We start from the raw sequence: 144,179 nt of genomic DNA, 5'->3' as shown, positions 1-144,179 counted from the left end.
ATCAAAATGTAAGTGTCACACATTACAGAAAAATAAAATGTAGACTATGACTGACAATAACCATTGTGCCATTTATTACCATTATCCATATCCATTATTATAATTTTTTACTTTTAAAAAACAATCATAAAAACATGATTTTTCATTTAATCTAGTCTAGCTACTTTTCTGTTACTGAGTAGAACTCGTTTGTATGGATCTCATTCTTTTCAAAGTGTTTAATAAATTGTCTGTTTAAATGCTTCAGGTTCTGACATCACAATCATTTGTCTTTAAACTATGGAGCTAATTAATTCTTCCTAAAGTATATTCAGCATCTACCATATGCCAGATCTTGGCTCAGAATGACAAGGAACTAAAGAGAAAAAAATGGGCAAGGTCCTGGCTGGTCAGATGCTTGGAATCTGATAGGGGTCATAAAATAAGCACATAATGATGGAACAAGGGCCCATGTGTTAAGGGCTGCAGAGGAGTGTGCCACATGCTCAGCTTGAGTTTTTCTGCTGCTCTTAGGACAGCTAAAGCTGATGGGCTCTCTGCCTTCAGAGAGCTCCTGCACAGGCAGCTGTGCTAAAAGAGGTACTTGATCTGGGTGAGGGTCCCGTGCTGCTTCCCTCTATCTGTTGGTTATCAGATCGACACAGGGTCCTGATCACAGAGACTACAGCAGAGAGAGGAAGAGGAAGAAGCCAGGAAAGCAGAAGCCGGTTGTGGTAAGTAGACTCTCAAGGTGACCTCCCTGAACTTCAACTCTGGCATTCACACATTTGTATAGTCCCCTCTTCTTTTTTAAAAAAATTTATTTTATTTTATTTTTTAATTTATTTTTGGCTGCGTTGGGTCTTTGGCTTTCTCTAGTTGCGGCGAGCAGGGGCTACTCTTTGTTGCGGTGCGCAGGCTTCTCATCGCGTGGCTTCTCCTGTTGCGGAGCACGGGCTCTAGGCACGCGGGCTCAGTAGTTGTGGCTCACGGGTTTAGTTGCTCCGCGGCATGTGGGATCTTCCCGGACCAGGGCTCGAACCCGTGTCCCCTGCATTGGCAGGCGGATTCTTAACCACTGCGCCGCCAGGGATGTCCCTATTCCCCTCTCCTTGAGTGCGGATGTGGCCTGTGACTTCTTTCTAACCAATAGAGTACATTAAAGGTGATGGAATGTGCATGATTATTGATTTGGTTACATATATAATCTTAGTGCCATTTTGCTGAATGGCTCTTTTAGCTTTGTGGAAGTAAATAGCCATGTGGGGAACCCCAAGTGCCAAGGACCTGTGAGCAGACTCTAAGAGCTGAGGGTGGCCACTGGCTGACAGTCACCATGAAAATGAAGACCTGAATGTTACACCCACAGGGAACTGAATTCTGCCACCTGAGTTCTGAGTGAGCTTGGAGCAGACTTTTCTCTAGGCTGGCCTTAGAAGAGAACATAGCCCTGGCTGATACCTGATGGCAGCCTTCTGAGACCCTAAGCAGAGGGTTCAGTTAAGTAATGGCTGGACTCTTGAACCATAGAAACTATGAGATAATAAATGTGTCATAGTAAGCAGTTGAATTTGTGGTAGCGTCATTAAGCAGCAATAGGTGACTAATATACCACTGGTTGGTCTCTTTTGCCTTCCATAAGAACTGCAGGATGAAGAAGAGCCAGAGGCAAGACGTTGGAAGGGAAACTCAGCAACTTTATGAAGAGAAGGCAGTGACTAGAGAATGGGCTTTTGCTGTGAAGCTCTGCCATGTTTATTCACTCATTCATTCACTTATCCATTCATTTGTTAAAGGATGTTAAATTGGAAGTATGGACAGACACATCAAGATATATGTATCAGTCAGGTTTCAGGGAAGAATATTGTTATAGACTGAATTGTGTCCCCCTAAAATTCATAACTGAAGCTCTAAACTCCAGTACCTCAGGGTGTGATTGTATTTGGAGAAAGGAACTTTAAAGAGATAATTGAGTTAAATAATGAGGCCATTAGGATGGGCCCCAATCAAATCTAACTGGTGTCCTAATAAGAAGAGGAGATTAGGATACACAGAGAGACATCAGAGACGTGTATCCACAGAGTGGTAACGATGTGAAGAGACAGCAAGAGAGTGGCCTTATGTAAGCCAAGGAGAGAGGCCGCAGGAAAATCAGCCCTGCCTACACTTTGATCTTGGACTTCTAGCCTCTAGAACTGTGAGAAAACAAATTTCTGTTGTTTTATCCACCCAGTCTGTGGTATTTTGTTATGGCCGCCCAAGCAGACTAATACTGATATAGAAACCACTCTAGATATTTTAAGCACAGAAAGATTTAATACAGATTTCAAAATCACTGGAAGAGCTGGAGTAGCTGGGGTTGGGGCTGCCACCAGAACTAATGTGTTCAAGAATGTACTGCTGGGGGCTTCCCTGGTGGCACAGTGGTTAAGAACCCACCTTCCAAGGCAGGGGACACGGGTTCGAGCCCTGGTCCGGGAAGATCCCACACGCAGCAGAGTAACTAAGCCCGTGCGCCACAACTACTGAGCCTGCGCTCTAGAGCCTGCAAGCCACAGCTACTGAAGCCCGCGCGCCTAGAGCCCTTGCTCCACAACAAGAGAAGCCACCGCAATGAGAAGCCCACGCACAGCAACGAAGAGTAGCCCCCGCTCACCGCAACTAGAGAAAGCCTGCGTGCAGCAACGAAGACCCAACACAGCCAAAAAAAAAAAAAAGACCAGTAGGATATTAGAAATGAAAAAAAGAATTATATTAAAAAAAACAAAACCCAAAGGGGTATAGCTCCAATATGAATTATTTGAGTGAAATTGTTTTACACATATAAATGGCATGCAATGTTACCTTTTATGTAAATACTGAGGTAGGTACTGTTCCATCTATATTACCATATCTTATTGTTACCCTTGAACATTTTTATTCATCTTTAATGTAAATTTATGTTCAGCCTGATGAGTCCCTGATTATGACATCCAGTGAGCACGGGGTAATCTTTAATCTCAATAATTCCATTAATTCTAAGTCTTACCTTAGTTTCTTGGCCTGATTGACTTTCAGTGAATATATCACCATATTCATTCCACAGTGACTCCCAGTGATCCCCACTGTTGGTATACACGTCCTATCGTAATTATATCGTAATTACTAAATGGTTAGTAACTGGCTTCTTTTTTTTTTAAATTAATTAATTAATTAATTTTTATTTTTGGCTGTGTTGGGTATTCGTTTCTGTGCGAGGGCTTTCTCTAGTTGAGGCGAGCAGGGGCCACTCTTCATCGTGGTGCGCGGGCCTCTCACTGTCGTGGCCTCTCCTGTTGCGGAGCACAGGCTCCAGACGCGCAGGCTCAGTAGTTGTGGCTCACGGGCCTAGTTGCTCCGCGGCATGTGGGATCTTCCCAGACCAGGGCTCGAACCCGTGTCCCCTGCATTGGCAGGCAGATTCTCAACCACTGCGCCACCAGGGAAGCCCCCAGTAACTGGCTTCTGACCAACAGATTACAATCAAAGTAAAATGGGATGTCACTTCTCAGTTTTATTTATTTTTATTTTATTTTTAAAAATTTGTTTTATTAAGGTATAGTTGATTTACAATGTTGTGTTAATTTCTGCTGTACAGCAAAGTGATTCAGTTATATATGTATATACGTATATATATATATATATATATATATATATATGTATATTCTTTTCCATATTCCTTTCCATTATGGTTTATTACAGGGTATTGAATATAGGTCCCTGCTCTATACAGTAGGACATTGCTGTTCACCTCAGTTTTAAATACAAAAGACCATTATTTTCCTGTGACATTCTCTCTTGTGTTCCTGCCCTTTCTCTTTCCCTTTGTTTCTGTTCTCTTCCTCTGCGCTCTCTCTCTTTTATCCCTGAAACTGGGAAGCAAGCACCAATGTTAAGAGCTACTCTATAGACAGGCTCACGTGAGGCTTCTTAACTGCATCTAGTATCCTGGCTGCAAGGGAGCTGTAGTTTTTAACTTTCCAGCCTCTGTAGCACAGGAAGGCACAAAGAAGGGTATGGGAAGGGATGCTGAAGCTTATAGACATATCCAGCGCCATATGCTAAACAGCAGAGCAAAGCAAGTGCCAAGACATTTGAAGCATAGGGTTGGCCAAAAAGTTTGTTTGGGTTTTTCCATACCATCTTACGGAAAAACCCGAATGAACTTTTTGGCCAACCCAATAGATCCCTGAAACTGATAACAGAATTAATTAAACTGCTCACTTACCTCAAAGATAGAAAAAGCATGGAAAAGAGAGGACTTGCAAAGAGGATTTCTTAGGAAAAGTTGTGCAGTTTTATCTCCGCCTATCCTAAGCAATAGGGCTGAGTGCTTCTCCTATCACTTCAGGTGAGTAAGAAGGTATTCATTAGGACCACTTCGGGAGTTTGATGTGGGTCCCCTGAAGTTTGGTCATGGGAGGGTTCCTACTGGACTTTTGTCGGACTTTTGCCTTGGAAAATGTAAAAGATAGGGATGGTTAGGTGAGCTGCTCAGATCTTGGGAGTGAAGGAGAGGTAGTTGATCTGGGCAGCTTGCTCTTCTAGAGTTTGCTGTGGCAGAAAATGTGTGAGTGTTTCAAGAGCTATGGAATGTCATAGGAGAAGTGAATTGGGAGAGTTGAGGGAAGCATTAGAGTTGAATCAGTGTAGAATTAGCTAAACTGAGGAGGGCAGAGTATAGCATTCCAGGGAGAGGGAACAGCATGTGCAAAGCCTTAGAGGCATTTTCAAAGGACCTGGAATGTCCGAGGAAAAGTTAAATGCTCAGTGCAGCTGTGGTATAATTTGGGGGTGCAGGGAGTACAAAAAATTAGCTTGGGAAAATGCCCTAAGTACATGTTGTACTTCCAAGCTTAGCCTTTGTCCTTAAGGAACTAGGCAATTACTGCAGAGGTTTTTTTCCTTTTAAATTGACACACTAATTTTTAGAACATTGCAGATGTGCAGAAAAACAGAGCAGATAGTACAGAGAGTTCCCACATAGCCCCACAGTTTCTTCTATTACTAACATCTTATAATATCATAGTGACATTTGTTACAATTGATGAATCTTATATTGACACATTATTATTAATAAAGTTCATAGTTTATTCAGGTTTCCTTACTTTTTACTTAATGTCCTTTTTCTGTTCCAGGATCCCATCCAGAACACCACATTACATTTAATTGTCATGCTTCCTTAGGCTCCTCTTGTCTGTGACAGTTTCTCAGACTTTCTTCTTTTCGGTAACATTGACAATTTGAGGAGTATTGGTCAGGAATATTGTAGGATGCTTTTCAATTGGAATCTGGCTGTTGTTTTTCTCATGATTACACTGGAATTCTGGGTACTATGGATTTTTCAGTATAATTTGACCTATGTTTTACAAGAGTGATTTGGGGCCAGTGTGAAGGGTGAGTTAGATGGAGTATATTAAGTTGGCACCATTCCATTGGCAAGCCTTGCAATGGCTTACCATCACAATTATTATTATTTCAATTTTAGTTTTTTAAATTAATGTACAGTTGATTTACAGTGTTGTGTTATTTTCAGGTGTACAGCAAAGTGATTCAGTTATATATTCTTTTACAGATTCTTTTCCATTATAGGTTATTATAAGATATTGAATATAGTTCCCTATGCTATACAGTAGGTCCTTGTTGCTTATTTTATATATAGTAGTATGTATCTGTTAGTCTCAAACTCCTAATTTATCCTCCCCCCCTTTCCCCTTAGGTAACCATAAGTTTGTTTTCAATGTCTGTGAGTCTATTTCTGTTTTGTAAACGAGTTCATTTGTAACATTTTTTAAAGATTACACATGTAAGTGATATCATGCGATATTTGTCTTTGTCTGACTTACTTCACTTAGTATGATATTCTCTAGGTCCATCCATGTTGCTACAAATGGCATTATTTCATTCTTTTTTATGGCTGAGTAATATACCATCACAATTATTGAATTAAAAAATCTAGAGAAAGACAAATACTGTATGATTTCAATTATATGTGGAATCTGAAAAACGAAACAAATGAACAAACATAACAAAACAGAAGCAGAGTCACAGATTCAGAGAACAAACAGGTGGTTGCCAGATGGGAGGGGAGTGGAGGAAGGAAAGAAATAGACGGGGAAATTAAGAGATACAAACTTCTAGTTATAAAATAAATGAGTCATGGGGATAAAATGTGCAGTGTGGGGAATATAGTCAATAATAATACGATATCTTTGTATGGTGACAGACGGTAACTAGACTTATCACGGTGAACAGTTTGTAATATACAGAAATATGGAGTCACTATGTCATGCACCAGTAACTAACATAGTGTTATAGGTCAATTATACTACAAAAACAAACAAACAAAACTCATAGAAAAAGAGATCAGATTCATGGTTACCAGAGGTGGGGGGGATGGGGGAGGGGGAATTGGATGAAGGTGGTCAAAAGTTACAAACCTCCAGTTATAAGATAAATAAATACTAAGGATGTATTGTACAACATGATAAATATGATTAACACAGCTGTATGTTACATCTGAAAGTTGTTAAGAAAGTAAATCCTAAAAGTTCTCACCCCAAGGGAAAAATATTTTTTCTTTTTCTTTTCTTTTCATATGAAATGATAGATGTTTACTGAACTTGTTGTGGTAATCATTTCATGGTGTATGTACTTCAAATCTTTATGCTGTGCACCCTAAAACTTATACAATGCTGTATGTCAATTATATCTCAAAAAAGCTGGAAGAAAAAAATCATACTCTTTAATATGACTTACACAGCCCTATGGGATCTGGACCCAGCCTGCCTTTCTGACCTCATCTCCGGACACTCTCCTCTTTGCTCTTAATGCTTCAACCCCACTGGCTTTTGTTTCCATTTCTTGAAGGTGCAAGGTTTGCTACCCTCAGGACATTTGAATGATTTTTGCTATATAATCCAGGTAGAAGAGGAATTGGGCCTGAATTAGAGGAGAAAGGACAGGTCAGAGAGCATATATGTGGTACAACTGAAAGGATTTAACTGATTGGATGTACGAAATAAAGAAAAGAGAGGATTTGGGCACAGTTCTGAGACTTTGTAGTCTGAACGACTTGATCACTAGGCTTGCCCATTCACTGAGAAGGGGAATGCAGGAGCTTGGGCAGGGGGGGCATCATGAGATCACGATGACATACCAAGTTTGATTGGCTTGTGGGCCATCAAGATGTTCTTGTCCAGCAGGCGATGGACATCATGAGTCTTGAGTTCAGGAGGGAGGTTGTGTGGAATAAGAGCAACTGCCAAACAAGAGATTATGGCGGGGGCGCTGATTATTAATTCAACTGGGATAAACCCAAGGGACATATCTGCAGTAATTCAAACCCTTGGCAGCAAATAGCTTAATGTGAACTTCAGGTCAGTAGAGAAATGAAATTTATTTTGGAGACTATCAGGCAAAAGGAGGCCAGGACTTTGGGGAGGATTTTGTGGTCATTCCACTCACCAGGCTTAGGCTAATGACTGCTTCTTTTCTACCGGAATGAGACTTTGGGACTTGAGAAGGCTGCTATATTAACTAATTAATATAGCCTCAGAAAAAGTAGCAGAGAGGTTTGGGGTTTAGACAGAGTTATATAAGCGGAAAATAGAGCGGTGGACAGGTCAGGTTATGATGAAAGTGCTCCCAGGTATGTCATTATGCCACTATATTTACTGTCTTTGTACTACTATATTTACATTTTATAAGAGTTACAAAAGTGGTACAGCCATGCTTTGCAGATGCTGTAGATTGGTTCACTTAATAACCATTGAAACCACTTTCTCCTTTCTTTTACTGTAGAGGCTGGAAAGCAAAATACATAAATTCCAAGATCTCATTAAAACTGGAGGTGGCCACGAAATACAGTCTGGGTTCATGAGGAGTTCCCAGAAGTCCTTGCAGTGGGGTTCCATTTCTGAATAGAAAGGCAAAGATATGTGAGGAGAAGCTTTTTGCCCTTCTGACTTCTCCTAGCCTGGAGCTTAGATACAATGCCTGGAGACAGCAGCCCTTTTGTTACGAAGAGAATGAGAAGTGTAAACTGAGAATGGTGAAGCCTGATTTCATCATGACATCCTTTAGCAGCTGGGCTGGTTCTGGTCCACCCACTTCTGGATTTTGTGTTATGTGAAAAAAGCGCCGTTACTTCTTTACACCAGTAAACTGACTCTCAAACTTAGCTGCCCATTAGAATCACCTGTGGAGGCTTAACTCACCCAATGTTTACATGACCCTTTATACCACCAGTTGAATGGGAATTTCCGGTGATGGGACCTAAGATTCTGTAATATTTAAAATTCCCCAGGGGATTCCAATGTGTAGCCAAGTTTGAGAACCAGTGTTTTTTTAAGCCATTGTTTTTTGTTTTTGTTTTGTTGTTGTTATTCACAGGTGGATGCTATTGTTACAATACATGTGTCAAAACTATATTTAAATAATAGAAGCATATAAATTCCCCCATCTCCAATCAGCTCCATCGCTACTACTGTCCCTAGGGGAAACACAATCCTCATGGTGCTGTGCCACTTTCAAAATTTCCTGTCTGCATGTGCCAATGTATATTAGTTTTTTATTATAAAAATCCTCTAGAGGCTGTTCAAGTGGGGCCTGAGAAGTGACGTTGCCAGAGAGCCTGGGAAAATCAGGACAGTACTAATGTCAATTAACTTTCTATCTACATAAACCATTAGAACATCTGCGGAATGTCAATATTTTAGCATCCAAACTACTTCCCCCTTCTAGAAAAACATATTTCATTGATACAGTCTAATCTTCTACTTCAGAGGTTTAAAAATTGCATATAACTTTTTGACCATGATTAATCATTTAACTATGAGACATAGAAAATGTTGACCATGATGTCGCTGGGCATCAATGTAAGGCAATCCTTATGTTTTGTGTACTAAAACCGTCTTTGAGTTCTTGCCTCAAGTTTCAGTTGTGAGGGTCAGGTCTTTTGAAGAACCATCATCTTTTTTGGTTTATGTTTTTAAGGTGCAAATCACTTTGAGAACCAGGAGAGGTTGAAATTGGCACATGATAACATTTTCAGCAGTTCTGCTACAATTGATAGCATATCTAAAGAATGTATATAAAAATATTCCTCTGTTGAAAAGACCTAGCTTCAGAGTGAGGACTCCTGTGCCACAGAGTATTAAATGTTGAGACTTTACAACGTGACTTGTAAAATAAACAGTATTTTTTTTCTCACGGGAGGAGGCATTGCATTACAAGTTCTAGAATGAGAAAGCATGGGTTCAAATGCCAACTCTGCAGGCTAGAAACAACAAGTTTCAGTGAGAATGTGGAGAAAAGGGAACCCTTGTGCACTGTTGGTGGGAATGTAAATTGGTGCAGCCTCTGTGGAACCAATTAAAAATAGAATACCATATGAGTTCCACTTCTGGGTACTTATCCAAAGGAATGAAAACAGTCCTTTGGATGGATGAATGGATAAAGAAAATGTAGGATATATGTACAATGGAATATTATTTGCCAATAAGAAGGAATGAAATCTTGCCATTTGTGACAACACGGATGGACTTTGAAGGCATTATGCTTAGTGAAATAAGTCAGAGAAAAACAAATGCCACATATGCTTTTACTTATACATGGCATCCAAAAAAACCCACACCCTCATGAGTACAGAGGACAGATTAGTGGTTGCCAGAGGCAGGGTTGGTGTGAGCGAAATGGGCGAAGTGGGCTAAGGGGGTTAAAAAGTACAAACTTCCAGCTATAAAATAAATGTCATGGGGATGTAATGTACAGCATGATGACTATGGTTAATAATACTGTACTGTATATTTGAAAGTTGCTAAGAGAGTAGATCTTAAAAATTCTGATCACAAGAAAAAAATTTTTTGTAACTATGTATGGTGATGGATGTTAACTAGACTTATTGAGGAGATCATTTCACAATATATACAAATATCAAATCATTATGTTCTACACCTGAAATAAATATAATGTTATATGTCAATAATATCTTATGTGCCTTGGGGCATATTACTAAATCTCTATGCCTCAGTTTTCTCATCTATCAAATAGTGATATTATTGTGAGGATTAAAAGAGATAATAAATGTAAAACAATTAGAATATGCCTAGTACATAGTAAATGTCCAATAACTATTAACTATTATGGTTAGCTGTGATACTTTGAACACTTAATCCTGAATACCTATGCTCAAAGGTGAATTCCCTTTCTGTGGAATTTTTTCCCCAGACCTTCAGTTGGCATGGATTCCTCCCCCCGACAATTTCTACTGAATTTCCTGTTGGGATTTCACCATTAATATTTCATTTTCCTCTTATGGTCTCACTCTACACATTCTTCCTGAGCTCTAGTTATCACCACATGCTGAATGGTTCCCATATTTGAGGCTCAGTCTAAATTTGTTTTGCATATGCTCCAGACTCCTATGGCCTTTCAGACATTACCACTTGGATGTTCCATAACATTTTATCCCCTAAACTGTATTCCCCATTGCAGACAATGGCACCATAATTCTCACAAACCCTCCTAATTGGTGAATGTAATCCCCAACTCCTCCCTTTCACATCCGTCAAACAGTCTATCAACTGTGTCTCTAGTCAACCCACTTCTCTCCATCCTCCTTGCTACCTCCTAGTTTAGGCCATTGTCTTCTCTGTCAACTACTGCAGTAGCTTCCCATTCTCCTGTCTTCACTCTGTAGCTTTAATAATACCTCTAAAACGTAAAACTGTCATGCTATCTCTCTGCTTAAAACTCTTCAATGACTCCCTATCATCCTCAGGATAAAATATAAACTCTTTAACAAAGCTTATAAGTTCTGTCATGATCTGGCCGGTGCCTGGCCTCCCAGCCTCATCTCTCTTTTTTTTTTTGGCCACCCCTGGATCTTAGTTCCCCAGCCCGGGATTGAACCTGCCCCCTCAGCAGTGAAAGCGCAGAGTCCTAACCACTGGACGGCCAGGGAATTCCCCCAGCCTCATCTCTTGTCCTTCCCTCCTTTACGTTCTAAGGTCCAGACTTACTGAATGAGTCCACTGTGTTCGCTGTCATCTCAGGGCCTTGGCGTTTGCTGCCCCATCTACTAGTTTCTTCTCCTTGTCCCAGCCTTTGCCCTGACTCACTTTGTCTGCCTAACTCCTTCTGATCCGTCTCAGTTCAAGTATCGTGTCCTCTCAGAAAACGTCTCTTGACTCCCACACTCCACAAGGGCACCTCCTACTTGTTCTACAGAACTTGTTCTTATCATCGCACTTAACCACACTGCATTGTAATTATCTGTTTACTTATCTATAACACCTACTACAGGGAGACACAGATAAACCTTGATAAAGACAAGGTTTGTGTAATCAGTAACTACTGTGTAATCAGTACCTCTATCAGGCACTTCCTCTAAGTCTTCTGGGAACAGCATTTCTTTTCTGATAACTAATTCTCTCATAGTCTCTGCAGGGTTTGGTAGGTCTTTACAGGACTTAGATCAAAGGTGATTGCATGCCCCAAATGGGAGCAATCATGGTATAAAGACTGTGATAGGATAATGATAAAGCCTAAGATGCTGCATTCAAATCTAGGCTCTTCACCTTAATAGAGTATGAACATCTTTGTGGTTTTATCTTTTCATCTGTAAATGTGTATAATAATACCAACTTTATGACAGATGCATCTTGAAGAATGACAGTGAATTATTGTAAATCTAATCAGGTGTTGGTTACAAATGTAGTTTCATTGCTGGAAAAATTTAACACACTTGGTATGCAGCTGTTAATCTGAATGCTTTTTTCTTTATACTTGTTAAGAAAGCCCATCAGAAGCAGTTTGCCTTTAGTTGGCAGGACCAACAATATCTCTTCACTATCCTACTTCAGGGATGTATCAACTCTCCAGCCCTATGTCATAATTTTGTTCCAAGGAAACTTGATTGCCTTTCCATTCTGAATCATCCCGGTTCATCAGATGGATGACATCATGCTGATGCTATCCTGCTTCCTGGTAAGCAGGAAGTAGCAACTACTCTAGATACACTGGAAACACAGATTCAACCACAGGGTGGGAAATAAACACCACAAAAACCCAGGGGCTTGCCATCTTGGTAAAATTTCTAGAGGTCCAGTGATCTGGAGCACAGTGAGTTATCTTTACCAAAGTAAAGAAAAAGTTGCTGTATCTGGTCCCTTCCACCACTAAGGAAGAGGTACAATACCTCTTGGGTCTCTTTAGGTTTTGGAGGCACCATGTAACTCATTTGGACATGCAACTCTCACTAATTTACTGAGAAACTCAAAAAGCTGCCAATTTGGAGTGGGACCCCAAACAAGAGAAGACTCTGCCTCAGATCTAGACTGCCATGCAAACCACTCTACCACCTGGGCTGTATAACACAGCATCCAGTTGTGCTTGAAGTGCCTGTGGCAGGTAGGGACACTTTAGCAGTCTCTTGTAGGTGAATCATAGCCCAGACTATTAAGATTCTGGAGCAAAGCTTACCATTTTCTGAAGACAACTATTCTCTGGAGAAACAGTTTCTAGGTTGTAAGTGGGCCTTGGTAGAGACTGAATGCTTGACCACAAGTCAAGTTACCATGCAACCTAAGTTGCCCATCATGAACTGAATGTTGTCTGACCCTCCAGGCCATAAAATTGGGCATTCACAGCAGCATTCCATCATTAAACGGAAATGGTATGTATGAGATCAGGCTCAAGCAAGTTCTGAAGGCACAAATAAGTTGTATAAGAAAATGGCACAGATGCCTATGGCCCGTGTTCTTATCACATTGCCTTTTCCCTCTCATCCCAAATCTGTGGCTTCTTGGGGAGTTTCCTATGACAAGTTGCCTGACAAGGAAAAATTCCAAGCCTGCTTTAAAGATGGGTCTGTACAATATGCTGGTGCTATCCAAAAGTGGATGGTTGCCACACTGTAGGCCTGCCATGATGGATGGCTTCCAAAGGTAGGAGTGAAGGAAAATTCTCCCAGTGGGCAAAAGTATGGATTTATATTGACTCCGGGGCTAATGGTTTGCTTAGATGGTCAAAACTTAGAAGGATCATGATTGGAGAATTGATGACAAGGTCTGAGAAAGAGGTCTGTGGCTAGAACTCTCTGAATATGAACATAGTGCTAAGATATTTTTGTCCCATGTGAATGCTTAGCAAACAGAAACCTCATCAGAAGAGGATCTTAATAAGAAGGTGGATGAGATGACATGCCTGTGGACATCTGTTAGCTTCTTTCCTCAGCCACTCCTGTCTTAGTCCAGTGGAAACCAAACAAAGTGGTCCATGAAGGTTATTCATGGACTGAGCAACATGGATTTCCAATCACCACTGACGAACGTTCAACCTGCTAATAGCAGAGACCAACGCTGAGCATTCATTATGGCACCATTCCCTGGGAGCGCCAGCCACACGTGGTAGAAGGTTGATTACAAAATATCACTTCCATCATGGAAGGGACCGAACTTTGCTCTCAGTGAAACAGACACTTACTCTGGCTACAGATTTGCCTTCCCTATTCACAGTGTTTCTACCAAAACCACTATCCAGGGATTTATAGATTGTGTTATTCACATGGTATTTCACAAAGCATTGCTTCTGACCAGGGAACTCACTGCAAATGAAGTGTGGCAATGGGCTCACATTCATGGAATTCACTGGTCTTGCAACATTGCCCATCACCTTGAAGGAGCTGCCCTGATAAAGTGGTGGTATGATCTTTTGAAGGCTTAATTACAGTGCCAGCTGGGTGGAAACATCTTGCAGAGCTGGGGCAATGTCTTCCAGGATGTATATATGCTCTAAATTAGTGACCAATTTATGTTGCTATTTCTCCTATAGCCAGTTTTTATGGGTCCAGGAATCAAGCTGTGAAAGTGGGAGAGGTTCCTCTTACTATCATATTTAGCGGTCCACTAGTGAAATTTTTGCTTTCTATTTTTATCATTTTAGGCTCTGCTGGTCTAGAAGTCTTATTTCCCAAGGGAGGAATGTTTCCTTCAGGGAACACCTCAATGGTACCATTAAACTGGAAGTGAAGACTACCACCTGGCCACTTCAAGCTCCTCATGCCAATGAATCAACAGGAAAAGAAGGGGGTTACTAAACTGGCTGGGGATATTTGACCTGACTATTAAGGGGAAATTGGATTTTCCTAGATAGAAGACTTTAAGAGGCTTGTGTTACCCATTATCAAGGCCAAGCCTGATGGATTAGACCTGTATTTAATTAGGGTTCTTATTAATGGCAAAGAATAGAATCCCACATCCAAGCAGCTTGAGAAAAACAAGGAATTTACTTAGAAAATTGTCTCCTGGAACTCAAAGACAAGATCTCAGTTGGTCCTCAAGAAAAAAGTGGAACCAGGCTCTCAAATGCTGGAACAGCTCCCCATATCTCATTTCTGCTTCTCTCTGCACATCAGTTTCATTCCATGTTCTCATTACAGACTGATCCTTTCTGCTCCTCAGTCCATGTGGCTGAAAACATGGCTGCTAGGAGTGATAGGTTCACCTCCCTGGAGGGAGACTGATACCTCTTTCCTGTTCTGGTTGCAAACTTCCTGGGGAAAAATTCTGATTAGTCCGGCTTTGTTCAATGTCTGAGGGAGGGGTCATATTGTACTAACACGATGGCTTCCATGAAAACCTCAGGGGGAGAGTTGGTTGGTCAGAAGGTTAGGAACGTGTGGGGAGGTGATTGTGAGAAAGTCTGTTCCCAGAAGAAAAAGAAGGATGCTGGGCTGACAAGTTGTGAGGGTCTACTATGATGTAGCCCATTGTTCCCCCTAATAATAATAACAAAAGTAAGTGAATAAATAAATAAACAATAACTAATATTTATAGAGCTTACTATGTGCTAGATACCATATGTGTGTGTGTGTGTGTGTGTATGTGTGTGTGTGTGTATCACAGTCTATGAGGTAACTTTAATTTGTATCCTCATTTTACAGATGGGAATAAGGAGACTTAAAGAAGATTAAGTAACTAGTCCAAGTAGGTAGTGGAGCTGGAACTTGAACCCAAACTTACTTGTTTCCAAGTGCTGTTCTTGTAACATGATACCCATACCTAGTTCTCCAGGCTCTAGGCACCCAGTCTCACCACAAGCCCCAGGGTGCTGGCTGGGCACCTGAGACCCTGCATAGGTCCTGAGAGCTACTTTTTCTGGGCTGGATTTTGTCCCTGGGCTCCAGGTGTCTGACTCTGTGGGATCAACTGACCTTGAACCTCAGTTTTCTTATACATAAAAATGTGTTGCTATAAGATTATGGAAACTATATGAGGGCAGATATTTTTGTCTATCATGTTCACTGCTAATCCCCTGGACCCAAAACAGTGCTGGGCACTTGATAACTATTTGTTAAATGAATGAATGAGACAAAGTGAAACTCACAAGGGTCCTGCTTGGGGAATATGATATTCTTGCTTTTTGGCTAACTATTAGGCTTCTGTGTATGGGGTTAGGCAAGTCACAGGGAGAGAGATGGAGGGGACTTTTAAGAAGCTGTGTATATAAGGAGAGAGAGAGAGGGAGAGAGGAAGAATCCTGTTACAGGAAAATTACAGAGACTGGGGAGGAGAGGAGGGAGAGGACAAATGCAGGTGCTGCGTTAAGATTTACTAGTGGTCTGCAATGTAAATGTGCTGTCTCTGTCCCCATGGAATCTGTGGTGAACACTGTATCACTAACCACTGCTTTAGAGGTGGATTTGTTAAGTATTGGCCTTGAGCTGGGTCCAGGGTGATGTTTGGAGCTGAGCACACACGTGTTATGATTGAATGAGATAAGGTACGTGAACACTCTGGCCCAGCAGCTGGCCCATGGAAGTCTCTCAGTAAAAGTCTATTTCCCTATTGACCTCAGCTGACCTCCTGCATCTCCCTGAACACAGCACAGGGCTTGGCATGCAGAGACTTCTCAGAATGTCTGCCTCCCTGCCAAGAGGGTTTTCCAAGGGCTCTGCTTGAGGGCATGACAAATCTCTGAGATATGGAGACTTTTGTGCCACTTCACTCTATGCAGAGTTCCTGCATGCCCACTCCCAAAAGAAAACACTCTTTAGCCTGGTTGGGACACTCCTGGGTAAGCAAGTGATGTAATTTGTTTTCACAAAAACTATAAGAGGCTTTTGAATTAAGCATTTGATCAACTGGTTGTTGCCAAAAACTACAGTTGCTTTGTGTCATTGCCTGTTGACAGTGGTCATAGTCACGCATTGTACCTCAAAGTCCAGACCATTCCAGGGTAAAACGCTTACAAGGAGGCTGAGCTGCCCAGAGGTCTAGAGGGATCCCATTGGGGGCCCAGCCAGAGCTGGCCCCAGGGATTCTACTCCAGGTACAACGGAGCTGGGAGACAAAGGAAATGATAACCCGTTCAGGCTCCTGCTGTCCTTGGGCACAAATAGTCTCAGAGTTGCCATAGATATTTTAATCAGGATGTCCCTTTCATTTGAATCAGTGGGATGCAGGTTCTATATTTACTTGTTTGCCCCTTCTACCAGACTGTGTAGGAGGGCAGGAACTCTGACTTGTTCATTGTTATGTGCCTGTGGCTTAGCACAAAATCAGGCACAAAGGACTCATTTGGTGAAAATCTGTGGGGTGGAAGAATGAATGTAGCGTCCTCTTTTCAGCCTCTGTTTTCAGGCTCTTTACGCCCTTTCTCTGGCTTGAGTCCCTGCTCTCTGCAGGTGTCTCCTAAGAGCTCATGTCCCTCTGTTTCCTTCTCATCCTGGAAACGGAAGTTCATTTTGAAGCCTGCTCTATTGTTTGTTCTGCCCGTAATCCCAAGCTGAATGGGACCCATTTGTTGCATGCTTGGCTGGTCTTCACACAGCATGTTTTTGTGATACGTACCATTTCCTTTCAGACCAAGTGTGGCCTGGTATAGTGGCAAGCCCCAGTGCACCTAGGGCTGTTAGTGTTCTAAATTTCAGCTCTCCCACTTTCTAATGGTGTCATTCAGGCAAGTTAGTGGATTTCATGAAACCTCAGTTTCCTCCGTCCATAAAGTTGCTGCAACAAGGTGAAATTCGCTGAGAGTGGACCCAAAGATTTTTGGATTTTTGTTTTTTTTTAACATCTTTATTGGAGTATAATTGCTTTACAATGGTGTGTTAGTTTCTGCTTTATAACAAAGTGAATCAGCTATACATATACATATATCCCCATATCTCCATCCTGTTGTGTCTCCCTCCCACCCTCCCTATCCCACCCTTCTAGGTGGTCACAAAGCACCGAGCTGATCTCCCTGTGCTATACGGCTGCTTCCCACTAGCTATCTATTTTACTTTTGGTAGTGTATATAAGTCCATGCCACTCTCTCACTTCGTCCCAGCTTACCTTTCCCCCTCCCCGTGTCCTCAAATCCATTCTCTATGTCTGCATCTTTATTCCTGTCCTGCCCCTATAAGTTGAGATTGAAAAAGAACTGTGATTTAAAATTTGCAAGCAGTTTTGTCTCCTAAAGAGGAAAAGTCTAGGAAGTGCATCCTATGGGCCAAGCAAATGTAGAGCAAAGATCTTACTCTGGAATGGGGAGGGTCTGATATTCTGTGGCTCCAATAACCTAAAATGGTTAGTAAAATTGTGTCAAACATTTTCATTATATTAGACAGAGTTAATCTCTCCAAAGGGTTTCTTTTGGAGCAGTGTTTATTTCCTCAGTATCTATTTAGACTGCCATCTGCCTGTTTATTATTGCTTTTAGAAAATGGATGAGCCATTTTCAGCTAGTAAATAGTAGAAACTCAGTTGCTCAGACATTGAAGATGCCTGGAAGGCTGTATCACCCTGGTCATAAACTCTTGTCAGAGGAGAGAATGTGAAAAAAAAACTTAACTGGGTTTTATGGGGCTCAAGATTGTCTAGCCTGTAGTATCATATACATGGTATTCTATGGTCAGAATGCTTTTTCTAACATCATTTAGAAGTTGGAGTTTTACCTGAAATGGACACTAAACTTCTCTGGCCTCCTGGAATAAGATCAATCCTAAAGCAGGAAATAAAGACAAAGGAGATGGGCCTTGGATTGTAGTGTGGGGAAATAATCACTTCTTTTATCTGGATCGTAAGGAGTTGGGGAATGAAGAGTATCACCGTTGTGGGAAGCAGGCTGGCCCTTGCCCCATGGCAGCAGTAGAGCAGTAGGGTATAGAAGTCCAGGGTGGAGCCTGGGAAATTGGAGCAAAAATATTGGGTTTTAAGTTTCTCTCTGTTGTAATTCTCTTCTCTCTGTGTTATCACAATGAGAAAATAGGGGAAGGGTCTGTATAGCTTATGCTGGGGCAGAGCAGTGACTGGACTTAGGAAAGTTGTATCTTGAGGGAGGCAGATGTTCAGACCCAGGATCCTCCCTGTGGGGCTAGGCAAAGTACAGGAGAGGTGGAAAGTACAGGAGAAATGGGTGAGCCACATAGGCATTCCCAGGGGAACTTGGTAAAAGCTTGGATTTCTTGAAGACAAGTGGGATGGGGCTTAAGCTACAGTGACCGGGGTATTAAGCAGAAGCATGAGTTTACAAACTGAAAATTTGACATGTTTGAGTTACATCAGGATACTAAAATCTACGTCATCCTGTGGTAAAGGACTTGCTGTTACAGTCAGGTTTTATTAACTGCACTACTATCATTACTAGTGTAAGTTGAGCTGATCGACTTCTAAGCTGCCTTCTTGCTCAGCAGTTCTTTGAGTCTGTGGGGTGTGGAAGCACCCGTGGAGTCAGCCTGGCTTGAGTGTCCATTGGTTCTCCCCACTGCATTCTCCTCCTTCACTGTCCTGATTCTGTTCAGCTGGCATGGAGTATGGGGCAACGCTGGAATGTTTCAGAACATGTAGCCAGGGCAATGTTGTAATTCATTAGGAGTCATTCTTAAGGGGAGAGAAGCTTGTACTTCAGATAGTTGGTCACATTCTTGGAAATTATGGTTCTGAGGTCTCTCTGGTTGCAGGAGGGCCAATTCCCATTCATCTTGTGACATGCTGAGATATCGTTTAGGCATTTCTTAAAAGCAGAGGAGATATTTCAGGAGGAGCACAAACAAAACCTCCATTTCAAGATAGCACCAAAAAATAAATCTTTCTTAAAATTTACACATGAGCACTTCAAGCCCTGCTATGGGACAAGGCCAAAGAGTCATGTGGCAGGCTGTGTTCTCCAGAGGTGGCCACAGTACCATTTCTCCTCCCCCATGCTGTTCCCATGATGATACTTTGACATTCCTCCTTTTGAGAGACGGGATCTATGTTCCATCTTCTTGAATCTGGACAGGCTTGTGACTTTGTGGGGAAGTAATGTTATGTGACTGAGCCCAGGTCATAAAAAGTGATACAATTTCTGCCTTGTTCTTGTGGGCTGCTCAGTCCTGGAACATATATTAGATACCTGTTGCCATGTAAAAAATCACCCCCAAACTTAGCAGTTTAAAACAACACACATTTAATATCTCTGTTTCTCTGAGTAAGGAATTTGACCACAACTTGGCTTGCTCCTCTGCTGTAGCTCCCAAGGCTACAGTCAAGGTTTCAACCAGGGCTGGGGTCTCATCTGAAGGTGCAAGTGGGGAAGGATCCACTTCCAAGGTCATTTATATGGTTGTTGGCAGGATTCAGTTCTTTGAGGATTATCAGATTGAAGTCTTTAATTCCTCACTGGCTGTTGGCCAGGATAACCCTCAATTCCTTGCCATGTGGGCCTCTTCAACATAGCAGCTTGCTTCATCAAAGCCAGCAAGAGAGAGAGAATCTGATTCTCAATCTTTTGTAACTTAATCACGGATGGAATATTCCATCAATGTACCATATTTTGTTGCTTAGAAGCAAGTTACTCAAGGGGATGAGATTACACAAGATTGTGAATACCAGGAGGTAGGGATCATTGGGGGTCACCTTAGGACCTCTTACCATAAAACCTAACCACCATGCTATGAGAAATCCCAGATGGAGAGGCCACATGTAGATGTTCCAGTGTTACAGACATGAGTGAAAGAGCCTTCAGATAATTCTAATACCTAGTCATTGAGTAACCTTCCAGCCTTTCAGACTTCCCAACTGAAGTTCCAGACATTGTGGAACAAATACAAACTGTCCTTGCTATGCCCTTTCTGAATTCCTGACCCATATAATCCTTGAGAATAATAAATTGGTTGTTGTTTTACACCACTAGGTAGTAACTAGAACAAACCACATATCTTGAAGCTTTATTGCTTACCTGGTCACCTGGTTTGATCATATGAGATATTGTTGCACATTTTTTTGCAACTAGATTGATATCACATTTCAACACAAAGTTTGCAACCTGAGAATATACTAAGAGTCCAGGCAGGATTGAAAAGCCTTGAACAATTCTATGAAAGTGTCATAGGCACTACTTACTTTTTGGCTCATTTAAAAAAAGTAGCACCCCACTCTTGGTGTCTTTCCTGTAACAGCAGTTTGTAAACTGTCTTCACAAGGGGCACAAGACAAATCCAATTTTCCCAGGCTCAGTTCTGGGATTCAGCTGAGCTTTCATGACCACGGGCACACTCCTGAATCAGACAGGACGTTCTAAACCTTCTTATCAGTCCATTTTGAACAGGACAATCATAGCGCTTGGTCAGGCATGAACTATGCGTCAGAATAGTTCTGCATACTTCTTGTTTACACATGTATATTGAGGTGGAAAAAAATTTGAATTACTTTAACATCTGGCACTTGAATTCCTCTATGGGAGGGAAGTAACTTTGTTTGAGAAAAGAATTTGGTGAAGAAGCAGTGGGTGTGCAAGGATATGCCCCAACCCACCTCCTACGCCAGCCTCTCTGGGTGAGACAGGGAAGGGAATTTGTTTCTGACTTTGGAGAGATGGCAGGAAGAGGAAAGAGCAGAGGACAGAGAAGGGAGAAGGAAGACAGAGATACCAGAGGAGTATGTGAGGGTGGGTGCAGTGTGGGAAGCTGTGCTATTGGAGCTAATAGAGAAAACCATCATCAGGGGGTGGCTGCAGGGCCTGAGGACAGCAGGAATGTGCAACGAGGATTCCTAGGCAGTCTGTTGTACAGTAAGTGATGGGACTCCCTCCCTGTGACTCCCCCTCAACATTTGAAGCAAATATTAATTTTTGGGCCACGCCACATGGCTTGCAGGATCTTACTTCCCCAACCAGGGATTGAACCTGGGCCATGGCAGTGAAAGCGCCGAGTCCTAACCACTGGACCACCGGGGAATTCCCAAACAAATATTAATCTTATGTATGGTACATATGAATTTTTTTCCATGAAAGGGCTAAATTTTGTGCCTAGATTGATATGGTGCTAAACAAAGACTGTACTCAAAGAACGTTACCCTGAGAAAGCAGGACATGAGACTCTATGAGTCCTGAGCATTTACAGAAATCCTAGAGAAAGCTTTTGACTTCCAAAGACCCTGGTGGTGTGTATTTTGAGCAAAGGTTGCCTAATCTTCATGATGCAGGGATGTCCCAGCTGATGTGAGGGACTACCTGAGCATCTATATGTGTCAGGCCCTGTCTGGTTCCTGGCCCCTATGTCCTTCCTCAGTTTTCTACCCTTTCTTTTCCCTTGGCCTATGTATGTGAGCCCCTGACCTGCACTTATAGGCCCAACCCTGCTTCAGATCCCTGGGACATTCTGGAGATGCAAGAGGTATTTAACTAGATCCGATCTGATGGTCTAGGGCTGCACATAAAGTCAATTTAGCTACTTTCCTGACTTCACACCCCTATTTTGCTGCCTCTCTTTCCCCATCCTGGGGCCTTCAGGACTTGTAATTAGACTTTTGCTGTGTAATCTATTCCTGAATTTCTTCTCTGGCCTTCCACTTACTCGTTTCCTCTTAGGAGTGAGGAACCTTGGGCTCTGGGCCTAGATCTGATACAGAATTGCTATTGACTTTTGCAAAGTCACTTTCACTCTCTGGCCCTTGGGTTCCTCTCTTGTAAAACATTGTGGCTGGGAAGATGATTATTAACTCAACAGGGTTGGACATGAGTTATATAGGCTCCTCAGCACAGGGACTAGATGGGATGGGTCCTGGGAGTCCACTGGTCCTGGCGGGGACTGTAAAGGTGTGGTGAAGTCAGGCTAGATGTGGGTCAGGGCTTGCGACTGCAGGGCTCCGTCAAGCGTTCGGGGGCAGCCATGGAGTGTAAAGTAGAGATACACGCAGAATCTTGGTTTTCAATACTCAGGTCATTGAACACAAACTCAACCAGTGTCTGGGAGTGGTGGAGTAGGGTCCAGCCCCACTGTGAGGGAAACCTGGCCAGGGTAGACAGGGACTCAGTAGAACAACCAGAACCCACGCCATGGAAGCTTGAGTTTGGGGCAAAATTCAGTTTTCAGGGGGCAATGGAAAGACAGGGAAACTGAGGCTGAAAGTCAGGGGTATGAACTGAATCAGTATAGCTGTCAGGTTGTGACTAGGAGACCTTGGGGGTTAGTCCTAGCTTACAAGCTTTTGGGGGTAAAATAACAAGATTATTTTATATCAGCAACTATATCAGCTAATGCAATTATAATTGCTTGGGTCCAACCTTTTCTCAAAGCTACTCTAGAATGGGGCTAAACCTGCCTACGGAGGAGGATGGATTGTTGGTACCAGAGCTCTCTAGGCAAAAGATTCTAGGGTTTCTTGAGCAATCTCAGACATTCAGGAAGGGTCAGCTGAGGATGAGCCACAGTACCCTTCATGGCTGTAGAGAGTATAGACCAGGGCATACCCGGATTGGGCCCCTTTCTTCCAGTCATTGAGCAGAGCACCACACATACTTGTGAATTCACTCTAGTGTGGGTGAGAGACAACAGTGTCTGACACATAGTAAGCCCTCTATAAATGTTGGTTAAATCAATGAAAAATGAAAGTTGAATAAAATAAACAGGAAAGACTGACAGCTGGGAGAAAGAATAGAATAGCAGTGATCCTGGAAAATTGTCCTATTTCCTTTATGTGATCCTTACCATCAACAACTGAGTCTTAACCTTTCCCCTATAATGAGAAAAATAATTCTCAAAACATATTTTCAAATTATAGATTGCCAGAGTCAGGGAGATGTTCCTACCCTTGACCCAGTAATCCCACTCTTGGGATTCTATCATAGGAAATAATTCAACAAAAACAAAAAAGCTAAGTGCACAAATGTATTTATGATAACATCATCTGAGGCAGCAGAAAAATGGGAACAGCCCATGTGTCCAATGATAAGGGCCAGGCTGAGTAAATTTTGGTACTTCTACTCAGTGGAATATTCTGAAGGCATTAAAAAGATCACTATGAAGATTATGTACCAAACATGAAAAGCACATACTAAATTATTTCATAAAAAAGGAGTATACAAGATGCTACATACATTATCAGTGCAAATGTGTTGGGTGTTCTTCCTTGTCTCAGCCAATTTATTCTAAGTTTCTATTGCCGTGGTTAAATTCCAAAAGGAATGTAAAATGTACTTCAGAATATCTAATGTTCCCCACCCTTGCTCTGATTTTAAAAATGATACATATTTGAACTGTGAGAAGATGGCAGGAGCAGGATAGCATAGATTTTGAATCTTCTTGAATCACCACATAAAAAACAGACAGAGCAACTAGTTAAAAAAATTAAAAACCTAGGGTCAACATTTGTAACAAAACTAGGTAACAAAATACAAGCACCAGCAATCACAATGTGTTTGGGCATTTATATGGGAGGAAGTAGAGGGAGGCCACAGGCAATTGATGGACCTGAGAAATTATGAGAAAATATCAGACATGATGGAAGCATGGAGGGTCAATCTGAGAGCAGGAGCTAAACCTGGAAGGAGTTTGCCCACTCCAGTGATGGAGGAGAACAGAGGGCTTGTGCTAAGACCTAAAGGAACAGGGACACTCTAGCATCTTTGAACCTGAACTCTTGAAACTGACTAGTCCTGGTGTCATTTAAAGATAGGGCCCCACACTAAGGGAACTTCTAGGAGTGTAATAAAAATTGATAAGATAGAGTTAAAAAAAAAACGGAAGTAAGAGAAGGTTGAGATAACAGTGGGGAAGGAGGAAAGAACCAGGAACTCTCAGAGGAAAACTGTTTAAAAAAATAAACTTTTAATTTTAGAATGCAGACTGCCACTTTTTGACACTACATGGACACAGAAGAAGAGGGAGCTCTGTGAAGTTAGAAAAGCTGTTTGAATAAAATTCAGGGAAACTATACTCCTGAATATATAAATTAATCAACAGAAAAGTATCAAGGTCAAATTTCTATGAGGAAAAGCAATAAGCAGCATTGTACTATACCCACAGACAGTGAAAGCATGCCAGAGAGACATGCTCAAAAAGGAGATCAAAATACAACATTCTGTTTCAAAAGAAGAGATTAAAGAACAACATAAGTCAGAATTTTAAAAACTTAGAAATCATATAACAGAACTAAAGAATTAGAAATAACAGACAAAATCATTTTAGAAATGAAGACTCAATTAGAAGAAGCAATAGAAACTATCCAAACTGTAATACAGAGGAGAGGGGGAAAAGGCCTAAAAAGATGATCAGAGGCTCTATAACCTATGGAACAATAACAGGTGGTATAATATGTGTATTATAATTGGAGTCCTAAATTTGGGGTGGGGTGGGGCAAAGAAATAATGGCAGAAAAAGTTTTCATATTTAATAAAAACTATAAATCCACAGACCCAAGAGGTACAACAAATCCCAGGAAGGAAAAATAAAAAGCCAACCACACCAAAGCATAACATAATCAAATTGCTGAAAGCTAATGACAAGCAAGACAAAACTAAACAAAACAAAAAAACCCTCCAAAACTTAAACTCAGCCGGAGGAACTCAGAGATACGTTACATACAGGGGAACAAAGACAAGAATGATTACAAAAACAAGCCATCGTTTCTAACAACATCTTTAAAATACTAAAAGAAAACTCTTGTCAACCTAGAATTCTCTATTCAGGAAGAATATCCATTAAAAATGAAGGTAAAAGAAATACTTTTTCATATAAATAAAAGCTGAGAGAATCTGTGACTATCACCTGTACTGCAAAAATGTTAAAGGAAGTTCTTAAGGCTAAAGAAATAGGACCCATGTGGAAACTTGGAGCTACATGAATGAAAGCAGAGTGGAAGAAATGGTAAACATGTGAGTATTTACAAAAGAATTTCCTCTCATTTAAAAATTTTATTACAAGATAATTCACAGTTTAAAAATAATAACAATGTTTCATAGTGCTTGTAACATAGATAGAAGTAGAATGTATGACCACAATAGCACAAGGGATGGGATGGGGAAATAGAAGCATATTGTTATAAGGTCTATGTTATACATAAAGTGGCATATTATTTGAAGGTAGACTGTGATAGGATAAATATGTGTATATAAAATGTGAAGCAATCACTAAAAACAGAACAAGAGGCAAAAAGAAAGTACTTCCAAATAAGTGTAGCCAAAAACTACAAATAAGTAGCGATAAAATGGCATACTGAAAAAACAATCAAGTAATCCAAAAGAAGTCAGTAAAAGGAAAAAAAAATAAAGAAATAACAAAAAACAAATGGGATAAGTAGAAAACAAATAAGATGATACATTTAAATCCAACCGTACAGATAATTACATTAAACACAAATGTTCCAGACATTCCAGTTAAAAACAGAGACCCAACTTTTTGCTGTCTACAGAAACTCACCTTAAATATAAAGGCACAGATGGGTTAAAATTAAAAGGATAGAAAAAGATATACCTTGTAAACACTTGTAAGAACACTGGAGAAGCTATGTTAATATAAAACAGAGTAGACTTCAGGACAAGAAATATTACCAAGGATAATGTGAGACATTTCCTAATGATAAAAGGGTCAATTCATCAAGAAGGCATAATTCTAAATGTGAATACACTCAATTGGAGCTTCAAAATATATGGGGGGAAAAAAAGACAAAAGTGAACAGAGAAATGGACAAATCCACAATTATAGATGGAGACATCAACATTCCATTCTCAGTAATTGGTAGAACACAGATAATCAGTACGAATAAAGGCTTGAGTACCATCTACCAACTTGACCTAATTGACATTTACAGACATTTAATGCCCAAGAACAACAGAACACACATTTCTTTCAAGTGCATGTGGAACATTCACAAAGGTGGAACACATAATGGGTCATAAAATGTCTCAATAAATTTAAAAGAGTTAAAATCACATAGAGTACATTCTCTGACTAAAAATGAATTAACTTAGAAATCAATAACAAAAAGATAACTGGAAAATTCACAAATATTTGGAGATTAAATGATACTCTTCTAAATAACCCTCATGTCAAAGAAGGGAAATTATAAGCTATTTTGAACTGAATGATAATAAAAACACCAGTCAAAATTGGTGGTAGGTAGCTAAAGCAGTGTTTTCAGATAAACTTTAGCTTTAAATGTTATTAGAAAAAAATGTTATTAGAAAAGTCTAAAGGTCTGAAAATCAATGATCTAAGGTTTCACCAGCAGAAAAAGAAGAGCAAATTGAACACGAAATAAGTAGATGAAAGTAAATCATTGAGTGGAACCCAATGACATAGAACACAGAAAAATAAAAGAAAGTCAATAAAACTGAAAGTTTGTTCTTTGAAAAGATCAATAAATTTGATAAACCTCTAACCAGACTGAGATACAAATTGCCAGCATCAGAAATGAAAGAGGAGACATCATTATAGATCATGTAGATATTAAAAAACAATAAGAAAATATTATGAACAACTTTATGCTTAATGAGTAAATTCTACCATAAATTTAGAATGAAATGATACTAATTCTATGAAACTCATTTAAAAAATAGAAGAGGAGCACTAGCTGACTCATTTTAGGAGGTTGGCACTATCCTGATACCAAAATCAGACAAAGATACTACAAGAAAACTGAAGATCAATATCGCTTCTGAACAGATTAAAAAGTTCTTAATATTCCAGCAAATTGAAACCAACAGTATATGAAAAAGATAATATAGCATGACCTAGTGGGGCTTATCCCAGGAATGAGGGGTTGACTTAACGTTTGAAACTGAAAATCCATCAATATCTGGAGATCAGTTAACTACTCAAATATTTCAACCTAGTTTCTATACAGTTTTATTTTGCACATTTAAAATTTTAAACAATCTGGAATTTATTTGGTGTCAGGTGAGAATATGATTTTTTTTTTGCCAAAGAGTTATTTTTTCCAATGCCATTTGTTGAATAATTTGGCATTTCCTTATTAATTTCCAATGTTTCTTTATCATAGCTTAAGTTACTAATTTAAATGTTTGTCATTACTCTTGTCAGTTTTATAGTTTTGTGATGTTTAAAATAATAGCAGTTTAGGGCTTCCCTGGTGGCGCAGTGGTTGAGAATCTGCCTGCCAGTGCAGGGGACATGGGTTCGAGCCCTGGTCTGGGAAGATCCCACATGCCGCGGAGCAACTAGGCCCGTGAGCCACAACTACTGAGCCTGCGCGTCTGGAGCCTGTGCTCCACAACAAGAGAGGCCACGATAGTGAGAGGCCCATGCACGGCGATGAAGAGTGGCCCCCGCTTGCTGCAACCGGAGAAAGTCCTCACACAGAAACGAAGACCCAACACAGCCAAAAATAAATAAATAAATAAATAAAAATTAAAAATGAATATCTGCTAAAAAAAAAAAGTGTTTAAAATAATAGTAGTTTAAAAATATATTTCATATCTGACAAAACAAAGAATTTCCAATACCCTTCTTATAAACATTTTCCCCAGCTCTTCTAAAATTAAATGTATTTATTATAGCAAAGGGTATACAGATGCAACAAACGTTACTAGTTTCTTGTGTATTTATACATATTTTTATATGCATCCATATTTTATGCATAAACTAGTAGATATGTAAGTATAATTTTTCCTATTTAAAAAATACATGTACGAACGATAGCAAACTAGCACAGGCTTATGTACTTTGCTTTTTCACTTAACATTTTATCTCAGAGTTCATTCCATTTCAATACATTAAAAGCTTCTTTGTTCTTTTTTAAGCTGCACAGTATGCCATTGAATGGACACTATAATTGTTTATTGAGCATTGATACATATTTGTTTCCATTTTTGTAGAATAACAACAAATAAAAAAGAATAACATTGTACATATATACAAGGATACCCATAGGATAAATTCCTAGAAGAGTAATTTTTGGATTAAAAGGCATGTACATTTATAATTTTTAACTATTGACAAATTGCTCTCCATAGAGGCTGTACCAAGATACAGTACCATCAGCAATGTATGAGAGTGTCTGTTTACTCACACCCTTATCAATGATATGTTTTCTTTCTTTCTTTCTGGCCACGTTGGGTCTTCGCTGCTGCGCGCGGGCTCTCTCCAGCTGCGATGAGCAGGGGCTACTCTTCGTTGCGGTGCGTGGGCCTCTCACTGCGGTGGCCTCTCTCGTTGAGGAACATGGGCTCTAGGCGCGTGGGCTTCAGCAGTTGTGGCTCGCGGGCTCTAGATCCCAGGCTCACTAGTTGTGGCGCACGGGCTTAGTTGCTCTGCGGCATGTGGGATCTTCCCGGACCAGGGCTCGAACCCGTGTCCCCTGCATTGGCAGGCGGATTCTCAACCACTGCGCCACCAGGGAAGCCCAATGACATGTTTTCAAATGTTTTGATAGCTATCATTCTAGGGGGTTAAGAAAACTTACATTGTCCATTGTTTTAATTCACTTTTCTTTTATTCTGAGTGATTTGTTAAGCTCTTCTTGACGGCTATTTTTTTTTTCTGGACATTATCTTGGAATTTTAACATATAGCATTGATAACTAAGGTATAGATTTGATAAATAATGATAATTTTGTCTTAGCACCTCTTGTTTCTCTTTTATGTTTTCCTTTATTTCATTGACCTTAACTTCTAGAACAATACTAAATAATGGTGAGACTGAACATCCTTTTCTGGTTACTGATTTTAATGGAATAGTCTATAGTATTTCAATTTTAAGTAAGATATTGCTGGTCTTCATTATGGTAACAGATTATCAGGGGACATCCCTGGCGGTGCGGTGGCTAAGACTCCGTGCTCCGAAAGAAAAAAATAAATAAAAAAAAAAGAGGTGATCTTACTCTTCCTAAAATTTTAACTGTTAAAAAAGAAAAAAAGTACCAACAGAAAGGGATGTGGAATTTTAACAAATGTTTTTCAGAATCTAGATTTGGATGATTTATTTTTCTTATTGATGAACTGTATAATTTAAATACATTTCCTGATGTCAAACCATCCTTACATCGCTAGAATAAACCCTGCTTCAGTATCATGGATCTTTGTTTTAATGTGCTTTGGTCCAATTCATTAAAGTTTTTCTCAAAATTTTTCTGTCCATATTCGAAAGTGAGACTGTCTGTTGTTTCTTCTTGTGTTTATACTGTTCTTGACAGGTTTTGTTGTCAGGGTTATGATGACCTCATAAAACGAACTGGGCAGCTTTTCTTTGCTTTTATGCCTCTCTGCTCTCCTGGCTTGGGGAGAACAAGGCTGGCCCATGCTCAGAGCTTTTCCAGGACCCCTGGTGACCTCCAGCATGTTCCCCGCCCTCTTCTGGACTCTCGGTGCTATTGTCTCTGGCATCTCCTTCTCCTTAGGTCGGACTTCCCAGTGCGCTCCCCTAGCATCTATGCTCCAACTTGAGCTGGCCTCCGGGTGAACCCAGGGGAGGGGACTTCCTTGGCAGTTGGAGGTTCTCGGTGTGCCCCTCCCACTTCCTGCAGGAGCGCCCCCAGCTGCAGTCACTAGCTCTCTCCTGGGCTTCTGTTTCCAGCTCTCTGCTGCCCTCACCTGCCCTCTGGCCACCATATGTGTCCTTATGGTTTCCTGTAGCCAGAGGCATCGAGAACAGGGCTTACTTCCACAGGTTCAGTGTTCGTGGGTGTCTTGAAGCCCCCGGAAGTTCTCCAGAGCAACTGGTTAGAAGTGGATGCTTCAGTGAACAGAACAGGTTGTCTCTGAAGAAAGACAGTGCCAGAATAGATCCAGAACGTGGACTCTGCCCTCACAGGGGAAACACGAATCACATTTCTGCCAAAGGACACCTCTGAGAAGGCCTGCTGTGGTCTGGCAGGGCAGCTCTGGGAGTCCCAGAGTGCAGAAGGGTCACATTTCATCTGGACCTTTGTTCAACATGAACTGGTGTCCCCAGAGACATCTGGGGCCCAAGAGGTATCTATGACTTACACCTCTACACCCTCCGCCCCCTATGCTGCTTTCGCGTCCTTTCCTGCCACCTGAGACAACTTGTCTGTTCAGGCTTTCTGTTCAGCTGTCAGCTGTGAATGACAGCAGATGGTGAGGTCTGAGCTATTCCGTGAACCATCTGGCTCAGGCTGACGCTTTCCTTGCCAATCTCCCCTGAGGCCATTTAAGGCCAAGGCCATGGGAGGCACTTCTGTTAAGTATGTTTTTGCTCACTATTTAATCTCACCTAGTGGTGAAAGAGTCAGGCAGATTTGGGTTTGAACCCTGGGAGTGTCACTTACATACCGTGGACCAGTAACTTAACCTCTCTGTGACAACATTCCTCATCTTTAAAATAGGAAAACAACAACTTGTTAGGTTGTTGTGAGATAATAATGCATATAAAGTATTTGGCCTGATGCCTGACCTAGTATACATTCTATAGATGTTAGTTAAGTTCTTCATTATTCTGATTATTATCTCTCCTGTGAAATCAAGGTAACTCCTTAGCTGACATTTCAAGGCTCTCTACAGCCAGTTTTCAAGCTGTCTTTCCAGCCTTATCTCCACTGCTCCATTGTACATACTCTATTAATCAGCCAAATTTTCACCTCCTTGCTTTTGTTCATGCTGTTCCCTTAAACTGACCTCATCCCATCTCATCATCATTTGCTGAGAAACTTCCCAATTGTCAAGGCCCAAGTTAAATACCACCTGATCCATGAGGAGTTCCTGGCTGCCCCATTCAGAGGCTGTCTGCCTCCCCCTGGAGTGTTACCACTGTAACTGTTTTCAATAAAGAACCGAGCGATGAGATTGGCCCCTAAGAGCGAAATTTAATGTCAAAGTTCATGTGACAAATGTCCTGAATTTCCATGGATATGCCCCTCCTGGAGAGTTGATCGCTGAATGCCTCAGGCTTTAGGGTCACCGTTGGCTCCAGAATTTCTCCACTGAGAGGGCTGGGAGGCAATCTGGTGGAAGGGGAAGCTAGAGGTGCATGGCAAACACACTGATTTCACTGTGATGTATGTTTGTTAGGGATGCTTAGGGGTGGGTGGTAAGAGATTGGAGTCAGGTAGCATTAGTCCTACTGATGAACCACGGATATTTCCTAATCTGTGAGTGAGTGAATGGAGTACTTAGACCTTGACAATAACTAAGCCAGCTCTAACATAGGCTGTTCTTGAAGGAGAGAATGTCAACAAAGTTGCAAGGAGGTAGTGTGGAGAGAAGCCAGAGTGTTACCATGTGTTGTGCCCATCCACATCCAGGTGTCTTTGTGAAAGGCCTGCTGGGGAGGTGGGACCTTTGCCTAGGTTAGGTGGGCTGGGTTGGCTAGTGTGGGTGAGAACTTGACATTCCCAGTAGTTGAACTAGTCAAAAGGGAGAGAACTGGGGCCTCAGCAGGCAAGGACCTTACTTCTCCAGGGACCTCTCAGGTCTGATGGGCGCTTGGCCTGTATCTGTCTACCAAGAACCATTGGCAGGAGGTCAGGCTAGGGGCAGAGGTATACTCATCTCTGGGAAGTGGGTTGGGGGCTGTCCCCAGGGATTTCAACAGTCTGGCCATGCTTTGGAGCATGAAATTGGGGGTGTGCGTGACCTGGTGTCCAGGCATCCTCCCCCTGAATCAAACGGTTGGGCGAGGAGGCGTACAGTATAAGGGGAGGGTCAGAGAATGACCTAGGCCTGACACAGAGGACTTGAGAGATGTTTGCTCCTTTGAGGCAGCAAAGGATAAACTGGACCCAGGGTGATGGAGTAACCAGCAGAGAGCCTTTTAGAGCACAGTCATGGAAAAGCCTCATTTTGCTATACTCCAGCTTAGGCCCCAAGATCCAGCCCTAACCCCTTCCTTGCCTTTTGCTGAAAAGTTTGGTCCTCTCTTAGACTTAAGGAATATTAGTGCTGTTTTCTAAATATTTCCAGTTGTTCTCTCTTCCAGGCACATGATAAGATTGTACTTCCAGGCACCCTTGTGGCTGGAGCCAAAGTGACCACTTGAAGCCTATGGGTTGGGAATGGAAGGGGTGTGCATCACTTCTAGGCCAGAGCATCTCGTTGCCAATACCAGACCCTCTGGAGCTCTCTTTCTGTCAACAGTTTGGGCAATGTTCAAGATGATGGCTGATCTATCAGCCTGGGTTCCCAAGGAGGAGATGCAGAGCAGAGCCCCCAGCCTTGGACAGGTAGCATGAGAGGGAAATAAACCTGTGTTATCATGAATCACTTATTTCTGCTTCATGGAGGATCCAGGTCCCCTGCACATTCCCAAGTTTTACTCTCTCACAGTATTGGAAGACCTGTTTTTATCCCCCCAAGACCCTGTTCCCTCTGATTTACTTTTGTCCTTCTCGGTCCTGCTCTTTCTTTTCCTAGTTCTTGTCCTTTGCACACATATCCTTGGGTCCCAGCGTTACCTTGTCATTGCTTAGCTCCATCCTCGGGGCCCCCAAAGTCCCCTCTTGGACCATGAAGAAAGGTGGGCACTCCTCAGGCAAAATTGCAGAGGCTGGAGTGGGAGAGGGCAGAGGGTGTGTGGTAGCTTCCAAGATGGCCCTGGTGATCCTTACCTTCTGGTATCACACCCTTGTATAGTCCCCTCCCACCTGGTACCAGTGTAGGTCTGTGAGGTCAACAGAATATGGCAGAAGTAGTGGTATGTCACTTCTCAGATTAGGTTATAAAAGATTGCAGTTTATGTCTTGGTCACTCTCTCTCTTGATAATTCACTCCGGGTGAAGCCCTGTCATAAGATGGAGAGACCTGTGACAAGGAACTAAAGCCTCCTGCCAGTAGCCCTGTGAGTGAGCTTGAAAGTGGATGTTCCAATCAAGTCTCAGGTGACTGTGGCCCTGGCTGATACCTTGACTACAACCTCACAAGGCACTCTTTGCTAGAACCACCTTGCTAAGCCGCTCCCGAATTCCTGACTCCATAATACATGCTTGTTGTCTTAAGCTACTAAATTTGGAAGAACTCATTATGTAGCAATAAATAACTACTACAGGGCAGGTGCTGGGGAGATTGTTTTGGGGATGTCAAAGTTGAGTACAATAAAGATGATAGATCTCAGCTTAGCCTAGGCCATGTCTCTTGCTCTGGGACGGATTTGGCCACCAGGTGCCTTTACACATCATTGCTGAGCGACCTCTTTGGACAGCACTCAGTGCAGGGGAGGAGGGGGCAGGAAATGTGAACACAGCTTGGTGTCTTATCCCTTAGAAATAGCTCTTGACTCAGTCCCAAGAGACTCAAGCCTGTCTTGTGATAAACACTGAAACCATTTTACAAAGAATGTAAAACATTGGTGCACCACCCACATTACTTTAGGACAACTTTGCTGAGTGTGACATGCAGAGAGAGAGCTAGTGTGACCCTGCAAAAATTCCAGCACACCCGTAGAACCCTGTAGAGTAGTGGATACCCTAGAGATGGGTGACACCTTCCATAGGAGTGAGGACCTAAGTTGTTGATGGGGAGCAATAAGCTGGTGAAATTGGACCTATTGCTGTTAAAGCATCTTCACTTGTGCTTATAGCCTTGCAGGGCTTGGGAAAATTTGGGGTCCAATGATAATAATAACAACAACAAATACTGTTCTTCCACTTATTAAGCACTTGCTATGTCTGACTTCAAAGTAAAATAGTTCATGTACATCATCGTATTTTTCAAGCTTTGAAATAATCTATAACGTGGATATTATTCCCATTTTACAGATGAAGAAACTGACATTGCATAACTTGCTTCCTCCAAAAGTCAAAGCAGGGGCCACACGGGCAGGCACCTTCCACTTTTAAAGGCACAGTCCTCTGGTCCCCGCATCTGATATGGAGGACCCAGCTCAGGTTGTGTTCTAAGCACATGTAGATCTGGCTCCTTTGTGAGACCAGGTCCCCTGGAAGAGAGACCATGCCACAGCCCGACTAAGGCTCTTGGCTGCAGAGAACTGACCTGCTTTTATCCACCAAGTCAACAAAATGTGCATATAACTCGTAATGGCAATTGGCAGAGGGCATTTGAGGCGAAGATCTGTGCAGGAGCAAATAGGAGTCAAATCCCTGGAACAATCTAGTCACAGCAAATGAGGACTCTGTCACTTTAAGACTGAATTTTAGGCAATTGCAAAAGGAGAGATGGGAACAACATTGCGAATGTGCTGCACATTACTGAACTATACACTGAGAAAATGGTTAAGACAGTACTTTTTTTTTTTTAACATCTTTATTGGAGTATAGTTGCTTTACAATGGTGTGTTAGTTTCTGCTTTAAGAGAGTACATTTTTTGTTATGTGTTTTTTTACCACAATTAAAAATAAAGATTTGAACATTTGGGGACTACTGGGTTTAGTCTAGTCACTGGAGGGACAATACAAGACAAAAATAAGACCGAGCTCTTATGCTACAGTTATGCTTGTTCTCCAGGGTGTTACAACCTAGAAACATGTGAACAGGGCTCCTTGTCCCTCTTGTTCACTCCATGCTCTGACCCAGCACGCAGTAGGTTCCTTAAATGTTTATTCCCTTCCCACAATATGGAGGGCTCGTGCATGATGGCAGGCTTCCCCCAGAGCAAGCATTCCAAGAGTCCCAGGTGGAAGCTGCAGGCTTTTTACAAGCTAATCTCAGAATATCACTCACACTGCATTGTCTTGGTCAGGAAAATCACTAAGGCCAGCTAAGATTAAGGAGAGGGAAATCAGATTCCCCCACCCCCTGTTGTGGTGGCCAGCATCCACATCCAAGAGGCAAGGAAGGAATGGATGGGGCCATCTTTGGAGACAGGCTACCCTACCAGCAACACTGGCATCTGGGGATCAGTCCTCAAAGTCTGTGGTTCTCCCTTCCTCCGCAGCTGCCTGCTGGCCTAGGTAACCCTGCCCTCCTGGACACCTCTGTCTGTAAAGAAACAGATGCTCCTCTCCACTGTTCAACCCTCCAGAGTCTCCAGGGACCCAGGGACTGTGCAGAGTGGGGCAGGGGTGTTTCCATTGTTGGGGAAAGGACGGCTGAGTGCCTCCAGGGCTCAGGGGCAAGGTGGGGTCCATGAGCTGAGTCTTTACATCTTCAGTGCCCACAGCCTCTTCTAAGCCCAACACACAGCCCCATGTACCTGCACCAGCGAGGGCACATCTGCACAAGAGGATTTGCTAAATAACTGATGTCCACTCTGTACATCCAAGAAGAGTGTCTTTTTAATGCTTACATTTTGAGAGGGAAATCTATCCTAAATGGTATATATCCTCTGGGTCTTTTTAAGCCATCTACAAGAATCATATTTCACAACATGGTGAAGGGGAAGAGACTTGGGTTTTGGAGTCATAAGGATATGGTTTCTTTTACTCAATCAATCAATAAAACATAAAAAAATTAAAAATTAAAATTAAAAAAGGAGATTTGGGGAATTATCATCAGTTAGTAAATGGGATCTGATAGAAGGAAATGACTGTTCTAGGGACTTCCCTGGTGGTCCAGTGGTTAAGATTCCATGCTCCCAGTGCCGGAGGGGCTGGGTTCGATCCCTGGTCAGGGAACTAGATCCCATAGGCATGCCGCAGCTAAGAGTTCGCATGCCACAACTAAAGATCCCACATGCTGCAACTAAGACCTGGTGCAGCCAAATAAATAAATAAATATTTAAAAAAATGTCCGTTCTAATGAGGTTTCATGTGGGTCTGTGTGGGATGTGAATTGACAAGTTGAGGAAGTGAGTGAGCAGGCGAGACACGGTCGGGTCATGGCAAGGAGGATGAAATCAGACCATCACAGAAACTCTACCTGGAGCCAGGACTGGAGAGGAGGGTTTGGCAGTTCATCCTAGGCCCCCACTGTGGCCATGACACTATAGTCACACTTAGTCACAGTCACTGTGTGTGTGTATATATATATATATATATATACACACTATATATATTATTATATATAATGTAATTTTATATAACTATTATATAATTGCAATTGTATAATAATGTAATATATATTACATTATGTAATGCAAGTTATGTTTTATATATATGTGTGTGTGTGTATATATATATATATATTTAAAATTAGTAAACAGCAATATATGTTTGATCACATAGGATGGATTTGGGTCTTTCAAATGATCCTTTTGCCACCTTTACAAAGTCCTGGGTCACAGAGGCCTTTCAGGTTTGTGCAGGAGGGAGGCCTGCACAGGTGGTCCCACAGCACTGTAGCCATCGTTCCAGGGCTGAGCTCCAGATGAGCAGCTCCCTTTTCTGTCTGTCTGGGCTACAGGTTAGACCTGACCTGCAGCAGAGCACAGGAAGCCAGCAAGGCAGAAACAGCTTGTGCTCCTGATGATCTGGTGGGAGAATCCAGGCTCTCTTCTGCTCCTGCAGGCTCCCTGGGAGGTGGGATCCTGACCCAGCTCTCAGAGAGAAGCCCTGTGGCTGATGAGGTAAGTGACGGATCTGGAAACGGGTTTGGGAATCTTGGCTTCTTCTGAAAGGTATGAGGCCCTGGGTGCTGGGGGTGGGCAGTTGCGAAGGGAGCTGTGGTGCCTGCTTTTTGCACACCGAGAAGCAGAAGTCCTTTAGAGATACGAGGCCTGGCTGAGAGGTGTGAAACTGAAGTGCCATCTGCTTCCCAGGCCCTTTGAGCGCTATATTTTTTTCCAAGGCTCTGGGATGGTATTTAAGAGTAACCCTCTGCCTAGCCAGCTTTCCCACCCCAGCACCAGGGAGGACCCTTACCTTCGATGATGCCGCACCTAGCACAGGATCTAAGAGGGGCTCCACACCCCCTCATTCCTCTCTTGGCTCAGTCCACAGCTGTCTCTTACCTTCATTATAAGCCCTATGAGGGCTTATGTCTCATTCATCTTGGAAGATTCTGTAGCTTCTCTTTCCCTCCCTCTCTCCTTGTGCTTTGCATATAATATATAATCCAGGGTACCAGTGACCCTTTGTTAAAGACCCTTGTCCCCAGATGCTCCTCAGCAGTACTATCCTCTCCTCTGCCCTACAGACCAACTGCTGTGGCTTTATGACTTTACAGTGTCAGCTAGAGTTCTTAAACTGCAGTTTATCATAGTCTGTGGTCTCCAGATTCTTGCTTATCAAAATTATCTTCTTAATATGATAAATTGTGCTTTATCGTTCTGAAAACTCAGGATACAGCTTACTTATATCATGTGGGTCTTTCCAGTATGAAAGATAGATGCTAAAAGTTTTGTGTACAGTAATGCAAATTGGCTACAACAAATAGTATGTTTCAGAGATAAAACTAGTTTTAGATTAAGGATGCAAAACTTGAGTGTTTTTTTGGTCTCCAGATTCTTGCTTAATTCCTCTCTCTGGAAATCTCCCAAATAAATCACAGCCAGTCATATCCATGCTGCACCTCTCCCCAAAATAGCCAGCATGAGAGGGCAGAGTTAGAAGGGCCCTGGGAGTGCATCCTTGTATTATGGATAGAAAAACAAAACCCCTGAGTGGAGAAGGGGCTTGCCCAAGGTCATGGTTTTGAGTCAGGGCCAGAAGTCAGCTCTCCTGCCTCCCAGGGCCTCTGCGGCTCAGAAGGCCAGCCTGGTGGCCTCTTTCTTCATGAGGACTGAGGTTTTGAAATGGCCTACCTCTGGCCCTCACCTTTTAGGCATCACATCTGGAGAGGCAGGTTGATGGCTCGGCCAGGACAAGCGTGTCTGCTCCAGGGCAGGATGAATGCTCAGGACCTGAGGAAAAAGATCTGGCCTAAGGGAGTGGAGACAATAGCCAGGCGCCCTCTTGACATTCTTTCCATGCAATGCCTTCTCCTGTCAAATAGTAGTTTGACAATGAACCCAATGAACAAATAGTGTCCTGCTGGAATTCACCCTGAACATGAACTTTGTAAAGTGTTCACGGCCATCGGAACTCCTTGCCTACCCCATGTAACTGTCTTCTGGCAGGAGGACTGTTCTGTTTTTGTGGCCTCGGGGTAATGTTTTTCTCATCAGCAGAGGCTGATTCCTGCCTGAGTCCTGACCAAGGCCGCCGGCTGCGTGCCGCTGAGTTCTGGCAGGGAGGAAGGTGGTAATGCTGCTTTAGGAAGCTGTTTTCCAGGCACTGCTCACTTGATCCCCAGTGAAGCCCTGGGTGACAGGCAGGGAAGTCCTTATTAGTCCCTGGTTTATAGGAGACACTATAGCCCAGAGAGGATGAGTGATTAGCCCAAGGCCACACAGCTAGTGAGTTACTGAGATTGGAGGAGTTTTCATATTCCAGCTCTGCTATTTACCCTGAAGAGCATTTGAATCTCGGGTCACCTACTTACTAGTTGTAGGATCTTGAGCATTACTTAACCACTCTGCCTCAGTTCCCTCACTTTTAAAATTAAGAATATAGCACGACCCTCATTGGAATGTTGGGAGATTAAATGAGCCAATCTATGTGAAGTTCATAACCCTGTGCTTGGCAGTCAGTAAGTGCTGAGTAATGTTAGAGATTGTTATTATTTTCAAGTCTGGCTCTGCTCTGAGACAGGGCAAGTCTCTTCTGAACTCAGATGAGGATCCCTCCGGGCAAAGTCATAGCGCTGCAAAAGGCTTAGAGGTAATCCAGTTTGACCACTCATTTAATTTTATTACTATTTTAAAAATCTGACATTTGAAGACAATCATATATAATTACTCTTGTGATACTTAGTTATTAGGCACACACAAGGTCAGTGGTTCACATCAATAGTTGAAATTATTATTGCATTGATGTAGGCAAATAAAAAATTAATTTTTCTCTTTTTTGGTTATTTTTTGTTGTCTGTAATAGAAATCCATGTCATCACATTTCTCCATTACATGCACCATTTAATCCTGATCATATGCACTGACAATGACTCATATTAAGAGACAAAAATAGAAAAAGAAAACAGTATTGCTCATAATATTCGGGAAGTGGGGGGTGGTGGAAATGAAATGAAACAAAAGCGTGTTAATTTCCTTACCTTTGATAGCAGCCAATCAATTGATACTGTCTAAAACTGAAGCTTGTTAAAAAAAAAAAAACGCATAGCGATTCAAGTCTCTTAATTTTTTTCATAATGTGTTTTCTTAACCTTAGAGGTATCTTTGAGAAATAATATCTCCTGTGGAGGATAAATGAAGGTAGGTAATTCCATTAGCTTTACTTCAGCATTTTATACCTTTTAGTAAATAGTATGTGAAGGGTGATCCCTTTTTAACTGACTATTTCATTAATATTCATCCATCCATCCACCCATCCATCCAACCACTCTCCCTTCTTAGTTACCTGCCTATCTATCCTTCTCTCTGTACATCTATAGAAAGAAGTATCTGCAATGATGTTTACTTATGTTAGCTATGATTATTTTGATTATTTTGAGGTGAAGGGATTTTGAAGATTTTTGAATAATTTCTTTGTGCTTTTCACTATTATTTGAATTTGTTATAATAAATATGTATCTGCCATTTGCAGCAGCATGGATGGACCTAGAGATTATCATACTAAGTGAAGCAACATGGATGGTCCTAGAAATGATCATACTAAGTGAAGTAAGTCAGACAGAGAAAGACAAATATCATGTGATATCATGTATATGTGAAATCTAAAAAAATGATACAAATGAACTTATTTACAAAACAGAAATAGACTCGCAGACATAGAAAACAAACTTATGGGATATATGAGATAGATAACCAACAAGCACCTACTGTACAGCACATGGAACTCTACTTAATATTCTGGGATAACCTGTATGAGAAGATAATCTAAAAAAGAATGAATATATGTATATGTATAACTGAATCACTTTGCTGTACACCTGAAACTAACACAACATTGTAAATCGACTATACTCCAATAAAATTAAAATTAAAAAAAAAAAGAAAACAAACTTATGGTTACCAAAAAGAAAGAGGGGGAGGGATAAATTCGGAATTTGGGATTAACAGATGCATACTACTATATATAAAATAGATAACCAAAAAGGACCTACTGTATTGCACAGGTGACTATATTCAATATCTTATAATAACCTATAATGGAAAAGAATCTGAAAAAGAATATGTAATACATATGTAGTATATATTATATATATATAAAACGAATCACTTTGCTGTACATATGAAACATTGTAAATCAACTATAATTCAATAAAAAATATATTAAAATTTAAAAAAAAGTATCATTAAAAAAAGTATTTATTTATTTATTTGGTTGCTCTGGGTCTTAGTTGCGGCTCACAGGCTCCTTAGCTGGGGCTTGCCGGCTCCTTAGTTGCAGCAGGCAGGATCCTTAGTTGCAACTTGCTGGCTCCTTAGTTGTGCCAAGCAGGCTCCTTAGTTTTGACATGCTAACTCTTACTTGCAGCATGTGGGCTTCTTAGTTGCGGCATGTGGACTCTTTGTTGTGGCATGTGGGCTTCTTAGTTGCAGCATGTGGACTTCTTAGTTGCAGCATGCATGTGGGATCTAGTTGCCTGACCAGGGGTCAAACCCAGTCCCCTGGCATTGGGAGCACAGAGTCTTAACCACTGTGCCACTAGGGAAGTCCCTTAAATGTATCATTTTTTAAAAAATAAAGGATTATCTTAAAGAAGAGGAGACAATGCTTCTGGAGTTCCCTAACATTTGGGGTTTCCTTGCCCTTACCACCCTCCCCCACCCCATATACTCCAGAACCAAGTCTTTCATGCTCATCCAATACCCATAGTGGTCCTATACTAGGCCCCTGCTCCCAGAGCTCATGTCAGGAGTCTTCAGTGATGGAGAACTTGAGTGGCAGAAACTCTTTGCAAAAAGGCTGTGAATAGCCTGCCAGGGAGGTATGTAACTGAGGGAAGATGGCCAAGGACAGGGAGACAAGAAAAGAGTTTTGAGTCGCTGGCATTTCCCCATTTTACATATGATGAGACCAAGCCTAGAGGGGAAGAGGGACTTGTTCAGTGCCAGCCAGCCTGTCACACACATCCAATGCACCACTTCAAAGGCAGGCAATATTTTCCTCCAAGCCCTATTAAATAAGGAGAAGTGGTAGGGCCTCAGGCCCTCATTCTTGATTTGGAAAATGGAGAAGGAAGGGTAACGTCAGGGTGTGTGATAGGGATTGGGGCCACAACCTCTCCCTCTCCAGCAGCCAGTCCTATTTTGCTATTAGGTCTGCCAGAATTAGCAACTGTAGGGACAACAAGACCCCCTGGAGGCATCTACAGCAGCCACTGCCCTGAATGTTTACAATCAGAGAAAAGGAATCCTGGACAGATATTATATCTGGATTTCAGTGGAGAAGATTCAGAAGACTCTGCCAACCAATTATTGTCTTCTCTACTCCAATCGGGGCACATGGCCTATGTTTCCCTACATTCTAATAGTTTTTCACATTTCTTTGGGGGTGGTGTGATGGCTGGGGTGAGGATGGGGCTCTTTCACAACTCTTGAGGAGGGCAGCCCCTGTTCAACTCTTGTCAGCACCTGCCTGGTGGACAGCTCCACAGCAACCACCAGATCTCCCCATCTCAACGGGGCCACGGGGCCACTGGTGTTCTGTGAATGATGGCTTGTCTTTCTCTTGTTATTTCTTCTTTCTTTCTGAAGACATTCACTTTGTTCTAAGGGAGATTCGATTCAAGAGGTTTTATTTTTTAGGATACACAAAACAATATATAAAAAGGAATATCAAATTAGTCTGAATAAAAGATTACTTTGGCTAATTATAAGAGCCTGAGTGATTGAGTTAGAAACAGCTCAGGGATTTGCATGTGTGTAATAGCTCAGGAATCTTCTATAACAGGATTTGCAGATCGAAATCAACATCAAGGATACATCATCTTACAAAAATTGTTTTGGGCTACTTCCCAGTGCTAATGCAATATGGGAGAGGTTAGTTGGACACTGAAATCTTATCATTTCAAGGATATGTTAATGTTTTAAAGCAAATGCTCAGAATATTTGAAATCTGGGATGTTCCAGAACATTCAGAATTAAGATTATCATGCCCATAACCAGCAGTCTAGAATGACTCAGGTAGAAGAGAGAAGTCTAACTGGAAATGGATGTCCTGGAATTGTGAACACCCTGGAAACTAAAATACTTGAGGGTGCACAGAGATTTTCCTGCCAGGAGTGAGCAGAAAGCTTTGAAAAAATGTGATTCCATCTATTGCTTCACTTAATAGGAGTGGAATATTGCCACTAAAGCCTGTAAAAAGGTGTATGGCCAGGTCAGGTACTGGCAGGAGAGGCTGATTGGCTTCCATTAGGCTCCTTATAAAGCAGCCTTTACTTGGGGAAGTCACCTTGGCCCAGAGTCTGGTTTTCAGCCTGGCAGACTTGGAAATGCAATTTTGTCAATACTGAGGGTGACTCCATCTCACTCAGAACAGGGTTTCACTGTAGGTGAAAGTAGGTTTCACCTACTTTCCAGGTGTTCATTGGCAATGAGAAAATAAAGCTCTTTGGGGGCTGGGCATTTGCTGCTTTCAGTCAGTATCCCCTCTTTTTCTATAGAAAAACCATCTGGAAGCCAGGTCATAATCAGAAGGTTGCTTGGTGAGTTTGGACTCAGAATAAGGGGAGATAGTTTTATGATGGCGAGTTTTCACGGCAACGGGTTCCGACCAGTCATTCCCCTCATGTCTAGGATGGGGGGAAAACCGCCACTGAAGCTGGATAAGTTAAGGCCTTGGGTTCAGAAGCTGACCCTCTCTGTTTGGGTCCCTCCTAAAGTAAACCCTGAAACAAGGATTTGAGTGCAAGTAGTTTATTTGGGAGGTGGTCCCAGAATCAGTGGTAGCAGAGTGGGGAAGTGAAATGGGGAAGGGAAGGAAGCCAGTACAAGTGTGTGACCAAACAAGTTACCGTGGTGGGCAACTGGAACTTAATCTTCCTGGGGACTCTGAGAAGCAGTGTACAATGTGCATCTCATTGTTAACCCACCCCAGGGGCAAGAGATCCAGGTTCTTTATCCATCAACTATCATAAGTCATTGGTTGAGTGATGTTTCTGACCACAGGGTGGAGTTGAGTAGTTAACTGGCTGACATATTCAGCCTACTGTGTGTGTGGATACTTTCCAGCCTGGTGGCCAGAGAAAGTCCACAGGTCAAAGGGCACAGGTGAGGCAGTTAGAAGATGGTCTTATGGGCACCAAAATGGATGGTGTTAAGGGGATAGAAGTGGAGCACAGGTAGCACATGCCACACCCTCTCCATCACTGTATTGTAGCGAGTCATAAATTGGGTACTGTTTCTGTTTCCATTTATGCTCATACGTTTTTTTTTTTTTTACTGTACTTGCATCATTGACCAACACCCTTTATGACTGATTCCTTCTTTTTATTTAAAAAATAATTTGTTAAACCTACTTAATTAGATTTTGCTCTTTCTACTCCTGATCCCAGGAATAGTCTATGAATATAGCTTTTTACATGTTTCTAGTTTTATTGAGAATGTGAGGATTTTAATAGTTTAATTCTTAGAATTTTGGGAGTGTCTTGCTGATGACCATGTGTACTGCTTCCAGGAGGTGGGGATGGGGTGGAGGAAAAACACATTAGTAACTGGAAAGGGAGGAACATTTAGAAACAGAGTATTTGATGTTTTCTGAACTTTTTATGAAACTTGACCACAGACTCTTGAGTTCATCTGGAAGAGAAAAGACACAAGCCTAGCCAAGAACATTTTGAAAAAGAACAATGGTAGAGAATATGCCCTATCAAATATCAAAATATACTATAAAGCTACAGTGATTAAAACATTGTGGTTTTGGCATAGGAATAGACAAGTAATTCAATGGAACAGAATTGAGAGTCCAGAAACAGAGTCATCTATATGTGTGAGTTTAGCATATGATGAATATTTCAGATGAGAGGATAAAGGGAGGGGAATAGGGTCAATTATATAATAAGTGGTATTATTAGATATCCATTTAGAAAAGAATTAAGTTAGATCCCTATCCCACACATATACAGAAATAAAATTCAGTTGTGGAAGTAATACTAAAGAACAAAATTAAAACATTTTAGAACAAAATATATGAGAGTATTTTTTTAAATCTTGGGGTAGGGAAGACCATTCTAAGTAAGACAAAAATTTAGAATCCTGGAAGAGGCTGGCAGATTTGACTACATAATATTGAAAACTTTTGTGCAAGCTGAGACACCATAAACAGATTACAAACACAAAAGCAACTCTGGAGCTGTCCCCTACTCTCTAGTTCCTATCTTTCTCTGACTCCCCTCTTCTCAGCTCCTGGCCGCCTTTCCGAGCCTCTGCTCTCCCTTTTGAACCTCTGCTCCTCCCTCTCAGTCTCTGATCCTTCCTCTTTGAGTTTTCCCTCTTTGAGTTTTCGTCTCTGGGTTTGTCTCACAGTTTCTTTCCTTGAGAAAAGTCAACAGGTCCAAACAGTGAACTCACACATGGATCAAGAAGGCAGTAAAAAAAAACAATGGTAGAGTTGGGGGAGAATTTGCAGTATATATCAATATATAACAAAATATTGAGATTCATAAGATATATATAGCAAACATAAGCCTATATAAAAGGCAAAAGTGCTGTTAGAAAATTGGATAAAGGATATACACAGGCCATCGGGAGATGCTGAAATGGAAGTGGCTTAGTGGTTCTCTGGTGTACCTCTGATTCCCCCTATCAGAACAGGACACCCATTTCCCAGATTCTGGGAGTCTCAGTGCCTCCTGGTTCGCAACTGAGTCCTCCTGTAGAAGACGTCATTTATTTAGAACGAAAGCAAATGCTGTAATTCCTAGAAGAGTGGTCACACAGAAGTCTGAAATACACTAAAAACGGTGTCATTGTCATTTATAAATAAAAATGGTCTTTACAGCTGCCACCATAATTGTGCTGATTTCAGTCTTACTTATTTAGGCAAAGGAGAATTTCCCTTTGCCTTTTACATCGTTTTAAAAATATATATATTTATTTATTTTGGCTTCACTGAGTCTTAGTTGCGGCACACAGGATCCCCATTGCAATTTGTGGGATCTTTAGTTGCGGCATGCGGGCTTCTTGGTTGCGACATGCACGTGGGATCTAGTTCCCCCGGCCTCCTGCATTGGGAGTGCGGAGTCTAACCCACTAGATCACTAGATTAAGTCTTCTTAATTTAAACACTTAATTCTCTTTCCACATAAAAAAAGGAATGACCTAATTTGCATTTATGTTGATTATATTTTATTGTCTATATCAAGCTTTTTTTGGTATTTGCTTGCTTTTATATCAAATGGTAAGGTTACTGAGAAATCTGCTCTGCTCTCCCTACTCTCCTGGAAGGAGATCGACCTCTGTCCTGGCTAATGACAGGGGCCAAGGGCCAGGATAGGGGGCAGTGGTTGAATGCCTCTTTGGGATCTGACTGTCCTCAGAACACAGAAACACCGTGTGGACTGGAGCAGAACTGCAGTTATGTGCGTGGGTCAAAAGGAAATGTCCCTGACAACAACAACAGCTGGGCTTGTGACTGTGCTTCCCCTGGCAGTCCTGCAAATCCATGTGCTCATCCTCACACGTTGCTCCCCAGTGCACAGTGTGATAGGATGTTTACCGCTCACCTGAGCAGTTGAGGTCCAGAGGGGCCAAAGTCCAGAGGGGACAAGGAGGGCAACGGCAGGACTTGAACCCAAATGTCAGACCACACATATTCCTGAATGAGGGCATGACTCCCCTAAAAAGCAACACCCCCCTTCTTTATGCTCCTACAGGCCCTTGTTCGTTCCCAATTATGCCAGATTTGAAGTATCTCTGTAACTCTTGGACTATTCTTGTAACACCTGGCTGGAGTGTAGAGTGGGTACAGTCTACCGCCAGAAATACCTCTTACTCTCAGGGGTTCATGTACACTTGTAGAGTCAAGGAGATTCAGCAAAAGATTTAATTTTCTCATCAAATCATTCATCGGTCCTTACAGAAGTAGCCTTAGATGGGCAAATGGGAGTTCCCTTTGTTCCCTTCACCTCCCTATGATCCTGTTTCTTTTCTCTACTCCTTGGCCTCCCCCAGGGTCCTAACTCCATTCCAGAGCTGTGGCGTTATATCCTGAAGTCTTCAGGTCTTAATGTCTTTAAAAATCAACAGAGAGAAGCATCCATAAAACAAGCCATCCTCTTTCTAATATTGATTGCCTTCTGTAGCCTGGGTTTTTTGTGCTAACATAGTTTCTACCACTCTACTGTGACTATCTAGAGATAAGCCTTCCCCATAGGAGGAGGCAGGGTTATCTGTAGGAAAGAAGTGGACGAGGGGGAAAGAAAACCTCATGCAGCTACCACATCCCTTGGGTCCATCTCGTCTAGCAGATGGTGGACTCTTTGAGGGCAGGGTTGTGCCATTATCCCTGCTATGCCCACACCAAGCATGGGGTCTGCTGCAAAGTGAAAGCTCAGTGAGCACTGGATGAGTGAAAACACTCAGGCAGAGAAAAGCAGACCTCAAGAGCATTCCGGAACCCAAGCCTCCTTCACGTGTGGCTGGTGTGACTTCTTTTGATTCATTCATTCAGCAACATTAACAACTATCTTCACCAACCCTGGGCCAGAGAGAACAAGGCTCCCTCCCTCATGTCAAGGAGCTTCTGAGCGGTTCTGGAGGAATCAGATGAGCCACACAATCACAGGACTGTCTCATTTCTAGAGGACGGGGGTCCACAGAGTGCTTTGGGAGCTCAGAAGAAGGGCCTTCATCCAGACAGGGGAACTGGGGAAGGCTTGACGTTCTTTTTAGAAGCTGGTATGTTCCCGGCCAGAGATGGGGAGAGGGTGAGGAGAGCCAGCAGAGAGGGAGCTGGCCGGCAATGGGGCCAACAAAAAACTTGGCTATTTTCACCAGCCTCTGGCCAGGAAGGGGGAGTGAGAAGCCTCAAATGGAGCTTTGACACTGTTTTTCTTTCTTCTGGAGAGCTGCCACGTGCCGCCACAGAGAGCATTTCATGGGTAGATGCATATTATTCCAGTGTGTTTATCTAGGAAACCGGAGCCCAGCTCCAGCATCTGGTTTTCAGCACAATCCTGAACGCAGTCCAATTTTCCAGTTGGGTTAATGAAAATAAAACCTGGGAAGCTGTGGGCTAGCTGCACTGGGGGTGAGTCCTGGGCTCACACAGGGTCATGGGCTGCAGGGCCGGAAGGGCTCGGGCAGGTCATGGATTCCATGGGACTGGCTGTGAGGCTGGCACCAAAGACAACCTTGCACAAGGAGGGACAGCTGCCAGCCTGGCTCCAGGGAGCATCCCTCACGGAGGAATGGATGTCTTTGGATTCCATCCGTCTTAACCTGACAAAAATTGACAGAGCATCTTCTGCGGCCAAAGCACAGGGCGGGGGTGAAATGCAGATGTGAACCAGCGCCTGCCCTGGCCTCCCGGAGGGCAATGATGAGCGGGACCCATGACAGCCCCTGTCAGCACTCACGACTCAGAAGCTGTCTGGAAACTTGGGATCTGGGAGGGACCTATTTTTTTTTTTCAGTGGTTTTTAAAAAAAAAATTAATTAATAAATTTTTATTTATTTAATTTTTTTGGCCATGCCATGTGGCATGCGGGATCTTCGTTCCCCGACAAGGGATTGAACCCTCACCCCCTGCGGTAGAAGCGTGGAGTCTTAACCACTGGACCACCAGGGAAGTCCCAGGACCCATTTTTAAAAGGCACCTTAAAAAAAAAGATACATCTGGGCTTCAGGGAGCCCTGAAACCCAGAACTAAAAGTGCACACAGCTCTCCTTGCCCTCATGGCTGCCAGTTCCTGCATATCTTTCTCATTTTCCGGTCTCACTGCAGGTTGGATATCTCTGCTCTCCAGACTGCGCGGCGAGAAAACACGATTTCCCCACTGCTCCTGAGTTCACATGAGCCTCCTTTTCTCTCTCTTGCTTCCCCAATTCCAGATTCCTTGAGGAAAGGTGTTCACTGGGCCTGGTAGGTGACAGGCTCACTCTTGATAAAATCATCTATGGCCAGGGATCAGGGTCACACGTGTAAAGGGGGGAAGGGGAGCGACCCTGGCTTGGGCCTCTTCTTCACGGAAAGTGCTTACAGTAAGACGCACGTCACAGACAGCTTCTCCTCCACCCACTGTACCATTGTGAGTGAGGCAGGACAGGGAGGCTCGCCCGTGAGTGTCGGAAGCAGGGCTGAATCCAGACTCCTAACTCCCAACCCAGTGCTCTTTCCACTACACCCTGTTCCTTTGGTCCTGATGCGAAGCCAACAATTGTGAAATAGACTCTGCCCATGCTGTTTCCCCGTGGGAGCAGCTCCAGAATGAGCAGTGTTGATTAGACAGACTTTTGTTGGCGGACCTTGGAGTGAGCTGGGCGCAAACACCAGTGGTGTGGCTAGTTGCAACCCTTGGGGAAGCTACCAGAAGGTGTGTGTCATAGGTCCCGGATAAGGTGATCTTTCACAGAGCTGTGAGGCTCCTGGGGGAAGGATGGCCCCTTATTCTTGTCTACTTTACCAGGAGGCTGATTCTTAAGACAGAATGAAGGGAAGGCCAGGGCAGGGCAGGGAGGAGGTGCCTCTTTCTCCTGAGTCCTGGCTCAAACTAGCGAGCCATAAAATGGCCTTTGGTGGAGAGACCTTTCCCTGAGGCTAGAGAGGAGAGTCCCCAAGCCAGGCCAGACAGCTAGCTCCTGAAGGACCCCCGCAGGGGAAGGAAATTGGGTATCTCCTGGTCGTCCAAAGCTCCTGACAATGACATTTTTCTTTCATCCCACCATCTTGGTGTGAGAAGGGATGCCAATGCGTTTTGGGATGCTGTCTGTGTTGCGTCCACCTTGCCGCTCCGGCTTCTGTCCCGCCAGCCCCTCCCGACGGCGATCGTCGATGTGGCCGCTTCCAAGGCTGAGCCCAGGCCAGGGCTTGAGGCAATCCTGATGGCAGCCTCAGTCTGCTCCAGGGGGCTTGGAATCATCTTCCCACTGGTAGACCTGGCGTGGGGAGCACCAGGCTGGGCCTCTGGTTGGGCTCTTCCTGCTTCGCTGTGTTGGGATATCCATAGACTGGGCTCCTACCTTGGTCCCTTCTTCCTAGTTCACTTGGTCATACTTCCCTGAACCCAGACTGCCTGGGGCCCCACATCCACTTACAACCTTTGAACTGCTGTCCGTTTCTCCAGCCACTGATGCAGGAAACCCTGGGCACCATGATCTAGCTTCATTTGATTCTACTTCACCTCTCATCTCTGTCATCTCTGCCTATTGGACTGGCTGTCTTAAATACTAATGCCAATCAGAAATGCCTTTTTTAGCTGGGCTGGAACCCATGGCTTGGGGTTAATGAGGGAGCCCTCTCCATCTTCTCTTGTTCCTCACCTTGGCCCTGCATGCTTCTTCTGTGTGCCCATTCTAGTAACACTTAGCGTGGGCTGTGCTTCCCGTCCCATTAGACCCTCTATTGGAGTCTTCTCTCCTTTCCATCGGTTTCTCTTCTGTTGGTTGTGAGGGTTGCTGGGGGTCAGTGTGCAGCAGCCCTTTCCCCAGGGAGCTGATCTCTTAGTGTACCAGTGAGGGATGATGACATTTTAGAGTCAAGTCTATCATGTAAATACGCCCCAGAATATTACGGATCATCCTGTGTCAGGACAATCATCAACCAACAGGATTAACCGGAATCTAAACAGCTCTGTCAAAGGTGAAGAAGGAGAAAAGCAGACTCTATTCCTCATTCTTTTGATTTTAATTCTCCCTCCCATGGTGCAGGCAGGTTTTACCTGAGTACACTCTAGGCTGACCTTTCACAGTCCCTTTCTCAATTCAGCTACCGAAATGACATTGTTTACATCCCTGAACTTGGGTCTGTAAGGTTCCTGCAGATGCAGGGTCCGTGCTGTCTAATCACTGCCTCTTCCTTGGACATGGTTCCTATAGATTTTGCCCAAGGCTGAAATTCCCTCATCCACCTACCCACCCACCCACTCATCCGTCCAGTCACTCAATTAATGCTTCTGCCAGTTTCTGTGCTGTGCAATGAGAACACCGTGATAAACACGTCAAACAAGTTCTTCCCTCAAGGACCCTTGTGCCCTGCCTCTGTCCCCTCAGCACCACTTAGCCGGAGTCACTGATCTGTCCATCTCTGGGCCTGGCCTCATTCCTGTGGGGATGACAGAAAAAAGCGGGGGAGATAGGTGATAAACATGTAAACAATAATTAACGCTAGCTGGCTAAGTGTTATATAGGAAATAAATGGGACAGCAAAAGAGAACAGCAAGGAATTAGAGGGGAGACCTATTTAGAAAGGGTGTTGGGAGTAGGCTTTCTGAGGAAGTGACATTTAAGCTGAGATCTGAAGGATATGGTGGAGGGACAAAAATGCGCAGGCAGCAGGAAATAAAGTATGCTAAGGCCCTGAGATGGGAAAGAAAATGTGTTCCAGGAATGGGAAGCAGCATAGCTGAAGTACAGCAAATGAGAACGTGGCATGAAATGAGACAAGGGAGGTAGGCAGGAGATATATTAATGCACAGCTTTTTGGTCATGGTAAAAAAGTTAGAAAGGGAAAAGGCTTAGATAAGGGCTGATGTGACCTGATTTATGTTTTTAAAAGATTACTCTAGCTGCTATGAGGACAGTAGATTGGAGAGGGCCCCGTGGAAGCAGGGAGACCAGGTAAGAACTATTGCAGTCTTTCAGCTGAGAGGTCTGATGTCATGACACTGGAGACGCATTTTGGATATCGAACAGGAAGATCAGATGTGGTAGGCAAGGAAGACTCCATGTATGACTCCCATGTTTCTGGCTTGAGAAACTGTGTGAATAGCGGTGTCATTAACAGAGATATGGAGACTGCAAGCAGAGAAGTTTTGGAGTTTGAGGGAGGAAATCCAGAGTTCAGACTTGGGCATGTCTAGTAGACATCCAAGTGGGTCAAGTAGGCAGTTGGAGAAATGAGACTGGAGCTCGGAGAAGAGGTTGGGTTGAAGTCAATTTAATCCGCGCTATCGGCACATGGAGAATAATGAGACGGGAGGACACTTTCTATCTGCTTCCCTGGCAGCTTTGCACGGGAGCTAAGGTCTTTCATGCTGTCTTGAGGAAAGAGGTTGGGGTGTGGGTCCCAGGACGCGCTTCTCATAGGAGCGAGGGCTCTTGGGTTCCTGCAGAATCAGGACTGTGCAGGAGTAGTGATTCAACTGGGGCAGGGAACTTTCTCTTCTCCACTGGACAAGCCTTTCCTAGGATTGCTCTAAATTCCATTGATTATTTTTTTGCTTTGCCCTGGAAACACTTTTTATGTAAGCCCTCTCAGAAAGTGACAAATCGTGGAAAAATCCTCTTGGATATGTATTCAGCAAAGGCAGAGATGGCATGTCTTGCTCTGTGGCGTGGAGGCCATCCCCAAGGATGCGCCAGAGGCCAAAGCGCTGGAAAATGGATGCAGGTGGCCAGGCTGAGTCATTGCAACTCTTCACTCCTAAGAAACCATACATAGCTTCACGTGATATGGAGGGAGGGCAGCGGTGGGGGGGGGCACTCGGATGTGTCTGACAGCCAAGGCAGGAAGGGAAGAATTGGGCAAGGAGGAGAAATGTTATTTCTCTGGGGCAGGAGAACACAGTGTGCTTCTCCCACCAGGAGGAATTTTCCTGCCTGGGACTCCATTCTCTCCCATGGCTGAGCTCTCTGGGATAGAAGACTGACTTGACCCCAGGGACCCTCCAGTGGAGGTTCCTGCTGCTATCATTCTTGACTTTATAGGACACGTTTGGGGAAGCAGAGTCCTGCCCCTGCTCCCATACGCAGAGCTTCCGGAGCTACTTCTCCAGGGATGAAGTGCCTGCTTCTGCTCCTCATTTCTTTGATTTATTTCTCCCCGCTTCCCCCCCCACCCCTGTCTCCTTTCTTACATCTTTATTTCCCAACTCTCCACCTCACAATGGAATGAAGTGGTGTTTAGGGCCTGACGCGGTTGGCCATAGCTGTAGAATGTTGATGGTGGGAACAGAAAGCGAGGAAAGAGCAGAGAAGCTTCTATGCACCTTGACCCAAGAAAGGACCTCTTCAAGCTCCAAGACTGCAATACTCAGTAATCAAGGAGAAGGCACAGGGTGCAGATGAACTTCTGGTGGGCCAAGAGCAGGGGGGCGGCTGTCTCCATGGGCACATTTGCTACAAGACCACTTTTAAGGTGGCATGTTGACAGGACAGTTGTCAAGATTATAAAGAAGAGAGATTAGTGGAAGCAATGTGGAAAGCACAAGCATCAACGAGGAGAGATGGTAGTCAACATGTGGCCCTGGTGGTCCTTCTTCCTCACTACCCCCTCCCATCCCCAGGTGCTTCTCCCTAAGGTTAAAACCTATCCCCCTCTGGGGATGAGACAATGTAATTGGGAGCCAAGGCAATGGCTGTTGAAAATGCAGTCACAGAGGTCTCTCTGGGGCGCATGGTGGCCCAGGAGTGGCGGGCACAGGAGCTCTGGATGGTAAAACCACGCCTCCCCCTTTCTTTTTTCTCCACTCCTTATGAGTTTTATGGAGTTAACACAACAACCCTGGACAAACACTCCAATGGCTTCTCATCTTTCTCAGAGTAAAATCCAAAGTTCTTATCACAAACCTAAGACCCTTCGTGACTTGGTCTCCCACTGCTTCTCTGCTATGTTCTCCCTGTTCACTCTATTCCAGCCACACTGGCCTCCTTGCTGTTCCTTGACGATGCCGGCACGTCACGCCTCAGGGTCTTTGCATTTGCTGTTCCCTCAGCTTGGAAAGCTTTTCTGAGACCTGTGTGGCTCACTCCCTCATTCAGGCTGCTGTTCAAATGCTACCTTAACAGAAAAGCTTTCTTCAGGCATCCTCCCTAAATCAGACACCTCCCTCAGTCACCTCTCCACACTATCCATCCCTTACCATGCTTAATTTTTCTTCATAGCTCTTTGTCACCCTGTAACATATTACATATCTATGTTTGTTTCTTGTCTGTCTTTCCCTGCTTGAATGTAACTATTCACTACTGCATTCTCAAAGCCTAAAACAGTATCTGGCACATGTAGGAATTCAATAAATATTTGCTGGGTGAGTGAATGAATGACTAAATCTGATGGAAGTAGAGGTTTGCGTGACTCGCTAGCATTGACATGTAATCTGCACAGTGAATGTTTGTCACAGTTATCAACATTTTCTTCAAATTAAATCCATTTTCTAGTAATCTTGTCTCATCAGTGCAAGAGACCTCCTCAGTGTTGGGTCGAGAGCCAGGCTATTCCTGGAAAGATTAGCAGGACAGGCCAGCAGGGTGATGCTCGAGCTGAGCCCCTGATGCCTGAGAAGAGGGCCATAGCACTACTGGGACTTTCATGATGATGTCACACTTATTTGAATTTCCACGGAAGGAAGCCTGGGCTATGTCCCTCTCTGTGGCGGAAATGGAGGGAAAGGATGTATTAGTCTGGGTTCTCCAGAGAAACAGAACCAATAGGACACACACACACACGAGTTTATATATTGTATATTATTTATCTATCTATCATCTGTCTGTTTATCTATATATCTATCTATCTATCATCTACCTATCGAGAGGTATCAGAAAGCTGTGTGGAGCACAGACAGGAGATGGGTAAGACTGGAAAGGGGGAGTCAGTTAAGAGGAAAGAATGGGAGATGAGAGAGTTATAGATTTGAAGAAAGAGAAATTGAGGGAGTGTCAGCTGAAGACCCCTGCCTCAGTAGAGTAGATGCAGAGGCTATCCTGAAAATACTGAGATTGGCAAAGGAAGTTTGGGGGGTTCGAAGGGAGAAGACAAGGGCAGCCTGTTGGCCAGAGAAGTGGGGAGAATCCTGGGCTGAATGAGGACGACAGGAAGGCTCCCTGGCAGATGGAGAGTGTGACTCATAGTGGGGTCAAACTTCCCCCGTAAGTGAGCCTCCTGCAGGCGTCATTGGCTAAGGGTTTGGGGATCAGGGAACAGGGGACCAGGAGTCAAGAGAGCCAGAGGGTGCTGGCTGATGTGCACTGGGGGACCTGGGAGAGGTCCAGAGCCTGGAGGTTATCTGGGAGCTCCAGGGCAGGCTGGGCAGAAACAGGGAAATACGAGGTTGGGCTGGAGGCTGCGCTCTCCAAGGGGGAGTCCACAGCCAGAGGAAGCGGCAGGGGTTCCTCGTGGTGACCACGTCTTCATGTCCTTGTAGATGCTCGTCCCCGGTCTGGAATAGCCCTGCCCCTGATGTATCCTTGCAGTGGCAGCCCCAGGCTCTCCTCTTTCCCTGACTGCTCAGCTGGAGACAGTCATCTCCTTCTCAGCACTCCCAGCGCCTGGATTTGCTTCCTCACAGCACTTTTCAGGCTGGATTGCAGGTGACCCTATCCATCTACTCCTCCCATTCCCCACATCCCCCAACCATGGGGCTGTGACTTCTTGAGGGGACAGGCTTAAGTCTTGCTCATTTGTGGAGCCCCTGAGCCTGGCACAGCTGGTCACAGCCCTCTGGGGGTGTTCAAATAACTATGTCCTGAAATGGGGCTCTCCTGACCATCAGTTTACGCCCAGGACCCCAAGTGAGAGTAAGCGGAGGGGCCGTGGTGGGAGGCTGGATGTCTCCTCTCCTTCACCCTTTGCTTTCCCTCTCCTTTCCTTCCTTCCTCCCTCCCTCCCCTCCTTCCTTCCTTCCTTCCTTCCTCCCTCCCCTCCTTCCTTCTTTTCTTCCTTCCTTCCTTTTTTAAATTGAAGTATAGTTGCTTTACAATATTGTATTCGTTTCAGGTGTACAGCGTAGTGATTCAGTATTTTTACAGATAATACTCCGTTAAAAGTTATTACAAGATAACGGCTATAATTCCTGTGCTGTACAATCTATCCTTGTTGCTTATCTATTTTATACATATTCCCTCTTCTTTCTTTCCTCCTTCCTAACCCCGGCTCTTCCATTTTCTGTTCCGGGGAAAGGTGATAGAACGATCCAGACCGGAGAGTAGCGTCAAAAGTACAAGGTCCGAGCAGCCCCCAGCCGCCAGCACACCAGCGCGTTCAAGCTCAGACCCGCCTGCAGCGGGAACCAAGGCTCGTCCAGGCGGCCGAGGGAGGGCAGCGCCGCGCAGAGAAGCGGCAGCCCCAGCGACGGACGGCAGGGGGCGCCGCCAGGCCTGTCGCCCGCGCACGTAGACCGTCGCCTCCCTGCCACCACACCCAGGTGATTCCAGACTGGGTTTGGAGCAGTATCGCAGACGGGGTGCTTACGGTCGCAGCCACCTGAGGGCTTGCGCTGCCACTCCCCGGCTGTGTAATCTAGTGCTACCTACAATCTTAGTTTTCACAGCTATAAAATGGGGATAGTATAAGGCCATAAAATGTGAAAATGTTCTCAAAGCGCTTTCACATCTGTCACTGTTAGAGGCTGGCTGTCCCTAAGACTTAAATTTCCCGATTTACAGCCTAATACCTTTTGCATCCATCAACATGTTTGGCAGAGCTAAGGGTGAAAAGTTCTCCTTGGGGTGGGCTGCTGCTCTGAGGACAGTAAGTTCTCCACCAACTACTGTAAACACTGTTGGCCTGACTCCTGCCTGGGCTTTTTATTACGTGGTGCCGGTGCAGTAGAGAGGGGATTGCGGGCAGCAAAAAGGAATGAAAAGTTGCTCCCCTGACCCTTCTCAAGAGTCCTTTGTTTAGTCAACAGGTTTTTTTTTTTTTTTTTTAACAGATACACAGTACTTCATATTTATTTATTTTTTTATTTTTGGCTGTGTTGGGTCTTAGTTTCTGTGAGAGGGCTTTCTCTAGTTGTGGCAAGTGGGGGCCACTCTTCATCACGGTGCGCAGGCCTCTCACTATTGCGGCCTCTCTTGTTGCAGGGCACAGGCTCCAGACGCGCAGACTCAGTAGTTGTGGCTCACGGGCCTAGCTGCTCCGCGGAATGCGGGATCTTCCCAGACCAGGGCTCGAACCCGTGTCCCCTGCATTGGCAGGCAGATTCTCAACCACTGTGCCACTGGGGAAGCCCCAGTGAACAGGTATTTATTGAGCACCTATTACTTGTCAGGCTGTTTCCAGGGACTGGGGATACAGTGGTGAGCCAGATAGCATGGAAGTTCTGGACCTTTATTCACCTTTGAAGTCTTGACTAATCCTGCCCTAGATTAGTTTCAGGTTTCCCTAAACCAGGGCCCAGAAGGCTCTGCCCCTCCACCCTTAATCCCAGCCCCTGCCCTCTGTTAATGACAGCCTTAGAGGAGCTCTGTTCCCCGGGGCAAAATGTCAGACAGCGATGCCAAGGCTTCTGAAGGCCAGAGGTGACACCTCCTCCCACCCATCTCCCCCCAGCAGCTTTCTCGGGGATTTTTACCCTCATAAAGAATGGTGAGCTCTGGGCTTTGTCAGGCATGGGTTGTGCTCAGAGTCTGGCTGGCCTCAGCCAGAGCAAAATGGGGCTGAGTTTGGGCTGCTTCCCTCTGCCCCTCCTCTACCACGCTCCCAGAGAACTCAGTCTCTCTCTAATTCCCCAGCCTCAACCCTGGGCGCCAGCTTGAGCCTTCCTGAAATTTCCCAGTTGCTGGTTGTCTCTGACTGTGGCCAAGTTTCTAATCCCCAGGCTCCCGCTTTTGCTCAGCGCTCAGGAGCCCAGGTCTAGAGCACCTGAGAAGTGAAACCATGGCTGATGATCTTTGGGGGTTCCCAAAGCGCCCTGCTGAGGCGGAGGCAGCCCAGACCCCAGGATGGCACAGAAAGGCCTGGAGTCTGGTCTTCCTGCTCCTACTTGTTTGCTGTGTAATGTAAGTCACTTTTCTTCTCTGGGCTCAGGTTACTTGTTTGTTCATCTATCCATCCAATAAGCCTTTTGACTACTCGCCATCTCCTGGCACTGTTGGCTAAAGTCTCAGCCCCTTGGCATGGCAGTTAAGGCCCCTCACAGTCTGAGCCATCTAGGCGGGAGCTGCATGAGAGGTTTTGCTTCCTGAACTGCTCTTGGTCTGCCCTGACTGCCCAGTCCTTCACACACCACACCTGGAGCTACAGCTGGTCTCCTGAGCCAGACAGGCTGGCAGGGACACACTCAGGGCACCTGAGTACAGAGAAGCTCTGTCTTTCCTAGCATTTCTTGGGAATTCTGGCTGCCTGGTGCTAAAAGACCTGAGGGTTTGGGACGGTCTCTCAGTCCCTGAATTCCGGTCTAACCTTGGGGGTGGGGAGGGGCACAGAGAAGCAGGTTATAATGAGAACCAGCTGACCTGGAGAGGCTCAGTAGGGTAGGTCTCTGGATGGACAGCCCAGGGAAGAAAAGGAAAGGTGGGAGGAGAAAGAGTTCTGTAGGAGCCGAAACCAGGAGAGACCCGGAAGTGGTCATGGGTAGGTTGATTTGACTCAGGACTGGGGACTTGAGTTTACTGCTGCCTTGGTGGCCAGACTTTAGGGGAGAGACAGCCTGGACAAGTTGGGTGTGTGTCCTGTTCCGTTCACTTGACTGCAGTGCTTAGTTCAGGTTATAGCATGTGGCTCAAGAGACATCTATCAGAGTAAATTCCAGGACTTGAACAAGAGCTTTGGGGAAGAGACTTGATCTTTTCCCATTGGACTTGTATCTGGGAAGATGAAGGCTTGAAGTTGCTGGGAGTCGTTTTCCCTTAGCTGTGAAATCTGAGATTGAAGTCAACAGGGAGAAGCAGAGCAGAGGCAGAGCTCAAATGCCAACATTTGAGCCCCTTACGATGCTTTGCCTAAAGCTGCCCATCCCTGGGGCTTTTTAGTTTCATGGGCACTTTTTTTTGCTTGAACTAATTAGATTGTGTGCGTACATGTGTGTGTTTTAATCACTTGCAACCAAAAAAGTCCTACCCAATATAGAGCCCATGATAAAATTCATCTTTATAAAGACCAATGTGATAGGGGATGATTCTTCAAGAGATCATTAGAACTCGGTCCCACAGTGACTCAGTGGCGCTCATCTGCTAATGACTGCTGTCTTGTGCAGGGTCAGGTGAGGCCCCACTGATCCAGAGACTGGCAGCCTGGGGGCCTCAGGAGAGCTGCTTTATAGGTCCAAGTGAGGCAGGCCCAGAGCCTGTCCACCTGGACACCATTGCACCTGCCTTGTGCCACTTGTATTACTGTCTGGCTACTGTCTGCAGCCCAAGGTAAGTCCGCTCACATAGTCCCAGGGAAAAGGGATTAATCAGACACCAAGTCTGGGACTTAATCTCCTGGCAGGCACACCTGGGGAGGGGTTGTGTGCTTCTGAAGGTCCCACTTAGAAGCAAAGGCTGGGAGAGAAATTCTGTGTTCCTCTGATGTCCTTCATCACAGCAGTCATGAAGTTGTCACTCCCTCATTATGACTTAACCTTCTGACAGCTCTTCCCCAAATGGATTTCTGGGTCTTGACCTGGAAAAGTGGGGCGTAGACAGGGAGCCAGGGCCTCTGGACTGCAGAGGTCTCCAAATGTAGCAGATACACATGAAGATGGGCTAGAACCGAATACTAGAACAGACTATGTAGAATTTGCAGTTTTCTGGATTTGCACTCAGCAGAATTTAAGTTACCTCAAGAGTAAATAGTCTATAGTTCCCATTCAGAGGAGAAGTTTGCTGTCCTCAACAATTTTTTTTGCTGCCTGCGTAAATGAGCCTCACTTTTATATGTTCCAATTTTCATATAACTTTCACTTGTGTAACTACACATTGATACCTTGAAACTGGTACTTCATCTATCAGCTGATCGGATTTGTGTTCCCTCTTGGCGGCCACTTGCTACCTGCTGCTGCTAGGGGATGAAAGCCTGGGTCTCTACCTTGGGGTGGAGGTACAGGAAATGTGTATGGCAGAGTTGGTCTCATTTCCCACAATGTGCCAAGGGGACCCCAAATGCCCTGGATACCTGGGGCCTGGAGCTTGCCTGTTGACATCAGATTGCTGAACAGGGTGGGTGCTTCCATCTCCCCTCTCCCCTCCTGTGGTCCTTGCATCTGGTGGGGGTGGGGAAGGAGTTCAGTGGCAGGTGGTTCTAGGTGATGGCAAAGGTGGTCTTCTGGCTGGAGATGGTGGAGATTTTGCCCATCTGTAGTAGTGGAGAAGATGAGGGTGGAGAGGGATGGTGGAATCACAGAATAGGAGCTACAGCCTGGGCCTCTCCAGGCCCCATGGAGCAACAGGGGGGATGCCCGTGAAGGCTTCTTGCACCTGCCAGGACCCAAAGCAGGCATAATGCCTGTGATCTTTTTGCACATGTAAAACTGATATGTTTAATTACCCCTTACATTATTGTTTTCCTGCAGAGACCCAGTCACAAAGATTATCACTAGAGGGCAGGAGAGACTTCAGCGAGAGAGCAGGCTTCCAGCCAGGGCCACCACTTCTCCCATAGACTGGGGCTGAGCTGCCTAAAGCTTTCCCATTCATATAGAAAGTGAGAATGTGTATGACGCACTGGGGTAAACTGAAGGGGACTTGGGGATACATATTTGGGCTTAGTGGGAAAATGCATATCATTTTTTTCATGTTTTGAAATTATAGTAAGATACAAAGTAAAGGAAAATAGTAATACTGAATTTGTATAAAATTCTAAATAAAATTATTTCAAATATTTTACTGTTAAACATGAGCTGGCTTCCACTAACATCTCTTTTTATATGTAATTTTAAACTGAAATGGAAACATGAAACTTCTGATCAAGATTTTTAATTATTTCTTCAAATTCTTGATAATCATCATTGACAAGAAAATTCATTTGTACAAACTGGTGATAAAACATTAAAAACAACTTTATAGCCACTAAAAAATTTATAGCAGTTGAAATTACATTTAAAGACTGTAAGCTTTTTCTCACCTTCCATTGACTAATGCAGTGTTGAAATTTCTTGTGATAAGGCATTGGATTTAACATCCATCAGATCTCTTGGATTTGAGTGTACTGAAATAATGATGAAGCATTAATTAGCAGAATACACATGCATTTTTAGAGAAGTCACCCTGCAGCCAGCCCGGATGTAACTAAAAAAAGTTCAGCTGCTGCAAAAGATAAGAAGCAGCCCATATACATAGAGTAACCATTGTCCTGATTAGTCCTGAAGGGTTCTGATTTATGTCTTCTGACCTGACAGGACTATTCATAGCACCTCCTTTCACTCAAAAAAAAACCAAAACCAAAAAACAAAACTGCATCAGTTTGGTGTTGATACATATAACATGGACGAATCTCAAAAACATTATCCTGAGTGAAAGAAGCCAGACACAAAAAAGTGCATGTTGTATGATTGATTTCATTTATTTGAAATTCTAGAACAGGCCCAACAAATTTGTAGTGATGGAAAGCAGATGAATGCTTGTCTGGGGCAGCGCTGGGGGTGACGTGGGAGATGACTGCAAAGGGGTACGTAGGAAATTTAGGCAAGGTTTTCGATCTAGGTGGTGGCAGTGGTCACCCTGGTAGATCGCCCACTTATACATTTGTCAAAACTCATAGTACTGTATATTAAAAGTAGGTGCCTTTTATTGCATATAAATGATACCTTATTAAAGTTGATTTAAAAAAAGAAAGTGTACCAGTTTGGACAATAAATTATATGGCTTCTGTACATATGCATGAAGAGAGAGATTCAGGGCTGCCGTCTGATGCTGTGCCCGCCAGGAGCTCCCTCCCACTCTCCTTCCCCAGCCCCTGCCCCCTTGGTGGGCACTCTGTGGTCCCTGGGCACGTGGGACACACTCCTGGTGCACAACAAGCAGTGGCACACTCTGCAACTGGTGGCTGGGGGACGTGTGCAGATGGTGGGGGCCCCCTTCTCTGGCTGGGGGAAGATCATTGTCCTTGTGCCTAAGGGGGCCTGCTTGAAGGGGGCGGCCCTCCAAGGAGCTGTAGGCCAGGCTCTCCCCAGGAGTGACCAGCCCACGTGCTCCAGGTCCCCGAGCACCCCGGGGCTGCGGGCATCACACCACTTTGCTGCACACCTGTGGCCCACTGGAGGCACGCCTACTAGAAAACTTTGGCCTCGCGAGGGTGCCTATGCCAGTCCCTAAGGCTTACTCCTGAGGCTGGAGTCAGAAATGGGGAAGATCTATGTAAAGGAAATAAACCAACGCACACTTCTTGGCCCCAGGAAGAAGAAGAAGAATGAGACGGGGAGGGAGGAGAGACAAGAAAGCACTCAGACACTTGGGTCTTAAATCCCCTTTCTGGACTTTGGTCTAGAGCGGTGTCGGCACACTTTTCTGTAAAGGGCTAGATACGTGTTTTAGGCTTTTGGGTTGTCCATCTCTGTTGCAACCACTAAACTCTGCCCTGTCGTTTGAAAGCAGCCATGAACAACATGGAAGTGAATGACTGTGGTCGCGTTCCAATACAACTTTATTTATGGACGCTGAAATTTGAATTCATGTAATTTTTATGTGTCACAAAATGTGATTCTTCTTTTGATTTTTTCCAGCCATTTAAAAATGGAAAAAACATTCTTAGCTTACAGGCCTTACAAAACAGATGGTGGGCTGGATTTGGCTGGCTGGGCACAGCTTGCCAATTGCTGGTCTGGAGAGGTGTGTTTAGTATGGGGATCCTGAGGGTGCAGGGCTTCTGGAAAGGGATGGCTCTTGGATTTCTGGCTTTCAACATAGTTAAAGAGGCCATGACCTTTAGCTTTACTGAGATGTTCTCTCAGTTCCTGTTTGTTTTGCACCTAAACCAGAAGTTCTCTCTCAGCCCCTGAAGAACTTTCTGAGTACAACCCCCAGCCATAATATACAAATGTATTATTTGACTTTCAGTCATTTGATTTGGACTTTCAAATAAGTTTTCAGAAATCATTTGGCATGACAAATTAAAATAAAAGAGGGCCATAAATTGACAAAGAAATGTGTTAGGAACCAAAGGTTATGAGTAACCAAATTCTGTGTTTTGAGGTCTATACCAAGGTGTGTGTGGGGTGACTCCCTGAATAAAGTCCAGGGTGGGGGCCCCTTCAGTTACCATTATAGGGAACTAATTCGACACTGGACCAAGAGTCCACTGTGGTCACTGACCCTGGTGCCTAGAGTAGGCAGGCCAGGTAAGCAGTGTCCCTGTGGGAAGGGCCAGGCTAGGGCCTGTTTCTGGGCATGCATGATACTTAAACACCCGCATGCCTTTAGCTCAGCTTGCATTCACAGGCGTCCTCAGCCAGCTCCGCTTTTTGCTTCCTGCCTCCTCCTTCCTGGACCCCACGTCTCACTCTCATTCTGCGCCCCTGGATCCCTTCTTCCCTTCTTCCCTTTTCCTCCTCCTTGTCACTTGCACAGTCGTTTGGGTTTTGTTCTCGGGTTTTTCCTGACATCAGGAGTTGGTGTCCCAGGGCGGTGCTGTGGCATAGCTCTTGGCCCTCCCCCACCCTGTCCCTTGGGGGGTCTCCTGCGCCCACTCTTTGTGAATTATGTGAGAGAAAATGGCAGTTTGGCTCAGGAATAGTGAAGCTGGATAGCATCCCTGGCTCCCTTCGCTTGCTCCTCCGTTGGAAGTCAGCCTACAGCGTCCTGCTCCCGGGACGGTGTGGCCATCGGCGGGCTGGCAGCCCTGGCCTCTTCTCTGTTCCCTTCCCTCCCTCCTTCTGTCCTTTCCGTCACGAACTATCTTCTCTGTATAGTTAATAGATTATAATTGTGGGTTCTCAGGCCTGCCTCCCCTCAGGGGCTGGTCCAGGCTGTGTGTGTCCCTCCAGGACCTAAAACAGGGCCAGGCCCAGAGTGGGCCTTGGTAATACTTGTTGGCTGGAATTGAATTGGCAGTTCTCTAGCGGGACCTGTCCAGTCTGGCTGGAACCTGGGAGCTTCAGCCAGCCCCTGCTGCCTGTCCTCGAGGGACCGCCGTCACGGAGGATGCCTGTGGGTCACTTACTCCAGAACACTCTCCTGTGTGGACTAACAGGGCATCCAGGGGTGAGGAGGGTTGGGGACCTAGGAGGGAGCCCTGTAACACCACAGGGCAGGGAGGGATGCAGACGGGGACAAGGTCAAGGCTACAGAAAGGGACTTTGGCAGGAGCATTGCCATGGGGTGGGGGCAGAGAGAGAGGAAGCAGAGATCAGGGGGAGTGAGATCTGTGCCCCAGACTTGGTCCTGCTTTTCCTGCTGGGGCCCTGCCCTGCTGGAGAGAGAAGCTGTTTGCCTCTCCCAGGGAGAATCAGGCCTCGCAGGCAGGAGTTTAAGAGCTCCGTCAGCATCCCCAGGGTCTAATTATGGAAGCTGGGGACCCAGGCCCTTACTTCTGCTGTGGTCTGTTGAGAGGGAGTCTCAACTCTCAGGTTGCCTTTGCTGAGGGCTCTAGGGGATAACTGCTTTGGGAAAGGGCAATTTTGGGCGGCGGGAAGGGGATTTCTCTGAGGTCCGGTATTTTGTGGATCGAGTGGAGGCACCTGGGAGGCTTTGGAAAACTGGTGGGCGGAACCGCGCAGCTTGGCCCTCTGTGGCGCTGGCCTGAGCTTTGGCTGCTGCTTTCATCTTTAACGTGTTTGTTCTTTCCTTCACAAAGGACAATAGAAGGAGAGCTTCTAGCATCAGGCTCTGCATAGACACTGACAGGAAGCTCACAGCCTAGAGCGTGGAGGGGGATGGACGTGTCAGGTGATGTACGCTTTAATAAGGAACTGCACAAAACGACGAGGTGGGGCTCAGGAGGGAGCGTCCAGCTCTGCCCGGAGGTGGGGCTCGTGGGGACGCCTTCCGGGAGCAAAGGGCACTTTTGCAGAAGTGGGTGGTGAGGTGGGAGGATGGTAATTTTCAACAGCATTTGCAAAGGAGTGGCTGTGAGAGAGAGCTCTCGTCCTTCCCTTCAGGCAGTCAGGAAGCTTTGCCACAGTGCTTGGGAGGGGAATTCAGGATGTTCTTTTAGGAACTCCTAAGGGGTCCACCATGAGGGGTATGGTCAACATTGGAGTGGGCTCTGAAAGAGTTAAATACTATTGGCTTCCACTAAAGCTTCCAGGAAGGGAGACTGCTGGCTGCCAGCCCTGGGTGTGCATTCTATTCTTCCAATCTAGGGGGGGCTCTGCAGTCCCCCCACCCCTTCCTTTACCTCCGCTCAGCCCCAACTGCAGCCCCTGGAGAAAGCCTTGGAGTATGAGACACAGGCTCAAAACAAGGCCCCTGGGTGTGACAGCCGTGGTAGTGGCCGCCACCAGGGTTAGATTGTGGGTGTCTGGTGCGTGCGGACCCACCAGACACCCACAATCTATTGTTTTTTTTTTTTAAATAAATTTATTTATTTATTTATTTATTTTTGGCTGTGTTGGGTCTTCATTTCTGTGCGAGGGCTTTCTCCAGTTGCGGCGAGTGGGGGCCACTCTTCATCGCGGTGCGCGGGCCTCTCACTATCGTGGCCTCTCTTGTTGCGGAGCGCAGGCTCCAGAGCGCAGGCTCAGTAGTTGTGGCTCACGGGCTTAGCCGCTCCACGGCATGTGGGATCCTCCCAGACCAGGGCCCGAACCCGTGTCCCCTGCATTGGCAGGCAGACTCTCAACCACTGCACCACCAGGGAAGCCCCTATTGTTTTTTAAATTATTTATTATTAAATAAATAATTAATTTAATTAATATAAAAATTAAATTTATATTAATTTTTATTTTATGTTGGAGTATGGTTGATTTACAATGTTCTGTTAGTTTCAGGTGAACGGCAAAGTGATTCAGTTATGCATATACATATATCCATTCTTTTTCAGATTCTTTTCCCACATAAGCTATTACAGAATATTGAATAGAGTTCCCTGTGCTGTACAGGAGGTCCTTGTTTATTATCTATTTTATATATAGTAGTGTGTATATGTTAAATCCCAAACTCCTGATTTACCCCTCCCCACCGCCTCTCCCCTTTGGTAACTGTAAGTTTGCTCTTTATGTTTCTGAGTCTGACTCTGTCTTGTGAATAGGTTCATTTGTATCATTTTTTTAAGATTCTACATATAAGTGATATCATATGGTATTTGTCTTTCTCTGTCTGACTTACTTCACTTAGTATGATAATCTCTAGGTCCATCTATGTTGCAAATGGCAATATTTCATTCTTTCCAGCTTCCACTTAACACCCGTGTCTGCTCTGGTCTCATGGCTTCCAAGACAGCAGTGTATTCAGCAGGATATCCCCTGGGAATCCTGGTCCCTGTTCAGGTGTTGGAGGAGCTTAATAGCATCAAGACTTGGTTCCTCTTCCAGGAATGGATGATTTGGGGATGTTGGCTCCCATGTTGGCAGAATGGAGACTGGACTTATTGAAGTTTGAGAAGTTTTAAAGAATGTTAGTAGCTGAAAATACTTCAGAGTTCTTGTCCTGGACGTCTCAAACTGGGATATGCAATGCTGTGCCAAGTTAGGATAAATATGGACCATCTTCCTGGAGCATCAATTGGATGTGAATTATCTGTGGGCAATAGCACTCCCACCTTTGTTTATTAAAACAAATATACATATAGGAATAGAATGCAAAATTCGCATAAATGTTTAAGAGAATGGGGAGCCCTGACAGAAATCTTGAGTTTCAGAAGCATATTCAGGCTCTCCTCCCAGACCCTTGGGATTTGCATTCTTTCCTCTGCTCTGAGTATTGTCACTCTCTCCACCTTTTACAAATGACAAAACTAGGTCCAGAGAGGGGGGTCAGTGACTTGCCTAAGTGATACCACAGAATGAGAGGTGGTTGTGTAACTGGAATCCACCTGGCTGGACTCCACATTTAGCACGTTGTCTGCCACCCAAAAGTGAATCCAAAGTGCCACGTTTTAGTATTTTGGTTTCAGTCGTGCCATAGAAATAACTAAATCCCACCTGTTAAAGTAGACTTTGAGCATTTTGGAGGGAAGGTAGGGCACTGGAAGGGTCAGGGACTGAAAGTCAAGAGACTGAATTTTATCCTTGAGCAGTTCTTTCAGTAATTAAGTTCTGTGACTTTAGGCAAATTGCTCATCTTCCTTGTGCTTGGCCTTCCTTATCTGTAAAATGTGGTGGCTACACAAGATACTGTCTAACAACCTGGACTTCTACGAAGTGGGACAATGCTTGCCTTCCCAGACCCTCCAGACCTGCAGCTGGGCTCCTCCTGGCCATTCTAGATCCCCTGAGCCCCTGAGCTTGCAGCTTCTAGAACCCCTGAACCCCTGAGCTTGCAGCTTGCAGCTCAGTTGGCACCCCCTGCATAACAGTGACCAAGGAAGGCTGCAAATGGGGCTTGGACGGGGTCTGGAAAATCAGCCTTCTACAGGATGCCTCCTGCCTTTGTTGGGGATCATCAGGCTACAAGGTCAAGGTCAGAGCCACTCAAGCTGTCCTTGTAAGGGTGCTTGTATGAGGATACACTGGGCAATCTCATAGCCTCAGGGAGGGAGAACTGCCCGATCCTGGCAGTGCCTGCCTGAGCCTGGCACCCAAAGCTGCCCCCACTTCCCGGGGCAGCAGCATCTTTCATTTTCACAGCTTTCTCTCTCCTCTCATCTTGACTGGCTTCCTCTGCTTGCACACAGCCAACCTGGCTGCCAGCCCAGGAAGGGTGTTGCCCACAGCTTCTCTGTCTGCTACAGAGAGAGAGCTGTAAGCTTGGCTGGCTGCTGAGCTAGGGAGGGTGATAGAAGCCTCACCAATCAGTATGTAAATTTTATTCAACTCTCCTGCTTTTAGTCCAATGCCTCACCTTTACCTTCCCTGTGCCAGGGATCTCTTATCCTTGAGTTTCTGCAGAGACTAAACCATTTATTTCCCAGCATGATAGTTTCCCGGCAGGGCAGGATTAGGGAAGGACTCTGGGAGAGCCAACTCTTCCTTGTAAAGACTTTCTCCCTATCCTCCTGTTTTCAGCCCCATTTCTCACCTTGGCTCAAGTTCATGAACCTTGCTGGGGTTCACTGAATGGAACCAGTTTGCTTCTTGGCATCCCTGCCTCCCCCTTTGCAGGCACTTTGGTTTCAGCTTTCTCTGCTTTGCTTAGTTGACATTATCCAGGCTCTTGCCTCTTCTAAGGGTTTATTAACCTCTGTTGTCCTCTGTCACCGTCATGCCATTTTCTTTGCTCTTGTGGCCTCATTCTTTTTTATATCATCACTTTTACTTTAGTGGATGTCAGGAGGGAATGGAGATACACATGTGTTTAAATCCCCTTATGTTTAAGTGGAAGTCCCAGTCACCATTCAAGACATTCTTATGTCTCCATCCGTCCTTTGAAACTCTTCTTGTCAAGGACACACATTATTTTCATGTTGCCAAATCTAAAGGTCTCTTCACTGACCTCGCAATACTATCTCTCAGCAGCATTCCACATACTTGACCCCTCCCTTCTTCATGAACAACTGGCTTCTTTTGACCTTCAAGATGACCCATTCTTCTGATTTGTCTGTTTCATCCACTGGCTACCTTCACTCTCTTTTGCTAATTTTTCCTCTTCTGAGAATCCCCATGGACTCTTTCCTTGACCCTCTTCTCTTTTCTACCTATACACTTTCCCCAGTAGATCTGATCTAGTCCTGGGGTTTTAAATACCTCCTGAAAGCCAGTGACCCCCACATATCCATCTCCAGCCCCGATACCCCCTGAACTCCAACTTACTGGACATCTCTATTTGGATACCTAACAGGCATCTCAAACTACAACTGTTGATTTTTCCTTGAACCTGTTCCTTCCTGGTGTTCTCCATCTAAGTAAATGACATGCCCACATATCCAGTTGTTCAAGACCAAAACACAAGATCATGCTTCACTCTGTTCTCTCCTTCTCTGCTCCCATTTACTACATCAGCAAGCCCTGTCAGTGCCTCCACAATGTACTATTATGTCCACTTCTTTCCAGCTCCACCGCAACTACCCCGTCAAGGCCGCCATCATGTCTTGCTTGGACTACGCCAATTACCTCCTGATTGATTTCCCTGCTTCCACCGTTGCTCCCCATGTCCCATGAGCCACCTTCCACACTGCAGCCAAAATGATTCCATTAAAAATATCTATCAGGCCCCAGTTCACCTAAAGCAGGAGTCAGGAAACGACAGCCTGCTGGCTAAATCTGGGCTGCCACCTGTTTTTATATGAACCCTGAGCCAAGAATGGTGCTAACATCTTGCAAGAAAATCAAAAGAATAATATTTCATGTCACATGAAAATTGTATGAAATTCAAATTTTAGTGTTTATAAATAAAGTCGTATTGGAGCACAGCCATAGGCAGTCACTTGTGTATTGTCTACGGCTGCTTTTGCACTACAAGGACAGAGTTGAGAGGCTGTGATAGAGCCCTTATGGCCTCAAAACCCAAAATATTTACTATCTGGATCTTTACAGAAAAAGTTTACTAACTCCTGACCTAATCACAAATAGAGTTCTACACTTTGATCATTTAAAATTTGGTGATGGGAGTATATGGACAGCATGTGTTTTCCTTGTGAGAATTAAGGAATTATTCAAACCATTTGTTTCATTGGGAGAAACTCTTTGGATTGGGCTAAATATACAATAATTCTAAATAAAAAAGAAAATAGATTCTTTCATCTCATTTGAAATCTAAGAGCCAAGATGCACTAATTATCAGAAGTTATTTAAAAATTCAGTCAAAACAAGACTTGCTAATGGATTAGGATGAGTAACTTCCTCGCCTGTCTTGTAAACATGTTCTTAATTTAGAAATCAGCTGTCCATTAGCAAATAAAATATGGAAGAGAGTTTGTACTAAAAAATGTCTGTCAGGTTATGCCACTCTCTTAATATTCTCCAGTGATTTCCTATTCCCTTTAAAATAAAACCCAAGCTTTTTACCACGGCCTCTGCTCTTCTACAAACTCCTTCTACCACCCTCCCTTGTTTTACAGGCTTCAGCCACACTGGCCTTTCTGTTGCGCTCTCATTTCTGTCCCAGGACCTTTATAGTTGCTCTTCCTTTTGTCCAGAATGTTCATTGCAGCCACAGCTCCTTCTCTTTCACGTGAAAGCTCATATTTACCTCTTCAGAGAGGTTTTCCTAGTCTATTTTATCTAGAGTAGGCAACCTTTCTCCCAAATGACTCTCTAGAACATCACTTTGTTTTGTTTGCATTTTAAAAAATTCATGGCGGGACTTCCCTGGTGGCTCAGTGGTTAAGAATCCGCCTGCCAATGCAGGGGACACAGGTTCGATCCCTGGTCCAGGAAGATCCCACATGCCGCAGAGCATCTAAGCCTGAGTGCCACAACTACTGAGCCTGCGCTCTAGAGCCCATGAGCCACAACTACTGAAGGCCACGTGCCTAGAGTCCATGCTCCTCAGCAAGAGAAGCCACCGCAATGAGAAGCCCAAGCACCGCAACGAAGAGTAACACCTGCTCGCCACAACTAGAGAAAGCCTGCGAGCAGCAACAAAGACCCAACGCAGCCAACAATAAATAAATTTATTAAAAAATAAAATAAAAAAAATTCATGGCAAGTATCATTATCCAAACTTACCTTCTTTATTTATTTGCATATAATTTAACTCTCCCACTAAAAAATTAGCTCCCTAAGGAAGGGCCCTTGTCTGTCTTGTTCATTTTTTTTGTGTGTGTGTCTCTACTTACACAGTGCTTGAAATACAGGAGGTGCTGGATAAATATCTGTGCATTAAATGAATGAATGACCAGTTAAGTTAAAGGGAATAGGAACAGGGACAGATCCCAGAGAAGGGGATGTAGGTAGTACAGTCACCTCCAAATTTGTCTTTTGAACTTTTGCTTCCTTTCCTCACTCTAGGCTAGGGTATTACATGAAATCTGGCACTTTTATAAAGAGGCAGCGAGCAGAATTGAAGGGTAAAGGGGAGGACAAGAAGATTGGGGGTGGGAGGCTGGCTCAGTGGCACGGCTCTGCAAAGGTTTTGCTCTGTTCCTCCGCCCCAAGCAGCACAGTTTTCCCTTGTGACAGTCTGTAACTTTCCATGCAACTTTCTCAAACAGCTTTTTGTGGGTAGTTTTCCACGTGGTCAGTCAGCTACATCAAGTGTGGGCCGTGGAACGGCTGGGATGGTCCTGAGACTATCCGAAGGATGGCGTGGTGTGTTGTTTATACCTGGAACCAATTCCCTGCTCTCCTTTGTGTAGGAAAGTCCAGGAGTGACACACAGGATGTTCCTTTGTGGCTCTTTTTAAAGGGAATGGTTCAAAGAAGCTCATTTTGCCTCTACATTAAAACTGGAATCTGTGGTCTGCAGCTCAGAGAAGATATGGTGACACAGATTCTCCCTGGGAGTTTGGGCTGTAGTCTGGGAAATGACTATTTAGCAGTTTCCTTTCCTTTGTGTTGCTGTGTGGTTATTAAAGGTTTTGATTTGGGAAAAAAACAAACATAAAAATAGCAACAAATATATTTATAAAAAAAGAGGGAGAGAGAAAATGTTCACCTTTTGAAGAAGGCAAAGTGGGAAGCCGGGCGCCTGAGCACATTTCCCCTGTGAGTGACTTGAGGCTCTAGGGCGGTCACAGCGCTCCGGCAGAATTTTTACAGAACTAGGGAAGCGGTGGACCAAGCTTTTGGAAACTCTGCCCCCCCTTCTGATGCCCATAGCCCAGAGCAGGCTCTACCCTAAGGTGAGCTGGGGAGCAGCAGCTGCCCAAGGGGGCTTTGCAGAGCTCCCCCACCCCTCCCGCCTTGCCCTGCAGTCCTGGGGCCGTGACCGCACTCCCGTCAGTGACTCAGGGAAGAAGGATGCTCAGTCAACTTGCAAGGCTGGGCATCTCCCAGCAACACATTCTTATTGTCTTAGAAGCACAGCTGCTGGCAAGTTCCTTGGTCATGTCTCAGTGATCTGTGTACTTGTTGTTTCTTGGGCCCCTTTATGTCTGACCCAGTTCTTAGTCCAGATCTTGCTTCTTAATTAACTCAGGTGCTTGTGTAATAAGTGGCGCACCCACCTTGTGATGAGGCCTGTTCAGGCCTTGTTCTCTTACATTCTGGCTTGTTCTGTGAGTTTCTAAGGATGTGGGTTGGGGAGGCAGGGAGAGCTGTGACCGGGTCTGCCCAGTCTGGGCACCAGGGTCTACACACTGACTGCCTGTTGGAAGCCACCAGGCCAAGGTGTCTTTCTATAATGGCAGGTGTCTTATCACCAAAGCCAGTGAATGGCTTTCCTTGGAACTCTAGAAAGACAATGGCTGAGCTGACACTGGGGGATGAGAACTACGGAAGTGGACTGAAGCAAACGGATATACACAGGAAACCACACAGAAGATGAAAAGTTCTTCAGTCATTGACGCTCATTCCTCTTCACTAGGGGACTATGACAACAGCAGCTGTGGCTGAGGAGTCATCTCTGTCCTGATTCTGTTGGCATCCCTCCTTTTGTTGTCTTATCCCAGTTTTAGTTCCTTTTTTTAAAAAAAATATTTATTTATTTATTTATTTATTTATTTATGGTTGCCTTGGGTCTTCGTTGTTGTGTGCGGGCTTTCTCTAGTTGTGGCAAGTGGGGGTCACTCTTAGTTGCAGTGCGCAGGTTTCTCATTGCGGTGGCTTCTCTTGTTGCAGAGCACGGGCCCTAGGTGCGCGGGCTTCAGTAGTTGTAGCACGCGGGCTCAGTAGTTGGGGCTCACGGACTCTAGAGCGCAGGCTCAGTAGTTGTGGCACACAGGCTTAGTTGCTCCGCGGCATGTGGGATCTTCCCGGACCAGGGCTCGAACCCGTGTCCCCTGCATTGGCAGGCGGGTTCTTAACCACTGTGCCACCAGGGAAGCCCCTGGTTTTAGTTCTTCATCCTCATCTTTGTCTCAAGCTGTTTGCATACCGCGTTATCTACCCTGAAATGATTTACTTTCTGAAACAGGGATTTAGTGTCAAGAGTGGAAAATTCCCAGCCTTTCCACCAGCAGTTGCTCAAAGTTCACAGTAAAGAAGCAAGTCTTCAGTGACTATGCTTTTGAGGAGGTATAATTTCATCCAGTGTGTCTGGCTCTGCATCTCTTAAGATTCCAGTGACAGCCTTTGGGCCACGGAGTCAACATGACATGAAAACAGTCCCCTATATTTATCCAAAAAAAAAAAAAAAGGGAAAACACTAATTTAAAAAGATCTATGCACCCCAATGTTCATAGCAGCATTATTTACTGCAGCCAAGATATGGAAGCAACCTAAGTGCCCATCAACAGATGAATGGATAAAGAAGATGTGGTGTATATATACAATGGAACATTACTCAATCATAACAAAGAATGAAATTTTGCCACTTGCAACAACATGGATAGACTTGGAGGGTATTATGCTTAGTGAAATAAGTCAGACAGAGGAAGACAAATACAGTATGATAACACTTATATGTGGAATCTAAAAAAGAAAACAAACCAGTGAATAGAACAAAAAAGTAGGCTCATAGGTATAAAGGACAAACTAGTGATTACCAGTGGGGAGAGAGAAGGAGGAGGAGCAGGGTAGGGGTAGAGGATTAAGAGGTACAAACTACTGTGTACAGAATAAATAAGCTACAAGGATATACTGTACACCACAGGGAATATAGCCAATATTTTATAATAACTGTAAATGGAATATAACCTTTAAAAATTGTGAATCACTATGTTGTATACCTGAAACTTATAAAATGTTGTGTATCAACTATACCGCAATTGAAAAAAAAAAGCAGGCTCCTAATGCCCTCTGGTTTACAACTGTGGATCTGAACCTTCCCTGACAGCCCCACATACTGTGTTCTGGCTTTCTCCTGATCCCTCCTGTTCTCAATCTGGCATTTTTCATCTTTGGCCTCACTTTACCTTTTTTACCTGACATTTGGTCCATGCTGCTGGCTCTACTCTGTTACTGCCACCTGGCTAAAAGCTCTCTTTCCAGCCTTGCTTCCAAAGTTCCCTGGTTCAGATCCCTCCAGGGAACTTCTGCCAGCCTCATCCAGTTGAAGAGCAGGATCTAGATGCATCTTAGTGTCTCTGTCAGCTTCGTTCTGTGCCTCACACTGGGCCAGGCCATCAGCACGGGCTGTTGATAAGGGTGGATGCTGACTGCCAAAGGCTCCTTACTGCCCAGTCATTGATTCCCACCCTCTGGTCTCCTACCATTAAGCATCTTCCATCTGCAGCCACTGGGGTTTTGGTGTTTAACCATTTCATGACCACATGCATGGGCTACACATTTACATTACCCCCCTGAGAGCACCCTTTTGGTAATTAATAGTCCTCACATTTGTTCAGTGACATATGGTCAAAAGAGTACCTTAGTATAGTCACATATATTGTCTCATGTCCATACCTCTTTCTATTTTCTTTTGCCAAAACTACACTGACACATCATAATCACCCAGGGTCCATGTGCCTTTGTTTCTTCCATTCTTTTTATGGCTTGAAAGCTCATTTCTTTTTAGAGCTGAATAATATTCTATTGTCTGGATGTACCACAGTTTATTTGTCCAGTAGGCTACTGAAGGACATCTTGGTTGCTTCCAAGTTTTGGCATTTATGAATAAAGCCACTATAAACATTTGTATGCAGGTTTCTGTGTGGACATGTTTTCAGATCATGTGGGAAAATACCAAGGAGCACAATTGTTGGCTTGTGTGGTAAGAGTGTGTTTAATTTTGTAAGAATTTGCAAACTGTCTTCCAAAGTGGCTATACAATTTTGCATTCTCATCAGCAGTGAATTAGAGTTCCTGTTGCTCCACAACCTCATCAGCATTTAGTGTTGTCAGTATTCTGAATTTTGGCCATTCTAATAGGCATGTAGTGGTATCTCATTGTCGTTTTAATTTGTATTTCCCTAATGACATATGATGTTGAACATCTTTTCATATGCTTATTTGCCATCTGTATATCTTCTCTGGTTAGGTGTCTGTTAGGGTCTTTTGCTCATTTTTTAATTGGTTCATTTTCTTATTGTTGAGTTTTAAGAGTTCTTTGTGTAGTTTGGATGACAGTCCTTTATCAGATGTATCTTTTCCAAATATTTTTTCCTAGTCTGGGGCTTGTTTACTCATTCTCTTATTAGCTCCACTTTTGTAGATTATAAATGCTACAAATTATTGAGAGCTTACCATACACAAGCACTGTGCTAAATACCCTACATATATTATCTCATAAAAGTCCAATGAGATGCCGTGTTTATTGAGGTTCTCTAAACTGTAAGTAGCAGAAGCCAACTCTGGCTAGCTAAGTAAAGAAGAAATGTACTGAAAGGATAATAGGGTATCTCATGGGATAGGAAACAGAGTTGAACAGTCAAAATTTGGAAAGGTAGAAACCCACGCTTGCCTACTTTTGTAGACTCCTTAGAACGTGGGTTTGGGGGATAAATCTGGGCAGTCCTATTGGCTGCTAGCCCCTGCTATCTCTTTGTTCCAAATACCACATTCCTTTGAGGGAGAATCTGATTGGGTCAGGTATCTATCCTTGGGCCAATCAGGTTGAAGGGACTTGCATTACAGGCACAGCCACTGGGGCCCCTTGCCTTTGTATCAGGGCTGTTCTCAGAGAAAGGGAATCACTGTGAACCAGTTAGCCACCCAAAGGGTATCTACTGCAAGCAAATAGTTGTATCAGTCAAGGTCCTGGCACTCAAAAGTGGGTCATTGAAGTGCATTAATAAGGGGATTAAGAGGGAAGAGTTTAAGGAAAGCAGCAAAGTATGTTAGAGTATCCTGGGGCTCGTGACAGTGGAGAGCTGTTCCGTGCCAGACCTGAGGAGGAAGGAGGAAGTAGTGGTTTTGAAACCTGTGGAGAAAGCTGTAGGGAGAAAGCTGCCTGAAAAGTAGCTGTGGTTTTGGGGAGAAGGTCACAACCAACTCTCAGCAACCCTGCAGTGTGGGATCTAGGGAAATAAATATCAAGATTTCACTCTCCTCCCACCTGCCCATTTCTTGGGCACAACCAGAACCAGAGAGCAAAGGAGTCCCTTGATACAGTTCTTTTTTTAAATTTTATTTATTTATTTATTTTTGGCTGCGTTGGGTCTTCATTGTTGTGTGTGGGCTTTCTCTAGTTGCGGCGAGCGGGGGCTACTCTTCAGTGCAGTGCACAGGCTTCTCATTGCAGTGGCTTCTCTTGTTGTGGAGCACGGGCTCTAGGCGTACGGGCTTCAGTAGTTGTGGCTCACGGGCTCAGTAGTTGTGGCTCGCGGGCCCTAGAGCGCAGGCTCAGTAGTTGTGGCGCACGGGCTTAATTGCTCTGTGGCATGTAGGATCTTCCCAGACCAGGGCTTGAACCCGTGTCCCCTGCACTGGCAGACGGATTCTTAACCACTGTGCCAGCAGGGAAGTCCCCCTTGATACGGTTCTTATAGTCCAGCCTCCCAAGACTCCTCTACTCTTCTGTGTAGAGAAGAGTGGAGAGTGGATATGGAGGGGCAAGTAGAAGACAGCCAACACAATAATATAAATTTCAGCTCATGGATGAAGACTCTCAGGTTTGGAGGAGTTAGTGACAGGTTTAGATTCACACAGTTAATTCAGGGTCAGAGTTAGGGTTTGAATTCAGTCAGTCTGACTCCAGAACCTGTGCTTTTAACCACTGTGCTCTCAGATGAAGACTCTGGATTCAAACACTGGACACACCACACACAGCTCAGGTGAGGACTTTATCTCTCTGGTCCCCTTGCAGCATCACCTCTTAGCTGCAGCAGCAACAAGAGCTCATAGTCCAGCCCCCTCGCCCCCTCAGTGGTGCTGATAGACGTACACTTGCTGGTTTCCTTCAAGCAGGAAAGCCCGTCCTCCTGGGCTTTGCAGGGCTGTATGCTTTGGACTATCAGAGGCAGTCAAAGTAGAGTCCAAGCCTCTTGACACCATGCAAGCAGCTCCACTCTCCTGTGGGTAGGAGTGTGATCAAAATTTAAATTGCACTCCAATTAAGCCTCTCCTCCTCTCTAAGTACTCAGGGGATCATTCTCAGACTTGGACCATGTACTTGTGAGAGCTAATACCATTATCAGATGCCCATTCCTCTCACATAAATAGTCCCATTAGCACCTTGTCTGTCTGGCCTTACACTTTCCTGCCACCGCTTGGAGCTCCCCAGACAAACACATTTCTAATCAGGCATGCAGAGGAAAATATCATTAATGGCAATAATATTCACTGTATGGTTTCCTTTCCCATTATTTTATAGCTCTTTAACCTATTTAATAATAGGTAACATCTCTGATATACTTGCTGTGTGCTAGGTACTATGCTGTTTTTACATGAATTGTCTCATTTCATATTGACAATAAGCCTAGGAGCTAGCCTAGGTACTATTTAATCCCCACTTTAAGATGAGGAACTGAAATTTATAGGGGTGAAGCATGGAGCTGTAAGGCGATAGAATTATTATTAAGTAGTGGATCCAAGATTTGAACCCAGACAACCTGGCTCCAGAGCCCACAGCGCTTAGCCATGATGACTCCTCCTGTTCTGGATGCCCTGTATTCATAAAATAGTGAACTTTAACCATCTTCCTCCACTTCACAGGTGAAACTTTAATATATATAGGGAACAGGAGTATGGTGCAGACTGTTAGTGATCAATGTATTCATGTAAAGTTTCCATCTCTATTGCAGCTGAGTTAGAGACATGTGACTAAGTCTGGCCCATTAGATGTAGGCAGGAGTGATATATACCATTTTCAAGCCTGGCAAGAAACCCCCTGTGCTATCAGCCACTCTCCCTTTCCTGTCTGTGGTTCTAGAAGTTAAGAACTCTGAGATGACTAAATTGCCATTTGTAAGGAACTTGTTACTGCGTGGAGAGGGCAATGCAGAACAGTTGCCTGACCTGCATTGAATAGTGACATAAGTGAGAAATAAACCTTTGTTGGGTTAGACCGCTTAGAATTTTGGGTTTATTTATTACCAGAGTACAGCTTATTGTACTCTAATATAAATTTCTTACTCATAGAGATATTGGTACCTCTAAGTAGGGCACTGCTCCAACAGCTTAATGGTCTGTTGGTATGCTGAGCGGAAAACTAATGTTGGAGACTGGAAATATCTCACTGCTTTATTTATTTATTTTTAATATCTGTGTATCTATCTATCTGTCTATCTAGCTATCTATCCATCTGGCTGCACCAGGTCTTAGTTGTGGCAGGCGGGATCTTTGTTGCCACGTGCAGGACCTTCGTTGCGGCATGTGAGATCTTTAGTTGTGGCATGCGGGATCTTTTTTCTGGTTGCAGCATGTGAGATCTTTAGTTGCAGCATGTGGGATCTTTAGTTGCAGCATGCGGGATCTTTAGTTGCGGCATGTGAACTCTTAGGTGCGGCATGTGGGATCTAGTTCCCTGACCAGGGATCGAACCCTGGCCCCCTGCATTGGGAGCGTGGAGCCTTAGCCACTGGACAACCAGGGAAGTCCCTCTCACTGCTTTAATGCTGAAACATCAATAATTGATCTAGGGATTTCCCCGACAGTCCAGTGGTTAAGACTCTGCCTTCCAATGAGGGAGGTGCAGGTTCGATCCCTGGTCAAGGAGTTAAGATCCCACATGCCGTGGGGTGTGGCCAAAAACTAAAATAAATAAATAAATAAAAATAATTGAAGGAAATCTTTAAAAAAAATCGATCTAACTTGGGAGACAGAATCCATGTTTATTTATATGACATTTCTAGGAGAAGAGATTGAAAAACAGAACATTAGTAATGTATGTTGACTACTGTTGGCTGCAGTTGTCAAGGTATTACAAGAAAAAAGATGAGCTCAGAATAGAATTGGCCAGAGACTGGAAGAATGAATAAAAATCAAACAAACAGACAAACTAACAAACATCCATGACCCAACTATATGCTGTCTACAAGAGACACATGTTAGATTCAAAGACAGAAATAGATTGAAAGTAAAAGGATGGAAAAAGATATACCATGCAAATAGTAATCAAAAGAAAGCTGGAATGGCTATATTAATATCAGACAAAGTACTCTTTAAGACAAAAATTGTTACTAGAAACAAAGAAGAACATTTTAATTCTTTTATTGTTATAAAAGAATCAATCCAACAAGCAGATATAAAATGATAAATCTATGCATCTAACAAAAGAGCCCCAAAATACATGAAGTGAAAAATGAGAATTGAAGAGAGAAATAGAGTTTTACAATAACAGTTGGAGACTTCAGTACCCTACTTTCAATAATGGATAGAACAGACAGATGATAAAGGATAGACAGATAATCAACAAGGAAGCAGAGACTTGAACAACAATATAAACAGACTAGACCTAACAGAGAAATAGAACTCTGCACTCAACAACAGCAGAATATACATTCTTCTCAAGTACACATGGAACATTCTCTAGGATGGACCATATGTCAAGCCATAAAACAAATCTCAATAAATTTTAAAAGTTTGTAATAATGTATGTTCCCCAACCACAGCAGAACAAAATTTGAAAGCCATAACAGAAGGAAATTCACAAACATGTTGAAATTAAACATATTTCTTCTGAATAATCAATGGATCAAAGAAGAAATCCCAAGGGAAATTAGAAAATACTTTGAGATGAATGAAAATGAAAAAAATAGGGACTTCCCTGGTGGTCCAGTGGTTAAGACTCTGCACTTCCACTGCAGGGGCAAGGGTTCGATCCCTGGTTGGGGAACTAAGATCCCACATGCCACACCGCATGGCCAAAAAAAAGAAAGAAAGAAAAAACTGGGCAAAGAATATAAGAATATGATCAACATTTCTCCACATAAGATATACAAATGGCCAATAAACACATGAAAAGATGTTCAACATCATTAGTCATTAGGGAAATGCAAAGTAAACTATGAGATACAACTGCCCACCCACTAAGCTGGCTATAGTCAAATAGAGACACTGACAAGTGATGGTGAGAATATGGAGAAATTGAAACCCTCATGCGTTGCTGGTGAGAATGTCATATGGGATGGCCTTTCTGGAAAAGAGTTTGACAGTTCCTCAAAATCTTAAACGTAGAGTTCCTATATGACCCACAAATTCCACCCCTAGATATCTATCCGAGAGAAATGAAAACATACATCCACACAAATACTTGTACACAAATGTTCTTGGCAGCGTTATTCATAATAGCTCCAAAGTGGAAACAGTCCACATGTTCATAAACAGATGAATAAACAAAATACAGTAAGTCCCCTACATATGAACAAGTTCCATTCTGAGAGCACATTCGTTAAGTCCAAGTTGTTTGTGAGTCCAACAAAGTTAGCCTAGGTACCCAACTAACACAATCAACTATATAGTATTGTAATGTAATAGGTTTATAATACTTTTCACACAAATAATACATAAAAAACAAACAAAAAATAAAGAAAATATTTTTAATCTTACAGTACAGTACCTTGAAAAGTACAGTAGTATAGCACAACAGCTGGCAATAGGAGATGGAGGACAAGCTGCAATTTCACTCATGCCTGACGTTGATGGCACAGGTTCTGGTTCCTTGCTGGAACCAGATGCATGTTCACATCTTTGAAAGTTTGCAACTTGAAGGTTCATATGTAGGGGACTTACTGTATAGTGTATCTACACAATGGAATATTATTCCGCCATAAAAAGAAATGAAGTACTGATTCATATTACAGTGTGGATGAACCTTGAAAACGTTATGCTAAGTGAAAGAAACCAGACACAAAAGACCACATATTCCATTTATCTGAAATACCTAGAATAAGCAGATCTATAGAGTCAGAAAACAGATGAATCTAGGGGATAGAGGGAATGGGAAATGGGGAGTGACTGCTAATGGTTACAAGGTTTCTTTTTGGGTGATGAAAATATTCTGAAATTAGACAGTGGTAATGGTTGCACAGCTTTGTGAGTATAGGAAAAAACACTGAATTGTACATCTTAAAAAGGTGAGTATTATGGTATAACAATTATATCTCAACTTAAAATAAAAAAGCATAGGATTGGCTGTTTTGCCAATTAAATTAAATGGAATAGACAAAGTCCAGAATATTGAGGCCTGCAGAGTTAGAAAAGCTGACTGCTTCTAGTTCCCAGTTAGTAAGAGATGGGAATTTAAAAGGCTTTTCGTGACAAAGGCCCAAGGAAATATCTCAGCTGGTTAAAGTGAATCATGGAAAATACCTGATTAAAGGTGTGTTCCTTTGTTCCAGCTAGATTCAAGGAAATCACTGTCACATTGAAAGAGAGTATGCGGGGGCAAGAAGGCAAAAGAATAAAGCAAACTTGAAAACTGGGTCTTACAAAAGGAACACTGAGTGTGACTATTGGCACATGGAATGGTCTGGATGCAAATAGGTTAGAAAGTTATTTTTGAGGAAACTGTATTGTAAAAGAAACCACAAGCCTGTGTAAAAAGTTTGAGTCCTTTAGTTAAGCCTTAAAACTGTGCAGGAAGTTGCACAGCCCCTAAGAAAACATTCTCTCCAGTGCCATCTTTAAATGTGGCCAAAGAGAGTAAGGGTCCAAGAGGAAGCCTCTCAAATGGTGGTGCCTAGGATCACAAAGAACAGTGAAGGGGAGAATTCCTGCCCCTGGCTAGGCAGCCATTCTAATGTCTGCCCGTTGGTACTTCAGCATTGCAATACCAGTGTATTCAGCAGTGTCATACCAGTGTAGCTGTGGAACAGTGACCCCTGTGGGTCTCTCAGTCTTCCCCTTTCCGAATGGGAGTGTTAAGTGAAGTTATCCTCTTCCTGTTGCATCACTGCACATTTGTATGTTGGCATGGGTATGAGACAGACAACTTGCCCTTTTAGTTCACAGTCTAAAAGAAGTCACATTTGTTCCTGACAGAGAGGACTGAGAAATGCAATGACACATTGGATTTTGGATTGTTTTCCATGAAGAGCAGTTGAAGGTGTTCTATTTGTGGAAAGAAGGGAACAAAGGGATATTTAATGACCAGAAGAGGACACTGTGGTGGATATTGTTATTTGTTTACCACATAGGCTTGCCACGTGCTCCTCTAAATTTTTCAGCCTACGACGTTGGGCAGTAATTTTTCTTTCTTGTAATGTCTCTCTGATATCAAGGGATCAAGGTTTTGCAAGACTTACCAAATGAGTTTGGATGTTTCTCCTCTTCTATTCTCTGGATGCATCTGTTTAGATCAGTATTATTTATACCTTAAATTTTTGTGACTCCATTTGGGCTTGCAGTTTTCTTTGTGGAAGAGTTTTTATTTATTTATTTATTTTTAAAAATTAATTAATTAATTAATTAATTTTTGGCTGTGTTGGGTCTTCGTTTCTGTGCGAGGGTTTTCTCTAGTTGTGGCAAGCGGGGGCCACTCTTCATCGCGATGCACGGGCCTCTCACTATCGCGGCCTCTCTTGTTGCGGAGCACAGTCTCCAGACGTGCAGGCTCAGTAGTTGTGGCTCACGGGCTCTAGAGCACAGGCTCAGTAGTTGTGGCACGTGGGCTCAGTAGTTGTGGCTCACGGGCTCTAGAGCACAGGCTCAGTAGTTGTGGCACACGGGCCTAGTTGCTCCGCGGCATGTGGGATCTTCCCAGACCAGGGCTCGAACCCATGTCCCCTGCATTAGCAGGCAGATTCTCAACCACTGCGCCACCAGGGAAGCCCTGTGGAAGAGTTTTAATGCCAGATTCAATTTCTTTGATAGCTATAAGACTATTGGTATTTTCTATTTCTTCTTGTGGAAATTTTGGTAAATTGTATTTTTTTTTAAAATAAATTTATTTATTTTGTTTATTTATTTTTGGCTGCATTGGGTCTTCGTTGCTGCACACGGGCTTTCTCTAGTTGCAGTGAGCGGGGGCTACTCTTCGTTGTGGTGTACGGACTTCTCACTGCGGTGGCTTCTCTTGTTGCAGAGCACGGGCTCTAGGCACGCAGGCTTCAGTAGTGGTAGCTCGCGGGCTCTAGAGCGCCCGCAGGCTCAGTAGTTGTGGAGTGTGGAGTTAGTTGCTCCGCGGCATGTGGGATTTTCCTGGACCAGGGCTTGAACTCGTGTCCCCTGCATTGGCAGGCGGATTCTTAACCACTGCGCCACCAGGGAAGCCCAGTAAATTGTATTTTAACAAACTTGAATATTTCACCTAAAATTTCCAATTTATTGGCATAAATATGCACATATAGAATGCCAATTTATTGGCATCAAGTTGCTTATAATAGCCTCTCATTGTCCTTTAAATGTATGTAAGGTCTGTAGTGATATCGCATTTTTTATGCCAGATTTTGGTATTTGTATTCTCTCTCTCTCTCTCTCATTTTTTTTTCTCTCTAGATCTGCCTTGCCAGGCGTTTATTAATTGTATTAGTCTATTCAAAGAATACACTTTTGACTGCTGATTTCCTCTATTGCATGTCTTTTTCTCTATTTCATTGATTTTTGCTCTTATCTTTATTTTTCCCTTCTATTTGTTGGGGGGGTGTTTAATATGCTGGGTTTTTTTCTAAAAGTTTTTGACTTGGACACTTAGATCACTGGTGTTCAACTTTTCTTATGTTTTAATACATACATCTTAAAAAATTAATTAATTTTATTTATTTTTGGCTGTGTGGGGTCTTCGTTGCTGCGCATGGGCTTTCTCTAGTTGCGGCGAGCGGGGGCTACTCTTTGTTGCGGTGCGTGGGCTTCTCATTGTGGTGGCTTCTTTTGTTGTGGAGCACAGGCTCTAGGTGCACAGCCTTCAGTAGTTGTGGCACGTGGGCTCAGTAGTTGTGGCTCACGGGCTCTAGAGCACAGGCTCAGTAGTTGTGGCACACGGGCCTAGTTGCTCCGCGGCATGTGGGATCTTCCCAGATGAGGGCTCGAACCTGTGTCCCCTGCATTGGCAGGCGGATTCTTAAGCACTGCACCACCAGGGAAGTCCCTTAATATATACATTTAATGGTATAGGTTTCTTCTAGCTACAGCTTCAGTAGTGTTATTGACCACACTACCTCCCTTCTCCCACTCATCAAGTAGTGAAAGACTCTTAGATGGTGAAAGTGCAAGATGGAAACTGTGTGAATTTCTGAGTCACTGTTTGGAGGAAAGCCATGCAGGAGAGCTGCCTGACCTGCATTGGCTTGTGATATGAGCAAGAAACATAACTTTAATGTGTTGAACTACTGAGTTTTTTTGTTTGTTTTGAATAGGTTGCCATAGCCTAACTTATCGTGGCTAATATAAGAGGGCTTGTCTTACATCAGCTCCTGTATTGGTCCATATTGCAGAAGACCTCTTCTCCTTTATTTACTCAAATATCAATATTATGAGATTGTTGTTATAAGAGGTTTTTACTGAATATGTGGGGGTAATGGAGGGGTATTACAGCACAGCACACAATAGGAAACAACTTTACATTGAATATGCCTTCCTCTTCATCCCATAGGAAATTTTTCTTTGTTTCTCTTTTTGGTTTGGCCCTGCCCCATAGCCAGGTTTTAGAGTTCTCTTCTCTATTTAAGCTCTTCCCTCACAGTTCGTATTCTCTTCTCTTCCCATCCCTCCTATTCTAAGGCACCTCAAAACTCTCCAGTTTTTACATATAGCTTTTCCTTACCTAGGATAAAATCAAATTCCTAGTCATAGTGTCTTCTCTACTGACCAAAGCACACCCAGAAGTCTGGGGCAGAAATGGGGCTGTGGGCAGCCTGTTGGAGAATCAGGGTGGGCCTTCCAAGCTAAGAGGTTTTTTCCCAGAACCTAGAGTTGTATTTAAAAAAATTTTCCTGCCACTTTTTTTTTTTCTATGCTTGGGTTTTTATTTATTTTATTTCACTTCTTTTATTTTTCACCTAGTTGAAATCATGCTTTGTGTTGTACTTTTATAACTTAGTGTTCTATCATAAGCATTTACTACATTACTATATGATTTTGGTAAGCATCTTTTTACATTTGCATTATTTTCCTATTTAAAAACACAATTATTAATCCCAGGGTGTAAAGAAGGACAAATTAATTGAAGTTAACTTGTCCGCCTGAAATCCCATCCACTGGACAGAGAGCATTTTACACAGTGGGCTGCATGACTTCAGCTTCTGACAGTTGAACAGAAGGAAGAATATTCGGAAGGTCTGTGAGTGACTGCTTGCACAGAGCTGTCTGTCCCTCATCAAACTGTAACCGAGCCGTGGTCCCGGTGGGACAGCCGGGTGTGCTGGGAAGCAGGACTCCCAGGTTAGATGCATCTGGGTGTGTCTGGAGCAGTTGTGGGGAGGGGCTGAGGCAGCAGTCTGCTCTCAGAAGGATCTAGGAACCTGTTGGGAGAGGGTCGAGCCTGTGCACATTGCTCGTGTTGCCCTGACCACCCTCAGAGGGAGGGGCTATAATGGAAAGTGAATAAAAACTTCAGTTGCTTCACTGATTTCTGTGGGAGTTTTGGGCCGCCTTGCTTTGTGTTCTCTGTAATAGTGACCCATGGAGGACAGGGAGGGGATGGTGGGAGGGATCCTTCCTTCTCATGGTAGATAATCCTGGAAAAGGATTGGATACAGCTGCCTGAGCCATGAGTGGACCAAACTATGTTGGTTTGGAAAAGGAGGGTTGCAAGACCACCACATCAAGCTGCCACAGAAATTGGCCGTGACTTCAATGTTCAGCCTGATTGGGTACCAGTCACCAGCTAACAAAGAGGCCAGAGGTCAGAGGGCCAAGGTGGTGACTCTTAGCACGGTTCTCAGATCCTCAACTGAGGAAGAGAGAGAAGCTAGAGGGGCAGGTGGACTCAGCCAGGTGCCTGCATCCACTGGGTTCATAGGAAGGCCTGTGGGCCAGGTTAGAGACAGGAAAACCCTATGCTGAAGAGTAACCTCTGCATGGGGCTTAGGGAGGGGTCTGGAGATGTAGGCTAGAGCTGTGAGGAAAAGGGCCTACCAGGACCAAAGGGCCAGGTAATACGAGACAAGTAAGATGACTTGGAATCTGGCTTTATTGGAAGCCTGCCATGGAATCAGTGCAGATGCTCTTTCGCCTTCCCTCTTCAGGCCCAGGGAGGGTGACACCCTGATGCTACCTGCCCTTGAGTATCATACAAATCCTCATGGTTCCCTACACCCTTGCCACGTCTTTGTAAATAGTCCCTCTATTAAATTATCTATGAAATCAATTATCCTAATATGAAGGTAGCATCTGTTTGCTTCTGGGACCCTACTGATATAGAAGCCATTCTGTCGATGGCTCTGGGGAGGCCCTCTGGACCAGCTCTGGAGATGGAGGATGGGGGCAGGGCTTTAAATAGTAGATGCCTGCAGGAGGGGAAAGGACAAAAGACAAGGACAGAGAGTGTAACTTCATTGACGTACTCCAGAGATCCCTGGTAGGAATGGAATTTGGCAATGCATTTATGCCTAACTCATCGGGATGGGTAGAGATCAGACAGATCTGATTTGAAGCAGTGGGTGGGGTGGTGGTATTAGGAAGCAGGACCATTAATATCACCCAGATCTTATTCCACTTGCTCTCTGGAGAAGGGCTGAGCAGAAGTCCAGACCCTGGGGGGGAGTGATTAAAGCTAGAGCCCACTGAAGCAGGAGTAGGGTGGGAGGGGTGGGACCTGGCCCTGGAGTGCCGGCACAGGGTCGGGCCCCTGTACAGCTTTGGCAGAAGGAACAAAGATGCTTACAAAACAGTATGGGAGGACATTCTTCCCCACTGACTTCCAGGATATACTCACATGGAAGGAATGTTTGAGAGAGACAGAACTGGAAACATCCAGAAAACATGCGGGGTTGGGGAGGGTGGGCATGAGGAATTTAAAAACAGGTTTATTATAAATTTAATAAATGCTGGAAAAGTGACAGCATTTGGAAAAGTTAATTTGAAAACATCACCACCCTGGAGCACTAAATCTGGTTTTATTTACCCAGGCCATGTGATACTTCCTTTAGTAAAATAAGAGATTTATACACATTGGAAATGGAGCTTTTATTGTGTAATCTTTACAGAATTTCCAATCATGAATATGTGACAGAAATAAAATGGGGGGAAATGACTCAGGTATTGTTCCTCTAAATTCTCCCAGGGCCTTTGCACATGCTGTTTCCCAGGTGTGGAACCTGGAAGGAGGTCAGTTTTTCTTGTTGTGCTCTGTTACAGCTCTTGTACTTTTCTTTCCAGCACTATCACTGTTGAAGTTATGTGTTCAGGCTGTCATTTGATTAATGTCCTGTCTTGCTAAATAGCTGTAACCTCCATGAAGGCAAGAAGTGTTCTGCTGACCGTTGTTGCTCTAGGACCTAGAGCCTGACACCTGCTAGATACTCAATAGATATTTCATGGATGACTGCTCAAAGGACTTTTAGAGCATGTCAAGATTGGCTTCCCAAGTAAGAGCAGGTGAACCAATAAAGATGCAGACATAGAGAATGGACTTGAGGACACGGGGAGGGGGAAGGATAAGCTGGGACGAAGTGAGAGAGTGGCATAGACATATATACATTACCAAAAGTAAAATAGATAGCTAGTGGGAAGCAGCTGCATAGCACAGGGAGACCAGCTCGGTGTTTTGTGACCATCTAGAGGGGTGGGATAGGGAGGGTGGAAGGGAGATGCAAGAGGGAGGAGATATGGGGATATATGTATATGTATAGCTGATTCACTTTGTTATACAGCAGAAACTAACACGCCATTGTAAAGCAATTATACTCCAATAAAGATGTTAAAAAAAAAAAAGAGCAGGTGAACCACAGTATATAGTTCTGCTAATCTTGGGCCTATATTCCCTGCATTGCTCTGTGAAAAGACCTTTTTCTGACACCACAGTAGCAGGGTGGGAGCATGTAACACCAGATACCAGCACGGTAACTGCTGACATTAGGACTTCATGAGGAAGGGTAGTCAGATAGAATCCTTCAGTCAGATAGAGTCCTGCCCTCACAGCACGAAAGACAACTCCTTTGATTTCCCTGAAATTGCCAAAAGGTTTATCCTTAACTTAGATCCTTGGATCTCGGAGTGGTTGCTATGATTATGCAAATATCGTGGTGCACTGACACCAACTTGGAGAAGTTCTAAGGTGGCGAGGATATCTAAACTGCACAGTGTTGTATTTTTCCCTGCTTTCTTTGATGTGAGATTTTAGGCCTGGTGTAATCAAGTTAATCACAAAATCTATGGGAGTTATATTTGGATGTTACAGAACTGCTCAGTGTGGCCAACCCGAGATAAGTGGAAATATGATATGGTGGCTTCATTAAAAGACATTTGGGACCTATTGTATAGCACAGGGCACTATATTCAATATCTTGTAATAATCTCTAATGGAAAAGAATCATATAAGTGGAATCGATGCAGTAATTGTCTTTCAGTGACTGGCATATTTCACTTAGCATCATGTCCTAAGATTCATCAGTGTTGTCACATATTGCAGGATTTCTTTCTTTCTTAAGGCTGAATATTCTTTATTGTATAGACATATCACATTCTCTTTGTCCATTCATCCATCAATGGACATTTAGGTTGCATCTTCATCTTGACTATTGTGAATAGTGCTGCAGTGAATGTGGAGTGCTAATATCGCTTTGAGATCCTGATTTCAATTCTTTTGGATAACTATGCAGAAGTGGGGTTGCTGGATCATATGGTAATACAACTCAATAGCAAAAAAACTAATAACCCAATTTAAAAATGGGCCAAACACTTGAATCAACATTTCTTTGAAGAAGACAGACAGATGGCCAACAGGTAAATGAAAATATGCTCAACATCATTAACCATCAGGGAAATGCAAATAAAAACCACAGTGAGATATTACTTCCTACCTGTTAGGATAGCTATTATCAAGAAAACAGAAGACAATGGGTGTTGTAAGGATGTGGAGAAATTAGAACCCTTGTATACACTGTTGGTGGTAATGCAAAATGGTGCATTTGCTGTAAAAATAGTATGGAGGTTCCTCAAAAGATGAAAAATAGAACCACTATATGGTCCTTCCTCCCTCTTGCTTCATGAAACATGGAAGTAATGGCTGAAGATCTATCTGTAGGCTTTTCTTAGCAAAGGAAGGGGGACTGCTAATTCCCACAAGGATGAGACCACACTTGAGGGCAGGTAGGGTGGTGGCTGGGAAGAGTCAGAGGATTTATGAAGTGCCCATAATTCCCAACTCTGGACTATTTACAGAAAGAAAGAGAAAAAAATATTTCTCTTATTTATCTCATTGTTATTTTAGGTCTCTGTTATCCTCAGCTGAATCTAATTCCAAATAATACATTTGAGAATACTCAATTATTGATAAACCACAAGCTTTTGCAATGTTTATTTAGAAAGGATCTGAACTTTGCCATATGTCACTGGAAGTTGATCTGGCTCAAGTGGGGATTGTCTGGAATGTGATTGTAGACGAACTATGCAGATGGGTCAAGGACTGGGGCTTACCTTTTGGGAACAGTTGACAGGTGATAGATATCAGTGACTTCCAACTGCTTTGTTTCTCTTTCTCAGAGACTCACCCTTTAGACAAATCATGAGCCATAGGGACTTTTGCCCACCCTGAACTGTTTGGGGCTCATCCAGTGTTCTCTCCAAGATTTCTGAGGCTTTCTGGGTGGAGCTTCTGCTTCATAGTGACCTTTGGGTTCTCATTCCTTTTTATGTGCGGATCCCGTCTCCTCTGATAGCCACTCTCCTTTCTTTCCTGGGTCTTTCCAGCATGGAACATGACTCTTCCTTCTTTGTTCCCTCAGGGCACCTCTGAAACCACTTTGCCTGAAGGTTTGGGGATAGTCAGATAGTTGATAAAGAGCCATTTGCCCTGGGCCTTTTCACAGTTAATGGTGCAAAGAAACAGTGGAGTTGTGAAATAACAGTTTTTTTAAAAATTCAATATTTTTGGTTCTTTTAACAATTTTTTATTGTAGTAAAACATATAGAACATAAAATTTGCTATTGTAACATGAACAATTCTACGTGTACAATTCAGTGGCATCAATTACATTCACAATGTTGTGCAATCATCACAATTTTCTGATTTTTGATTTCCCAAATCAAAATCTTATGCAGAGTCCTCCTCCCTCACCCAGAGGTGTCATTATCCTCCGTGAGATCATAGTTAGGCTCATTCTTAAATAATAGAAATTCAGGAACTGGAAAAATGCCTGTGCTTCTCTTGGATACAATTTAAGCTGCTCCCATTCCTCCAGATGTCCCTGGTAGAATCCACAGAGCTGAGGATGGATTGGGTGTTGATGGTACTGTCACACTGATGGTGGTCAGCCTTCTGGAGTCTGACTCTCAACTGGGAAGCAGACACTGTGGGATAGGACAGCTACAGGCTCTTGCTTTTGGTTCAGCCTTTGACCTTATTGTTCATTAAATGGTTGGGTGGGCCGTTCTGAATCAGGGATTCAGGGATTGGGAAGAGGATGGCCTGGGACTGGGAGTGCTAGAAGCTGCAGCCAGGAGGGATCTTGGGAATGAGTATGGCCTAAGGGGAATGTGTGTGTGCCTGTGTGTGTATGTGTGTGTGTGTGTGTGTGTGTGTGTGTGTGTAGGCGGCAATGGGGGAAGACTGCATCTCCAGGAGACAGAGGTCACTGTCTCATGTGAGGCTCTACTCTACCCACCTCCTTCTCCCCCTTCCCAAGTAATTCTGGAGGGCTATAGTCATGCTAGAAATTGACACCTGAATTTCAAAGTATAGAGGAAGAGATTAAGGGAGTTATGTGCAGATGATTTGGGGCATTCAGACAATGAGTTAAACGTGCAAGGTGTTTGAGGCTGTGATTCCCATCTATAGGAGTCCAACCGCAGAGTCTCACCAGATGGTATAATGGTTAGGCTGATGGTATAATGGTTAGGCTGATGGTATAATGGTTAGGCTGGTGGTAGAGTTTGGAGAGTATGAAAACCACACAAATTCAAGTTCTGGGAATGAGCTGGGGGTGAGCTGGAGCTACAGCCAAGCATTATCTTGTGCAGAGTCCTGAAGGGAAGGCAGAGACAACAGGCCATTCTTAGATGGAGAAGAGGGTTGCTTATTCCCAGACTTCAATTTAAATACAGAGACCGTGTGCCCACAAGCAGACAGGTGTCTGTCCTGGGGAACATCCCCCTGACTACTGAGAGGGTGTTCTGTGGTCATGTGCTGTGGGCCCCAAGCCTCAAATCCCCACTCATTGACCCTCTTCACTCCAGTCCAGAGAGGAGTGACTGGGGGACTCTAAGCCCAAGGTCCCCAGGCACCCCAAGACTCCACACCAGCCCCACTCCGGGCCCGGGCATGGGGACAAGACATCTCCCCACTTCCTGTCGCAACAGCTCCATTTCCAATCCTGAGTGCACATGCTCTGGGTCTAGGGGCTAGCTCGCACTCACGCTAATTTTCAAAGTGCTTGGGTTTGTCTCTCTCCTTTCTAGAAACCCATTTCAGAAAGAAGGAACCGGCTGTTAACTGTAAGGGGACCTGCTGTCAGACTCCAGCTTGCTTAGGGATGATTGACCACACAGGAGTTAAAAATTGTAGGGGGAGGAGGGAGTTCCCTGGTGGCCTAGCGGTTAGGATTCTGGGCTTTCACTGTCACGGCCCAGGTTCAATCTCTGGTCAGGGAACTGACATCTGGCGTGTGGTGCATCAAAAAAAAAAAATTCCTGGGGGGGGGCGGGAATTGAACCTCCAGCTGGAGTGGGGAGGCAGGTGGGGCGAAGGCTGTATGCTACAGCATCAGTGGGGGCCGCAATGTCCTTCCATGCCCGGAGCACTCATTTTCCAGCCACTACATACTCCTGGACCTATTTTTGCCCCGTTTCCAGACCATATGCTATGATTTCAGTTCACTCAGTTAGTAGAAGGCCCAGGGGCACTTTGGTTTGAAAATTGAATGTATTTGCTGAGACTCTGCTAAAACACTCTCAGAAGCAGAACCCCCTTCTTATTGTCTCCTGGGTGAGATTTTTGGCTTCTGTAGTTCAGGAGACAGTAAAAGGAGACAGAGGAATTGGTTATTTGGAGACTGCCATGCCCATCTTGGATGTGCGTGTGTGCGTTGTAGAACAATTACCCAGAGGAGGGTGTTAGTAGGGGTTGGGGGGATGAAGTGCAGACCCCAAACACCTCTGGGCTTCCGAAAATGCTCAAATAATCCCCATCCGCCAGTGTCAGAGCACCCGTGGAGGGTGCTCTGGGCCCAGGGCGCTCCAAAGCGTTCAGGTCTGAATGATTGGAGGGAAGGGCAGATTGGAGGAGAGGAGGAGAAAGGACTCAGGATGTCTGCCCCTGGTGGCAGAAGCATGGAGAAGAGACTGGTGGTGCTGCTGGGGGATGGGAGTGGGGCAGGGGACGGTTGTGTTGGCTGCTACTAGTTGGTGTTCTCACCGACTTGCTCGATGCAAGGTTGCCGCAAACCTTCAATTTGTCAAAAACACAATATTTGCTAAGTGCGATAAAGTGGAGCACAATAAAATGAGGTATGTTTGTATTTATGTTTTAGTGTAAAAATAAATTTACCAATATTTACTGTATGGATTAAGTCACCCTTACTCGACATTTTTGTCAGGTGTCCATGTCATGTGTCATAGAAGAAGTGTCCTCAGGGAAGAGAGGGGATTCTACTACATAGGGGAGGGGTGACAGTGGCACCCTCACTGTTCCAGTTACCTTCAAGTGGATCACAAGGTATTACGAATTACTTGTAGCCCAGGTGGTAGACAGATTATATCATCTAACTAGCATTTAATTAATTCTCACAAAAGGGACAAGTAGCTTGAAACGATTCCTGCAAAGAAATCCATAGATTGAAAACACAGTTGGCCCTCTGTATCCATGGGTTCTGCATCTGCAGATTCAACCAACTGAGGATGGAAAATATATATATATTTTTAATTCCAGAACGTTCCAAAAAGCAGAACTTGAATTTGCAGTGTGCCTGGCAACTATTTACATAGTATTTATTTATATATTGTATTAGGTATTATAAGTAATCTAGAGATGATTTAAAGTATACAGGAGGATGTACATAGGTTATGTGCAGATACTATGCCATTTTATATAAGGAACTTGAGTATCCATGGATTTTAGTATCTGCAGGGGTCTTGGAAGGGACACTGTAATATGGATAGTGCAAGCAAAAGAAAACTCAGAAAAATAGCAGAGCTAACAATTTCCTGCTAGTCATATGAGATCCATTATGATGATATCTCTGATACGGAAGTCTACCAGAAACAAGTTCAAATGTATAAAAAAAGACCACTCAAAATACGGATTTACATCACTATAGTTAACAACCAGCCTAGGGGGATATTGCACTTTGAGGTACTAGCTAATAATTATATAAATATGCCATCATGATCAGCAAGATACGTACATTCTGTACACCCAGAGCATGAAGACAAATCTCTATGATTTTTTTCCAAGTCATGTGATACTTAGTTGTGTATTTTTGTGAACTATTATTAAATGTAATAAACATGTTTAGAAATCTCTTTTGAGTAAAATCTCTTTTATTTAATAGTAAAAGGCAAAATGTCAGTCAATATATTGGAAAAAACCCACTGTTCTATTTGCCATGATTAAAGTGACTGAATTGATACAGAGAGAAGATGGCAACACATAAAAATGCATTCTGTTGAAAGACACACAGAAAACATTGTCGAAGATTTGGAAAAACGGTTTAGAACATATTATGTGTTGTGGAAATTGGCTTATGGTTGGATGCCAGTTGCTAATATGTTTTACTTTAAGTCTTTTCAGTGATGGCATTCATAAAGAAATACTTCTTGTGATCTGCTAAAGAAAAGATGTGTTTATAATGTGAATGATATATCTAGTATAACATGCTGTGGTTTTTTCTTTTTTCTTTTTTAAAGAGAGTGGTTGCTTGAGGATAAACAGCTAGTTTTTTTTAAAATTAATTAATTAATTAATTAATGGCTGTGTTGGGTCTTCGTTTCTGTGCAAGGGCTTTCTCTAGATGAAGCGGGGGCCACTCCTCATCGCGGTGCGCGGGCCTCTCACTATCGCGGCCTCTCTTGTTGCGGAGCACAGGCTCCAGACGCGCAGGCTCAGTAGTTGTGGCTCACAGGCCCGGTTGCTCCGCGGCATGTGGGATCTTCCCAGACCAGGGCTCGAACCCGTGTCCCCTGCATTGGCAGGCAGATTCTCAACCACTGCGCCACCAGGGAAGCCCCACGCTGTGGTTTTTATGTGTAAGAGTAAACACCAATGCAGTGGCTACCCAGACTGGAATACAAAACTGGGGTTGGGGGCAGGGAGGGACTCCATATGAGTCACACAAGGTATCCCTTCAGGTATAGGTGATATTTTAGCAATGAATGTAACTGTGCTTTAAAATAATCATGTTATGGGGAAATCACTTTGAAAATTGATGCTGTAACTGTTTCCATTATCATGTGATTTTAATGCCAAAATGAAGTGTGTCAGTTTCAACTATATAGACTGTCATAGCCACTGTCTTCAAAATTAAGAAGTACACTTTTTAAACCTATATTACATTCTTCCAAATAAAGAGTTTCTGGAGTTAAAAAAATCCCATTGTTAAAAATATCTGCAGGAACAACTGATGAAAATGAAACTGCTCATAAAACACTGAGCAGCTTAAACTGGTTTTGCCTCCTTAAATAGGTTGTTGAAACAGCCCCAGCTTAAACTGGTTTTGCCTCCCTAAATAGGTTGATTAATCAAACCTTGAGTTATTTTACAGAAACAGCAGTGCAAGGTGGGAGCCATCTCTTCAGGATGACCCCCAACCGAGAATCTTCAGTCTACAGAACTCAAAGAATCAAAAGTTTGCCACTGGAACTCTTAACAAAGCAAAGGGAGAAGTCCTTCAATAAGGAAAATCTGGCTTCCAGTAGCATGAGTAGTTTATATGTTCTGATTCAAGACTAGCCAATCAGCTTCCAAGTTTGAAATTCCCCTAACCTCTTAAATTTCACCCCAACCCTGGACCAAGGAGACAGATTTGAGAGCTTTGCTTCCTGTCTCCTTGCTGGTCAACCTCGCAATAAAGCTTTTTCTCCCTCAAAATCAGTGCCATATTATTGGCTCCTATGCACATCAGGCAGTGAACCTTTGCTTGATAACAAAAACATTGGGAATGTGGGTTTCATGGACAAAGAAGAGTTTTCTGGGGGAATTTCACATTTGCAAAATTGGTAGATGGGATTTAAGCAGTGAGAATTGTGATTTAATAAGTGTAGTGAAAGAACTTTTTTTTTTTATGTGGACCATTTTTAAAGTCTTTATGAATTTGTTACAATATTGCTTCTGTTTTATGTTTTGGTTTTTTGGCCTGGAGGCATGTGGGATCTTAGCTCCCACACCTGGGATGGAACCCACACCCCCTGCATTGGAAGGCGAAGTCTTCACCACTGGGCCGCCAGGGAAGACCCAGAACGTTTTTATTTGGGCGTATTTATCTTGGTGAGGTTTTTGGTTTTGTTTTGCAATTAACAGCCATTAGGACTAAGTATTGACATTAACTGAACTTAAAAGCGTACTTTCTAGTCTCATAAAATATTAAACTAAGATTGAAATCATTTTTAATCATGTTGCTCTCAAACAGATTTTTGCTAATAACTTTAAAGTGAAGGGAAAAAGGTATAACGTACCATTCATTAAAATTGAAATAATTTAAGATTACTGTTTCATCTTTACCAAATCCTGTAATGACTTTTAGCGTGCCTTATAATACATAATGTATTTATATAGTTACATGTGCATATAACTTACAAATAAATTGTAAATATCAGGCTAGGACATAGAAGGAATAAAACTTGGTGCACGAATGAGACAATGTGAAAGCAGTTGGCACCATCAGGACACTAATGAATAGTTTCGTTTCCCCCTTGGTGACTAACTGGTGTGAGATATGAAAGGGAGAAGGAGTCGAGGATAGCTCTCAAGTGTGGCTTGGGGGAGTGGGTGGTGGTGCTGTCACCCAGAAGGCTGGAAATGTTACCTAATGAAATTTGGGTCCACTTGACAAACTACTGACACTGGGTTGTGGTGAAGGAAAGTGCAGCATTTGTTGCAAGGCCAAGCAAGGAGTACTGGCGGCTAAAGCTCAAAAGACCCGGAACTCCTCGATGGATTTCAGGGAAGGGGTTTTAAAGACAGGGAGAGGGTAACAGGGTGGGTGATCAGTTCCTGAACATTCTTCTGATGGGTGGTGAGATAATTGGGAGTCAACATCATCAACCTTCTGGTTCCAATTGTCTGTAGCCTATGTGCTTGTTGATCAGCATGCAGTTAATGCCTTGCACCTGATGGAGGTTTCAGTATCTGTAAAACAGCTCAAGCATTTGGCTCAGAATATTATCTATAGCCCTCGAAGAGGAACTAAAGGTCCTTGACTTTGTTTTATAGCTAAACTATTATTATTCTTGTCTTACTTGACTGTTTTCCTTTGCTTCTGCATTTTCTCACTTCTCTGATTAAATTTGGAACTCAGGAAAGGCCTAGGATGCTCAAGTTTTTCTACAAACAAGAGGCAGGTGGAGGACAGGGAGGGTGGGAGGAGGCTGGCCCTAGAAGGCCTTATAGGGTCCTGCTTGGTTACAGAAACACAGCAACAGGAGCAGGTTCTGGCACGTTCCTGGAAGGAAATTAGGAGTTTGAGTTTGGACACATTTCCTCGGGCCTAGGAACCTCTAGCGGAGATGTGTCCAGTTGGTTGGATACACCATCTGCAGCTCTGGAGCATTCTGGGCTGGTGAGGAGATTCCAGAGTCATTAGCAGGCAGGAGGTTTTAACATGGGAGTGGGTGAGATCCCCAGCAGGGGCAGGCAGCCCAGCGGTGGAACCCCAGAGAACACCACCACAATGAAAAGCCAGGCCCTGGAGGCTGAGAAGCTGCAGTCATTAAGGTGTGTAGAAAATCTGGAGAGAGAAAGGGGTGGTGGTTGCAGGCGCTGACTCTGGAAACTGTACTCCAAGGGTTGCAGGAAGGAAGGTGTGCTCAGCAGGTTCAAAGGCTGGGGAGAAGCGACTAGCAGAGGCTACAAAGCACCCACTGGCCTCGGCAACTAAGAGGTCAGTCCGGACTTAGAGGGGCGGCTGTGTAAGCCAGAGCACAGGGTTGGAGAAGAGAGAGTGTCAGTTCAGCTCCAGGGAGTAAGTCACCTGTTTGGGGGCGCTGACCCCAGAATCTCTTCTTGGGACAAGTCCCGGCACGGGGGGAGGTTTGGGAAGATCCGAACATCGTGAGGAGCGCTTTGGGGCCCGGGGGTGACCGCGGAGGCGAGGTCCGAGGAGCCGGGCTGGACCTGCCCGCCGGCTGCGGCGGGCGCGCTTCCGGCCGAGGGACAGGGCGGCGGCAGCCGCGCCCCGGGCGCTCTCAAGTTTCCTTTCCTGTTGGCCGCGCGGCCCTGCGCTTCAGGTAGCGGCGGCCCGGCCGGGTGGGTGGGCGGCGGACAGGACAGACCTCCGCGGCGGCGGCTCTGCCCGCGCCCCTCTGCCGCTGGCTCCTCGCCCCTCCTCTGCTCCGCGCCCAGGTAGGTCACCGGCTGGGGCGGTGCGAGACCCCCGGGATTCTCCCCTGCGGAAGCGGCCCTTTTCCTCCCGCCCGGCGGCCCGGGAGCTCCGGGCTGGCGCGCCGCAGCACCGCGCCCTGGGACCGCCGGCCCCCGCCCCTGGCGCGGGGCGCACCGCCGGCTCCCGCCCAGCGCCCGCCGTGGGGTGAGGCCTGGCCCGGGCTCGGCGGGCCGGCGGCAGGGCGGGGCAGCCCTTCTGCGGCGCTTGCTGTGCGCCCTGCCCCGCGCCGCCACCTGCGCTCCAGACTGCGGGCCGCCCCCTTCGACCCACTGCATGGCCCTGTCCCCTGAAGCCGGTGAGTGCGCGCGACGCTGCGCTGCTGACCTTGGGCCCAGGGCTCGCGGCCCCCGGCGGCCCACAGTGGGAGTCGAGCGCCCCGGGGTCGGAATCTCGGCCCTGGGCTTCCCTGCCCGCTAAGGCGGCGGCTCCGATCCCGGGCTCGTCCCCTGCCTGGGCCCTGGCCTGTGCTCCTGTCCCAGTCCCTGCGGTGGCCTGGACTCCAGAGGCCTCAGGTGAGCCCGCCACATCTCGGCTCCCTGGCGACCGACACTGGATTCGAAAGGTTTAGAGAAATTACGGGACCCGGGACTTGCCGCCACTTAAGCGCCCGGACCACTTTCTAGTGCTTGAGGACTGGCCAGATACCAAGGGCTGAGGACTTCCACCTGGAGGCAGGGGGATGGACAGGATGGCAGAGTGATGGGGTCATTGGAGGCCTTCATCCTTACCTCTTTGGCTCTTTCCTGGCAAGGGAGGTAGGTGTACTGCATCTGGCAGTCTGCTTTGTGCCCTTGAACTTCCTGGTAGCTGCTTTGCCAGTGGAACTGCTTGACTTGGCTGGCAGAGGCCTCTGGGGTGAGTTCTGAGAGGCCCTGGAGTAGGAGAGGCTTGCTAACTAGAGTGTCACTTACACTAACTGTTAGGTCCTTGTATGTGGCTGGAAGCTTGGTGATGACAAATTAGCAAAGGAGCTGAGTGAAGAAAGCTGGAAGCACTAGTAGGAATTCCAGCATGGTCCTGAGCCCTTGTTGGCTATCCCCCTGGATGTGGTGACCAACATTTGGCCATCTTTAGGGGGGAGTTGGCTGCAGCTGGAACCCTCATGGGAGAAATTCCTCCCCTGGCTGTGAAGCATCAGTGTTGAGTGGTAGTCAAGCCATAGGGCCAGGCGGACAGAGCCCCTGTCAGCACTCACCTTCTGGAGTGTTAACAGCAGGTTTGGAGTAGTTAGCCTGACCTGGCTGCAACTCTGGTGGCAACTCTGAAGGGCTGGCTTACTCTGAAGACAGCGGTTCTGGGCTGCGCTGTCTAAGAATCATGGGACTTACATGGGTGGTTTGCTGGGAGACTCTGGGACCTCTGAGCCCCACCCTCAGCCCAACCTTGGCTCTTTGGAGATCCTCAGTAAGGAGTGAGCGGCTCTCAGCAAGGTCAGGAAGCTCTTGGAGAGATGAGGCCTGTTTTCCTTGTCCTCACACTAGGTGAATCACTCTTCAAATGGCTTTGAAATTAATCCCTGGTTTTGAAAATATCATGGGCAGATAAAATGTAGCCTTAGGGTTAAGCAGGGAGAAGATCTTCTCTCTCTGAAAGCTACTCATTGGCCTCCCTGGTTCTTCCCCCCAAATATTAATCCTTTATTTCTTCTGTGTGCTGCTGCATATCTAGGACAGGAGATCATGGCTTTGGATTCTGATCTAAGAGGGGCTAGGGCCCAAGAGGATGGGCTCAAGGCTGGGGTGCTGGCCATGCAAAGTCAGCAAGAAGTATTACTCAGAGGAGAAGGCTCTTTTTCCTGATCTGGTTTCACATTTGAACATGGTTGCCTTCTCCTTGCTCCCAAATAGGAGTTGAGAGAGTACTTGTCACATAATAGTGTTCAGTAAATAACGTTGAGTGAAAGGATTCGGTGTCTACATGAAAGGTCATGTTCATTTTCCCAGCTGGACTTTCTCGTACCTGGTATCAGGATGATAATGAGTCAAGAGATAATACTCATAAAGCACATATTATGTGCCAGGTACTATTCTATGCACTTTACACATACTAACTAATTTAATTGTCATGGCAACCTATGAGGCTGGCACTGTTATTATCCCCATTTTAGAGGGAATAAAACTGAGCCAGAGAAATTAGTAACTTGCCCAAGGTCATGCAACTTAGTGGTAGGGCAGGAGTCCAACCTAGGTAGTCTGGCTTGAATCCATATTCTTTTTTTAAAAAAAAAAAATTTTTTTTTTAATGCATTTTAAATTTATTTATTTATTTATTTATGGCTGTGTTGGGTCTTCGTTTCTGTGCGAGGGCTTTCTCTAGTTGCGGCAAGCGGGGGCCACTCTTCATCGCGGTGCGCGGGCCTCTCACTATCGCGGCTTCTCTTGTTGTGGAGCACAGGCTCCAGACGCGCAGGCTCAGTAGCTGTGGCTCACGGGCCCAGTTGCTCCGCGGCATGTGGGATCTTCCCAGACCAGGGCTTGAACCCGTGTCCCCTGCATTGGCAGGCAGATTCTCAACCACTGCGCCACCAGGGAAGCCCTGAATCCATATTCTTAACCACACACCGAACTGACTCTTGACACTGGCATAGATAGATTCACCACTTAGCTCATTGACTCATTCATTATGTTATGCGTTCATTCATTCAACAAGTATTTCTTGATACCTCCTATATTCCAGGCATGGGGATACAATAGTGAATGAGGTAGGCAAGGTCTGTCATGGAGGTGATATATAGTGGGCAAAGCCCCTTTGCCCAACCCCTCTTTGAGTCATGCACACCTCAGAAATGAGAAGGAAAATGGGCCCCTATAGGCAACCCCATAGCATCCTTTTGGGGAGAGGAGAGTCGTATCTTTTTGGATGAGTCATAATTTGATTCCAGCCTTTCCAGTTTGTTGGGGTTTTGTAAGGGACACTTAAGTGATAAGAGTGAATGCAGTCTGATTTGGCACAATAACTTTATGTCCTTGAACCTAATAAATATTGTAGATCTTTATCTCATGGCCACGAAAAAAAAAAAGTGAATGCAGTCTGGTCTCCTGGGCGGGAGGTGCAGGCCTGGGTCTGGTTATCATAGATTGTCTTTTTTTTTTTAAAGTCTATTTTTAAAAATTGAGATATAGTTGATGTACAATATTATATAAGTTACAGGTATGCAATATAGTGATTCATAATTTTTAAAGGTTATACTCCATTTATAGTTATTATAAGTTATTGGCTGTATTCCCTGTGTTGTACCATATGTCCTTGTAGCTTATTTATTTTATACATAATAGTTTGTACCTCTAAATCCCCTACCCCTATCTTGCCCCTCCCACTTCCCTCTCCCTACTGGTATCCACTAGTTTGTCCTATATATCTGTGAGTCTGTTTCCTTTTTGTTATATTCATTTGTATTTTTTAGATTCCACATATAAATAATATTATACAGTATTTGTCCTTTTCTGTCTGACTTATTTCATTTAGCATAATACCCTCCAAGTCCATCCATGTTGTTGCAAATGGCAAAATTTCATTTTTTCTTATGGCTGAGTAGTATTCCATTGTATATATGTGCCACATCTTCTCTATCTATTCATCTGTTGATGGACACTTGGGTTGCTTCCCTATCTTGGCAATTGTAAATAATGCTGCTGTGAACGTTGGGGTGCATCTATCTTTTCGAATTAGTGTTTTCATTTTTTCAGATATATACCCAGGAGTGGAATTGCTGGGTCATATGGTAGTTCTGTGTTTAGCTTTTTGAGAAACTGCCATACCATTTTCCACAGTGGCTGCACAAATTTACATTCCCACCAACAGTGTACGAGGGTTCCCTTTTCTCCATATCCTCGCCAGCATTTGTTATTTGTGGTGGTCTTTTTGATGACAGCCGTTCTGACAGGTGGGAGGTGATATCTCATTGTGATTTTAATTTGCATTTCTCTGATTAATGATATTCAGGATCTTTTCATGTGCCTGTTGGCCATCTGTATGTCTTCTTTGTAAAAATGTCTATTCAGGTCTTCTGCCCATTTTTTAATCAGGTTGTTTGTGTTTTTGATGTTGAGTTTATGAGCTGCTTATATTGATATTTTGGATAGTAGCCCCTTATCGGTTATATCATTAGCAATATTTTCTTCCATTCAGTAGTATGATAGATTGTCTTAACGTTCCTTCAAAAGGGAAAAGGCTTTGCGTTTGGGACCAGTGCTTCTCCATCCAGGGGGACTTCTGGGCCACGAGGAGCAGAGACAGGTTAGGCTCAAGGTGGAATTGTTAGGTCCTGAGCAAAGGTTGCCCTCCCAAAACAGAGCCACAGTTTCCTCCTAAACTGTTCTGGAGGGTCTTGTTTGCCTACAGCGGGACCCTTGGCCATTGTCCCAACCTGTGTCATCTTAGTGGGTCTGCTGCCCATCTCTGTCTGGACATGATGGAGTAGATCTCACACTGGTCACTGGGGCCCAGGAAGGCAGCTTTCTCTAGGCTGGAAAATGAAGGCTCGAAGTGGAAGGCATTTTCCAAAGCCTATGCCCAGGATATTAATGGGTATTTTTCCCTATGGTGGCAATGGTGGGAGGGTCAAATAAGTATGTTGGGTTAAACAAAGTTAAGCAGCTTTCTTGACTGGAGGACTTCTCAGATGTTTAGGACCTGCTAGTAGGAATTGTGTGTGAATCCCCATAAAGGACTGTAGTATGCAGTACTGTCCAAGCCGTCTGACATTTTTATGTTGTACAGACTACATTTTGGAAAATGCTCGTTTAGACCAAGGGTATCCACGGTCTGGTTAAAGGTGCAGAGTAAGATTCCTTGGATGTGCTGGGTCCAAGTTGGTTCTCAGATGCATGGGCTAGGATGCTCCCATGGCAGCCCGATCCTACCCGCCCCCCAAACACACTAGCAGAAGGAATCATTCGCCTCTCCTCCCTCTGGCAGGATAGTACTAAGGGCTCTGATTTTTTTTTTTTTCCGTTTTAAGGTCATTTAATTATTTAATGAATACACATTACTCTCCCTCTAGGTTGCTTGTAGCCTGCCGGTTGCACTGTTTATGAAACAGCTGTGAGGACAGGGGGGTCATAATCTCTGGGTAGCTAAACCCCAGCAGCGGCCTGGGGATCGTGTGTCAGCCCTGTAATCCTGCTCTGTACGCACAGGAATTATTATGTGGGCTCAGGAAGGTACAACCTCATGATTGGACGTGAGGAGGTGACTCAGGCCCAGGTCTAGGGCTGGAGCCAGCCTCCTGGTAAACAACTGGCCCCATCCTTTCTGGGCGCTTCTCCTCAGGATTTCGACAGCACCACAGAAATAACCCTTTTGCTCATGGTTATTTCCCAGACCCATGCTGTTGGTCTAAGTCCCGGGGAAGCTGTGTGTCTGCTGTGAGCTTCCCCACAGAGGACCGTCCTTCTCCTAAACGGCAGATGAAGAGTGGAGCTTTGCGACCCGCGATGCTGTTGTGACCCACCCTGACTGCTCCGCGGGTCACTTGAGGCAGGGAGAGCGGCAGCTGCGGTGGCTGGGTGGCCGCGTCCAGCCGGCGCTCAGGAGGCTCCTGCGAGCTGGAGGCCCACGTGGGAGCCGAGAGCGGCAGTAAGAAGGGGAGGCTGGGGCAGGAGGGCTTGGGTGGGTCAGGCGGGAGGCACTGCTTCCCCGGGTGTGGATGGGTGGGCAGGCACGTGTGCTCTGGCAGAGCTGGTCAGGCCGCCCTGTCACCTGTGATGTGCAGCTCTTTTCAGGGAAAAAGGGAAGGAATGAGACAGGGCACGCCCGTCTTTTCATCCTTGCCTGCTCCTGCGCTGAGAGGTCCCCTCCCCCTGAGTCTCTGTCCTTTCCAGTTCCTGGCCCTTCCCTCTTTTAGAGGGGGTGGAGAGAGGCTCATATTGGCAACTGGCCCAGAGCTCCCCGCCGCCAGTCCTGGGGTGCCCTCAGGACGGTTTGGGGGGCCCTCTGAGGGGACCAGGGCAGGCTCTGTGTGTATAGACGACTTCCCTTGGTAAGATGGTCACCAGGCCAAGCCCGAGGTGGGGTTCAAAACGGAAGCAGCACAGGTGATGGTATTGGCAGTTAGTGCTCAGCTTTCAGGAGGGGTCTGGACGTTCGAGGGAGGCTGTGGCTTATCGTCTGTGGTTTGTCAGGAAGGCTGAATGCACTATTGCATTGGGCAGCAGTTGCTCTAGTTTCCTGCTCTGAAGAGGGCTGTGAACGGGGCCAGGACGCTGCATTCTGGACACAGCAGCCATGATAACTAGCATTACCTGGGCCCTGTAGGACTCTTGGAAATTTTCCACTTCCATTTCATATTCACGGAAGAATTTCCAGCCCAGACTTTTCCTGCTCTTGCTGAGGGCTGCTCACAGATATGCAAAGCAGAGACCTCCCACCCCAGCAGCAGGCAGAACCCAGCTAGCTGCACTTACACTGACTCAACTCAGCCTGCCCGGCAGCACGCAGCCCTTGGCCGAAGTGAGTCACCTGGGTGGCATCCTCAGGATCAGCCATGGAGACTCCAGTGCCAGGCTCAGGTCTGTGTCATGGGTTCTAACTGTGGAAGTCTGGCAAGAGCAAGAAACAGCATCATTTGTATAAGGAGGGGATTTAAGAGGCACTGTGCTGCCTTTCTGGAGGGGTCATGATGCTATGAAAACGTTCCTGTTTGTTGAAATTGGTGGTATTTTACAGCTTTCTGACTTCGGGACACTTGGGAGGGTACTGTATTATATGTAGCAACGACATAAGCTGTATCACCAGGCAATGCGGGGGAATTCACAGTTGAGCCTCCTAAGCCTGCTGGCTTCAGCTGACAAGTGGTTGAAAGCCAGGCTTGAACTGGCAGCTGGAGCTGAAGCTCTGCTGGGCATGTGTATGGTGGCCTTTCTTCTGCATGCCTGGCCTGGCAGGGGTCTCTGGGTCTGAGAAGAGAGGCAAGCTCTGGAGGGGAGGGGTTGGCAGGTGGGAGCTGTCTGCCAAGGATGTGCAAGAGACAGCAAATGTCCAGAAGGCTCCTAAGGCCCACTGACTTAGCCTAGCACCCCGGCTGGGTTACTTGGTCAATACTAAGGCACGGAATGGAGTCTTCACCCGTTATTTAAGACATTGGTAGTAGTTCTGTAGGAGATTCGCATGGATTCTGACAAAAAGGGGTCTATGGGGAGATGGTACTCTGTGATCCTCAAGTCTTTGGTGTGCCCTGTGAATCTGGGGTGAAGAGGCTGTGGAATGCAGTGTCCCCCTAATAATTGACCACAGGACCTGTTTCATAGCAACAGGTATTGACTTCTGGTGGGACCAAGTTTGGAGAAGACTGATTAAAGCTATTTGAGCTAAAGAAAAAGGAAGATCTTTTGTAGAAAGATGCATCCTGAAAAGTGTGTTTAGTTGACTTGAGCAAACTAAAAATGCTTCATGGAAAAACATGGCAGGATCTGGCGTAAGAGCCCTCAGACCCAAAGGACCCCCCCGCCCGGTGCCCATTTCTGAGGGTACCTAGTGGGGTGTGGCTGGGTCAGGCCTGTGTGTGTTTGTGGGGGGCGTAGGAAGGTGGTGGTGGGCAGCTTCCGTCTGAGGCAAGAACTAATGCAGAGATGGGTCTCGGTGGTGGAATTCCCTTTGGACCAGCCTCTCTCTGGTGTGGGTTAGGTGGGAGAGGACCCTGATTGCCAAAATCTGGGATGTAAAGGTTTGATTAGTTTTCCTATTTTTCTCTTTTTATAATTTTTAAGTCTATTCATTTTCTTTCAATCTTGTTTTGTGCAAATGACATTACAATAGCATTAATGATCAAAATCAGATATTGCCTCTCACACAGGTGATCCTACCATCTGGTCATTTGAGTGTGTGTCTCTTGCAGCTCTTGCTCATGAGGTGATGCGTTTTCCTATCATTGTAATCAAAGCACCGGTACAGTTTCATGTATTAATTTTTTCATTTGCTGTTATCTCCCACGGTAATTTTTTTTTAGATTAATTAACTTATTTATTTATTTTTGGCTGCATTGGGTCTTCATTGCTGCACGCGGGCTTCCTCTAGTTGCAGCGAGCAGAGGCTACTCTTCCTTGTGGTGTGCGGGCTTCTCATTGCGGTGGCTTCTCTTGTTGTGGAGCATGGGCTCTAGGCGCGTGGGCTTCAGTAGTTGTGGCTTGGGGGCTCTAGAGCACAGGCTCAGTAGTTGTAGCGCACGGGCTTAGTTGCTCCGCGGCATGTGGGATCTTCCCGGACCAGGGCTCGAACCCGTGTCCCCTGCATTGGCAGGCGGATTCTTAACCACTGCGCCACCAGGGAAGTCCTCACAAGGTATTTTTTATGTGATTGCACTGTCCTCATAGTTATAGTTTTGGTTGCTTAATGTTTTTTTTCAAGTGAGTATGCTCTCATTTGGACATTTTAAAGCTATTTATATAAAGAGTGCAGGTAAACATGTTTGTGCTTTTTCCTTCCTTCAGATTCTTTTCTTAGAAGCAATTTCTAGAAGTGGGTTTACTCTGTCAGGTGCTTGAATGGTTTATGGCATTTGCTGCCTCTTGCCTGGGGCCCTTTGGAGGTCTGCTTCTGAGACGCATGTGAGGTTTTGGAATGCTGCACTTGCCCAGGGCCTTAGAGTTGAGGGCTGGGGGCCCAGCTTTGTTCTGCCCTAACAGCTTCTCCTGGGTCTGGCTGTTTGTCTTTCTCTCCATTTCTTTCTTCTGTCACCTTCTTCTCTGGCCTCTGCTCTGATAGTTTCCAGCTTCCCCTTCTCTCTGCTATCAGGATGTGGAAATCTCCACAGTCAGCTGTTCCTCTTCATCTTTGCAGGATAGGCCTTTGCAGTCTTGGTCTCTGCTGCCACAGACCAGCAGTTGCGTGCTGGGCTGCCTCTCTCCTCCCAGCTCCCTCCCACTCAGGCCCCTGAGGGTGAAGGAGGCCCAGGAAAGGCCTGGCCCTGGGGGGTGGGGGGGGGAGGAGGAAATTGGTTTCACAGTCTAGGGGCCCACAGGGGTACTGTGCCTGCCCGTTACCAGCCTGCTTGCTTTATTCCTGTCTGTGTCAAGAATTAGACCCACGTGCCGCAGAGAACACCAGAGCAGCAAGGCTCCGCAGGCACCAGAAACCTCCCTGGTACCTAGAACTGAGAGGGCCTTGGAGATCACGTAGTCTAATCCCCTCATCTCACAGGTGAGAACACTGTGAGGCCGAGAGAATGACTGCCCCAAGGTTGTTCAGGGAGTCCCTCCTCCCTTGTAATTGCTTCCTCTCCCTGCCAGGCAGCAACTGGGCACTGTCTCGCCTTCATCCTCCTCTGTCGGGCTGACAAAGCCACGTCTCTCTTTTTTTTTAAACATCTTTATTGGAGTATAATTGCTTTACAATGGTGTGTTAGTTTCTGCTTTATAACAAAGTGAATCAGTTATACATATACATATGTTCCCATATCTCTTCCCTCTTGCATCTCCCTCCCTCCCACCCTCCCTATCCCACCCCTCTAGATGGTCACAAAGCACCAAGCTTTAAACCCTCCTTAAACTGGATGGACAGGAAACGCCTCTTCCAGAGCCGCCCCTGGTGAAGGTGGCTTGTGGAGAGGATGCAGTATTGGTCTGTTCCATAAGTGTGAGGGACAGTGAGGACACTTGCCCTGACCCCCTAATAGGCAGAGAGAAGCAGCACAGAGTAGTGGTTTAGAGGACAGATGCAGGAACCAGGTGCCTGCGTTCAAATCCCTCAGCAGAGGCTTAGAGAGGAAAGGGACAGGGGAGCCGGAGACTGAGAACAGCTCAGGTCTCTGCCCACTTATTAGAGGCGTGACCCTGGGCAAGTTAGCTCTCTGTGCCTTCATTCTCTCATCTGTAAAATGGGAATTAACTGAGCTAGTAAATTTATAGGGCTTGGCAGAGTGTACTTACTATGGGCTATGTAAGTGCTGCAAGACAGACAGGCAGAAAGACAGGAAAGAAAGGAGCCAACCAGGTGATTTAGACCAGCTACTGACAGTGAGGAACCAGCGTGCAGAGGAGGGTAAGGGCGAGCTTCTTTGAGGAAGTGAGTTTTCAGTTGGGTTGTGAGAGGTAAAGAGTCTCCCTGTCCCCAAACCTTTATTTTATTTGCTGTCTTGTTAGAAGTTCCAGAGGGTTTGGGAGATGGAGGAATTATGATTTCATTTCAGCAAAAGGCCTCATTTTATGTGGTGAGGAATGTAGCTGTGGATCTCCTGGGACCTTATGCTAATCATTAAGCCCTTTGGTCTTTGGTCTTCCCCTCTGTGCAGTGGGGAGCAAGTCTGGACGTCGTAGTACCTGGCACAGCCTCCTCATAGCCTGCAGGAGGGGGCTTCTGAACTCTCTGCTTCCTGCTCCGTCATGGAAACCAAGGCGGGAGGGGCGGGGCTGCCCACACGCTAAGGATTCCCTGGGTTCAGGAAAACAGAAGTAGACTTGGTGGGACAGTTCATCCTTTCACTTCTGAACGTTGGCTTTCTCGTGAGATGTAACTGGACCTACACCCTTCACATCCAATCACTTATGGAGCTAGTTTTAAACATTGGCCTGCTGGGTTTGGTCTGGGGAGTCCCTAAGTAGACAGCTGACCACAAGGACTGGGGCACCTGGCCCTTTTTCCGGTATCTTCTCCTGCCATGCACGAGTGACTCAGGTGGTCCAGTAATTCTTGAAGGCTCACGCTGGTTCTTTTTCTGCCAGTCGAGATGCCGCGCCAGTTCCCCAAGCTGAACATCTCCGAGGTGGACGAGCAAGTCCGGCTCCTGGCCGAGAAGGTGTTCGCTAAAGTGCTCCGAGAAGAGGACAGCAAAGATGCCCTGTCCCTCTTCACCGTCCCCGAGGACTGCCCCATCGGGCAGAAGGAGGCCAAGGAGAGGGAGCTGCAGAAGGAGCTGGCGGAGCAGAAGTCTGTGGAGACGGCGAAAAGGTTTGTCCCCCTGACTTGTGTGTGGGGTTGTTCAGACCCAGGCAGGCTGTGGGCGTGTGTCCTGGATGAGACGCTTCGTGTGAACTTGGCTGTCCTGGGAACTGAGTTTATTTCTGAACCAAGACTGCTTCACTCACCACTTATTCACTGAAGTGTGTCTTTGTGCCTTTGTTTGGTTGAAAAGATCAAAACCCACTTTCTCTACTGATGATTTAATAACAAATCATGTGCACAAATACACACCATTTCCAAATGACATTTCCACTTTCTTTCTGAAAATTTGAGGATTTCTTGGGAAGCATCAGTTTTACTTCTTTTCATCACTTTGCATTGTTAATTAACAATGTATATGTACTTTGCATTGTTAATTAACTCAGCTCACTATTTGCCAGGTGCTGTGCTGGGCACTGGGGATGCATTAGTGAACAAGATAGATATAGTTCCTGCTCTGTAGAGCTTACAGTCGGTCTAGACAGTAATTAAGTGACTGGACTACTTAATTGGAAAAATGACAAGTTATGATAAGTGCTGTGTTAGTCAGTGTCTAACCAGAAAAGCAGAAACTACTTGAGTAATGGAAATAGGATTTTCATGCAGGGCATTGGTTACAGGGGGTAGAGAACCGAGGAGGCAAGCAGTGGGGAGAGAGGCAGCCCAGAGATTAGACACAGCAGGAAGCAGCTACCACCCCAGGCAGAGAGACAGTGGAGAGAGGTGGTGTGGCGGGAGCCTGAGGTAGAGAAGTTGGAACTGCGGTGGCCTTGTCAGTGGAAAATGGAGCCCAGGGGGAGAGGCAACAGCTGCAGAGATGCCTCCCAAGGCAGAGACAGAGGCAGGGATACCTGGCTTTAATCCTTCTGGCATGTTCCGGTTTCCCCCACTGGTTGCCACTGGCCAAACCTAGCCAGCAGCCAGCTGACACATGGAGAAGGGAGAGTCCTTTTTCAGACTGGGTGCTTAGGGAAGGTCTTTCCTAGGAGGTGACATTGTAGCTGATGCAAGGGCGTAAAGGAGCTAGCTCTGGGTAGAGCTGGGTGAGAGTCTTACAGGTGGAGCAGCCAGGACAAAGGCCCTCAGGGATCTTCAAGGAGGCCCATGGTGGGTAGAGGTGTGGTTAAGGGGGAAGCGCTATGACCTCCGGCTGGAGGGGTAGGCAGGGCCCAGATCAGATTGGTCTGTGCTCCCTGATAAGTATTGGGTCGCTTAAAAAGTTTGTTCGGGTTTTTCCGTGAGATGTTACGGAAAAACCTGAATAAACTTTTTATCCAACCCAATAGTTTGGATCTTTGTCCAAGTGCATTGGGAAGCCCTCACCCTTTTAGCTTGTCTCACCTGGGAGAGCAGAATTAAAGACTAAAAAGCTTTGAGAACGTGTCTGGCAGGGCTGTAGCTGGGTGCCTGGCTGGCTGGCGTACTGCAGACCCCAATAGCTAACGTAGTAGAACTTGAGCCTTCTCTGCAACCTAGTGCATCATCAGGTCCTGCCTAAGGTACTGCCTTATTTTAAAAGGCAAGTCCTTTCCTTTCTTGGTAGGACAGAATTTCAGTATTTCCTTAACTGTTTTTGGAAAGTAGTAAAAAGTCAAGTACTTGTATGAAGGCAAGAACAGAGGTTCATCATCCAGAAAATAAGTGCTTTCCTTCCTCTGAGGGGCTGTGAAGTGAAGGGGTCGTTGGTGCCATCGGCCAGCTCTGCGCGCCCGCCTTGTGCTGAGTGAGGTGGGGACAGGTCATCCCTGGAGGGTAAAGAAGAGCCTGATGGTGGAGACCCTGGTCCACACTGCACTGACTGAACAGAGGGCTGACTTTATGAACTGAATGGTCTGCAGGGCGTTCTGTGTCTTAAGAATTGAGCATTTTGGACCCTTAACAGTGAGAAGGAGTCCTGGCATTTCGTATTACTAGAAATAGGTTTCTGAGGCCAGTTTCCATTACAGAGCGACACTGGGCCTGACGTCTGCAAAAGAGAGTCTCCTCTTCTTATCAATGCCCAGGCTAATGGTAAAATAGAAGCCTTCTTACTCTAAGTCCAAACGATGCTCCGTGGTTTTCAGAAATTCCTCTGCAAGCTCATCTCCAGAAATTTTGCTCCTTCCCTACTTGTTAGGTTGTGATGGTCTTGGTTTGCATCTGTCTGCCCCTTTTGACTGGAAGCTCCTTGAGGACTTTATCTGGCTCCCACTGGATCCCCAGGATCCAGCCCAGGACTTAGCCTGTGTTGGTGAGCAGTGGATGTGTGGCAGAAGAAAGACATCCTCTTTCTCCACTGCCACCACAGGTACTACCTCAGGGTGGCCACTGTGTTCTACCACTCCCTGGTACACTCTGTGACCTTGGGCCCATTAGGAAACCTTTCTGTGCCCCAGTATTTCATCATCTGTAAAGTAGGTATGGTAAAGAGCTACTTTCTTGGGGTGTTGTGAGGAATGAGGGACTTAACATATGCAAAAGGCTTAGGGCAGTGCCTGGATCACAGTAAGCTCCATGGAGATGTTAACTATTTGTCCAGCTTCCTGCGGCAGAGATGGGCAGCAACAGCAGCTACTGCTTACTGTGGGCTAAGTGCTGGCCTGTGCAGTTTACTTTCATTCTTTAAGCCCCACATGAAGCTTATCAAGTGGATATTCTTATCTCGATTTTGCTGATTAGGACACATAGCCAGTAAGTGACAGGGCAGAGACTAAAATCCACGTCTTTCGAAGGTAGAATCCCACACTTTAACCACGAGGCTATCCCATCTCCAGCCAGGGCTGGGGTCCTTGGTTGCACGTGAAGACACTGGAATGACACTGGGGGCTGCTCCCCAGGGTATAATTGCCGGCTTCTGAATGAAATGGAGGGAAAAGCTGGACCATGGCTCCCTGCTGCCCACTGTCTTCTTTTCTGCCAGAGGACAGCTTGGTCCCTAGACTGCCTGTCAGATGTCCCAGTATCCTCTGGAGCTGTGCACCCCCAGCTTTATCTTTCAGCCTCTCTGTTCAGTAGAGGCACCGTTATGCGAATATTCAGATGTGAACCGTTTGGAGGAGGAACCCTCTCTGCAGCTTCCTCTTTGTCTCTGGCTGCTCCCTGACATTCTGGAATATAAATGGTAATATGGAGACTTCCCGCCAGAGCCAGGCGCTGTGCCGGGCTTTGAAGATGGAGGGCGCTACATACAAGAATCAGAGGGCGACCCCTGCCCAATAGCCAGCGAGGAACCTGGGCCTCAGTCTAGGCCCACATGGAGATGAATTCTGCCAACCACCTGCATGAGCTTGGAAGTGGATTCTTTCCCAGGGTCTCCAGCTAAGAGCCCCGTGTGGCCAGCCTGGTTTTGGCCTTTCGATACCCCGGACATAGAGCCCAGCTGAGCCCACGCCGACGTTTCACCTACAGAACTGCGAGCCAGCAAGTGGGGATCGCTTGAAGCCACCAGGCTTGTGGCAATTTGTAGTGCAGCTATAGGAGATGAACACAGGGCCCTCTCCTTGGGCTCCGTTTAGCTTTTCCAGTTTTCTTAGAGACGAGCTTTAGTAGTTAGCTCTGGTTATTCCAAGCCCTTGCCCATGGTGTGTGGGCCCTAAGGAGTTGCCCCATCTGTTGTTAAACCTGTCCCTTATCCCTGCAAAGTCCAAGCTCCCAGCCCATGTTCACATGTGACAGTCTGGGGCTCACCTGAGGACCAAGGCTGGAGCCATAATGGATGTCTTCAAGAAGGAGACCTTGAGAGCACCAGCTGGTGGGTTCTGGCTTCCTCACTGGGGCAGAGGAATATGGACATTCCTTGAACACGTCTGGTGGGCTTTGGCTTAGGCAGCCTTCCAGCTTTCTGATTGTGGGTTGTTTTTTTTTTTTAAACTTTCTTACCTGTTTCTCACCTTAGATGTCACCTTGCTTTTCCTTAGCAGGACTGGTCATCAGGCAGTGTTGGCTGAGGCTTGCGGGGGTATAGTTGGCATAGAGATAAAAACAGTGACCTGGCAGATGTGTGGGTGACACAGAAGCCAGAGTCTCACAGGGTCTGGCTGACCCTGTCAGAACATGAGAGGGAGCCCAAAGTAACGGCTCTTCCTCTAGGTGTGAACATCCAAAAGATGCCAAAGTGGGAACCTCATTGCTCAAGGTGAGTCTGCCTCTGAGGAATGATTGACAGACATGAGTTTGGTATCTTCCTTGGAACAGGGTGCTTGACTCAGCTCCATGTGATGGATGGATGGTGGGCTGGGGAAAGCCTAGGCTGGAGGTTCCTGGAGTCCAGCCTGGGTTTCCTGAACAACTCAGTGCATCTGTTATGTAGGGTCAGGGTCAGGGCAAAGACAAACTTCTGAAAAAGGGCCGCCTCCATTTTCCAGGTCTAAACAGTCTTGTCCCCAAAGAGGTGATAACACATGTGGACAGATAAGGACCAGAGAGCCATAGGCAAGCAGTGGGTGTATAGACAGAGCAGGGAAAAATTGGTGGTTCCTGAAAAATCAGCCGTGGGTCTGTGAGAAGAGACCTGGCCAAGAGCCAGGAGGACGACAGCTGCCTCCGGGTGAGTCATAAGGTCCGTTTGGAGATCAGCTGATTTCCCCACACCCTGTAGGTGTCACCGGTGCCTGGAGAAAAGGAGGGGTTCTAGGGGCTCTGGTGGGTCACGGTTGTCACTGAGTCCTTCGCTGGTGGCTGTAGGTCCTGGTTGTGCTGGGATAGTACCCAGGAGGCTGCTGGGCCCTGTGGCACAGGAGGGCAAGTAGACAGCTGGTTGCTGGCATTGGACATCACTGGGTGGCAGTGCTGGGGAGAGACATGGGACAGGGGAGTGCTGATGGCCTCACTTCCCTGCTGCTTAACTCTATGCCTGGGGATCCTAGGACTTGGGGCGGTGTCATTTGAAACATTACTAATTTGTGAATCCTCACCTTTCTCATTAACTAATCAGCATTGCAAATAAGCACGAGCTTGTGGCATTTTAAACCAACCTTGTGCTTACTTCCCCAAGAGTTTGCGAAATCATCTTTTGGTGCCAAGGTGACAGGTCCAGAGAGACCTGAAACTGATGCTGATCAGTCCCTTTCCCATAACAAAGCTACAGATCTGTGCCTGCCCCAGCAGCGGCCAGGAGGGCACATGCCAAGCTAGAGGAAGGAGCAACCGGGGTGACAGGGTACCAGGGAGGTGGGGAGCTAAGGGCTAGGGGCACCTTGCTGTGACTTTGTATAAGCCATTTCCCATCTCTGGTCCCCTGACTCTTCCTTTATGAAAACAGGAGGTGGGACTGGTTGATTGTCACAGTCTCTTCTGGCTCCAGTGCCCAAAATTATTAACTTTGTGACGTGCACTGTGATTGAGACTGTTCATATGCTGGGACTCAGAGTTTGGCTTGTCTGGAGACAGCATGGTGGTTGATTCGACATCGTGCTCACCTCACCTGCCCTTGGTGTTAGACCCCTGCAGGGTGGTCTGCCCTCTGTCTCCTGAGACACTTGCCTACTTGCATGCTCCACGCGCCCTGCAAACGCGGGCCACAGCAGTTCTTGGTGGCCGCAGGGAGGGGTGTCTGGGATATTGCATGCAGAGAGACGCGTGTGAGAGGAAGGCACGAATGATTAGAAACTCCTTAACGGTAGGACCAGCACCGCTGATTAATCAGAGGCAAATTCTCCTGCCATGTCCATAACAGAGACTCTTCATCACTCGCCCCAATTCGCTGCTGCTTTCTTTCACTTTTCCTTGTCCTCGACTTTTAGAAAGAAAAGTTTTAAGATGATTCGGTCCCAGTCCCTGTCTCTGCAAATGCCGACGCAGCAAGATTGGAAGGGCCCCCCGACAGCCAGCCCAGCCATGTCTCCCGCAGCTCCTGTGCTCCCCGGAGCCCCTCCCCAGCCCGCACCCGCGCCCTATGCCATGCCCGAGTTCCAGCGGGTCACCATCAGCGGAGACTACTGTGCTGGGGTAAGGCGTCTCTGCGGGGGCTGTGTGAGTGTTGTATGTGCCTTGTGCCAAAGCTGGGGTCCCGTGGGGTCACGCCCAGCCCTGAAGCCTGGCCTGGTCTGTGGGTGTCTGGGAGGTAGCAGGCAGGAGGCACAGGATCTGGGGAGAAGGAGGGTTCTAAGCGAGGTAGCGGGTGTGTGTCTAGGGCGCTGCTCTCCCTGTGAGGAGGGCCTAGGGCTGCAGGTTGGTACACCATGTGGCCCGTAGGTTCCATATGTGCTCTGGGCCCAGAAACACTGCTCTGTGTCCCTGTAGCCCATGGGGGACGGTTCCGGCTTGGGCTCTTTAGTGTTCCCAGATGTTGAATGGATTAAGTCCTGGTTTTGATTGGTTTGTGCGAAATCAATTATTGCTGATTCAGCTCCTCCTCTGTGCTTGGACTCATGTCCTTAAATACAGGCTAGACCAGCCACGCAGGACGAGCAGGTCTCAACAAGGAAGTGAACAAGCTTGGTTTGCACCAAGTCGGTTAACTCAGTCACTGAAAATGTGCTACTTTCACCTGGTTGGATGATGCATTTTTATTGCTTGCTTTTTGAAGAGAAATATCACTTAGTGCCAGGTTTGGTTCCATCTCCCTGGCCCTCAACCTACTACCCGTGCCTCAACTGGCCTTGTTATTCTGTCTCTCCTCTTTTTTAACAGTAGCTTTAGAGTATATAGTGTATCTGAGAAAGCAAAGTGACTTATTACTCTTGTATACATTTTCTTCTAGCTTAAAAAAATTTATTTTTTGAGCAATAGAAAATCCTTGCATATGACTTAAAATTTAAAAGGTACAAAAATTATATCAGTCCTCTAGCCACCCAATTCCCCTCCTCAGAGGCAATCCTTGGTTTTGGTTTCTGGTGTGTTCTCACATAGATGGCCTGTGTACCTACAGTTTACTATGCCCATGTAGTTGATTTATTTATTTTTACACAAATGGTAGTTACTATACATTATACTGAGCCTAGGTTTTTCATGTAACAGTACATCTTGGAGATAATGCCATATCAATAGATCAAGAACTTCCTTGTTATTTCTTTTTGACAAGTGCATAGTATTCCACTGTGTGGATGAACCATACTTTATTTAAATTCCTTTCTATGGATGGGAATTTTGGTTGGATTGGAAACAACACAGGCCTTGTCTGGAGATACAGCATCCTGACCAGGAGTCCGTGGTGTCCACCCAGCCTCTGGCATGTGGGCAGAACAGTGGAAGGGGAGACTAGAGGTGGGCTGAAAGCCAGCTGAAGGGGGGGAGGACATGGGCCTGGTGCATTAACTAGCTCCTTTCAATCGGTCTCCTGCTTGCCACATGGTAGGGCATAGAGCCCCTGAACTGGCGAGTGGTCCCCAGAGAGCCACCAGTGCATGAGAGGCAGGCTGACCTTGCAGGTCGCCTTGGCCCCCAGTGGGTCAGCCGCCAGGCATGAGGTCTGCAGTGCTTACAGGTTGGCTGGTCCGCTGGGACGCTGAGCACGTCTCTGATACCTCCAGCTGTGGCCTGAGCCCCTTGCCCCGCTGAGTCCGTCGGTCCTGCAGACAGAGTATTTGGCTTTATTGTTGGCAGGGACACATTTGTGTCTATGGTGTTGTCCGCTCACCTATTCCTGCCGCTCTCCTAAGCCATCAGAAAGTGTAAAATGGAATTAACACCCCCTCATGGGGACACCTGGAGTCAGGAAAGGAGAAGCTCCTTCCTTAACAAGAGGCAAGGAAAAAAAAAAAAAAGTAAAAGTATAAAAACGTGCATGGGAAAGATATATACCAACTTGCTTCCTCTGAGGATGGAGTGGGTGGAGGAGGGCAGAGTTTTAGCTGTTATCTGAGATGATTTATTTATGTAAACATATAAGACATCTGAAACAACAATACAAAATATTAAAATTGTTAGCTCTGGAAGGTAGATACATGGGTGTCTGTCATATTATCTTCAGTGCTTGTCTGTATGTTTACAACATTTCAAAACTAAAAATGATTTTTTTTTTACTAAAGCAGAGGGGCCACGGTCCAGGCCCCAGCCTTCCGGCTCTGTGCTCCCTCTTGTACCTCCCTCTGCTGCATCTCATATCCCCTCTTATGAATGACTGTCTCCCCCAGCACGTTCAGATTTCTTCCACACCTGTCCTTCCCAACAGACAAAGATTAACGAGCCCACTGGAAGGTGGGAATTTATCTCATTTATCTCTGAGTGTGAGGCAGCTCTGGGAAAGCAGAGCATACTTGGGCTTTGGGACTCAATCAGATCAGGGTCTGAAGTTTGACTTTGTGACTTCCTGTGATTTATCCTCTCTGGGGTACCTGCCTCTCTCCAACAGGCCCAAATCTCCTCCTGTGTTGGGGGTCCCCAAGACCCCTGCCGGGTTCAGTGATTTGCAAGGAGGACTCCTAGGACTCAGCGCAGAGCTGTACTCAGGACTAGGATTTATTACAGGGAAAGGCTGCAGAGCAAAGTCAGCAAAGGGAAGAGGTACATGGGGCAGAGTCTGGAAGAGGCCAGCAGCAAGCTTCCCAGCAACCCCGCCCAGTGGAGTCACCAGAACGCACTTAATCCATTCAGCATTGAATTGTGACAGCATGGGTGAAGTGTCATCTACCATGGAAGCTCATTAGAGACTCAGCAGCCAAGGTTTTCACTGGGGCTGACCGCACGTCTGCAGAGCACATCCCTCAACTCCAGGCTCCCAGAAGGAAATTGGGTGTCCAGCATAAACCATGGTGTTTGTACAAACCATTCAAGCACAGGGGGCCACTGGGCCCACAGTGGTGGAAATGCTCCCCAAACCCAAGTTCCCTGCTGCCAGTCGAGGGCCAACCTTGCGGCAGGTCTTGCTAGGTCAGAGGTCTCAGGCCTGCTGTGTGCACCCTTTTCTGCAGATCACCGTGGAGGACTACGAACAGGCTGCCAAGAGCCTGGCCAAGGCCCTGATAATCCGGGAGAAGTATGCCCGGCTCGCCTATCACCGCTTCCCGCACACCACGGCCCAGTACCTGGGTCACTGGCGGGCAGACGCTGCCCCTCTGGAAGAGGGCCTCCCAGGTACGGCGTTGTGGCTGCAGGTGGGCTTCCCAGCAGGGCATGGCCCGAGGGTTGGTCAGGATGTTTTACTGGTTGGACGTATTTCCCCCAGGTGGTGTTTGAAGGGCAGAAGCCCTGGTATTGGCTTCTCCTACACTGATTTTTTTGCTGGTTTCCCCAAGGATTGATTCCACGTGCACCGTGTGCCTTGCCCTTGGTTGAGCTGTACAGGTGGAGAGAGACAAGGCAGGGGAGGGGGTGAAAGACAGTCCCTGGTCTTGGGAGTCCTCTAGGGAGACAGGCAGTCTCATGCTGGATATTTAAACACAATCAGACAGTAAATGCCAAATTGGTGGTGAGGTGGGTGGCGTGTGGGTAAGTAGAGAGGGTGTGTTCCCAGGGCAGGGAAGTTGGCTCTGGAGTCCAACACACCTGCATTCCGATCTAAGCTCCACCACTTTCTTGGGCAAGGAAGGTGTTTCTCCAAACCTCAGTTTCTCAGTCCGTAAAATGGGAATACTAATAATATCTATCCGTCGGGCCAGTTGTGAGGATGAAACGAGAGAATGCACGTGAAGTCGTTAGTGCAGTTCTGGCATCTGGGGAGTGATTGGTAAATAGCAGTTACGTTGATGCAGTGGAGTTTGGGGAAGGAGGGATCAGAGAAGGCAGGATGGGTTCTGGTGGAGTCTGTTTGGCCTGTGAAAGACCCAGGAGCAGTAGAGGCTGTAAGTTAACTAATATGAATGAAGACAACAGGAAACCTCGATCTTGAAAGTTGGTGGTGGGGGATCGGATGAGGGCCTGGTGGTCTGTGCCAGCACCCAGGACCCTGGCTGCCCCCCCGGGTGGAGTTGGTGCCAAGATGTCTCCTGTCTCTTGCTTTCCTTGAAGCTCTGAGACCTCGACTTTGGGCATCTGTTACTCCCTGGGGCCCTGGGTAAGTCTCAGCCCTCCCGAACCCATTTCCCTGTCTGTCTGAGGGAAGTTGACCCCACCTGCTCCAGTGCTGGCACGGGCAGGCAGGAGTGACTGTCCAAGGTGTGCTTTACACAGAACAGAGTCCCCGGGGGCCCGGGTGGTAGAGTGGTGAGGCGGAGGCAGTGGTCCCCCCAGGCCTTTGGACTGCGTGCGTCTCACAGGCACTGGCACACATCGGGGACTCCTGGGCTGGCCTGTGGCCGTGCCTGATGTGTGTGTGGGGGGGCATGAGTTCCCCGCCCCCGTGCTGCTTCAGCCCCTGTGATGCCTCACATCTGCTCTAGGGCAGTCTGTTCCGGGCCCTGATGGGGGACGCCCAAGCAGCTACTCCGCCTTCGTTCCTTCTATGGATGAAGCTTCCAGGGTCTCCTCCTGCCTGGGGTGGCGGCCAGGCGGCTGGACCCTGTGCGGGGTTGGCTGACGCGCAGAGCTGAAGCCCCAGTTCTACTGCTGCTCAGCATAACCTGTTCCTTGGCCAGAACAGAGCTTATCGAGAGCCAGGAAAACCCACTATGAGAGTAATGAGAATAATGCCCTACGAGGTATTACTGTTTACAAAGCATTTTCCTCTACCTGCTACCGCAGCCCTTACAACAGCCCATTAAGGCAGGGTGTCATCCTCAGGTGAGCAGGCAGGGTCAGGAGGTAAAGTCGTTTGCTCCAAGTCGTAGCTGGGAAATACACAAGAGGTATTTTCTGGCTCCTGTGGGCTAACAGCCCACAGCCATGGGGACAGACAGCTCTGTCTCTGCGGGAGACGCGTTCCCTATTCTGTGCTTATTTGCGGACGGGATGGCTTCTCCATCTAGCCCCGTAGCCTCCCCGGGCTCAGGAAGATGTGGAAGGGCAGGGACAGTTATTTCCACCGGGCAGTGCCAGGTTCTGTCCTCTTATTAGGAGAAGACACAGCTGCCCTTTTTCATAAGCCTCATGTCCCTGAAGTACCCAGGAGACTGAAGCTCATTTCAGTTAAAACAGTAAAGGGCCAGCGGTGTGTCGGGGCCCGTTCTAGGGAATGGGGATACAGCAGTGAACAAAATGAACATATGCTACCCAAGATAAAGAAGAGAAATTATTTTACATAGTGGCAAGTGCTGAGGAGACAAAATAAAGCAGGGAAGGGGGGGATCTGAGATGTCGGGGGCGGCGGGAGTGGTTAGGTTTTAGATCAGACAACCAGGGCAGGCCTCGGTGGGAACGTGACTTTTGAGCCCCTGTGAGCCCCTGACGTGAAGGGCACTTGGCCGTCACTCAGTCCTGTTTTGCAGACTTCCACCCTCCCCCGCTGCCCCAGGAGGACCCTTACTGCCTGGATGACGCTCCCCGCAACCTGGGCTTCCTGGTCCGCATGCAGGGGGGCATCCTCCACGTGTACGACAACACGAAGATGCTGGAGCGCCGGGAGCCCCACAGCCTGCCCTACCCGGACCTGGAGACCTACACGGTGGACATGAGCCACATCCTGGCTCTCATCACCCACGGCCCCACGTAAGCCCCCCGAGTCTGCCTCTCTTTGCAGGGGTGCTCTCCTGTAGGGAGGGACCAGGAGAGGCCTCTTGCTCTGGGCTTCCCCTCAGCTAAACCACCCCAGAAAGACAGTGGTTTCCCCTTTCCCCAGTGCTCTGTGGGTTTCTGCCACAATCTTCCTTCACAGGCTGGCATATTCTTTTTTTTTTTTTTTTTTTTTAATTAATTAATTAATTTATTTTTGGGTGTGTTGGGTCTTCGTTTCTGTGCGAGGGCTTTCTCTAGTTGTGGCGAGCAGGGGCCACTCTTTATCGCGGTGCGCGGGCCTCTCACTGTCGCGGCCTCTCCTGTTGCGGAGCACAGGCTCCAGACACGCAGGCTCAGTAGTTGTGGCTCACGGGCCCAGTTGCTCCGCGGCATGTGGGATCCTCCCTGACCAGGGCTCGAACCCGTGTCCCCTGCATTGGCAGGCAGATTCCCAACCACTGTGCCACCAGGGAAGCCCCTGGCATATTCTTAAAGTTGCTACTACCTGTCGCTTCTGCACGCGCAGGTGTGGGGCATCTGCTTGCCGGTGGCCACCTGTGCGCCTTAAAATGGCGGTCACTCCTCCCCACAGGCGGGACGGCAGCCTTGCAGAGAGTTACCAGCCTAGGGCGTCACTGTAGATGGGGGAGTGATGAAGACTGTTGCTTCCTGTGTTGGTTTCTCTGTGTTTCTGGAGGGGAGGGTGCAGGGAGCCTGGGAACTTAGAGCCACGACCCCTGTGATGCTTGTAGGCTTGGCTCGAGCTAACCTGGCAGGGAGCTGTCTTCCTGAATTTGGGCCCTCGCTTCTTGGTGAGCACTTAAGCGAATCGGCAGTGGAGGCTCAGCCTGCCCGGGCCCTGAGCCCCTCTGAGAGCGGCTTTGCTGTGAATACCCAGCCAGGACTGGGGGTCCGGGGGAGGGTGAGGAAGCTGGTCACGGCTGAGGGACTTATCTCTTGCCCTGCCTTTTGGGGTTCGCTGGGAATGGGGTGATGCCAGTGTCCAAGGCGGGAGGGTGGGCCCCGAAGGGATGGACAGAGTGGGTCTTGGTCCTCGGTGATCTCTGAGGGCAGACGTAAGAGCTGGGAGGGGAAAGGGTAGTTCCCGGGAGCTTGCCTCAGCCAATGTGAGCAGGAGCTTCGAGGGGAAGCCTTGGGGATGGGACTGCTCCCCATGTGTGTGAGCAGTGGCTGTCCTGTCCGGGAGGCTGCCAGGCCGAGTCCCGCTGGGGAAGGGACTGGGTGAGGTGGCCTTGGGAATCCCGTCTGCCCCAGACTCTCCCATGCTTGGCTCTGGGGCTCATCCCAGCTGACAGGTGATGGTGCTGGTGCGGGGCTGGCAGTTGCTCTTTATGAACCTCTCAGTGACTGGGTGCCAAAGGAGCTGTGTGTGTTTGGGGGCCACAGGGAAGCAGAGTGGCCTGGCTTGTGGTTGAAGGTTCCACGTGGCTGTGGACACAGGCACCTGGCAGTTGGCTGAGAATAGTGAGTGCTCCCACCCGCAGTGGCCTTTGCCAGCCGGTGGGGACATCAGTCCTTGCAGAGATTTCTGTCCCGGTAACAACACCCCTACATTTCTAGTCTGCCCACGATGCAGAGCATCCTTCCCTCATCCTGAAGCCTCAGAGCTGAGAAGTCTTCAGGTCTCAGGGTTTGGGGGATGTCATTTGGTCACAGGGTGGTTCTGTACAGCCAAGGTGGGCAGGTCACGCCTTAGGGTTTGACTGTATTATCAATCTTTTGGGCAGAGGTGAAACTCTTTTCAAGGAGTGAAAGGTGGCTGAGGATAGATGGGAGGAAGGAAAGACGGAAGGGCTGAAGGAGGGAGATTTTCCTTGAGTGTCCACTCTGCTGAGTTGGACCGTTCACACACATAAGCCAGTTTAACCCTCGCTTCAGTCTTGGGCATTGCTGCCTCCATATCTGTTCATGAGAGACAGCAGCTTGGGATGAATTGCCTAAGCCCGTAAGGCTAGACGTTAAGGAACCCGTGTGGGGTTGCAGAGTCAGCTCTCTACTGCCCCCATCGACTCACGTGGCTGTGGTTTCACACTTCAGCTGGGTCTGCAGAAAGCGCCCCTCCCTATCCCTCCCTGCTCCGTCCTGACCTTCCCCCCGGGGGTCGGCGCCCGCAGACACTGGAGGTCTCCGAACTGGAGAGCTTGCTGTGCCTTCTCCTCAACTGTGGTTTCTCCCCCTTCCCAATCTGCAGGAAAACGTATTGTCACCGGCGACTGAACTTTCTGGAATCCAAGTTCAGCCTTCACGAGATGCTAAATGAAATGGCCGAGTTCAAAGAGTTGAAGAGCAACCCTCACCGGGACTTCTATAACGTGAGAAAGGTGCGTTAGCGGGCCAGTGTTCAGAGCCGGTGCCCTAGCCCGTCCGGGCTCGGCCCCCCGCGTAGCCTTCCTATGTACAGAGGGAAGACTGGCCAGTTGCCTTCCGTGCGGCAGGCCACACCTCAGATGGTACTTGGTATGACATGGTGGAAACCTTTGTCCATGTTGTGTATCTGTTGGAACGTGCCCTCCTCCTTGAGAAATAGGGCATGGCCTATTAATTGGTTATAAGAGTGGAGACCAGCCTACTTTTACAGTAGAGAATGTATTAAATTTATCATGGATTGAAAAAAGCTATTAAGACCTCTTCGGACTTGGGAGTTTGTGGCTCTGCTTCCTTCTGGATGGGGCGTATTGAAGGAAGAGCATCCGACGTGCTCCCCTCTCTGGCCTTCCCCCAGAGTGGGGAGCTCAGGGCCCGCAGCCTGCAGGGGCCGCAGTCGGGGCCGACGTGCAGGTTAAGTGATCACAGCCTTCCGCTTTGTCATTTTATTCCGTGTTACTAATATACAGCGAGCCATGGGATCAGTGCCAAGCGTGGGGCCTTTGATGCCTAATGAGAGTCACTTCCTGTCCACAAGCAGTTCCCAGCCTGTTACTGTTAGTGCGATAGGTGTGTGACCGGGGTGTCTTGCAGGGAGAGGCCGGGACTGAGCCGACTCTGAGTAGGAGTTTGCCAGGCAGAGGGCAGGGCAGGGGGTGGAAGTGATGGCACAGCAGGTAGAGGGAGCTGTGGCTACGAGCAGCAGGGGTGGGGGAGAGCGGCCCGAGACGGGAGGGAGCGCGAGGGTGCTGGCACAACTGCGAGGGGTGCAGTGTGGCTGGAGCTCGGGGGTGGGGGCAGAGGCTCGTGGCGGGCTGTGGGGAGTGAGCCTGCAGGTGTGGGTGAGGTTCTGGATCACGCGAGGGCCCACGGGTTTGTCAGGGGCAGCAGGGAGGCGGGCGGGGACGAGGCGGTGCTCTGGGACAGAAGGGTGGGGTAAGGCTCTGCCTGGAGGAGGGGTGGCCACATCTGAACTGAGTCACAGCGGGGTTGTCTTCGCCACAGGGGCCTCTGTCCCAGTGCCCACCCCCTCCCTGGGGTCAGCTTTGATAAGGGAGGGTAGGCCGGAGGAGGTTGTGTCTCCTCTGGGGAGCCCAGCTCAGGCCTCCCTGACCCCCTGCCTGGGAGCACTCAGGAGTACTACATGGAAGGCCTTCTCCAGCGAGGCCCCGAGATCACCTCTGCTAAGCCGCATCCCGCTTGGATGCGATCAAGAGCCTTCAGAGTGCAGGTTAGGCTTCTGCTCCTGGGCTCTGAGGCTCGCGGAAGAGTCTCGGGGATTTCCAGGAGGAGGTGGAAGGATGTGTGTTAGACACCACCTCCGTGGCATAGTCACCTTCAAGCACCATCTGTTTCTTCCCTGTGACCCTCAGGTGCTCAGACAGCTGGGTGCCTCAGTCATTAGGTCAGCTCCTCTCTGCCCTGCCCGAAGGAACCCTGCAACGCCCAGATGGGTGTCCAAGAAAACTCCTTGCCCAGCCCTGCGCAGCCCTGCCCTCTGCCCACGTGCACGCTCTGGGCCTGACTGCTTGCTGCTGCCTGCGCCCGACTGCACTGGCTCCGACACCGTCTGCTTCTAAGGCGGGGCCCCAGTGGGTGTTTGTGCTGTCTGGCCACCACGAGGGCGAGGGTCCTAGGGGGCAGGGGGCAAAGGGGGTTACATACCAGAGTCCGTCCTCGCGTTCCCTGTCAGTCTGGGGGTTCATGTGCTCTCTGGACAGAGGTGGCCTTGAGCCCCGTGCTGTGACGCAGTGGGCTGTTCTCTGGCACCCCAGCTATCCATAAACACAGGTCCAGGTCAGGCTGTGCCTGCCCCTCCCTGCCTCCTGAGTGCTGGCTGCTTCATCTTACCCTGGAAGCCTGTGCTAGGGGAGGAGAGCTGACTTTCTGAAGTTCAGGATGGGCTGGGAGGTGGCCTCCATACTTCCAAGTGGCTGTCAGTGTCATGGGGGCAGGCCAGGGTCCTGCTCTGAGGCAGGAACCGTGCCTGGCTGTGGGTCATTGTGGGCGGTACTTGTGAAGTTACCTGCAGCATCACATCAGGTCATGGGTTACGGCACCATGAGGCCAAACCAGCAGGACTGTGTAACTGAGATGACTGGTTTCTGCTCAGAGCTGAGAATGAGGGACTGAGTGTGTTTGCTGCTTGGGAGTTGGGTAAGATTAGGCCTTACCCACTTCGATCTAAGTGTCATAGCAGGGATAGCAGATAGGTTTCATCCTCTGTGCCAAACTTGACCAGCCGGGAGCGGCTACCTGAGGCTACTCCCGAAGCTTAGTGAAGAGTGCTGTAATTGATTACTGATGTTTGCCAAGGGTGAGGAAATAGTCAGCGTTGGCTTAGGGGCCAGGTATTGGCCAGCCCTGTTTAGAAACTCTACTGTTTGTTTAGACCCAGATCTTAGATGAAAGCAAGGAATGCTCTTGGATCTTCTGGTGAATTGAAAATGCTGACCTCCAATGACAGGCTCTTTTACTTGTTCCTAAAAGAATCACCTTGGTAATTTTGAAGTTTGGATCAGATGCTTCCTGGATTACCCAGTTGTTTTCCTCCCTCGTCTAGTGACTCCTGGGCATGAGGACAGGCTGCACCCCCTGCGGTGTGTCGTTGGTATGCTAGAGGACAGCAAGAAAGCCCAGAATGTGCTAGGTCATGCTGAGGTAGTCGAGCCCAGCTGTGTCCAGATGAGATAACTCCAGCTGACCTTCGCTTGTGTGTCCCGCATGAGCCCAGCCCATCCGTGTTGTGCCTGAGCCTGTGTACTGCGCTTTGGATGATGTTTTAACTTTTGGTGCTTCCTTTCTCTGATGCCTAGTGGTCTGTCTTTCTGGTAGGAGTGGCAGGATTAAGGGCAGGAAGGGCCCTGATGAGTGAGTGATGTTGGTCAGTGATATGGGCTGACTGATTAAAAAGCTCACAGAGGTTCAATGGATCGGATGTCTGGTTTGGCATGACTTGGAGATGCCTGGCCAGCTGTGGACAGCATTCTTTGGCCTGAGGTCAGCCGCCTCCTCACCCCAGCCCTGGCAGAGTGCCCGGTCGGTTGCAGCAGGGACTGCAGAGTGTGGGCTGGCAGCTGGCAGCACGCTGGTCAGTGAGGCTGCTGCCACCCTCCTGGGGGAACCTCCCTCAGGCCCCTTGGGCTCATGGAAGGGGGTCCGGATGTTCACTGTGACTTCAGGCCATCCCTCAGCTTAGCCAGGGCTCTGTTTCTTTAGGGCTCGTGGCTGAGGGGAATGCTCTGAGGGTTCCAGAGAGGTCAATGGCAAGTGTGGGATTTTGTGGGGCATTAGGTGGGTCCTCAGGTTTCTATGAGGTTGCGGGTATCATCGAAACTATTGGAACCTCCCACACCTGTTCATTGGTCCATTCATCCATCCATTGATTCAACATCATACCAGGCTCTGGAGTAGGTGCTGGAGGCTTAGATGCATCAGACATGGTCCCTGTCCTTGAGGACTGAGCTCCCAGTCTAGTGATGAAGTAGACAGAAAATTATTAGATCAGATTGGAGGACATAAACAGTGACGGGAGTGTCTGTGCTAGAGTCCCAGGTTGGGCAAGGGAAAAAATGATCCGTTGTGCTTGGGGGATCAGGACAGGCTGCCACGTGGAGGAAGTCGTGGGAAATTTCCAGGTGGATGGGTCGGTGGGGAGGAGGCAAGGCATGCCAGGCTGAGGACACGCGGTGTGGAATAGCATGGCACCTCGGGCACCTGTAAGTGGGGTGTCCTGGCTGGAGCAGAGAGCAGGGCAGTGGCAAGGTGAGACTTAAGGCTTGAAGTAAGCCTTGAATCCCAGGCTAAGGAGATTGGGCTTTATCTTGAACACTTGGAGGGCACTGATGATTTGTTAACAGGGATAGTGGCTGGATCTGACCTACATTTAAAAAAGATCTCTTGATGCTGTAAGGAGGGGGATTGGGCAGCAAGGCTAGACGGAGGAAGACCAGTTCCAAAGTCTACAGGAGAAATGGGGCGGGGGATCTGGCGTCAGTGCAGGTGCTGAGGCTCTGCGCTCCACACCGAAGCCTGGATGTCCTGGCTCTTGTTGCCGGGGGAGGTGGCCCAGCTCACATGCTGGGGGCCACTGTGTTGCAGGTGGACACGCACATCCACGCGGCTGCCTGCATGAACCAGAAGCACCTGCTGCGCTTCATCAAGCATACGTACCAGACGGAGCCCGACAGGACGGTTGCCGAGAAGTGGGGCCGGAAGATCACCCTGCGGCAGGTGTTCGACAGCCTGCACATGGACCCGTACGACCTCACTGTGGACTCGCTGGATGTCCATGCGGTGAGTGAGCTCGGCCACAGGGCCTCGTGCAGTCCTGGTGGGGGGACTCAGCCCCCTGGAAAGGAGCCAGGATTGGGCTTGGAGAGAGGCTGGCCGTGTAGGCATCTCTTTCTCTTCTAGCCGTGGGTGATACGGAACAGGGTTCTTGGCCTTTCCGAGCAATAGAAATTGACTAGAGGCTAGACAAGAAATTTAGGCAAGGCTTTATTGGGGACCCTGCTGCAGCAGGGGGGAGCGAGAACAAACAGGTTCCCTTGCTTGCTCGCTCCCTGAGCGGGGGGTGAGCTTGTACCTTATATGGGGTGAGGGTAGGGATGTGTCCCAGGGTCGGGTGGGAGGGGTGGCTTGGGTGTTTTGCCCACCCCTCTGGTGGTGTTGAGTGCAGGGGCATGCTCAGTACTCTGCTTTTGCTTCCAACACCCTGTTTTTGCTCCAGGCTCTTCAGAAGTGGCAGTTGGGTTTTTTGATCTCTTTGTATCTTTTGTCCATAATTTGCCCCAACTGTGCATGCACAGTTATTTTCAGTCCCATATAGTTTCTTTGCATTTTGCTGCTTGAGGAGACGTTTGTCCAGGTGCAAGTACTGTAGCACTGCAGCAAAGAGTCCCAGGTCCCAGCCTGTCTCATGGGGACTGTGAGAGGTAGTTTGTCCTCAGAGAGTAACAGGGCTGGGAGCAGCCCTGGGACAGGGGAAAAGAGTGTGTGACTTGGTCAGATAGGTCCCTGTTCTAATTCCACTTAGGAGTTGTGTGCCCTTAAGCAACTCATTTAAGCTTTTATTTCCTTGCTTATAAAATGGTGACTGCCACGTGCCTTATTGACATTACAAAGTTATTAAAATACTAACTGATGTTGCAGCTGCTATAGAAAACAGTATGGCAGTTCCTCAGAAAGTTAAATATAGAATTACCATATATTCCAGCAATTCCACTCCTAGGTATGTACCCAAAAGAATTGAAAGCAGGGACTAAAACTGTTACTTGCACATTAATGCTTATAGCAGCATTATTCACAGTGGTCAAAAGGTGGAAGCAAACCAAGTGCCCATCATCAGATGAATGGATAAATAAAATGCACACACACACACACTGGAATATTATTCAGTCCTAAAAAGGAATAAAGTACTGATATCTGCTACATCAATGGATGAACCTTGAAAACATTATGATAAGTCAAAGAAGCCAGACACAAAAGGACAAATACTGTATGATTCCACTTGTATGAGGCATCTAGAATAGGCAAACTCATAGAGACAGAAAGGAGAATGGTGGTTACCAGGGTCTGGGGGAGCTATTGTTTAGTGGGTACAGAGTTTCAGTTTTACAAGATGAAAAGAGTTATGGGGATGGATGGTGGTGATAGTTGCATGGTAACGTGAATGTATTTTATACCACTGAACTGTATGCTTAAAAACGGTTAAGAAGGTAAATTTTGTGTTATGTACATTTCACCACAATAAAAAAATCTTAAACCAGACACTGAATGAGGCAATGTGGAGAAAGTGCCTCATGAAGTCTAAACAGTAAAAGGACACACGTTATTACTGATGGTTCAGTATTTTCGGCTCACTCAGCCAGCCCTGCTCCTGGAGGCATGAGGCCCTTGATCCTCCTTTACAGAAGGCCTCGCGAAAGCACCCCAGTGCTGGCTGAGTGAGGATGCATGATCCTGGCCCTGGGACTTTCCAAGCTTTCATGCAAGAACTGACACAGAAGGTATCTTTCAGTGTGGCTCACAGAGGCCGCCTTGTAAAGGCCTGGAGGGGTCATGTGTGTGGTGGCTGTAGAACAGCGTGGTGATCTGGCTGGTGTCTCTTCTCTCCAGGGCCGGCAGACGTTCCACCGCTTTGACAAGTTCAACTCCAAATACAACCCTGTGGGGGCCAGTGAGCTCCGAGACCTGTATTTGAAAACTGAAAACTACCTGGGAGGAGAGTACTTTGCTCGGATGGTCAAGGTGAGTGAGCCCTGGACCTCTCCAAGCCCTCCTCGGATTCCTGACAGCATCTGCATTCATGGGGTGGGGGCCCCGCAGGGCCTCCTGTCCTCTTCCCCTTCGTGAATCCCCGTCCATCCACCGTCCAGCTCAGGCGAGGTGCAGGTGCCTGGGTGCCAAGTGCCGTGGCCCTGGCCACTGACTGCCGAGTGCGCAGGCTGTGCTGTGTGTGGGCTGTGCTGACTGCAGGCAAGAGGAGGGGGCAGGGTGTCCACCGCTGGCCCAACTCTCGGCATCCAGGCTTGCTGCTCTGTGTGTTTGCAGCCTGCACTGGGTAGAGGTTAGCCCCATTTGGAGATGCTTCTGCTGTCTGGCCTGGTCATGTGTGTGACTGTGCAGGTCCAAGGCCTTCTTCCCTAGGAAGGTGGAGTGAGTGCTGACGTGGCAGCAAGGGGATGTAGATCAGGCCTTCTGAGCCCAGGAGCAGGTGGCTGAGGGAGCTGCAGGATCTAGCAGCTGGGGTGCTCTGGGCTGACCTGAGCTCTTCTTGTTGCCAGGAGGTGGCCCAGGAGCTGGAGGAGAGCAAGTACCAGTACTCAGAGCCACGGCTCTCCATCTACGGCTGCAGTCCTAAGGAGTGGCCCAACCTGGCCCGCTGGTTCATCCAGCACAAGGTCTACTCACCCAACATGCGCTGGATCATCCAGGTGCCCCGGATCTAGTAAGTGAGGTGGCTGCTGTCTACCTGTGTCCTTTGGGGTCGCCAACCTGTCCGATAGGAGCTGCTGAGTCTGTGCTACTGAGGGATAGGGCCTGTTCCAGTGCCAGCCTAGGCCTCTCTGCCCCAGGGATTTTCCTACAGGGCGGGGTGGTTGGCAAAGACTTCCTTGTGACACTTCAACTCTGTTCTTTGAAGAACATACATGTGCAAAGGCCTGGTGGGAACTACTGCCCATCTTCTTGTCACTGTGGTTTGAGGATGGGCTATCCTTTTGGGTGAGGCCCAGGGTCCGAATGACCTGATGGGGGCCTACACTGCTGGCCCTCTCCCTGGATATGACTCAGACCACCACTGTCCTCTCCAGTCTGGCCAATGTGGCCCCTGGATGGGCCTGGGACATGTGGTTTAGGGGAACTGAGCTGAGGGGAGAGAGTTGGATCAGCCTGAATCCCAGTGCCCCACTCCCAGCTCGGCCTCTAGCTGGAGAAAGCTCTCTGATGGGTATGGGTAGGTGTTGAGTGTGCCACCAACGCCTAGTGTTGCAGAACTTGGCGAGGAGGGGAGGATCTGTATTGGAGCCCTACCTCTGACTCTACCCTGGGTGTTTAAATGGGGATCTGTGCTGCCTGAGGGAAGGGACTGGGGCGGGGGCTGGTCTCTGATGGGCCAAGGGGGCTGTTGGGTCCACCTTAATCAGCAAGTCTCCGCTTTCCCCCAGTGACATATTTAGGTCAAAGAAGCTGCTGCCAAGCTTTGGGAAGATGCTGGAGAACATCTTTCTGCCCCTTTTTGAGGCCACCATTAATCCTCAAGATCACCGAGAGCTTCACCTCTTCCTCAGATATGTAAGTGTGGGTGGCGCCCAGGCAATGTACCCAGTGAGGGAGGGAGGAGAGGATTCCGGGGGGTTGGGTCAGCCTTCCCTTCTAGGATCCTGTCAGTGGTGTGCCCCAGGCATGAGGTGGCCAGCCCAAGAAGCTGAATTTCTAGAATAATGAGCTTGCTCCTCTGGGGCGGCCCTGCGGGCATGGGTGGGGTGCTGGGAAGCCAGCTATAGCCTCAGGTCGTTACAAATGCAGACATTTCAGGCTCCTGCTTTTGCTTAGAAACCAATGGTCCTCCCACCTTGTTTGGTTAAGTACACAAGCCCCACAAAATACCCTGGTTAGTTGTGGGAGAGGGTGAGAAGGGTGGAAGAGAGACTTAACCAGAAAGGGCATGGGGGTGGGGTGGGCAGGAGCTGGTCCCGCCCCCTGGGTGCCCAGAATAGAGTTGGCTGCAGACGGTGAGAAGCAAGTTCAGTGCCTGGTAGAGTTTATGGGGATGGTTTCCGACAGTGAGGGAGGTGGGGAAGATACCAGAGGGCTGGGGGTGGGGGAGGGAGGGGTGACTGAGTGAGTGTGAGTGTGTGAGTGTGTGTGTATGTGTGAATGTGTGTGTGTGTAGTAGGGGTTGGGGGAGTTGGGGGGTTGCCAGGAAAGTTTGAAGGGGCTGAGGGCCGGCACTGAATTTATGTCTTAGACAGACACCATGCAGGCTGTTGTGTGAAGAAAGGCCTGGAACAGAAGGAGCTGGAGGTGGGGGGCAGGGGGCAAGGTGAGAGTCAGGGGGCCTGCTCCAGCAGTGGAGACGTGCGGGGGGCTTGAACCAGCAGTCACAGCTCACACTGATTATTCGCTCCCTGCTCCGGTGATCCACGCCATGACGTGATCTTGCTTCAGCCTCACGATTGCCCCACTTTACGTCATTTTGTAGGAGTTAATAGTAAGCAGCATGATTATGTGTTGCTGTGTGTTAGACACTGCGGATTATCTCACTTAATCCTCACAACAGTCCTGTGAAGCTACTAGCTCCGATTTACACATGAGGAAGTGAAAACTGAGAGATCAGAGCTAAAAAGGGGCAGAAGTGGCCCTGGCCCGGGTGTGGTCATCCCCACATTAAGGAAAGTGAGGCGTATACAGACGGCGGGCGGGGCCCCTGGGCGGCGTGGTGGGCACGGGTGGAGAATGGATGGGGCCTGGGCACACCCTGAAGGTGAGCAAGGGGAAAGAGTCAAGGGGGGCCTCCCGGCGCCTGGCTTTGCTGGGAGCAGAGGGTGTGCCTTTCAGAGGACACTGCCAACAATGGGGGCACAGCAGGCTGGGGGAGGAGGAGGTGGGGTTTGGACATGTTTTGTGCTTGAGGCTATGGGAGGCCCAGTTTGGGGCCCTGTGTTAGCAGAGCCCAGGAGAGGGGCTGACATTGCCCCCGTGCTGGGCCCCCAGAGTTCAGGTGCAGCATGGAGCTAGTGAGCGCAGAGCAGAGCGGAACTCGAGGTCTGCCCCGGCACCCAGACCTGTCCAGGCCGTGCTGAGAGCTGCAGTGGGACCCTGTCATTTCCTTTGACACGTAATGACTGTGACAGGGAAGATTCTGCCAAGACCCTGGTGGTCCCTTGCTCCTCTGGGCCCCTACTGCCATTTCGGAACAGGCAGACTCAGCCGGTCCTTCAGGGGCCCCTTCCCAAAGCACAGCTGTGGCTGAGTGACAGGAGCAAAACTGCCCTGCATGCTGGCTGAGAGCTGGGTCCTCGCAGGTACATCCTCCGTCAGGGCCTGACCTCTGGGAGCAGGTGACGGGAAGCCCGTGACTTGGGTGGGGCCCTGGAGGCGTAGTGTGGGCCCCAGCTGAGGTGTAAGTGCAGTGGGAGGATGGGCATCTCCTGAGCTGCTCAGACCCTGCTCGGGGGGCAGTCCCCAAGAGCCATGGCTCAGCCTGCCAAGGGGCCCTCTTGGATGGCGCACGCCTTGGCCTGTTTGAGAGGCTTCCCAGCTGGCCACACCTGGGACATCGTGGCCACTCTAGGGCATCCTCCACCTACAGCCCCAAACGGTGCAGACCCTGATCCCATTTAGGCTCAGAGCTGGTCATCTCACGTGGGAAAGCTCCTTAACTGGCCCTGCTTTGCTGTGAGCCAAGCCCTCCCTCACAGGGTCACTTGAGTATTAAGTTAGCTGGTGTGTGGTAGGTGCTTCAAGCAGGGCCTGACATACAGTAGGTGCAGGGGAAATGCCTGTCCCCTTCCCCCTCACAGCTGTTGTCAGTGCTGCTGATGGCACAGCCGAAGGATGGGAGGTGAGTATAGCTGCCTCACCGTTCACCTGGCCTGGCCTGGCCTGAGTTTCCCTTCACTGTTGCCACCACACAGGGGCTTGGCGCTCTCCAGACTGACTTCCGGGGTACCTCTGGAAGCCCTGGAGGGACAGACTGGGGCACTGAGCCCACTCCCTATCCCTGGGAAGAATGTGGCTCAGGCAGGCCACGGGGTCCCCAGCTGAGGTTTCACACCTGAGAGGCCTGGGCTCCAATGCCTTTAGCAGGCTCACTTCAGCTGCACATATACCAAGGCCTTTGGCAGCTCGTCTGCCCTGGCTTGATGCAGGACCCCTCCTCCTGCCCAGGTGACGGGGTTTGACAGCGTGGATGATGAGTCCAAGCACAGCGATCACATGTTCTCAGACAAGAGCCCCAGCCCGGACGTCTGGACCAGCGAGCAGAACCCGCCCTACAGCTACTACCTGTACTACATGTATGCCAACATCATGGTGCTCAACAACCTCCGCAGGTGGGTGAGCTGGCCCCTGTGCACACCTCAAACCAGGGGGTGCTCCTGAGCCCGCCTCACAGGGCACGTACCCACAGGGCTACACACACATGCCGGCATGCCTGCTGCAACAGACACGACCACACATACAAGGCAGCCAGACCCCATGCCTGGACACACGTCCATACACACACTCACCAACACCTACATGTGTGCATGTCTGTCCCTGATATGATAGAGACACAGGACCTGCTGACACACGTTCACTAACCTCCACACCAATGGTGTTCACACGTGCGTCTATCCATTCAGCGAATCACAGTACCTGCCATGTGAAGGCACCGTCCTGGGCACGGGACACATAATAGGGAACAAAACAGATTGCATCCACGCGCTCACGGAGCTTCCATCTGGTGGTCTCACGCCCAGGCTCCCCACAGCGCACACACGGAGGTGAGGCCCACGAGGCAGGACACTGAGCCGGTCCCTGCCCACACGTCTAGCGTCCTCCCACCCCTGCTGGGCCACGGGGCCTCAGAGCTCAGCCTCAGCCAGCGCTAGTTTGTGGGTGTGGAAGTTTTGAGTGGGACCATGATTGAAAGGCGACAGCCAGGGTTGGGGTCCTGGGCTGAGCTCTCCGAGGCAGGGGCTCTAGTTCTAGCTCTGCTGTTGCCCTGCTCAGTGGCTTCTGACATCTGACGCCGTCTGGGTTTACCCCCTTTTTATAACAAAGAGGCTGGACTCCAGTTTCTCATGGGCTTTCCTGCTCTGAAGGTCTATGAATCTGGGCTACCAGGCCCTGGGGAAGGGGAGGAGAGGATGGAGGGCTAGGCCCTCTCTGTTCCCGGAGATGATGTCTCTTGGTTCTGAGGAGCTCTGGGCCTGGGCCTCAGCACCTGGGGAGAGGTTTCCAGGGTGCCCTGCCTCAGCGGTGCGGACCCTGCCATGGGGGACTGTCTCCCCTGGAGTGGGCCCTGAGCTAGCAGTGCAGGCCCATGGGGCCCGGGGCAGGTGGACCAGGGGTTCTTTCTCACCACAAGCCTCATGTCTGCAGGGAACGGGGCCTGAGCACGTTCCTGTTCCGGCCTCACTGCGGGGAGGCTGGCTCCATCACTCACCTGGTATCTGCTTTCCTGACTGCCGACAACATTTCCCATGGGCTGCTCCTCAAGAAGGTAACCGGGCCCCTGAGAGATGCCTGCCCTGCAGTGACAGTCCCGCCCGGGGCTGCCCTGGGGAGGAGTGGGACCACCTGGGCTCCTGCCTGCGCCCTGGGAGGCTCTGGCCAGCGATGCAGGAAGGCCGGGCCTTTTTCTGGGCTGTGCCGTCTGTAGTCTCTTGGCTTCATATTTAATTATGAAAAAATGTAGCCAAATACATCACAATTTAGATTTTCAAAAAAATGGAGAAATGGAAAAATATCCTTATTGCTATTACTTTAATAGAAACAGCATTATTAGCTTTTTAGTATTTCCAATTCCCATCTTTTTCCAGAACATATTTCTAATATGCTTATTATCATAAAGAACACAGAGTCCCTTAACTTTTCATCACAAGCGTTTTTCTGCACTGCTCATTCTAAAGGCTGCTGAAAGGACAGCCGCCACTCGGTTGGGCTGTGACTGATTCAGCCAGGCTCCAGCTGTTGCACAGAATCCACCCAACTTTTTGCTCGTGTAAATCATGCTACCATGAACTCTATGCATTGTCTTCTCCGTATTTTGACTCACTTCCATAGGAAGGATATTTGTTCAAACTCCTCTCCTTCCCTGGTCCTGGGGAGGTCGAACCGTGTTTCACGTTTCTGTGTGGGGTGGGTGCTACATCAGAGAACCACTCTAGCCTGGTCAGGTCCGCCCCTTCCCACCTCCAAGGAGCTGCAGTGTTTACAGTCTCAACCTGAATGTTTGTGGTCAGAGCTCAAAGCAACAAAAGTGGGGCATCTCCAGGACTGACCTATTGGGGTCAGCTCCTGGGGGAGGGCAGCTGAGGACGTAGCTTGGGGTCAGCCCGGGGCCTTGCAGGTGCCCTTCCTGCAGTGAGCTGTGCCTCCAGTCTGGAGCCAAGAGGGAGCGCTTAGTGGGCAGGAGAGCAGTCCCAGGGAGGGATGGGCCCTGATGCAGTAGTGAGGTAAACGTGGAGGGTGGGCCTGGGGGTCCTGGCGTTGTGGAGCTCGGGGTGACTGGGGGCTCCCACAGACACTGCCCGGACCCCTGGTTTCCCCTGGTGAATGCTTCCCCCATCCCTCCTTCCCCTCGCTGGCTCGTTTCCTGAGTTTGGTGGTTCTTTTGCAGAGTCCGGTGTTGCAGTATCTCTACTACCTTGCTCAGATCCCCATTGCCATGTCTCCTCTTAGCAACAACAGTCTGTTCCTCGAATATTCCAAAAACCCTCTGAGGGAATTCCTGCATAAGGGACTGCATATTTCTCTCTCCACCGATGACCCCATGCAGTTCCACTACACGAAGGTGAGGACTTTAGGGGAAGATGAGGACTGTAGGTCCTCCCACTGCCGGCACCTGAGCACACGGCTCAGCTCTGCCTTCGGGGTGGCATTGGTGGCCCACTGAAGACAAGAAGTGACTTTCTGGTGAGGGAAGTGCTCCTTCCAGGAGCCCTTGGGCTTCTTGAATCTTTGAGGATTTTTCTTTGCCTTTCATTTTCCATCTTTGGTATTCACTAGTTCTGTGATGTTGGTAGAGCTACTTACTTGACCTCTCTGTATTTTATCCCTCTTCATGTGTAAAATAGGGATAAAATTGTCCCTATGTCCACCTCTACCTTATTGTAAGGATTCATTAAGATAATGAATCAGTGTCTAATATAGTGTCTGCGTACAGCATGTATTAAAGATGTTAGCTACCGTTTTTGTTACCACTATTATTACTAGCACACTGTGGATCTCTGGGAAACTGAAGAGGAAGGAAAAGGCGATGCCATGCATGGGGACCAGTCACTGGTGTACCAGCACGTTTGGGTGGTACTGATAAGACCAGCCACGGATTAGTAAAAATAGAGGTGCCTGGGTCTTCTAGGACAGGCTCCAAGCTCCAAGCTTCTGGTCTCAGGACCCCTTTATATTCTGAAGAACTGAGGCCCTCAGAGAGCTGTGGTTGACATGCCTTGTATCTAGTGATACTTAACTGTGTGAAATTGAAAAATACTAACTCATGTAAAATAACACTAATAAATCATTAAATGTTAACAAAATTAGCAACTTTTATGAGAAATAACCATATTTCTGCAAACTACAGTAACAAAATACTGAGAATGGCGAGAATGGCATTTTGAAAATCTCTTTAATATCTAGTTTAATAGAGGACAGCTGGATTCTCATCTCTGCTTCTGCAGTCAATCTGCTGTGATAAATTACTTTTATCAAAGTGTATGAAGAAAATCTTGCCTCACAAAATGCATAGTTGGAAAAGGGAGGACCTTCCAGAGGCCTTGGGGACCCTCAGTAATGCTGGGACCATGTTTTCAGAACCACTGCTCTACAATACAGAGGCAATGATGTGGCAAAGAGGTGATGGAAGGGCTTGTGATAAATGTCAGACATTTCACATCCCAGAGGACAAAGCGTAAGCACAGCTCAAACCCAAATGCTTCTGGGCTAACACTATCTCACTACTGATCCTTGATCACTTCTCATTCCTATTTAATGTTCCATCTCTGTTCTTTACTCAGATTAACTTTTATTTTGGACGATTTTAAGAAAATGTGTTAAATACAAAGCAAGACTATAGAGTGGGTACTAAAAGTGTGCACAACAGGGAGACAGGCACAGGAGAGCAGGCTGGCATCCCCAGTCATGGGCACAGGGCTTGGAACATGTGTTGGTCAACAGATAAATCTGTAGGTGTTCTTTGATATATCTGTCTTTGGTAACCTGAGCTTTCACACAAAAAAGATCTCCGGAGTTTGTAATTTAAGAGTGGGGGGGATGTTGTTTGATTATTCAGGTGCCAGTCCGTAAAGCAAAATGAAATCTGCAATGTCAATCTGATGTTTCTAGCTTGGGAAACATGTGAAGCATTGAAATGGATAGTCTCCCATCTAACCATTTACTTTGGGGGAATCTAGGAAGCACTTATGGAAGAATACGCAATTGCGGCTCAAGTGTGGAAGCTGAGCACGTGTGACCTGTGTGAGATCGCCAGGAACAGCGTGCTGCAGAGCGGCCTCTCGCATCAGGTATGCTGTGTGACGGCACCACCCCGTCCCTCCTGTCCTTTCAACACACATGTACATCGGATGCCTGCTGTGTGCCAGGCACTTTCTTGGCCCTGGGACTGGGGATGAACAGAACAAGCAGGGTCTCTGTCACACTGAAAACTCATATTCTAGGGGAGAACGCTGTGGAGACTCCTGAATTTTCATGGCTGCTCTGTCACCTTTTTCAGACCTCTGCTCAAATGTCACCTCCTCAGAGAGGCCTTCCCTGATTACCCATTCTACAATAGCCACACACTTGTCCTCATTCTCTATCATAACATTTATTACTATATGACATTGCCATATGTAGTCATGTGTTTTTCTGTCTTGCCTTCTAGAATGTAAATTCAGCATTATATCCCTGGGACCTAGAATAGACCCTGGCACATAGTGGGCACTCAATACTTCTTGAATAGATGAATAGTACCTAGATTGAATAGAAAACTCTAGGGATGGGACCCAGACATCAGTAATTAAAAATATTTTTTTATAGCTCCCTAGGTGATTCTGACATGGAGCCAGGGTTGAGAACCATTGCTCTAGATGGTGTCTTAGGTCCCTGGGTACCTCCGCTGGGTGGTGTCACTGGTACAGGGAGAGGGCTGCATCTTGCTGCTCTTGTTGGATGCTGATGCAGACAAGAGTTAAGGCTCAAGATTCATTTTGTGGGGACTTGATTCCTTGGACTGGCTGTCCCCAGACACACCTGTGTGCTCTTGTCAGCTCTTGGGAGAGCCTTGCTAGAGTCTTCACGCCTTCACCTTGCTAGAGTCTTCACGCCTTCACCTTGCCTTCTTCATTGCCAGCAGCTCTTGTAGTTCTTGCCTTTCTGATCAAGGAAAGCACAGTTGGAAATGAAGGGAATGAATGTGGTTGTCAGGGTGACAACCTCGAGGAGAGGGAGGCCAGGAGGAATTTTGTAAGAGCTCTGTGGGGAAAGATGTCTTGATGGAGGACCTGCTTTGGAGGACTAGCCTGATTTGGTGTGGTTAATGTCAGAGCTGCCATGTGGATATAGAAAGTGATTCTAAGGTATATTGTTTCATTTGTATTTCTCTTCGTCCACAGGAAAAGCAAAAATTTCTGGGACAAAATTATTATAAAGAGGGACCTAAAGGAAATGATATTCGAAAGACAAATGTTGCTCAGATCCGGATGGCGTTCCGATATGAGACCTTATGCAATGAGCTCAGCTTCCTGTCTGATGCCATGAAATCAGAAGAGATCACAGCCCTGACCAAGTAGTCGAGTACTGGACATGCATTTTAACTTTCTGGTTTAATTTCAAATCTGCTGTGATTAACAGTGTTCAAGATACCAAACTATCCTCCACGGAGAGGATACCTGTGAAGAACTTTCAAACTAGTGATTTTTGGTTGCACTGTTCACTTTAAGGTCTAACATGCCCACTTCTGTTAATAGTTTTGAGTAATAGATGGTGAATCCTCCTTGGGGATCTGGGAGCTGGACACTTGTCTGTACTCATTCCTAATTTTCCAAATGTTTCTCTTGAAAGTGCTAATGCTTGCATTGTTGGGGCCAGGATCTTACATGGTCCAATGCCCACTGACATATGAGGGCTGTGTGGTTTTCTGCCATGGTCCTCTCTGTAGGCCCTGCAGACTAGTTGGTATTTGTTTATTTCAGCCTCTGATGGGCTGGCTGCCTTAAAATCTACTTCAAAGCTCCCTTTCATAAAGGAGCTACTTTGAGAGAATTAGAAAACTTCCTTTGTTGTGTTGTTTTTTTTTTTTAAATGAGTTTTTAAAACTTTTATTTAGCCTTCCTCCCTTTCTATTTAGGAAACCAAATATTCACATCACAACCATCACTCCTATTTTGGGTCTTGGTTTCCTCATCTGAAAGGTGAGAGTTGGCACTAGATGAGTGGTTTTCAAGTGGTGTTCTGTGAGTTCTCCTCCTGGACCACTTCAAGGCAGGGGTGGGCAGGGGGTAGTGAGGTTCTGGGGTGCTGCTTTTACTTCTTCAAGGCGACTCTGCTTTCATCAGTTTTACATTGGGACTTCTGTGTATTTACATTTGAACTAAGGACTTTGAAAAGCACAGGACTAGATGACCTCTGTTCCTTTTGGCTTTAATATTCTATGATTGTAGCCCAATTATCATTTTACTTATGAAGAGTTAGGGCCACAGAAGTAAAGTTTGCTTAAGGTCACACAGCTCTAATAAGTAATAGGACTAGAACTAGGTTTCCCTAATCCTAATCCAGTCCTTTCCCCACTATTCCATCAGACCTCACAAATTTAGATTTTTTTTGTCACTGTAACCTGGTGCATTTTTTTTTCCCCCAAGGTGAAATCTCACCTTTACCTAATATGCAGACTTCTTCAGAAGATATAAGTGGTCCCTGGGGTCAGGTAGAAAGCATTTTTAAAGACTAGTCTGAATTTAAGCTTTACCAATGTATTCTTCATCTGTGTTACTAGTGCCTGGTACATAGTAGGTGCTCAATAAATGTATATTAAATAAATGAATGAATTTCCTCTTTTGGCAACTTTTTAGGATGTGTGCTTCTGGTACCAAGCTGCTCAAGGACCTTCCTGTCTATCTCTGTGGGCAAATGCAGACTACAGGAAGCCCTTCTGAATTATTACAGTTAGAAGAACCCTATTTTTGCCTGTGAAAATGCTTACCTGACTTTAGATTGTCTTGTCTTGTTACTTTATAATGCTTATCACCTCCACTGGTCAACTTAGTACAGAACAATAAATGTAGTCTTTTTACTAGGCAGACATGTGCTATCTTACAGCTAATCATGAATTGAATGAAAACCAAGTATTTGTGTTAGGCATTCACTATTTTTTGAAAAGTCATTTGTATACTTTTGCCCTAACATAGCAAGTATTGTACAGTTTTTCATTGTCATTTTATCTGTATCAAGTATTTGTTTTTATTATTAAATAAAGTCTGTTAGGACTGTGGCTCAATAGTTTTAAACTATTTAAGGCATATCTTTAAGTTTTTAAGAAAGATGGGCATCATGAAAAGCTATCAATAATAACTACTAATTTATCTTTTTACTAAGGTTCAGATATGGATGACATTCACTAGGAAAACTCAGAAATTTTGAACTGAAGCTTGCAAAGTAAGCTTTACAAAGCAAAACCCAGAAGGTAAAACTTTGCTTTTTTTCTCTAACTTCTGCTGTAACAGTTCATGCCAAAGTCTCACATGGTCATTTCCTTTTCCTTGGATATAACTTCAGTCTGTTCAGCCAACACCTGTTGGATTTTACCTGTCCTGCAAACTTTTCAGATACCTTTTTCTATAGCACTGTGCACTGTTATTACATCATTGTACCTAATTGGCCTTTTTGGGTGGATCTCTACTTTCTTTTGTGATCACAGTTGGACTCAAAACCAATTGTATACTAGCCCACATTTCTAAAAGAGTGGTTTTTGAGGCATGTTATCCCTTGCTTACTCTAAAAGGCTCAAGTTCACGTTATATGTTACTTCAAACTGCATTGTTGAAATGATCAATATTATTCTTTGCCTCATAAAAACCAATCAAGCTCCTGGGCTGGTATTTACCAAGGCCTGTCCTGGGCCTTTACTTTCTCTTACCTTGGATAAAGCTGAGTTGAAAGCACATCCCTATGGCTTTCTCTTTACTTGTTTGGGTGCTGTGTTGGTGAAACAATATTGACCTTTCTCTGGGTTTGCAGATACAACTGAAGGTGATATGTTGGTAATATACCTAGGTATTCTCTACCTGAACTACGACTGTTACAAAGAACAAGTATAGAGGGGGTGGAGTCAAGATGGTGGCAGGGGAGGATGCGGAGCTCATGTCTCCCCACAACTAGGGTGCCCGCCGGACACTGGTAGGGGACCTCGACGCCTAAGGAGACGGGAAGAACCCCCGAGCGACCGGGTAGGACGAGGGGGCAGTGAGGGGGAAGGAGAAGCGGAGGCTGGACAGGACCAATGCACCTGAGGGGTAGTTGGGAGAGGGGAGGGGTTTCCACGCCTGGAGGGACCCTCGGGGCTTGGAGGATCAAGGGGGAGCACGCCTACTGTCTCCCCTGACCAACTGGGACCCAGGAAGCCTGCTGGGCTCCCAGGCCGGGTCCCCCGCCCTCCAAGGCCTCTGCATCGGTCCTAGGGGCATAGGAGGGAGGTGGGGAGATGAGGAGACGTGGGTGGGAGGGGCCCTCTGGGACGGGAGGATCAGGGGAGGCATGGTGGGCATTTCCCCCTCACCCACTTGGGGCCTGAGAAGCCTGCTGGGCTCCCAGGCCTGGTCCTCCATTCTCCAGGGCCCCCTCCAGCCTTGTGGGTCCTGGGGCATAGGAGGGAAGGAGGGGGGAGGAGGAGAGAGGCCAATGGGGAGGGGCCCTGTGGGATCGGAGGACTGGGAGGATGTGCCTAGTGTTTCCCCCACCCACTCAGGCCCAGTGAGCCTGCTGGGGTCCTGGACCTGTTCCTCCGCCCTCCAGGGCTGGGGCCCCTCCTGCTGCATTGAGCCTAAGCCCCCCTCCATTCCCCCACCCCCAGGGCCTCTTCCTGCCCTGTGGGTCCTAAGCATAGGCCCTGCCTACCACCTAAACACCACCCCTGACTAAGCCCCGCCCCCCATAGCCAAGGCCTTTTCAAGCTTTTTTTTTTCTCCTCTTTTTTTTACTATCGTGGTTTTGTTTTACCATCTGGGTGTTGTTTCATCTATATTTTTATTTTTTTATTCTTTCTAACATGTCTGTCAGTTTTCTAATCTAATTTTACTTTTTACACTTTGTTATTGTTCTGCTCCTTCTGGTTTTTTTTGCTGCCCCATGCAGCTTGTGGGATCTTGGTTCATGAGCCAGGGGCCGGGCCAGAGCTCCTGTGGTGGGAGCTCCGAGTCCAAACCACTGGACTGACAGAATATTCCCAGACCCCAGGGAATATTCATCGGAGTGAGGTCCTCATTTCGGCACCAAGACCCAGCTCTACCCAACAGCCTACAAACTCCAGTGCTGGAAGCCTCAGGCGAAACAACCAGTAAAACAGGAACACAATCCCAGCCATCCAAAAAAAAAGAAAGAAAATGAGATGACAAAAAAATATATTACAGATGAAGGAGCTAGGTGAAAACCTACAAGACCAAATAAATGAAGAGGAAATAGGCAATCTACCTGAAAAAGAATTCAGAGATATGATAGTAAAGATGATCCAGACTCAGAAACAGAATGGAGGGCATGGATTGAGAAAATATAAGAAATGTTTAACAAAGATCTACAAGAACCAAAGAACAAATGAACAGAGATGAACAACAAAATAACTGAAATGAAAAATAGACTAGAAGGAATCAATAACAGAATAACTGAGGGAGAAGAACGAATAAGTGAGCTGGAAGACAGAATGGTGGAAATAACTGCCAAGGAGCAGAATAAAGAAAAAAGAATGAAAAGAATTGAAGGCAATCTCAGAGACCTCTCAGACAACACTAAATGCACAAACATTCGAAGTATAGGGGTCCCAGAAGAAGAGAAAAGGAAGGGTCTGAGAAAATATTTGAAGAGATTATAGTTGAAAACTTCCCTAACATGGGAAAGGAAATAGTCATCCAAGTCCAGGAAGTGCAGAGAGTCCCATACAGGATAAACCCTAGGAGAAACACACCAAGACACATATTAATCAAACTAACAAAAATTAAATTTATGAAATAAAAAATTTGAAAAAAAATTAAATTCATGAAAAAATATTAAGAGCAGCAAGGGAAAAACAAAAAATAACATACAAAGGAAGCCCCATAAGGATATCAGCTGTTTTTTCAGCAGAAACACTGCAGGCCAAAAGAGAGTGGAAGGATATACTTAAAGTGATGAAAGAGAAACACCTACAACCAAGATTAATCTACCCAGCAAGGATCTCATTCAGATTCGATGGAGAAATCAAAAGCTTTTTCAGACAAGCAAAAGCTAAGAGAATTCAGCACCACCAAACCAGCTTTACAACAAATGCTAAAGGAACTTCTCCTGGCGGGAAACACAAGAGAAGAAAAAGACCCACAAAAACAAACCCGAACCAATTAAAATGGTAATAGGAATATACATCTCGATAATAACCTTGAATGCAAATGGATTAAATGCCCCAACCAAAAGACAGACTGGCTGAATGGATACAAAAATAAGACCCATATATATGCTGTCTACAAGAGACCCACTTCAGACCTACGGATACATACAGACTGAAAGTGAAGGGATGGAAAAAGATATTCCATGCAAGTGGAAATCAAAAGAAAGCTGGAGTAGCAATACTTGTATCAGGTAAAATAGACTTTAAAATAAAGACTGTTACAAGAGATAGGGACACTACATAATGATCAAGGGATCAATCCAAGGAAAATATATAACAATTATAAATATTTATGCACCCAACACAGGAGTACCTCAATACATAAGGCAAATGCTAAAACAACCATAAAAGGGGAAATCGACAGTAACACAATAACAGTAGGGGACTTTAACACCCCACTTACACCAATGGACAGATTGTCCAAACAGAAAATAAATAAGGAAACACAAGCTTTAAATGACACAATAGACCAGATAGATTTAATTGATATTTATAGGACATTCCACCTGCAAGTGGCAGAATACACTTTCTACTCAAGTGCACATGGAACATTCTCCAGGGTAGATCACATCTTGGGCCACAAATCAAGCCTCAGAAAATTTAAGAAAATTGAAATCGTATCCAGCATCTTTTCTGACCACAGTGCAATGAGATTGGAAATCAATTACAGGAAAAAAACTGTAAAAAACACAAATACATGGATGCTAAACAGTGCACTACTAAATAACGAAGAGATCACTGAAGAAATCAAAGAAGAAATTAACTACATAGAAACAGATGACAATGAAAACACTAGAACCCAAAACCTATGGGATGCAGCAAAAGCAGTTCTAAGAGGGAAGTTTATAGCAATTCAATCTCACCTCAAGAAACAAGAAAAATCTCAAACAATCTAACCCTACACTTAAAACAACTAGAGAAAGAAGAACAAAGAAAACCCAAAGTCAGTAGAAGGAAAGAAATCATAAAGATCAGGGCAGAAATAAATGAAATAGAAATAAAACAATAGCAAAGACCAATAAAACTAAAAGTTGTTTCTTTGAGAAGATAAACAAAACTGATAAACCCTTAGCCAGACTCATCAAGAAAAAGAGGATGCAAATCAGTAAAATCAGAAATGAAAAAGGAGAAACCACAACTGACACCGCAGAAATACAAAGGATTATAAGAGACTACTACAAACAATTATGTGCCAATAAAATGGACAACCTCAAAGAAATGGACAAATTCATGGAAAGGTACAATTTTCCAAGACTGAACCAGGAAGAATTAGAAAATATAAACAGACCTATTACAAGTAATGAAACTGTAATTAAAAATCTTCCAACAAACAAAAGTCTAGGATCAGATGGCTTCACAGGCGAATTCTACCAAAGATTTAGAGAAGAGCTAACACCAACCCTTCTCAAACTCTTCCAAAAAACTGCAGAGGGAGGAACATTCCCAAATTCGTTCTATGAAGCCACCATCACCCTGATACCAAAACCAGACAAAGATACAACAAAAAAAGAAAATCACAGACCAATATCACTGATGAACATATAGGTGCAAAGATCTTCAACAAAATACTAGGAAACAGAATCCAACAACACATTAAAAGGATCATACACCCTGATCAACTGGGATTCATTCCAAGGATGCAAGGATTCTTCAATATATGCAAATCAATCAATGTGATACACCACATTAACAAATTAATAAAAACCATATGATCATCTCAATAGGTGCAGAAAAAGCTTTTGACAAAATTCAACACAAATTTATGATAAAAACTCTCCAGAAAATGGGCATAGAGGGAACCTACATCAACATAATAAAGGCCATATATGACAAACCCACAGCAAGCATCATACTCAATGGTGAAAAACAAAGCATTTCTACTAAGATCAGGAATAAGACAAGGATGTCCACTCTTGCCACTCTTATTCAACATAGTTTTGGAAGTCCTAGCCATGGCAATCAGAGAAGAAAAGGAAATAAAAGGAATACAAATTGCAAAAGAAGAAGTAAAACTGTCACTGTTTGCAGATGACATGATACTATACATAGAAAATGCTAAAGATGCCACCAGAAAACTACTTGAACTAATCACTGAATTTGGTAAGGTTGCAGGATACAAAATTAATGCACAGAAATCTCTGGCATTCCTATACAGTAACAACGAAAAATCAGAAAGAAATCAAGGAAACAATCCCGTTTACCATTGCAACAAAAAGAATAAAATACCTAGGAATAAAGCTGCCTAAGGAGGCGAAACACTTGTACTCAGA

The 144,179-nt window shown here is 46.2% G+C and overlaps 1 protein-coding gene across 4 annotated transcripts; it reads left to right on the top strand.

Moving 5' to 3' along the window:
• Positions 1–96,153: 96,153 nt before the first annotated feature.
• On the top strand, positions 96,154–138,771 carry AMPD3 (adenosine monophosphate deaminase 3). Of its 4 annotated transcripts, XM_057553692.1 has the most exons (16): positions 96,154–96,334; positions 101,697–101,951; positions 107,030–107,255; positions 112,967–113,171; positions 116,075–116,237; positions 118,466–118,685; positions 120,904–121,033; positions 125,178–125,372; positions 127,197–127,328; positions 127,865–128,028; positions 128,747–128,873; positions 131,472–131,635; positions 132,669–132,789; positions 133,909–134,082; positions 135,698–135,808; positions 136,898–138,771. In XM_057553692.1, exons 3-16 carry the CDS (start codon positions 107,035–107,037, stop codon positions 137,072–137,074), a joined length of 2,304 nt encoding a protein of 767 aa, XP_057409675.1. In that variant the 5' UTR covers positions 96,154–96,334; positions 101,697–101,951; positions 107,030–107,034; the 3' UTR covers positions 137,075–138,771. The 4 variants fall into 4 exon arrangements, with proteins under 4 accessions (XP_057409675.1, XP_057409676.1, XP_057409674.1 ...); XM_057553693.1 differs by lacking the exon at positions 101,697–101,951; XM_057553691.1 differs by lacking the exons at positions 96,154–96,334; positions 101,697–101,951 and adding an exon at positions 96,580–96,669.
• The last annotated feature ends 5,408 nt before the right edge of the window (positions 138,772–144,179 follow it).

Source organism: Balaenoptera acutorostrata, chromosome 9 (genome assembly GCF_949987535.1).
Source record: "Balaenoptera acutorostrata chromosome 9, mBalAcu1.1, whole genome shotgun sequence".
Lineage (NCBI taxonomy): Eukaryota > Metazoa > Chordata > Mammalia > Artiodactyla > Balaenopteridae > Balaenoptera > Balaenoptera acutorostrata.
Note: the sequence above shows the minus strand (reverse complement) of the source record. Positions and strands in the feature narration are given on the sequence as shown.

Bases quoted from the DNA above. Each gene is read 5' to 3' on its own strand.
- AMPD3 (XM_057553690.1), top strand. From the start codon at position 102,859: ATGGAGACTCCAGTGCCAGGCTCAG. The intron at 127,329-127,864 runs GTGAGTGAGCCC...TCTTGTTGCCAG, and splicing joins ACTTTGCTCGGATGGTCAAG to GAGGTGGCCCAGGAGCTGGA. The intron at 131,636-132,668 runs GTGGGTGAGCTG...TCATGTCTGCAG, and splicing joins GTGCTCAACAACCTCCGCAG to GGAACGGGGCCTGAGCACGT.